The sequence below is a fragment of the Pseudopipra pipra genome, chromosome Z (genome assembly GCF_036250125.1).
Source record: "Pseudopipra pipra isolate bDixPip1 chromosome Z, bDixPip1.hap1, whole genome shotgun sequence".
NCBI lineage: Eukaryota > Metazoa > Chordata > Aves > Passeriformes > Pipridae > Pseudopipra > Pseudopipra pipra.
Genome location: NC_087581.1, coordinates 9,372,944 through 9,497,761, shown reverse-complemented (window position 1 = coordinate 9,497,761; position 124,818 = coordinate 9,372,944). Strand labels below are relative to the sequence as shown.

At 41.8% G+C, this 124,818-nt stretch overlaps 1 protein-coding gene across 5 annotated transcripts; it reads right to left on the bottom strand.

Annotated features, from left to right (window-relative positions):
* Positions 1-5,270: 5,270 nt before the first annotated feature.
* On the bottom strand, positions 5,271-114,920 carry LOC135407052 (protein unc-13 homolog B-like). Of its 5 annotated transcripts, none has more exons than XM_064641755.1 (33): positions 114,193-114,920; positions 103,760-106,293; positions 99,006-99,028; positions 92,434-92,480; positions 87,798-87,876; positions 85,985-86,059; positions 85,146-85,365; positions 76,677-76,904; positions 76,221-76,362; positions 67,370-67,539; positions 66,371-66,486; positions 64,332-64,495; positions 61,710-61,860; positions 60,644-60,712; positions 58,116-58,205; positions 56,519-56,653; positions 55,610-55,743; positions 54,607-54,692; positions 46,710-46,836; positions 41,308-41,404; positions 40,374-40,517; positions 40,213-40,290; positions 39,595-39,672; positions 32,569-32,657; positions 29,280-29,432; positions 27,161-27,284; positions 20,303-20,359; positions 15,739-15,819; positions 15,247-15,394; positions 12,219-12,275; positions 9,666-9,758; positions 8,446-8,605; positions 5,271-7,255 (listed from the first exon to the last, which is right to left on the bottom strand). In XM_064641755.1, exons 2-33 carry the CDS (start codon positions 106,200-106,202, stop codon positions 6,970-6,972), a joined length of 6,144 nt encoding a protein of 2,047 aa, XP_064497825.1. In that variant the 5' UTR covers positions 106,203-106,293; positions 114,193-114,920; the 3' UTR covers positions 5,271-6,969. The 5 variants fall into 5 exon arrangements, with proteins under 5 accessions (XP_064497825.1, XP_064497828.1, XP_064497827.1 ...); XM_064641758.1 differs by having other exon boundaries at positions 103,760-106,235; XM_064641757.1 differs by lacking the exon at positions 114,193-114,920 and adding an exon at positions 108,311-110,484.
* Between the last annotated feature and the right edge of the window lie 9,898 nt (positions 114,921-124,818).

Below are 124,818 nucleotides of genomic sequence, written 5' to 3'. Positions count from 1 at the left end.
GACTTTACCATCATAAACAACACTGTTGAAAAAATAATTATTTCTAAGTTGCCTATAAATCACAGGCAGCAACTGAGAAGATAAAATATCAGAGAACCGGCATCCTGAAAAACTTCCTCCAACATCTACACTCCTGGTTTAAAAGAAGAGTCTGGAGGCTTACATTCCACAACCCCCAGAGAGAGCTCAGACCTACAGTGTACGTTCCATCAAGCATTAGGGAATACTGCCAGCCTCATTAGCCTATTGCAAATGTTCACAGGCCCATGTCCAGATTTTTCTCTAGAAGGGAGGAAATGAGAGCATAAAAACAGAAAAGGAGGAAGATGACATGTCTGGAGGAAATCCCACAAGCAGCCTGACCTCCTTCACTGCCACCACACTGCCTACTCCCTCCCTGCTGCTACCCAGAAAAAGGGAAACTGAATCCCATGCTTGAAGTGTTGTCTGCCTTCTCAGTCTGTGCTAGTCACTCCCCAGACCCTCCCATTTCTCCTCCTAGTCTTCTTGTCTCGATCCGTCAACTTGCTAATCTCTTCCAGGAAAGGCTGATAAACCACCCTTCCCACTCCTGCCCTTGGGTCTCTGCTCTTGCCCATCACACTCCCAGAAACACGACATCCTTTCCCATAAGGACCTTTCATCCCCATCACATGCTCACAAGAACACATCATCCCTTTGAGTCTTGGCTATCTCACCCCTCCAGCAAATTTCTGATGGTGTCACAGAACCGAGTTGGCTACAGCTTTTAGAAGGTGATTTCCCAAAGGTCAAAAGTTTTCTGAAGTCCAAAAGCCAGGCTTGATTTCCTTCTCGCTATTGTTATAAAATTATCTAATATTTTAAAACAAAGTCTAAAAATAAAAGGATTGTCAAAAGGTCTCAACCATCCACCAAATCTCATCAGTGTGACTTCTTTCTTTCTCAGTTTGACTTCGCGACTTGCAGCAACCTCTTGAATTTCCCCTTTTGGGATTCTACAAAAGGTCTCCATGTCAACTGAAAGATCTGGTGGAATATTCTGCTGGCAGCCTGGAAGGCTTCTTTGAGATTAGGAGCAAACTGTTATCCTCAGAAGGCTTCCTCCTGGAAGCTGGTCCACATTTTGCATGCTGGATGCTGTTTTGGTCCTCACATTCCTGGTTCTCACAGCTCAGAAATGATCCACTTTAAGGGGAAAGGTTCAAAGAAAGGCAAAGATTATCAAAGGTCTAGGAAAATTGAATAAAAGGGAACACTGTCACCCCTAGCAGTGACTAGGGTGGGATATGATAGAGGTCTACAATATCTTCATTGCCCAGGACTGAGTGGCTAAGATCAGCACTTTAGCATCTTTGTGGAAAAAAAGAATGGAGGGCATCAAATTAATTAGTTGAAACAAGGTTCAAAATAAGACAGGTCTTATTCAAGAACTTGTAAATCCATGGAGCTACTTTTCAGTGGCTCAGAGAGGGATAGGAAAATGATAGTTTAAAATTTATTAAAGAGAAATCATGGAGTCAGGAACATCTCCCAAGTTAAAAATTACCAGCACCATAAAGAGCACCAGAAGGAAGCATCATTAGTTTACCTTGTTCTTGCTCTTCTCTGGACAGCTGCTTGTAACCAGTCTTGGAGGTAAGATTTGGGCAAGAACAGTCAGACCATCAACAGAATTCACCTGCCTGCCTTCAGCATCCAGCTCATCTCTCACTTCCCTCTTGTCCTGACATAAGTTAATGTCACTGCATTCCGCAGGTGATTCCTGGATGGAGCAGCAGGCAACTTACCACTCCCTGTTCCTTGTCATCTTTGCCACAATGTTCTTGGAACAGTCTTTTCCAACTCAGCATAGCCATTTCCACCCCAGGTACACCAGCATATAGATATTTATAAAATAAGGATTCTATTTATTAATTTATTTTTTAATATATATATTTGATACCTACAGTGTATATCCTATATCCAGGTGTCATTTTGAGGAGGGTTCAGACAGAGTGAAGACAGCCATGTGCACATCACAGTAGTGTTGCCATTGCTACAAGCAGATCTGAAAGATTTTCTTGGATCTGAAAGATTTTCCAGGCAGAAAAGAAAATTTTGAGGCATCACAATTACTGTAAACTCAAGAAATGAGGCAAGATGTGCAGACAGGTTTGGATGAACAGGTTAAAAAGCAATGCTTCTGGAAACTGATTCTGTGACTAAACAGTTCACAAACCTGGATGGCAGGAGAAGCGCTAGACTGGTGGATACCTTTGGGAGTTCCTGGCTCTGTTATAACAGCCACACCTCTTGCCCTGCCCAGGCCTCTTCCCCATTGTTACAGACAGCACTTTTCCTTTGATTTGCTCTTTATTGGTTTTTCTCCACTGCAGCACCTGCTGAGCAATGACAAGCAGGATACCAGTGAGTTAGAAACCTGTGAACCATCTGACTTGATACTGAAGTGGGGCTTAAAAGTCATGCTTTAAACAACACATCACATAGGATATGCCATCAAATTCAGCAACTTCCCCATGATGAAGCCAGGACTTTGAGCTGCATTCGAATTAGCCGAGTTACTGGCATTGAACTGTAGAACTACAGAATCATCTAAGTTGGAAAAGACCTCTAAGATCATCAAGTCCAACCATTAACCCAACACTGCCAACTCCACAATTAAACCATGTCCTCAAGTGCCGAATCTACACATTTTTTAAAACCTCCAGGGATGGTTACTCCACCCCTTTCCTGGACAGCCTGTTTCAGTGCTTGACAACGCTTTAGGTGGAAAAATATTTTCTTAGTATCCAATCTAAACCTTCCCTGGGGAAGCCTGAAGCCATTTCCTTTCATCCTATTGCTTGTTACCTGGCAGAAGAGATTGGTCCCCACCTTGCTACAGTGTCCTTTTCTGTGGTTGTAGAGACTGATAAGGTCCCTCCCAAGCCTCCTTTTCTCCAGGTTAAACACCTCCAGCTCCTTCGGCCACTCCTCATTGGACCAGTGCTCCAGACCCTTCCTCAGCTCCATTGCCCTTCCCTGGACATGCTCCAGCACCTCAATGTCCTTCTTGTACTGAGTGGCCTCTTTCTTGTACTGAACCCAGGATTTGAGGTGAGGCCTCCCCAGTGCTGAGTACAGGGGGATGGTCACTGCCCTGGTCCACCTGGCTGACACAGGCCAAGTGCCATTGGCCTTATTGGCCACCTGGCCACACTCTGGCTCATGTTCAGCCCCTGTCGACCAGCATACCCAGGTCCTTTTCCACCAGGCAGTTTTCCAGCCACTCTGTCCCAGGCCTGGAGCACTGCAGGGGTTTGTTGTGACCCAAGTGCAGGACCTGGCACTTGGCCCTGCTGAACCTCACACAAAGGGCCTCAGCCCATCGATCCAGCTTGTCCAGACACCTCTTCAAAGCCTTCCTACCTTCTCACCTACCTTGGTGTCATCGGTGAACTGACTGAGGGTGCACTTGATCCCCTGGTCCAGATCATCGGTAACGATATTAAAAAGGACTGGGCCCAGTACTGATCCCCAGAGGATCCACTGATGACCAGCTGCCAGCTGGATATAGTACCATTCGCCACTACTTTCCAGGCCTGGCCATCCAGCCAGTTTTTACCCAGCGAACAGTGCACCCGCCTAAGCTATGGGAAGCCAGTTCCTCCAGGAGGATGGTGTGGTAGACAGTGTAAAAGGCTTTGCTGAAGTCGAGGTAGACAACCACCATGGCCTTTCCCGCATCCGCCAAGCAGGTCACCTTGTCACAGAAGGAGATCAGGTCAGTGAAGCAGGACCTGCCTTTCATAAAGCCCTGCTGGCTGGGCCTGATCGCCTGGTTGTCCTGCACATGCCACGTGATGGCACTCAGTATGCTCTGCTCCATCACTTTCCATGGCACTGAGCTCAGGCTGCCAGGCCTGGAGTTCCCTGGATCCTTCTTCCAGCCCTGCTTGTAGATAGGCATCATGTTTGCCAACCTCCAATCAGCTGGGACCTCCCTGGTGGGCCAGGGGAAATGGTAAATGATGGAAAGTGGCTTGTTGAGCACTTCCACTACTCCCTCAGTGCCCTTGGGTGGATCCCACCCGGCCCCATAAACCTGTGGTTCTCTAAGTGGTGTAGCAGATCATAGACCATTTCCTCTTGGATCATGGGGGCTTCATTCTGCACCCTGTCCCTGTTGTCCAGCTCACAGGCCTGGGTACCCCAAGAACAACTGGTCTTGCTATTACAGACTGAGGCAAAGGTGGCATTAAGTACTTCAGCCTTTTCCTCCTCCTCTGTCACTATTCTTCCCACCACATCCAACAAAGGATGGAGATTGTCCTTAGCCCTCATTTTGTTGCTGAAGTATTTATAGAAACAGTTTTTGTTGTCTTTTATGGCAGTAGGCAGGTTAAATTCTAGTTGGGCTTTGGCCCTTTCAGTGTTCTCCCTGCATAATCCCACAACATCCTTGTAGTCCTCCCAAGTTGCTGCTTCTTCCACAGGTCATGAACTCTCCTTTCTTTCCCAAGTTCCAGACAAAGCTCTCTGTTCAGCCACACCAGTCTTCTTCCCCATCGGCTCATCTTTTGGCCCATGGTGATGCCCTGCTCCTGTGCCTTTAAGATTTACTTCTTGAAGAATATCCAGCCTCCCTGGATTCCTTTGTCCTCCAGGACTGCCTCCCAGGGGACTCTGTTGCTGAGCATGTGTTACCCAAGGAAAAAATGGCATCTCAGATCACAGAAATTTGGAGAGCCATGTTATCATGAAATATGAGTTTCTGATTTATTTCACCTTGTCTGCTGGAAATTGGCAGAATCCTCAAAAACTGAGGAGAGGGAGTAGTTTACCTGACATCAAGAAGGCTTATTCTTTAATCTCTTGTCAATACAATCTACAAAGTATTAATGATCATATAAGGCTGAAAGTTATGAATCAAGTTTGTTACATAATTATTTTTCTTCCTATTTTATCTGTAAAATATCCGACTGCCTGTCTGAGTCTTTCCACTCAGCACCTTCATGAGACTATGCTGGTATAAAGGAATGTGACTTAAAGGCCAGACAGGAGAAAAAAAAAGGAACTAAGCTATTCTCTATGCTTTTCTGTGATGTCTTAGTGTGTTATCAGAAGTCACGGACTTCGGGGAAAGATGTCCTAGACAGAGGCACCATGGAGGAGGGGGGAATTTGCTGGGTATCTACAGCACCAAAAAATCTATGTGCTAAACCAGATTTACAAGGATGCTGTTGTGATTCTTCCGTACATGGTTTAGCAAACCCAATTACAGTTATATTTCCACAGATGACTCCAAATGCTGCTAAAAGAGTTTATTAAAGACCATACTAACAGTTCTCATAACAATGGCACGTACAATGATTCAAAATCATGACAAATAGCGTGGAGTTTTGAAGAGCATTAGTATAACACACCATGGACAAGAACAAAGCAGATGTGCTGTCTCAGAACTCTACCAGCAGGCCTATGAAATACAGGAGTCACATCATACAGCTGTACAAGTATCAGAGAAAATAGAAAGGAAAAAAAAAAGTCATTCAATTGCAGTCCTTGAATTTATTGACAGTATTACAGTACTTTATGGGCAAGGACTGGCTTGTTCCAGCTGCACTTTCCAGAGCACAAGGGCAGCTGGAAAAGCAAAAATATCCCCAATAAAAACCCTCCAACAAACATATCTCAGGTGCAATCACCACTCCAGACCTTCCTGCTTACAAATATTCAGTCAGAAATTCTGACCTCCCTGCAATTACTTCGCTCAGGACAGTGTTTTGTTTTGCAAGAAAACAAAAGCAGGATGCTTCTTTAAGACAGTGCAAAAATATTTCAATGGTATCATCAATGGTATCGTAAGATTAATAACAATCAGCGTGGATCAATCACAGCATCTTCAAGATCAGAACCAAACAAACGTGCTGCCCCTTGACCAGCACTCCAGACTGAGGGCTTGCAGAGGGGAGGCTTCTTCCTCTCTCCCAGGCAAGCCATCGTTTCTGGGTTCATAGTGAGGAATGGTCTTAGCTACTCCAGGGTAACAAAATGCTACAGAAAGCCTGCAAGTATGAAATTATCCAATCCTCTGTCAAAAACTAACAAAAGAATATTGAAGTGGAAAAAAAGTACATAGCAGCCATGTAATTTGTCACGGCTCTAACTCTACGACTCTAACGCTGATCCCTTCCTTACCGCGTTGGTCACGGTAGCCGGAGCGTGCCTTGCGGAGCTGAGCAGCTTCACAGCACCCCCATGGCGGCGCGAGATTCCCGGCAGCACGTGGGGATTTATATTCTCCGAGACACACTGTCTAATTACAATGGCAGGGCAGCTGCAGCCTGCTCCTGGTGTGTTGCCTTCGCAGCTTTTGGCTATGAGATCTTAGGCCCCTCTGCACTTGTCTCCCATGCTCAGAGCAGCACACCCGTGGACATACATTCATCCGGTGTGCATCTCCAGAGCGATCTGCCACTTCCTTTTTAAGCAGATGTTGAGGTGTCTGCATACCACGTTGGCATAACCTGTGACAGAAGATCCCCAGGCAGCTCCACAGTACATGAATTCAATGAGAGAGAACTGTGCTTTGTCAAGCCCCCAAATCATCTCCTCCCAATTTCCACACAGTTGTGTGTTTGCATCATAGTGTGATTATGTAGAACCTTTTTAATGCCTGCCAACTTCAGAGGATAAAATCACAGTGCTGCATATCAACAAAACCCAGCAACTCCAGCCTCCAATATAAAATAATTTATATACACAAAGCAGAATTTGCATCTTAAATAAGAGATTGTCTCATTCTCTATGGTGTCTTACCCAGCTACTAAAAAATAAATAATTCACATCAGATTGATGGATTTGTTTCCTATACAGCACACGTGCGCTATCGGAGCTGACAAAGACAACATGAAAAAAAACCTTTTGCAATTAATAAAAGAGAATTGTTGAACACTTGCACATATTGGCACAAGGCAGAAGAGAAAAGGGAATATTACACAGCTCAGCTCAGGTGCCTTCCTCTGTGGAGCGGGATTCAGATTTCAACTTTACAAATTCTCTGGCAACTTCATCATTGGTTCTCTGAGAGAGAATCCTCAAGATTGTAAGTCCAGTCTCATCCATGTGAATCCTGCGCCCAAGGGGGCACCAGCAAGCACAGCTTCCTTTGTCTGCTATGTCTCTGAGCTGCATCACTGCTATCCCCAGTACCCGGTCCTCCCGAGCGAAGCAGTAATCCTTCACACAGACTTGGAGCTCATAGGCATCGGGGCCATCTTCATTCCCCAGGATGCTGAAAAACACACACAAATTTCTAAAGTGTATAAATTCCTCTGCAGAATAAAGGTGTCAGCAGCTCACTAGAGTGCTCTGATAAGCCACAGAAACTCATTTCTTCAGAAAACCCTGGTCAGGGAGGGAGAAGTAAAACTTATAGCATGTGGGCATTTTTGCTGATTTATAGCAGATAAGACAACCTGGTTACTTAAAAAAAACCAACAAACCAACAACCTTATCAAGTTGCCTTTGCAACTTGGGGGGGGTGTGTGTGTGTATTAAACTGTGAAATGAGAGGAGCATGGAACATTAAAGCCATGCTAATAGATTTTCAACTCAGAAGACTTTAAACATTTCTGCTTCTCTTAAGGGTTGCTTCATTTCAGAATTACTATTTTAATTAGATGAGGTCTTTGTTAAATATTCAAAACCTTCCATTAAAGCAAAAGCTAATAAAAATAAATCCCCAACCCTTCTGATGTTGCTAAAATTAAAAGAATAAAAGGAACAAAATCTCTTCACTTAAGAGGAAGCCTGACTTCTCCCACAGAATAGAAAAATTATATGAACATTCTCTCTTCCCCAGAGATTCACAGTCTTTTGCTGGTCAGCTCTGCTCCACTCATTTTCACATGTACAGCTGAGTGAGCACTAGCCTGCATCTCCCTTTGTTGAGCCTTCAAAGAAGGAATATGTCTTTGTAATAATGAAAGAAAGCCAAATAAGAAGAGATCAATACTCGACATTGAGAAACACTGCAATTTTAGCAGTGCAACCAGCAGTTCCAAGGGCTGTATCCTTGGAAACAAGTTCAGAAAGCATGTCCCACAGGTCAAGTAGGGATAAAAACGCACATTGAGGTTAAGAGAACGAAAAACATGCAATGAACTTTTAGCCTCAACTCTACCAATAAAAGATACAAAGTTCATTAAAATGACAGAGTAAAATACGTTCATAGGACAGACAGTGCATTTCAGAAGGTAGCTAAAGGATTCTCCTGGTACAGAACAGACCTCAGCATCCCACCTGCAGCAAAAATTCCCATGCTCTAGTGTTTCCTGCCAAGGAACCAGGCACAGGGCCAAGCTACTGGTTCACACACTCTTCTGGGCCCTGAGCAGGCTGTTTGTGGACACTGAAAACCCCTATCTGCCCTCTGCATCTGCACTTGCCACACCAGATCCCTAGGCTATTTTTCACACTTACAAGTGAAAGGTTTCATTGTATTTTGGAGCCCAGTTGTTGCTCTTTGACTTGGTTGTGAACTTCCTCTTCTTGTCACTCTGATGGGGCCCAATCATGGTGATTTCAACAAATGGACGGAACATGCCAGACGTCTGCCACTTCAGGTCATTGGCTGCCACAACTGGAAAAGAGAGTTATCATCTGTTCCCATTGCTCAGGACACCTTTCCGCCCCACCCTGCTTTCAATTTCTTGCTTCAGGGGGCAATGTCACAACACGCATGGGCAGTGTATATATTTTGTACTACAAAGATGTATATGCTTTTTTGATCTAATTTAAAGTCTGTGAAGGGAATTGAATGTTTGGGACATACAGCTTCTGCTATATGCATTGTCAAAAAATTAGCCCAAGAAAACAGGCATCCCTGCAGCTCTGGGCAGGCTGCCTTGACAGTTCAGTGCTTACATCTACCTTATGGGTGGGATAAGAAAAAAAAAAGGAGGATTTTGGAGGCCAATATTAAGGCCTCTGTTGAAAAGGAAAATGAGACAGCAGGTAAGACAAACAAACAACATGAGCTGTGAGTGGTTCCAGAATCCACAATTATTAGATTTTTAATTCTCTTTCTCTCTCAGGTCACTGCAGGGAACAGACTGAAGCAGAGGAAATAGCTCTGAAAATCAGCTTTTGCACTGCAGTGTAGATTTAGCCAAAAGAGAGGCCTGAAGAACTCTTCATGTAAATCTTTAGAGGAAATTATTTAAGTATGCTGTATTCAAGAAAAGGAGACGAAGGAGGAAGAGGAAGCCTGGGATGAATCACTACTTTGGCTATTTTCAGAGTGGCTCTTCAGGGACCAACGTGGCCTTCAGGATGGGGGAGAGGAGCCTCTGAACTCTTACTGGTTCTGTGATCTCTGGCTATACACTGAACGGTTTCGTAACATCACCCTGTCACGCTGCCCCGTTCTCTGCAGCACAGACTAAACTGTGGCGCCTGGTGAGAGCCATCATCTGATTTTTGTTTACTGCTTATATCGTTGCCAATAAACAACAGGGCTGTACATTGCCATGTCACTGGCTGGACAAGCTCATCTGCTGTTTCTCTACATGTTCCTGATGTGAAACAGAGAAAACAATTGTGGACTCAGATCCCATGAGCTAACACTATCATGGCTGCCAACTGGAGATTTGCCTCGATGCAGTCACAGAGCCTGAGCAGTAACACATGATTTGCCATACCTTTCACCGTGACCTTGTGTTCACCAGTCCCTGGGTGCGTGTACAGGTCAATCTGTATGGACACTTCACCCACAGGATCATCCACACCGGAGCCTGTTGGAAGAAAATGGACACCCCCCCATGCACACATGGATTACTGTTTATTGGCACCAGTCTTGGCCTCAGCAAGACAACATGGTGTTTTCACAGTGCACCTTCCATAGCCACCTTTTCAGTCAACACCAATAATGTCACGTTAATGCAAGATATCATCAGGCTCGCATGCCCAACACGCATGAACGCTAACGTTTCTTGCACTCCACCGTGAAGATCACATCCTATTGAGAATAACAGTAAGAATTTCAAAAGAATTTAAAAGACCTAATGCTCAACAATGGACCTTCACAGAGAGCAAGGATTTTTCAGAGGTTCCTGCCAAGGTATTGTGTGTACATGCAGGCATTCCAGTGGTGGGCATCGGCATTCCTGTCTGCCCAGGGAAGAAGGGAGGACAAAAAACCCAGCAACAAAAAGAAAAGAGGAGGAGAGGACATCACACAAGAGAGGAAGTTTAGGGGAAAAAAATACATAGATGCTAGTGATTTGCACAGAGCTATAGTGCAGTCTCACCCTCCAAGAACCTTTTTCCATGCTGTACATCAGTTAAAAGTTGTCATCCTGATTGCCTATCTGCTTCCTTTAGGAGGATAATGAGAATCCCTTCTCTGTTATGCATCAAAAATGATGAGAGAGAAGTACTCACAATTTGCATACTTGTTTCCCTTTATCAATTAGTCAGGGACAAAACAAGATGTAGCTTCAGAGAGGAAAAGACAGCATGTTGTAACAGAGACAAGATCTCATGAACCTTACCATTCATGTATTATGATTTTTTCATCTTTTTAACTTTAAATCATGATTATCATGGAATATGTGGAAATGACATTTTCCTGGATAGTAAAATCAAGATGTCATGTAATTACACAATAAGACTGTTTAGCAAATGAAAATGAAGTCTTTGATAAAATAGCGAGATTGATTTTACTTTTGCTTTGATAACTGCCTGACCTCAGGTTGACAATTAGCAATGCTGTTGTAATTGAGATACCTACAGCCTAATTGAGTACCTATGAGCAGTTTTGAGGCTAAGACACATTACTAAGTGAAAAACTGGTCTGTTTGAAATTCTAGATAAGGAATCAAACATTTTGATTAGATCTAACAAATCAACTTACACAAGAATGGTCTGCAGGCAGCAAAACCACTCATTTAAAATCCAAGAGGTTGAGAGGTAATCTGGGCAATTCTCTGAAGAGAATTACATGCCACAGAACTGTAGGCAGTGAAAGTCATATTAATATAAAAGTAAAAGTATCTGAGCAACCAAAAGAGAATCTCAAATTATTACCTTAGGGTAGATTCTAATGCTTGACCTGTGTACAATAAACAATCTTTAGGCTGTAAAAAACATGATCTTGAATGTACTGTTTCCTCCCCACTTAGAAGGGCAGTGTCACTTTTTTGTATATAAGCATAGAGCTTTAAAATTGGCAGGCTTAATTATTGACCTGATTCATCTGATGGTGTGGGTCTGTCACTTACAGATGTTGGTGTTTTCCACAGGAACAGACAGGATTACCAGCAGTATGTAACTGCCTAATCCACAGAAACATCAGCCAACAGACACTCAGGTCTTAATTTTATTGATCTTTAGTGTAATTAATAGGTTATAAAGGAGACACTGATGCTTCAGAAGAATGACAGTGGAATTTCCCCATTACCTTTGAGGATGACAAAATTTAGATTATTGTTTTATTCCTACCTTCGTTCTTTCCTTTTCATACAAAAACCTTGTTCTACTAACTGAAATTAACAAAAAAAAAAAATCCACTTTGAAAAATGCCAGCTGAGCACGTACAACTGTGTGCATACACACTTGCAGATTTAATTCTTAACATGAAAATCTCATTGGTATTGCAATACTGAAAGGTGAAACTGCAGAACTGAGCTCGTGCAATAGGTTACAGATGTATTTCACCTAAGATAATAAAAAGACTTCGGACAGCAAAAAAATAAATTGAGAGATGAAACATTACAAGACTTAATTTTTTTAGGGTCTCCTGAGCACCCAGACCTTTAGCTACCCCCCTTCAAGCCAGGTGGTTCAAGCTTGGCATAACCTTGAGTGCAAATCAGACATTTCCATGTATTACAGTAGCTCTTCTCAGCAAACCATACACATGCAAGTCCAAGACTTGAAATACACAGCCCGTGGTAAAGGGTAGGGAAACAAGTCTGCACAATCTCCCAAAAAACAGTCCATTTTCAAGACAAGGTTCATATCCCATTAATAAATCTCAAGCTTGGGGACAGGCTCTCAGGCAAGGTACAGACTTCTAAACCGCACAACCTGTGGCTCTTCTGTGGGATGCAAGCATTCAGTGAAAGTTCACTTCTACAGGGAACTACAGGAAACAGGACTCTGGAAAAGGTTTCTGAGCATGGGCAAGATGACTTCAAAAGCAAGGCAGTTGGGTAATGTTGTTATGGTAACAACATTAATCTTGAACATACCCTTATCAGGAAGAACGTCCTCATTAGCGGTAAACCTTATACCTTTCCCATCATGCACTGAGACATGAATTCAAAAGGCAAGAAGAAAGCAGGATAAAGAGAGAAGAGTATGAATTACAATACAATCAGCAGTGTCACTTAAACACAAGACAAATATTCTAGCTCTTAATAACAGACAAAATATCCTCCTAGGTCTTCTGCCCCAGTCCAGGCTTTGGAGAGCAAGGCTGTCCGTGATTAAGGGATTGTCTGAGTTAAAACAGGAACAGAATTTGTGCTGGCATAACTAAACTGCAAGCCCTGATCCAGATCTGCGGAGCAAATATTTAACAGCCTAGTGCTATCGAAGCCTGCTCAGTAAGGAAATGAGAGCGGTAGGTACCTCACAAACTGGAAGAAGCAACCATTGAACAGTGAAGTAAGAGAAGTAAGCAGCATTTAAATAATTCTGCATGAAGCCATGTCCTCCCATGGGCTTGTGGGACACGACTTGTGCAAAGGGAAACATGAGTCACAGCTGTAAATAGAGGTGCTGTCCTTTCTGCCCCTTCAACATGTGTGCAGATCTCTAAATCCACCTACCAGCTGTAAGTAGAAGTGTAAGCAAGTAATATTCTTCTTTAGCCCAAATCCCAGGAGAGAGTCATGCCTTTCTCAGAGATATTTCATCACAGATATTAGGTGGAGGAGCTCAAATCTTTTATTCCCCAAACAGGGTCCAAAACTCTCAAGCCCACTAATATACAAGATGCTGATTTGGACCAGCTCAGTGGCCTACCATGCCTAGTACCTGTTCTACAAAGTGGCTCAGATAAGTCACAAAAAATGCCCTCAGTCAGCTATGAGACATAATTGATGACCTCGTAACATGTGCATCTTATGTCCTAAAGCTAGAGCTTCATTCTTTCTAAGTTTCTTAAAAAATACATAAATAAGTACCCAGGCACACACTTCTGTGGCAACCTTCTATGTTCCTGCTGCTTAGAGATTATGTTCTATTATCTTTGTGTTTCTGCTAAATATTTGCCCCCAGTGAAATTCTACAGTCAAATCATGCATTGCATAAACATATCATATGCTTTCTCATATCAGCTTTGAATTTGTCACTTTGTGACTTCAATGGAGCAATTTCTTCCTCTAATTTTAAACACTCCTGACTGTAGCATGGACTGGAGAATGACGTTGCATTGCCCCACACTTCCTTGTATCTTGGGTATCATGGCTATGTAACAGTATCCACATAAAAAAATAGCTTCCATTCGTGGTTTGGATATGTAACGTGAAACATTTGCATAGGGTAGCAAAAACTGAAAGCACTCAAGTGTGCATTCAAGTTCCCTGTTAAAAAGTATTTTGAGTAACTGATGACAACAGCCAAGTTCCTGAGTCCCTGGTGGATGTAGAAGTCTTTGACCTGTCTGGCCACTGGATGTCATCGTTGCTCTGCTGGGACACAGCTACAGGACCATTCTCTCAGAGGCAGGTACTGACTTTTAGTTAATTTCAATGTTTTAATGCAGTATGTTTCAACCTAAGCAAGACTAGACCATGCTTCTAAAGGCAGGGATCACAGAATTACAGAATCGTCACGGTTGGAAGAGACCTTCAAGATCATCTAGTCCAACTGTAAACCCAGCACCACCATAATCACCCTTAAACCATGTCCTCAGGTGCCACATCCACACCTCTTGAACACTTCCCAGAGATTCTGCTAGCTCCCTGAGCACCTTGCTCCAATGTCTAACCACCCTTTCAATGAAAAAAATAAATTCTAATATCTAATCTGAACCTCCCCTGAGACAATTTAAGACCATTTCCTCTTATCCTTTCATTTGAGACATATCACAACCAACTCCCACCTCACTAAAACCTCCTTTCAGGTCCGCCCTGAGTCTTGTCTTCTGATGATTCAGCCCCCCACAACTACACTCAACCTTTCACATTAGAAACAAACCTTGCTTTGCTTATGAAATCTCTGTACTTTCTACTCAGAGAATGCCAGTATCAAGCAGACTCATTTGCACAAATGGGAAAAGTCTCTCAACTAAGGAGTGCTTTCCCCTTGATTTTGGGGCTCGGTGTGATGGTATGCTGGCAGAGTTAGTACCATCTGTGTGGTTGCCAGCTCTTGGAAGGATTAAAGGAGAAGGATCCAATGCAAAAAGATGGCAGGAGGACACCCCCATGGAGTTCTACTTTGCTGCTGAGATGAAGCAGCCTAATGACAAGGCTTGTATTTAAACAGCCTGAGAGCTTAAAAGCATTAGTTTTGGGTTTGACCTAACCTCTAGTAGCATCTGCCCCCTCTTACTGAGATTATGAGACTCATAGTCAGCTGGTGAAGGTCCTTGACTAGAGACCAAATTATTCTGTAAAGCAATCTGGAGATGTTCACATGACAGCAATGAAAGATAGAGACAACTAACTGTTTACCCCTCCAAATTCAATGAAACAGTACCACTAAGCCATAAGGCTTCCCAGAGAGCCACCAAAAACTGTGGTGACCCATCCCAGCAGCTTATTAATATATTGTGGTGATCTGTAAACATCTAGCTCCCACATATCCTGTAGCTCCATGACTCATCACGTTGGTGTCAATCAGCCTTAGTCAAGCCTGCACGGGCTGTGCTGGCAGCTGGCCTGTGACACAGGCACTGACTAGTTTCTGCAGTGGTGTCTCGCTGAAATGGTCCCCCACACCACTGTGTAAGTCTCAGTACAGTAACTTCAAATTTCACTTAAGTCACCCACCCACATTAATTCATGAAACGTGACTGATAAGGATTGCAGAGAAAAAAGACCACAAACACCCCAAGCCTTATGTTCCACACATTTCTGCTCTCTCAAAATGTAGTCATGGAGTGGGAAATAACCCCCTTTTCCTCCTTTCCAGTTTTAAACTGAACTGTCACGTTTCCAGAAACGTTACTGCCAAAAGCACTCTACAAACTGGCAGTACAAGACAGAGAAATTATGAACAGACTGGAGAGCTCCATTCAACTCTGCCAACAACACAAAAGAGTCTTACCCTGAGCTGTCTGACTCTGGACAAAGGTTTTGATGAGAGTGTCTGTGGTCTGAGTGTAGAGAGAGAGGGCATATCGAAGTGACTGCAGGTCTGGACTCTTCTCCAAGAAGGTTTTCTTCAGGCCATTCCCACCAGCATGGAAATATTGCTAAGAGTAAAAAGAAACAGGAAAAATACTGAGCAAGAACTGCAATCAGCATCCAACATGTATGTGCTATTGCATGTGCAGATAGGAAACAGCTGGAAAAATTCACAAAACAGCTTCTGTACTGGAAATCCAGCTCTTAGAACAACTGATATCAACTGATGAGCACATGGCTTTCCTCTTCCAAAGCACTATAAGTATGCTGAACCCCAGCATGCCAGTTACCTGAGCCTATTCAGATTTACACAAACTCCTGCCATTTCCTGAACTGGGACATGTACTGTCCTCTCAAATAGGATTTGGGGATGGAGTAAGGGAATGACAGAGGCAGAAATGGAATCACTTACTTTGATTGTATCCAGTGCCAGGTCCAGAACAGCACACTGCTTTGGAGTGAGACTCCTAGTTTCTTCTCTCACCATATGATCCTGCAAACAACCATTATATTTGACACAGGCATGCTATCAGAAGCTAAAGGAAAAGGAGTATCCACTATCATCACTTTTTCTGGATTCACGCTGTAGTTATGTGGTGACAGCATAAATTCAGCTGTTTAAGGAACAGTTAATGGAATCTCTCAGAGTCCTTTATTACAGCTTAACTTGAAAATAAACTCATTTTCTCTCTTTTTTTTTGCAGGCACAGAAGACATAAATAAGGAAAGGAAGTGGACAGAGATAAGTGACAATTTAAAATCACAGTTTGTCTCTCTAGAAAACCCAATCAAAAGTCTGTCTGCTACCACTGTCATTCTAGAGCAGCTACAACAAAACTTTCAAAACACCACCTAAATCAAGGAATTCTGGTAACTATAAGTCAAAGTTGTTATATGCTGTTTATGGATTTTTTAGTTCTTCCAACTACAAAGGTCACTAATTCATCATGTCATCGGTGTGGAGGAAGAAAAACAAAAATCATGTTCCAGAAAATATGTTTGCTAAAAGAATACATTGTTCCCATTAAGACCCACCATCTCTAATAGCAAACAGCCAGAAATCACTTGAGAAAGAATTCCCTTTCCTGCAGTGGGAGCACACCCCTGTTAGGACTCCTGGCTGACAACAAGGATGTGCCATCCTTTGGTATTTCACTAAGCTCTTTCTCTCTGATGCTTAGTCTAGGTCTCAGGAGAAGACAGCATATTTTAGGAAGCAGAGCTTTGCACAAACTCAAATTCTAACTGGAGGGTCAGGCCAGCTGACTGCAGCTTGGATGCTAAAGCATTCGTGAAGAAGATGCAGGCAAATCAGGCAAAGGCTATTTATGCTACTTTAAGCATGTCATAGCCTCCAATAAGAGACACTTCCCAGGATACACATCTGCTAAATTGCCTTTCAGTAAAGCATGCCTAGTGTGTGGCACCATGTGCGCGTTTCACACAGACAGACCTGCTGGCTATCTTGCAGCTTGGTGATCCTTCATGCTGCCTGGTGCTGTTCCTATTCATTATCCACTGCAATCCATCTCCTGCCTGATGGAGACAGGGATCACCGCAGTTCAGGCGCAGCGCGAGGCATTTGCCACGCTTCTCACAGACATCTAGCTGGCAGCTTCACACAGTGCTGCATTAAACTGCACAGAAGATGCCTCTCAAGTTGTCAGTACCTCAGACAAGTTCACACTGTGCTTCCTTGAGTAGTGGAGACATCCACTTGCCTCTTTCCCCCACACAGGATGCTCCTGGTCTAGGGACCCATGTGCAGTGGCAGAGTACTCTGTAGGCTGCAGAGTATCTTCTGTTGTGACAAGCTGTCCTGAGCAGAGCAAATACCTCTCCTCCCTCTTCTTCATGAGCTGGGAGTAATTCAGTTGAAGATGATGTGGCTTCACACTTCAGTAGACAGAGGGTAGAGCATTCTTTTCTTTTTTTGACAGTCAGATAAAGTGCAAAATCAGCCAGAGCCCAAAGCCACATTTGTAGGAGAGGCCAATCTAGTCAGGGTACTGTGTTTCCAAGGCAGAGTGACTTTCACATCTGTTAAAATGACTTTCTAGGCCTGCCTGCCAGATTGCCCAGACTGTGACAGAAACCAGGTGGTTTCTCTTTCTCAACATTTTTCTCTTAAACACCTGAAGAGCTCATTCAGCCCTGTTCTGAGCGGTCATTCCCCTGGTGCCCATGCTGTCAATGCACAGCACACATCACTGCTTTCTTTGAATTTCCCAGTGTCATTTACTTCAACACATTATATAAAAATAACCCAGTGACTGGACTGGCAATGCTTACACCTACTCACAGAGGAGCCCACGACTGTCATTTCCCTGCATACCTGCCCTCTGCAAATCCCACACTGTTCCTATAAAGGACTGTGCAGAGTGCTACCTTGCACTTCCCAGATTCCCAACCAGGAGCAAGACACAAATATTTACATCAAATAATAAAGCGGTTTCAAGCAGAAGAAGTAAAAAACCAGAGCAACCCAACAAACTTGTCAAACTCATCCTTGTATTCTGTACACGTACTCTCAGGAGAAACTCTGTGGTCAGAGCCTGGCTTTTTAGCCTGAGGGCAATAAAAGGAAGGGGAGGTCGCTGCTCCCTGCTCCAGCTGCTGGCTATTAAGGAAACCAAGCAGAAAGAGTTTGATAAAAAGTGAGAGGCAGATATGTGGCACCTAGGTTCCAGGTTTATGGTTGGCTTTCTGAGCATTTTAAAATACACTGTGAAATTGATTTGTCATTGGGATGAGAGCCTGTGCTTGTCAGGTCTGTCAGCCTCAGTTTTCAGCTGAGTTATCTGATTTACTAGGGCTCTGTTCTCCCTGTTCTATTTAAGACCAATAAAGCTTAAAATCCATCCTATAATTTTCCCAGGATTTTAGTGGAACTGCAAAATGCAGAGCAGAGTGGCTCTAAAGAACCATTTACTCATGCCTTCCCTGTTAGCTTGTATGTGCCTGCAAAAACAAAAGTTTAAAAAATTGTAATATCCACGATGCTCCCAAAGACCCAAACAATCTACACTCTCGTAACACTCCTGTTCTTCTGGAAGTTTTTGGACACAATGTTGGTTCACATAAAGGTTTCCAAAATTCAGGTGGTAGAGTGCTTTCCCACTTGAGCACGACTCTCTTGCCACATATAAAATCCTGGGTACCTGCTGCTGCAGTTCTACATGTGGATATGCAAATAAAGGTTTGAACACACCCCAGGGCTTGCCTGATTTGCATGATTATGTGCATTTCTAAAAGTGCACCCCAGAGTTAACAAAGTTAAGCTTTACTGTAACTGAACTGAAGACAGGCCGCTGCTGAGGGATGGCCTTCATGTGACCAGTGCAAACAGAAACCAGCAAAGCTTCCAACTCATTCCTGGCAAAAGGTACCCTGCATATGTTTGGAAATTCCGGTTCCAGAACATATGGAACAAGTAAAAGACAACACTGAATGTCCGTGGCCATGCTCAAGAATGCAAGCAAGCCACAGGAACTCACAGACCGTCCTTGTGACGTGGGAGAAGGAACAGAGCAAATCTGGAGCCCTGCCCCTCAGACAGCAGGAGAGCATGTAGAAGGCAGGGATGGCTTCTCTTCTGCAAATGCTGCGTTCTTGCTGATGTTTTTGAAGGGGGAAGGGGATACTCACAGGAAACAGGAGTCATATTTGGATGCTGTGGTTCAGCTCCCATTCTCCCAGGTTGGCTACAAAGCTCCTTCCTACCCATTTTTCCCACGGAAGTGACACACAGCATTGCAAGCGCAGGAAGCAGTGAAGGAAATGCAATCCTTAGGAGCCACATCACCAGGGAGGACAGCCTGACCGTGGGAGTGCATGAGGACATCACTCAGCACAAGTGACAGCTATTCCCCCGGAGAGCCACACTTCAAGGTTTATGTTATGTGACTGTTAACTGCTATGTAAAGGCCTCAAAATGCAGCTGGAGAAAAGTGTGCACGTGTAATGACACACCTGCATGTCCAGATCACTTACGAGGATTGCTAATAAGCACCACCTTAAATGAGTTGTGTACTGGCCTGGCTCATAAACGTGCATGTAAAATGTGTCTGCTGGGCAAGGGAAACAGATAGGTGTATGAAAACAGCTGTATTAAGTGTGCAAGACAAAAAAACATTATAGAAAGGGACAAATAGATTTTTAAATTACTCCTAATCACTTAGGAGAATGTCCTTTGGTCTGGGAAGATTTCCCTGATCATGCTCCAAGAGAGAGTTCACGTTCAGGTCCCTTTCAGAACAGTTTGTGTACTGTGACGCTTCAGATTTAGACCTCCTCTTGCACAATATGCATCTTGTAGCACAAGTCCAACCACAGCATAGTGCAATATGAATGCTGGAAGGCGTCACTATTCTCATACCATTCCTGTCGTGATCAGTGAATTGGTGCTTGATTTGCTTATGATGAGGTGGCGTGCACTTCATAATGCTCATGTCATGCACTGTCATGTCATGCACTGTCAAAACACATCAACATAGCCTTCATGCTAAATGCCAGCTTGCCTGTAAAGAGAGCCCACGCAGAAGGAATTTACAGACACAGGCTCTCTTCCATAAGAGTTATTTTTGTAACAGTCCATATAATTCATCCACAGCTAGCACAGTCGTCTTTCCAACCAATACCTCATTAGGGACTCCCTTTTACATATGGGGATACAGAGGAACTGGACAGATAATTGAGAAATCTACTTTTTTTCATTTTAAATTGATGTCCAAAACTGACCACTGTATCTACAGAAGAGAAAAACTACTTTGATGATTAAATTCACAATAAAATTAACTGTTAAACACTATACTAATGTTAGTAGAATGCATTTAAAAGCACACTTAATGCATTTAAAAGCATTTCTCTACAATTGCATTCAGTGACAAACCACTGGAAGCACAAGACATGCTATGCACTACTACACCTCCATGCTTACACACAGGGATAATAACAGAAGCCATGCAGGACAATACCTTCAGCTTTGACAAGTGTCCCAGTTCCTTAGCAGCACTGAAAATCAACTGTGTGCCCTATGATGGCGAGAAGTTAGAAAAGAAAGGAGGGGGAAAAAAAGGTTATAAACAAGCTTTGCATATTTTTCCAAGCAAGTCAAGCCAGTTCACAGCTAAAACTTTACGTAACCTTCCCAAGGCCAGACACAACAACTGGACTCCTTGCCTGTTTATTATGTAGTGTAAAAACTGGCATTTCCATGGATACCACATCAGGACCTATTTCAGAGCACAATATTTTGCTAACTGGTTCTCTTGTTTACAGCAGCCACACATTTATACAGTATGTGGCTTCAAATGGATTGCACAGGCTCAGGGTGGAGGCAGTGCACTGGAATCGTATCCATGTGCTCCTTCAGATTTCACATCTAAATACACATGAAAACAGCATAAGATTGGCCAAAGCAAAAGATCACAAAACTGATGAAAATCTCACTGTAGAGGTGGAGCCCAATCATCAGGGTGAGGGTAAAGCACACCTCAGATCAGAAACAAAACTGCACCTGAGCTGTTTACAAGTGAGAGATTGCCAAAGTCCAGCGAATACTACAGTATCACCTTTAAATGTCAAGAGCTTGGCCAGTGGCTCTTCTTCCCCCACTGTGCCTTACTGAAGCTGTATAACCAATGGAGAAACACAAAGGGAAGATAAATCCCAATGGCAGGAAATTTCGCTTCAAGTCACTTACACTCCCATATAATGTATTTTTATATACTTTTCCAGCAATGGTTGCAACTAAGATATTTTTCCTTTTTTTTCCTACACACCATTTCTCTGTTGTGTAATATTCCCTTTGCCTGGGGAGTGAAGCCCAAAATTTAATGAGAAAGCCAAAAGCAACCAAGACAATTCTCCAGTATCATCTCCCAAAGATACTTAATGGAGTGTGCTATAATTTATTTTCTTCCACTTCACTCATCCTTTTCATTCATTTAATTTTGTCTTTTTCTTTAGAAAAGTCACTGTTGTCTATTATCCCACTTGATATGAAACCCCAGCTTACTGTAACTCTCTATGAATTTGCACTCCAGCTCTCTCAGGCTAGTCAGATTTGGGCTTTAGGACCAGGACAAAGCTACAGGTTTCCCTAATTAAACCTCCCCTCAATTATCCTTCTCAGGAAAACCTTCAGTATGTCAGGAGCAATGCCCTCCCAAAGATGATCTCTGGCTGTCCTCACTTGTACTTGGTCACTAGGGACTGGTGTTAAAGTACCTGTCACTGCAGGTATCAGTTGAGAAGTGCCTGGGGATGTCCCAACTGAATGCCTGAAGTAAGATTCCAGGGATGGACACTTCCAAGAATGCACTTCGCAGTAGGGTCTTTTGCTCCCAAAAACACTTGGGAGATGAATCACAGAATGGCTTGGGTTGGGGGAGACTTTCAAGGGTCATCTGGTCCAATTTCTCTACAATGAGCAGGAACATCTTCAACCAGACCAGGCTGCTCTGAGCCCTGTTCAACCTGACCTTGAACACTTTAAGGGATGGGGCATCTACCACCTAGTCTAAATCTACCCTCTTCTGGTTTAAAATCACGCTTGCTACATGATACCTATGTACCAATTGGCCACTTAGGCACTTGGAAAATAAATATTAACACATAAAATGTGTTTCAACTAGATCGGGTTGGTCAGAGTCCCACCTAATCTGGCCTTGAATGTTTCCAGGGACAGGACATCCTGTCTCAGGACTGTTGGCTCCACTAGCTAAAGGTCTCCAGTAAACCCCATTCTCCTTTCCACAGCCCTCTTTCCCTCTCCTTTACTACCCTTTCTCATCTCAACAGTCTTTCCCTCTCCCACCTAATCACAACTCTAATTTCTCTGGCTTTGGAAATTTCTTCAAGCTGAAAGACTCTGTGGCCTGAAATTACAGATCACCTCTTGATTTGCTCTGCTCGTAACCATCACCTAACCCTCACTGTTCCTCAGCCTTTTATGTTTGTTGACTAAAAATCATCACAGAATGAACTTTATTGATTTTGTAGCTAAACAGAAGCTCGTGATAAATGATTAAATTCACAACTTTTGGCAGGGGTGGAGGGGAAAGTGCAGGCAAGGACAACACATCCATAAAGGAAAGCTTCTGAACTGAAACTGGGAGCTTGACTTGCTGTCAGTATCCCTTGGATAGTGTTTAAGACTACTACTCTATAATCTAAAAGAGTAGTATTTTCTCTGTATTTCCAGCAAGCAAGGTTGAACATGACTGCACACCAGGAACAACAGATTCCACTGTGGGCCATGCCAAATAACTCACCAGAGTACAGGGTTTCAGCCAGCAGATGTGCCTGCTGTTCTGTACAATTGGCCACATAGGGGTTTTTTTTGACTTATGGGTCTTAAAATTTAAGGTTTTCAAGCCTATTAACCAAGCAGGGGGAAAAAAAAATCAACATTTTTATATTCTGAATTCCGAAAAACTGAGTAGTCTCAAAACACACTAACATCAACATTTCTTAATTCAGTATTTTCAACGTTCACTGGATGCTTCTTTTTAGATACACTCGAACAACAACATTAACCAGCCTTGGCACGTAGTCTCACTGCTGCAGGCTTCTAAGGAGGGCAGGCCAGTAACACTGAGCAATACTCAGTGACTGGATACGCTTCATGGAACAAAGCTGCTCAGATAACTGCTCATTTCTTGCATGCTAAGAAAATCCTCATCAATCAGTGACAATCTCTGTCAATGCGTCTGCAAGGAGAAGTTATTTTACCGTTACGCCGCGTTTGTCACCAATGCTGGTAACATCTAATGAAAATCTGGACAGCTCCTTCCCCTGCCAAATGGCATTCTTGTAAACAAGGTGCCATACTGCTCAAAAAAGTTATTTATTAATGAAAAACATACCACAAAGGTCTACAGACAGCATCACAGCACTTATTCCAGGGAATTAAAACAAATAAACTATCAGGTAGTTTTGAGAAAAGCTGCCTACAGTGGAATTGATTAAAAAGACAAGGAGAGAAATGAGGAAAAATTAAGTCCTTATTATGATTCATGCCTAGCTCTGTGGCAAACATAGCTGGAAATGGGACAGGCCTTCGTGCTGATTTTTTTGGCTCTTCCCATAATACTAGCTGTATTTTCCTAAACTTCACAGTAACAGAAACACACCTATAGTCCACAACACAGAGATTTTAAATTCCTTGTTAATGGTCTGATGCTTTTTTCTCCCTCAGTGAAAGCATTTAGAGAAGGATCATCAGCTGACTCAAGTCTAATTGTTAGAAGCCAACAGAACTGCACTGATTTATATTCCAAGCAGCTCAAACCCCCAAAGCTTAACTGTCCTACTGCTCAGTTGACAAAGTTGGGAAACAAAAGCCTACTGCAAGTCTTTTGGATTCCAATCCTTTTTTGTAAAACATATTATTAGTGAGGCTTATTTTTCTGAGATATACCAGTGAAAGGAAGTTTCATCTGCTATTGTACATTCCTTTCCCGTAATTTTTTCAATTCCTACATTCAACAACAATGAGATCTGATAATTTTTTAACAGCATTTTAAGTTCATTTAAAAAACTCTATCATAACTGGCAATGTTCATTTGCATACATTAAAAGACTTTTTTTTTTTTGCCACTGTGGTGTATTAATCACTGACAAAATAGGTTTAAAAGTGGGGATGAAAAGGGGAAAATAATTACCTGTCAGTACAGAGATCTAGACACATGTGCAGTTCACAGACCATAATTTTATTCAAGGCTACAAAAGCTTTTTCTCCTCATCACAGAGGCAGCCTTAAACTCTTCTGCTCCTAGCTAGCACAAGAGAGAGGATTCATTTAAACTAACACAGGTTAAGAAAGGTTTCGGAAAACCTCTTAAAGCCACACTCTCTTCCACCACAAAACAGCTCTGAAGTGGCTCAGGCAGATGAGCCCGAAGAACAGACGGTCTGGAAGTCACATGTCCTCAGCTTAAAGGAAATTTAATTCTTATCCTGGACCGTGTTCTCATTTAGTGAGGAGAAGTCTGACAAGTAGAAAAAAGCAGAGCAGGAACAAACATAAATGGAGCCTCTTGTGAATGGCTGCAGCGTACTGTGTGAAATAAATAAAGGAGAGGCTCCAGAGGAATCATCTGGCTGTAAACTAAGCAACTCTTCGCTGACCTCACTGGTCACTGATTGCATGGTATAGTTTCATCCATTCATTCAAGCAGTAAGAAAGAAATATGTAACTAACCTGTTAATATCCCCAAGTGTTGTGCACTGAACCCTGAAACAAAGACTCCCAAAGTAGATATCCACTCAACCAAGACGGAAGGTGTTTAATTAAAAGCTGATCTTGAAATTAGGGAGGTGTGAATTACTTGGTGAGTTACTGGAGATCATGTTGTTACTAATCTCACAAGCCAATGCTTGTGAGGTGGGCAATGCTCAGAGAGGCTCGAGCATCTGAAAGTCATGAAGGACCCACAGCTCAGGTTCATTAGAGTGGGAGGCTGTAAAATTGCCCTGTCCCCACTGGATCCTTCACAAGCAGTAGCTGACACTTTCCCCCTTGGGCCCCATCCCTGCACAAAATTTTTCAGGAGCTAATTTAAGTGGAACAATCAGTCTGGAGAATGGCATTTAAGCAATGTGCAGTGCCAAGGTCATGCAAGTGACAGGTGAGACAAACTGCAGTGTGATGGGAACTTCCACCTGATGCTTGCCATGATCACCATCAAAACCACTTCTGCACCTCCAGCAATTTTACAGAAAGAAGAGAAAGTATTCCATAAAAGAGATTCTTTTCTGCCATTAATATCCCCTACTTCTTAAGAGCTGTAGAGGAGTTTAAGGAGGGAAATCCCCATCAGTGGTACTTCAAACCTGGAGAGGCACCACTGTGGCTTTCTTTTGCTGAGGGCTGGGAGGAAAGTGTGTTGCAGTGCCTGAGGCTATTTGTGTCTGATGTGCTTTCAAAAAAAAAAAAAAGAAAGCAAAATTAGATAAGAGGTGCTTGGCAGAGAAGTAGAATAGCAAAGAGAAACTACTGCTTCTGCCCATGCTGACAACCCTGAGTTTTGCCTTGCCTTGCCCTCCAGCCTTCACTGCTGGGAATAATGAAAATCTGGTGGTGACAGAATAAATTGCTACAACCCAGAGAACAGTGGAAGAAGCTCTTTGTCCTTGTAGCTCATCTAGCCTCACCACAGGTTCCCTGCTCAAGGACTACAGACAAGGCCATTTGAATCACTGCATTGTTCACAACTCTCCTTCTGAAACTGCAACTCTTTTCCAGTTTGGACTAGTTCAGCCTCCTTGCTACCATCCAGTGATGAGCATTTTGCATAACCTCAGACAACTGAGGATACGCTTCAATTTGCCTCTCAATTTGAAACTGAAGTGATGGCAACAAGAAACTGTTTGTGAAGAGCAGTCTAAATGGCTTACAGCAACATCCCGCAGGTTGGAAGAATTGGCTGATAGCAGTTATTGCCTCCTTCATGATACAAGCACTGAATCACTCTCCTACTCTGCCTTTGAAATCCAAAACTAGCAAGTATAAAGCTCAAGCAGCTCCTCCCTAGTTCTGTCTGAGGCCCTTGATCTCACTGATTCCATTCCAAATGGGTCATGTTAATGCTGCTCTTACATGACGATTTTAGCACCTGTCCCCAAAGACTCCTTATTAAAAGCAATTCAACCAAGAGAAAGAAATTTCATCTGCCTAAATTAATTTTCTTTTTCTTCCTTATAAATTAAAAAGGCAATCAGAAATGATTACTCTGAATATGAGCTCAGAGAAAGCAGTCTTTAGCAAATTACACCTTAGGCTAATTTTATGGTCATAGGTATGACAGCGCTTTGCATCTCAACAGTTTTAAAGTTGTCATCAAGGCCAGAGACAAAGGCCTTCCCTCTCAGAGCAAGATACACCTAGTGCAAGAGGCAGGTTTGCATCACTTCCCGAGACACTGCAACCCAAGAAGTCCACTCAAAATACATGAGGCAACTGCTGAATAGTAAAAACCATTATTGTTCTTCCCACCACTGGGAAAAAACATAAATCTGCATAAATTAGCCACAGACTGGAAGTTTATTCTAACAGAGAGATGAAAAGAAGTTCTGGATCATTTGTAAATAATGAGGTTATAGCCCAAACTTCACAATGCTTCCAACTGAGTGTCATCCCCCAGAGCAGCCGGGCATCTGTGACTGATACTTAATCAGTTTCTGTGGTTTCTCAAAATTGGGGAAGAGTTAATCTTCTATGGTTAAAAGCACCACTACATTCATGACACATATTCATCCAGCAAGTCTGCAGAGCTGAACAATTACACAAAAGACTTCCTTGGAAGGAAAACTATCTGGACAAACTTCCAACTCGCCAACATCACAGACAGAGATATCCTGCCATACTGATGTTAAAGTCTTCTGGGGAGCAAAACAGGGGATGCCTTCATTAATAATCAAGCTCGAATTAACCACATCTGTACAGAGGGACACTCAACTAATAGATGATTAGGCAAAAGTGCTTACAGGTGTTGACCTAATGCCGTGAACACAACACTAATGGCACAGACACGCACAGCTCTCCTTAGAGGATTGCAAATCCCTAATCAACGAGAGTTCACACACTGGATAGAAACTCCTTTTGGATCGTGGAATTTTAATTGGGTTTTTTTTCTAGAGCTTGCTCTGTATCTTGCAACCCTACCATAAAGAGAGCTGCTCTCTTTCTTTACTAGGTTACAGACATGTTTTTCCAACCCCAAGCAGCCAAATTTACCTGGAGAGATGACTCATTAGGTCAGGGAGATGAGTTACACAGGCAATGGCAACACTTTCTGGTATGAGTCAGGGAGAAGAAAATGCTTTACCGTATGGTCTGTAAGAGGAGGCAGCACAATCAGCTTCTCCATGGTATTCATTACCACCCTCCAGAGCTCTTTCAGCACCCGCTTCAACACTGTCTTTTCACACACTGTTGCAAACAGAGTCAGGCTGCAGGGAGAGAGCAGGAACTGAGTAAGTTCAAAGAGTGCAATATGAAATGACAGAGGAGATGTATATGAAAGAACCAGTGCCTTATCCAAAGTTATAATGATTGCTTTAAGGATCTCCCTTTTTCACAAAGTATAGCCTTTGCTCAACCTTGGAGTTCTAGCACTAGATAACAATGGCCGAAATGGATTATTGATATTTCTGAACTCAATGATTTCTGTTTCTTGACCTGGGGATTACAGAAGGTATCATCTGGTAATAGGTGGTTGGGAATAATATATATAATCCAAATAAGAGCAGGTACCATCAAACAGGTTTCCCTTAAAAAGATGTATCAGGTTTATAGAGAATACAGGAAAAAATTATAAATACAGAATAATAAGTTTTAACTTCAAGCTGTTATTATAAGGATATATGTTGAAAGACGCGCTTGCAACAAATGTGAGTAGAGCCCTTCCCAAATCTTCGTTCGTGAAGCTCAGCCATGATGATGATGTTGAAAGCCTTAAATTAATACTTCCCAGAGTGTTATGCAGAAATTCCTGTACAGCTTCTGGTAGCTGCTCAAGTCTCCAAATCTTTAACCTCTACAACTCCCCTGAAGCATTACTTGGACTCCTCCACATTTTGTTATGATTGCATTCAACACCAATCAACTGCCATATGTTTGTCTGCTCTAACATAAAGAAGTTCTGCTTTATCTCCCTAGTTTTTCTCCCTTTATTATTGTACAGGCTATCAAAAAGGCCACAAAGCCCTAGAATTTCCTTTGCTGGACTTCGGCATTTACTGATCACACTAAGAGAGCTACAGAACAGGAACTCTGTGGCCAGTAGCAGGGCACAGGTGACAGCTGGCTCTTCTACAGTGTGTAACATCTTCTCCCAATTTCCCTTCTTCCCACAGCTGCTTAGACAGTAAATGAACAAAAACAAACAGGGACAAGACTGATGCGGGGAGGATGCAGTAAGCATCAAAAAATACTCTCCTTCTGTAAAGGAGGAAAGAAAATAATCCAGGCTTGGATTATCATAATTAAAATTACTTGCTCCACAGCTGGATGACAAGCCTGAGGAATAACAAGTTCCCAGCGGCACAGAGGAGTCTGGTTTCTCAGGATTCATGAAGGCATGCATGGAAAATGCTTGAATGAGAAAGCTCCTAGATGTAATGACTGCTGCAGAAAGTCACTTAGCACACAGTGACCCAAAGCAAAGATGGGATAATCAACACTAAGAGCAACCAAACCCCCTATATTTTAAACTTGCAAAGCTTCACATCTCTTGAAGCATTTATTATGAAAACTGATGGCCACTCCTTTCAAAATAAAGAACTACTGTGCATCAGCAAGAGATTTAACTTCTACAATGATTAAAAACTACTTCTCTTTGTAATTCAAGGCTTGGCTGACAAAAATTATGTCCAGTCAGCCCCATTTAGCTGTCCTCGTACAGCTGAATCATGCTGCATGGTATTAATGGCAACAGTTAATGAAAGCAATGGCTCAAGCTTATGCAATCAGATAGTTTAGAAGCTTATTTGCTAGTCAGAACAGAACCGGGTATGACCAGAACACACATGCTTAACACAACTGGGATACTGAGTAGTACGTGTATCAAGTATGTAAGCACTATTTTCAATTTGTTTGCTAATTGGCTACAGTACAATTCCTATAGGAAAAAAAAGCATAGTTACATAATTTAGAATTTCAGACTTTTCCACTACCTGATCAGTAGCGTGTTTTGCTGACTGCTTTAATTGCCAGAGGTAGAAAAAAGAATTGAGAATGTGCTCTGGCACGGAATGAGGGCTGAAGAGGCTATCCATGGCTTGTGAGAAGCAGATATGGGAAGAAAAGCTATTAATTCTTCTTGAAAATTGGAGACCAGACACCTCAAGAACAATACAAGAATACAGAGCTATTTTCCTCTCTGCTCCATTCCTGTTCCAATCCAATGAACTGTATGTGTAGCATATGTTTGAACACTTCCTTACTTTCCATCCAGGAAATCCATCAGTGGCCTCAGGACATTATCTGCATCTTGTGCAACTGTGTTTCTGGCATTAGCAGCAGAATTTGCTGTCCCTTTCACCTGACAGAGGATATCAGACATTTGCTTGACGCACTCATCAATACGAGTCTGAAAACTGAACAGATAGGAGAGAGGCAAAAACAAGATTATCAGTGGCAGAGATACAAGGTAAAATATTGCAAGTTCATAAACCATGCACTCAGTTACTCTTCCTTTATGAGACTTGCTGCTCTTTCCTTTACTCCATTTATTACCAAGGGGCATGTTCTCCAGTTCCTTATGCCCACCACCCACACACAGCTGATCACCTCTGAATACGAGACACAATCACATTTGAGAAGAGTTTGTTCATTCATCTTGCAGAAGGAAATTACCCTTTCCTGATTTCAAGAAACACTGTTATTCTTAGCTCAAAGCACCCTGCTGTATCCTTGCTTTCTTCATTTTTCTGCAATGACACAATGCATGCACAACTCTGAGCACCCAGGAGTCCATCAGCAGAAATCTGGTTATGACCCATCATAGGCTAAGTATTTAAAATAACAGAGACAGCTTGAAGGCAGGCACCAACTTAAACCAGTTCACTGCCATACAGTCCATGCCAAGTGTCATACTGGGATGTGGGGCTCAGCTGTGCAATGAGCAGTGTCCCTGTAATGAAGTGACACACAAGGCATTAAAGCACAATTACCCTTCCATCTCTTCCTGCTAAGAGGAGGTTCAAAATTAAATAATGCAATGATTAAAAATTATGAATAGATCAGCAGAGCTGACAACAAATCAATTCAGCAAATAAAGGAAAATGCTCTGACATTTAAAAGAACAGTTAGTAACAACAGGCACTACAAGTGACATTTAACTATCCACTAATGGCACAGGGGCTTGAAACCAGGAAGATAAGCCAGTGTTAGGAGCTAGGGTAAAGTTTTAAGAGCAGGGACGCTAATCTGGAAGTCAGCTTTACATCTGCATAAACGACCTGAACTTCTGGCGTGCGAGCCACCCAGGACACCCGTGGGTTGGGTGCTACTGTACAACTGCTCTGCCCCATGGCTCTCACCTTTCTTCTCCATCTGGTCACCTTTACTGCACTGCCACCTCCAGCCTCTCAGTCTCTTTTGCTCACTTCTAGCCTGCCTCTCACTGGAACAATTCCAGAGCTTCCCTTCCGTGAAGCCTCCCGCCTTCCCCGTTTCTAGCAGAAAGAGGTTTGCAGCAGTCAGTTGTGGCTACACTGTCAGCTTAACCAGAGACTTAAATCACATCAAATGAAAGAGCATAAAAAAATTTCCTGTACTGCTGACAGTTCCTGTTCTGCCACAGGCTAATCCCACCCCACAGTTCTCCCAAATACTGCATCAGCTGCAGGGCCCCACTTCAAGATGCTTTAAACCTCCTAGCCAGGGATAAAAAATAACAATGCCTTAAAAGATAAAAAATGAGCTAAAACTGTTACCAATTCTATGAAAAATAATAAATCAGTTACTGTGGCAACAGGTTCACCTGAAAGTGAAGCTTGTGTAGATGTACAGCTTGACAGGAGTCCTTGGCAAGCTAACAAATGACCTCACCTATGCTGTCTGACAGGGCCTGATGCTCGCTAATTCCTGCAGGAATTCCCTTCTTCAATCCTTCAGCCTCCAGGGACAGAACAACAGCTAGCCTTGCATGAATATAAACCCCTCCAAGACTCCTGTTGGCTATGATATCTCTTAAAGCAGAAAGTACTTCTGTGTCCAGACAAAATCCTCTCTCAGCTCAAAGGTGGTGAGGTTCCCTGGACATGTGCTGCCTTCTCAGCAAATGCAATTATATCACACAGATGAAGAGGAGTTCAGATCTGCAGAATCAGGTGTTCACAGTGTTGTAGGAGCAACTGCTTACAGACTCTGCACAGAATATTGCAGATATTTGTCTTACCTTCTAAGTTTACATCCTTTAGAAGATTCTACTTATACAGTAAAACTGCAGCTCTGCTTTTCACTCCCTGCTACTGTTAAGGAATGAACAAAGCATCTGAGCCATCTGATTGGCTAAATCTCTTCCTGGCTCATCTCTCTAAAACACTTCCCAGTAACTATGCTGATACTGGTAATCTCTTTAAATCATATTTGCAAATATTAAGATTGTACCTTAATTGTTTTGTAGCAGCAACACCATGGAGGCAATACTCAGATTAAAAAAAAAAAAATCACCCTCCTAATTATGATTTCTCACTCACCCTCCATCTAGTTATGAACCTTATTGATTCAATTGAGTTACAGTTTGAGTCTCTCCATTTCTTGGTACAGCATCCATTACTGGCATTGGGAACTCCTCACTTATCTCCCTGCTTAGCTCTCTGTGCTGAAATCCAAACAGTCATTGACAAATCCCACTATGATTTTTTAGTCATAAATACTCCACATCTGTAGAACCTAGGAGGCCAAGTTGGTACAATTTGTTTTGCCTTGCCCATATCCAACCTACACTATGGTTTATGCCTGCATTAATCCTGTTATGGAGCACAGTATGAAATGAATGGGGTTTGTAATGAGAAGAGGTTGTTTCTGAAGATCAGTTAGGAGTTCTGCATTTTTAGATTTTCCTTAATTGACATCTTTTATGGTTCACTACAAAATTATTATAAAGCTGAGCACACTTTTATCCTCAGGTAAATGGTAACATGATTTGTAATAAAACTTAATTGCTATCAATTACTCTGGCAATATTTTAGAGAGCTCCTCTCCTTGAAACATTAGAAAACACCATTTGCTGCAGCATTAGAACAAGTCAATCTCAAATTCCAGACCTGTTTCCTTCTTATCCCAATATTCATTTAACAATCAGAAATCAGTCAGCTGTTTCATACATTTAGAGCAGAACGTTTAAACATGAAAGTTATTTCATAAACGCTAAGCTGGAAACTGCTTTCTGAGCAGTAAAGGAGCAGGCAATTCTGTTACTGACAAGCACTACTTACAGAAAAAAATAAAAATAAAAAAAAATCACTCTATGTGAGTCAAATACATTTCACAGTTGAGAGATCTCCATGTTACATTTTCCAAGCAGAGTAATACAGAAGAGAAAGACTTTAAAAATATTTCTCACTTCTTTGAGAAATGGTCTCTCTATTTGAAAGGCAATGAATTTAGGACAAAAAGAAAAATATAATGCAGTTCACAGGAGTTTCTCTTCTGTTCTTAACCTGACTGAATGAGATTAGACAAAAGAAAGGAATGCTTCAAGGACAAGGACCTCGTAATACTCACCTGTTACCAAACACTGCACTCAGCTCATCCAAAACATTGTTCAGCTTCACCTGGAGCTCTTTGAGATGGTCACTTGCTTCTGCATCCAACTGTAGATGAAAAAGAGCATTTAGTTTGAACCCAGAGGGCAGTCTGCTGTCCTTTGCAGTGCTTCTCTTCACTGTTGAGGCTATACTTAATAAGCAGGTGAACTATCCCCACTGGACTCTGCCAGCTAGGATGCTCTCCTCCACTGCCTACTGCTGCTACAGAAGCTGTGAAATTATCAACAGATATTTGCCTAAAAAGCAGCAAGTGATTTCCCCAGGCTCCAATACCCTTCAATGCCCTTCCTGAGGTTTGTAAAGTTGAGAAATAAAGTGCATGTGAACTCCCTGTGTCCAAGAGTGTAACTAGGCAGAGAAATCAAGTACTGTGCAGTATCTTCAGCTCATGGGTCATTTCACCCCTTTAAGTTTAGAATGAGACAGGGCTTTTCACACTGGTTTCTATTTACTTGTGTATGATCTTGAAAGGAGCTGTTTCACCTTCCACCCTGCTGCCAAGTATTCCAGCTGAAGGCTGACCCAGCCTCTGCTCTCAGAAGGTTGGACCCCAGAGATTTTGAAAATCTGGCCACAACATAATGGCAGCAGCTGTTGTGCACTCATCGCTTTTGGAAAGCATGATCTCAGCTTTAGGTATTGAGCAAATGTATCTCTGCTCTCACATGGAGCCAGACAGCTTTTTGTATGCAAGTGCTCAGAGAAGACTTCAGAAAACAAAAACAAAAATAAAGTGCCCCAAGCACTACATGAATGCTGTCAACACCTTGGCAGGTTCTGTAAGAAAGTACTTCCTCCATTATTATCAGCACAAAGCCACCTGTTTTTACATGGAACAGTGCCCTTTATTCCAGCTGTAGTCATCCCTCCCAGCATCAAAAGAACCACTTCAGAGCAACCTACCTGTGTACACCTAACAACAAATGATGAATGCTTTGGGATCACTTGCTCTGAAAAAGTAACTTGTAAAACAGATTTGCCTTTGTATGCAGGCAGGCAAGATGTTTGTAAAATAAAAAAGCTCACAGAAACGTTTGTATTTGGCATTCAGAACTTCAGCTCTTACCCCTTAGGCAGAGCGTCTATTTACAGATGTAATGAGCCAGGTACCAGTACAGTGGTATAAATCAGTTTAGATTTTTAGAGCATATCCATCTATATAGGATTTGCACACAATGGGAGTTCCCATTTCTAAATTCAGTGCCAAAGCCCTTTTCATGTTTCTCAGCATCTGTCAGAGAAAGCCAAGCCTTAGGGGATTTGGAATCTGATCTGTTCACTTTCCTGTTGTAAGCTGGCATGGAAAATTGACTCTATTATGCATTTGAACCTGTGCTAATGAAACTCCTGGATCAGAATTTTAAAAGTAATTAAACTAAGAACCAACGACCAAGCAAATGATGATTACTTAGGCCTTATAATTTTAAGCATTGCTACCTCTGATTATTTTTCCTTTATTAAAGTGATTTGGTTTTCCTATTATCTTTCTAACACCCTTGCTCTGTGACTGCAGAAGGAAGCTAATGTCATGCCAATCAGCATTCATTCTAGCCAAGCTTGTAGGTAACAAAACAAAAACAGCATCTGGTGGTGGTGGCTTCTCTTGCCCCTGCATTAATCCTTCCCTCCCACAGCCCAAAGGCACAATGAGTCACAAGCTGTCTGATTTGCTATCTACAATTAATGGCATAGAACTGTCCCCTGATTTTGGCCATTTCTGACAGACTTGAGGTAGAACCAGTTCAAGACTCATCAAAACATTCCAACTAACTGCTTTTCCAGTTGGAAAAAAAAAAAAGCCAGAAGAATTTGGCACAAGGCACCTATTCTTCACAATTTACTTCTTATAAGCTACCAGATGCACAGTCTAGAGGATGTCTGAGGTCAGGATGAACAGCTTATTGCCGTGGTTCATGATTTATTTTCCTGTGAGGTGGCATGGAGTTATCTAAGCTTCCCCTTGCTATTGTACTCGTTGACTGCAAACTGATCTTCCTCAGAGCAGAAAACAGCTGATTGCTATCCCAGTACTGCGAGAAGAGACAGTTGGAACAATGCTTTGCCAAGGGGATGAGCTCCATTATCTGTGGTAAGGAACTCTCATTCCTCCAAAACATCAGCTCACAGCTCTCTGGGTGCATCTGGCAAGAGAGCTGCCCAGATTTAACTTAGAGGTGCCCAGCCTCACCCTAAGGAAGCCAAACCCTGGTGGGTAAGTATTCTGGTTCAGTATCCACCAAGTCCCCTGCCATCCTAGAAAAGCTGTTGTCCTCTGAGCAACTGCTACTGTGGAGAAGGAGTCCACATAATACACATTACATAAATGCTTAGGCTGTGGAATGCTTTGGCTTTAGGAATCAAATTTCAGGGAATTACCTGAGGGTGATTTAAGTCCATTAGGAAGGGGCTGGTAGGTATGTACTACTGTTTCACAAACATAAATTACATGTTAGCTACAAAGTAGTGTAGCATGTGGTATAACTGCAAAGTATTCTTTGCCAATGTGGTGAAGCACTGATAACAGTTCTCAAATGAACCAGCATTGGTATTGCTTCTGCTGCTCAGCAATGAATTCTAAGCATATCAGCTATCACTGATAGCAGGAATTGCTACTTGGACTGCATGATAAATCTGGCTGGTAAAGCAGAAAGCAGTGTTAGGCAGCTGGGTCACTGCCACATGTCACATCCACACCATTTTTGTGGGAAGCTGGAGCTGAGCAGGCTTATGATCTCCTTTCTGTGGGTGTATCAGAGATAATTCAGAGGAAGAATGAAAAGTTCCTTGTGCAAAAAAAGGGACAGTACCCACAGTGAGGTGGCTTTTGATCTCTGAGCCAGTGTTTCAATTCCAGTCAAATCTGTGTATTTGAGACTAAATGTATGACACTGAAAACTGAGGTTCAAAGAAAGAAAAGTTAATCCTGTACTTAAATTTCAGGGAGCAAATCAGGGCTCTGTTAATTTTCTGCAAAGATTTGGGACTTGGTACTTCAGAGAACCTGGGCCCCAAAGTCTCATCCAAGCCCATTTAGGGCTGAAACCTCAGTTCATCTGAGTGGTGGCATTTACAGCACGGGGTTATCAATTTGAATTTAGGTTGATCTCCTGCTTCTCTCATGCATGAAACATAAGCCTTGAGTCTAAGAATTTGCTGTGATGGGCTTCCAAGTTTTCCAAGAGATGCCATTAGTTCTTCTTTGGTTTCTACACTCACTGGTGAAGTGCGAGTGACCAGAACTGAAAGGCTTCTCGGTAGCTGGTGTACGTGGACAGACACGGCTCTTGCCTTCTCAAAGGCTGAAGATGTTAATCAATTCACACTGTGAAATCTTCGGGTCTGACCTGACCTATCAGCAGGTAAAGAATCACGCCCTGCTAACTTATTTTAGCTTTATGCAAGTTATGGAGTACATCTGACTCCGGTTTGAAGCTGCTGATTTTTGCTCTGCCTCCCTCCACCAGCCCCTGGGAGCTCCACTCTGCAGAGGTAACTGTGAGGCAGGGAGCTCACCAGGTCCAACCCCCTTTCAGGGACCTGCACCGAATCCAAACAACAGCTGCCAACTTCCCAAATACTGGGGTGGCCTTAGCTATGGCATGTGGGAAGCTAAAGAGGAGCAAACAGTGGATACTGCAAATCCTCCGAGAACACTGCTATTAAATCTTGGCTGTTTCTAAGCTGTCCTGCAATTTGTTATTCAGGTGGCTAACTTAGGATTTAAAATGTGGGCTAACTCTGGGTAAGCATTAAGAGGAGAGTTTCCTGAAGCTTTAATTGTGCAGATTAGCTTGAAACCGAAGGCATGAAAATTGTGTGATGACAATATGTGGCTACTCAGCAGCTAATTCCTTGGGTTTCCCAGGCAGTGCTTGTCTCTGATACTCACCTCACATGCTTGACTTTGGGGAAAAAAGGTGTAGAAATGTTTTAAACTAGTCTTTCACAGTACATCTAGACTCCAGCAGTATGCAGTGCAGTACCACGCCTTTTAATTTCAGTGGCATGAGTTCATTAGTCATGAAAAGCTAAGCAAAATAAGGGACTGCAGGCTGAACTCTGCTGGAAAACTGCAGAGGTGGGTTGAAAATGCAGGACACATTAGGTTTTATTAGATAATGTATGAATAATTAAATAAATGGGCCAAGTTCAGGCAAACACTAGCACTGAATATATGTAGCCCACTTTAGCACAGAGCTAAATTATTATCTCCATTCTGTGGGTGTACTGGAGATGATTCAGATGAATCAAAGGTTTCAAAAGATGTTCATGTATCCAGTTTTTGTCCAGGACTCACCCCCCAATTCCACTGTTCATTATGCTTTTAATGCTATCTGCCACTCCATAAACACTGCCTTTCCAAAACATGCTTTAGGGATGTCTGAGAATGCTCCTGAGTCATGGTGACACTGTTTTGATCCCATGAGATCAACACAGCGGAAAAGGGAAATGCAAGTATTAATTATAATTCCCCAAAATAATTTAAGATACTTTTCTCTGTGTATGCACATACGTATGTGTGTGCGTAAATATATTTGCTTTGAGTTCTCAAGCACAGACCCAAGAGAAGCCCTCCACACAGAGCTCTCTAAAGCTTTGCTGTTGTCCTTATTGTTTCTGACTAATAATGTTCACAGATCACATGATGTCAACACATTAAACCAGAGACGTTGGGCAATTTCCCCCCTGTTCTGTACCCTCTGAGCACTACAGTTGAAAAAAGAATAAGAGAAGTGAAGGGAAAAGGTACCATAACCATTGGGGGCAGGGGGTGGAGAAGGGAGTAAATAAATAGTACTGGGCACTTCTGTTCCATGTTATGACACTACACTGCAGGGTGAGTATGAATGAGCCCTGTCCCTTCATTTCCCTTGCTGCAAAACAGAGTAAGTTATATGGATTTCTGTTAGTGTGGGTTGTGGACCCACTGGAAAAGAGCACTAGGTAGCAGCAATATTTCAAAGCTTTCCAGAGTTGTGCAGTGCTACAGCTGTAGCTGGAGATGGATCTGTGAACTGGAAGCAGATGAAGCCACACATAAACTGAAACCAGTCCCCCAGGTCTAGCTGCACACATGGTACACCTGGCATATCTGCCAGAGCAACAATGGAATATTTGGTACCTAGCTCTCAAAAACACTTTTGAGAACACAGAAAGTTGAACAGTTCAAGATCAGGACACACAGCTATGCTATTTTCTTACTCCCCCAGGAAAGCAGATTCTTTTTGGATAGAGTAGTCAGGATAATGTTTAGTTTTGTGCAAGCTACTGTGTGATGTATAGATCAATATAAAAGAGATCTGCCATAGCAAGTAAAAACTGTCCTTTCTGAAGGAGGATAAAACCCACAGATACATTTTCCATAAAGTTCTGTTTTCAAAGCTATTGTCTCACCAATTGTTACCCAGTAGTCAGGTTCAATCTGCATCAGAAAGACTACTCTAACTAGGACAAGACCTTGTTTACTCTAGCAAAACAGAGAACCTGCAGGTTTCAAGTCAAGAAGCAAATGTTCTACATAGTCACCAAGCGGGAAACCCCTGGGGACGGCAAATAATGCAGGCACCTAACACAACACGATTTATTTCTGGTGATCAGCAGCAGCCCCATGAAGAGTAATAAGCGTCGTCTGAGAAGAAAAGAAAAAATCACTTGCAAAAACCAGCTTCCTAGCATGTTTGTCACATTTCTTCCTGTGTATTTTATTGCTCATTGTCTGGATTTCTCTCCCCTTTTTTTTCTTTCGATTCCACAGCACAGGGGAAATAGTGGATTCATTACCTCTGTTTTACTTTACTTACATCTCCCGAGGAAGGTTTTAAAGGGTAGAATGCAGAGAAGAAGTCTAGGAAAAGTAGCCAACAGTTTCAAGAAACACATGTTATTCTCCACTTATTTAATACAGTATCAGGGAATATTTTCAATTTGAACTACAGGAAAACCCTGCTTAATGGCTACCAGTACAGAAAATAGCAGCTAATTGCTTCCTTAAGGGAAATTAAATGCACAGGCATTAAAATTTTATAAGCCACTTCACAAACATTTCATCACAAGTTTATTTTTTTTCCAAAAATGAGCATTTAGCTACTGCTGCTATTACAGCTGAGACCATATAATGCTAGTTCTTGATGTAGGGCTCAGAAATTAGTATTGTTGAGGTGACATGTGTTTTCCTTGCCTCATGGGGCAAATCTACTTGTTGAGATTTTTGCCACTTCATAGAATTCTGCTGCTGAGCACAAGAAAGATTTGGAAAAGCAATACAGGCAAAAACTAAGCTGTCCATCAGCAAAGCTGACTCTCCTCTTGGCATACAGGTCATAGCACAGGCTCTATCACAACACAACCAAAGTAAATGCACTTGAAAATAATTTTTTCCTAACATCAGCATCAGCAGGCTTTTCTTCATCTTCCTGAATCTTGAAAAGCAGTGAAAAAAGAAGAGAAAAAAAAGATACATAGATTATATGAGAACAGAAATAGTGATCTGGGGGAATAAAATATTATTTCTGTAAAAATGAACATCTCATAAAAAACAGGCACATCTGAATATCCCTCAAAACATGAGTACAGAACTCTTATTTGCATGTCTCTAATGTACTGGATTTTGAACATCTCATGCTAAAGGTACTGTGCCACAACTGTATGCCATATAAAATGATTCAACTGTCAACAGTTCTCAGACTTCTCTGTCTTCAGAGTTGAGAAACCACCAGCCATGTCCACATCCAGCTCATGTGAGCATGACATGCAACCTTCTCTTTCCTTCTCCATGCTATTCCGTGCTTCAAAATATTTGCTCCTGCTTTTTATGACAGATATAGTTGAAAAGTCTTTAGCTACTGCTGTCTCCTCACACTTACAGTGCCAGCTGCCACAAGGCTCTTCTCATGACTGCAGGCCTCAAGAACCATTATGATGCACATACCCTAGTAACAACAGTGCAGCAGGAATGAGCAACACAGTCTCTGAGCTCTCTTACCTCTTTACCACCCATGGCTTCAAACATCTTCTCTAGCTGCACCCGCAGCTGTTGGATGTTATTCATCAGGATGCAGGGCTGCAGGGACAAAAGCAAGTGCCTGTTACTGCTCAGGATGCCAACACATTGTCACCAGTGAGAGACCTTGTGCCTCAGTACCCTTCCCCAAGTACCACCAGATCAGAGAGTCAAACAGGAGGTAGGGCATGTGCAGATTTCAGCACTCAAACATTAAAAAAAACCCCAAGTCGTTTTTTCTTCAGCTTGAAATGGGATGGTCAGTTCCAGAACACCCAGACAGGAGATCTCTGCAAAGCACCAGATCAACAGAGCAAACTGTGCCCACTTATTTTTTCAATCACCTCTGTAACACACAACTCAGGCAGCGTGGAAGTTAATTTCAAGGCGACCTGACAGCCTCCAAGCCCTGCAGATCATCTTCAGGACCTGCTTTTATTCCAGGGCCAAGCCACAATTCAATCTGCAAAAGCATATGAATGATGATAACAATACTGAAAATATTTACACCATCACTACGGCCAGGTGCAATGTGAAATTGGTTTCATCAGGACAATTATGTGATTCTCCAGAGCAAAAGAGAAGCTCAGCACAACTCACCAGTTTCTCCTTGGAACAGTAGGACTCAAAGCTCTTGGATAGTATGTCAGCATACTGCATCAGCACTTTCCCAATAGTCTGTGAAGACAAGATGTGAGCGCTGTTACGTTGTTTTACATCCCACTAAGGCAAGATTAACATCTGGACGTTGAGGGTATTACCTTAGCAAACCTCCTATTATAATGAGCAACAATGACAGGGTCTGGGCACTCCAGCTTCTTAATGATCTCAAAGCTCTGATTGAGCTGGGTGAAGACGTCCACCACTGAGCAAGAGAACAGAGCATGCTCGGACGTTTGCTGGAACTAAAACAGAAGTACAAAGAGTCACTGTCAAGCAGAAAGATCTGAAACACACTCATTTCATGGGTGTTTCCATCATCTGTGGCATTGAAGGCAGGACAAATTTATCAAAACCTACATCTTCCTCTGAATTAGTCAAAAAAACTCTCCAAAAGGCCTAGAGATGCTAAATAGCCAGTTCAGTTGGGTTGTAAGTTTACTGTCCTTTACCAGTGATGACATGACAAGCACCAGGGAAGTGCTGCATGATGCTGAGACCCTTGATGAAATGCATGGTCTGTCAGTTAATGAGGAAGGAAGGAGAGAGTAAAGAGCTCTTTTTAATTTTATTTTTTTTTTAAATTTAGATATTGAACAGAATGTTTCCATTAGTATCACAAACTACAGTCCCTGAATAAACAAGAAAGCTCTTCTCTCCATAGGGAATACTCAGCAAATTAAGAATAAGATTGGTCTGTCAGTGGATTAAGGTCACATTCTCACTGCATGACTAAGTACATGCAAAGTGCCTCAATTTTCAATTTCAATTACCTCTTCCAAACAGAGAGAGCACCAAGCCATTGGCTGACAGATTAACAGCAGCAGAACAGACATAAATGAATGATATGTACCTTGCTATTAAAAAGCTCTCTGTGACCTGTAAAGTCCTAAAATAAATGAGTCTCCCAGTTGTCTGGCAAGCAGAAAGGGCCACATCCTCCATTTGTACGACAGCTGAATTTACAGTGTTTTATTTGGTTCTATGCACTGAATGATGTAGGACCAAGTGTTTCACTCAGCGTGACCTACATACCCCATCTTTTTTATCTCTCTCCAGAGCACCATGCAGGAATTCTAAGGAAACATCTTCATTTTCATCCAGCCACTGCATCACAAATTGCTCAAACCACCTGTGGGAGGGTCAGGAAAGACAGCAAGTTACAGCAGGAAATGGAGCACTCCAACTAGACTCTGACAGTGCTGCAGTTCCAGCAAGCCTTGTGAAAGCTTGCCACTGTTAGATGTCTGAACACTGCTGTCTGTGCATGTAGTCCAAGTTCCCAAATATACTTGTACCTGTTCTGAAGCACCAGTGAGCAGGGCCTGTACCATGACTTGGGCTGCACCAGGAGGACACAGCCCAGCTCAGCCTCCGCAGACTGCTGGTCCTGAGTTGTTTTTGTCCTTCTCCCTATCTTTTCTCTTCTTGGTACCTTCCCTTTTTTCCCCCTTGGGAACCACATTTTACTTTGCATCATCTCAAAGCACTTTGTTGTTTCTTTCCCTTTCATTCAAGTGCCAGATACCACAAGGGAGACCTCCACACCCACTATCTCTGCATGCCAAAGGGCACCTGTCCTGCTGCCCACTTGGATGTACCAGCTTTCATGTGAGAGCTGCAAACAAGTATAAAGGGAGGAAAAGAAGCACTTGTTTCCCAGGGTCCTTAAGTCACTTCATCTGGAGATACAGATATCTTCTTGGAAGACCAGAAAGAGGAATCAAGGCTGGAAGTTTTCTCCACTTTAATCCTGCTCTCCCTTTCCCTGAGGCTCCCTTAGAATACTCTCCCATTTCCATGGGCTGCTGATCTCACTGTGAAGATGCCTGAATAAGATCAACCTCTGGTGACATCTGCTAGGGCTTGCCAGCCTGTCAGCAGCTCTTCATTGTTTTCTTATGAAGAAGCACAAACTTAGTTCATATTGAGTACTGGACCAACTGCGTTGGTGCAAGACCCCCAAAATAGTGAGTTCCAAGAACAAGGACAGCAAAGTTTGTCTCTGTTGTTCCCCTTCACTTTGGAGGATAAGCTAAGTGGTAGAGCAGAATTTAAGAAGCTGCTGAAACAGCCATTGCTGAATCTGACACATGAGAGGTGTCTCACATGAACTAGTGTCTGGGATTACCTCTTGCACTGAAAGGCTTCTACATGATCCCACCTTGTCGAAATAGTCAAGGTGAGAGGCAGCTTCAGTGATAGGATCTTACAGCTGTTCTCTGTCCCTCTGTTCTCTGTTCTGTGGGACATATTCACACAGTATAAAAGGGGGTGGGTGTGTTTTTGTTGTCTGTGTTTAAGCAATAAGATAGCACTTACAGCCTTATTTAAATGTCTGTCTAGAATTTGTTGCATGCAAGTGCCAACATAGCACAGCTGAAGCAAATCTTAATTTCAAATATTACTAAACAGCATTCACAAATAAAAGAAAAAAGTGCCCATGTGTGATTTAGTCCATACAAAAGATTATTATATGAGCTTCAGAGAGTACAGCCTCCTCTAAACAGGCAGCTGCGTTCATAGAGATTGTGCTAATTATGGGCTGAGTTTGCAAAGAACATGAAAGCATGTGCCAGACATGAGAGGGAGATCAAGAGCAAATTCACAGGCAGAGCACACTAGATAGCCTTAAATACTCTCTAAACTTTTAAATATAAAGCACATCAATGCTAATATTGGAAATTGTAACTGACACAGTGTTAAAATGCCAACAGAAACCTGTCTATGCAGCCCTATTTATTACAGACAGCAACAGTGGAATACTGTCACAGACATATGGACTTCCTGTATTCTGGAAAAATTCCTTTTGAATGGCACTTCAGGCTCCTAAAAGTCAGCATATGTTGAAGTCTGCTGCAAGTTTCTCAAGCTTTCAACATTTTCTTTTAAACTGCAATAGTGTATTTTAAACAACTAGAGCCTTAGAAGGGAACTCAGGCATTTTACAAGGAAGTAACTATACATCTTCCACCTGTTTCACAGTTCCCAGGCTGTGAGTTGCTGACTGCTTCACATGTCACAGGTCAATGTGCAGGGAGGATTACTTGTTGGTGCCAGAAGCCACAGTTTTCACCCTGAGAAGCAGAGCAACTTCCTGATTATCATTCACCCTTAGTTATGGCACCACATTCACAAGAAAGAGCCATTTGCTGTTGAGAACAGTCACTGCCCATTTTTATGGCTACCATATGTTGATGTACAAAATCAAGTGCATAGGTATTTTACTGTCTTGCCAAATTGTCTAAACAAAGGTGGCAACAAAAAAGGTGCTGTTGGGTGGGTGGGGCTGGTACATTTGCTTCCCCCTCATTAAAAAAAGCATTGCCTTCAGGAAAAGGTTTAGTATGAATGTTAAATGAATCACTTAGGGTCAGGTCAGGACATTCTGTAGGTACATTTGCAAAGCCAGCCTCAACTTTGCCCTTTATTGGCTGGCAGGAAAACACATGAGATACAAATAATTCATAAATACTTCCAGTCCATGTGCATATTCAGGACCAAAACATACTTTGAACTGTAACACAAACCTAGAGCTATCTTAGGCCAAGTACCCCTTACAGTGCTCTACTGTCAGGTCTTGGGCTGCTGAGCAAGTGAGGGGGGACTGCAAAGGCAACATATCCAGAACCATATTCAAAATTATCTAGCACAAAACCAAATAAAAATAATCTGATTTCATGCAGAAATAACTTCAAAATTTATATGGCAAATATATTCTCCCTTGTCTGCTTCAATTATTGATCTAGATGCAAACGCTGCAATGAATCACGCACCAGCACACAAGGCAGTAGCTCACAGTGCTACTTCAGAGACATTTTGTGCTCACAGGGGTCAGCACTGACTCCAGACAGCACAGCCAACCCCTCTAAACAAGGTATGTACAGAATATGCTTCAGTCCTGCCTGCTGGGAAAGGGAGCAGCACTTTGGGGCTAAATGGAAATTTACCTCTGCTGGCTGCACAACAGAGAGGTAACACAAAACACTACCATTTCAGCTTGGCCATGAGCATGGCTCCTGCAGTGTCACACTTCACAGGTGAATTCATCTTGTTCATTTGCTGTGGGTATCCAGTGAACAACCTCTGGGTCTTGGCAAGTGCTGAGGCAAGAAGGCAGGCAGGGTTCCAAAGAGTAGAAGAATAAATACTGTGTTTGATGAAGAGAGCTGGGATAAGTCAACAGGATCTCAAGGAAGGAATACCTTCCCTCACCAGAGAGAGGGCAGCTACAATGCTAGCTGCATGCTAACATCAGTATTAAAACAAAACACAGAAGACTTATTTTACACATCTAAAAAGCTAGGTTAGCTGGCAGCTAAAAGCTGAAGAGAGGAAGTTTTGAAGATTCACTCCCAGATACATAGCTATTTCCGTTTCAGAAACTGCTGCTGAATTTCAGAAAATAAAGGGAGTATAAAAACTTCAGCTTCAATTCTTTCGAGCCTTCACTTTGTTCAATTTTATCTCAAGGCTATCAGAAACATGGTTTCTCATAGTTTCAACATGAAAAGCGAGTTTGTGGATAACCTCTTGTCTGACAAGAAGTCAGACAACCCAACTGTTGTCTGGACAGCAGCAATTTAGTTTCACCTAAAGAGTTTACTGATGTGCAAACCTGATGTGTAGACTCCTTTGTTTAAGGAAGTTTCAAGACAGAGTACTAGTGATGAAGCAAATCAAAGGACAAGAGCACGTAGCTGTAATTGATATCAAGGGGATATTTTGTGACAGGTGAAGGTTATGGTTGAAATAAACATCACCTATATGTGACAATGTGCCTATTGTTCTAAAATAAAAGAGTGAAGTAACAAAGCCATTGGCTGCAAATGCACATGAGCACTGAAGCTCTACCACAAAGGGCAGCAAAGCAGAACAGACTGCAGAAGTCTGCAGAACAAAACTGAGCATCATTATCCTGATTACACAGGAGAAAAAGAGAGATTAAGAATGTCTGATGGCTTGCCTGAGATTGCCCAGACTCAGAGGCACAGCAAAGAAAACAAGGCTTCTGAGACTGCCATTCCAGCACCCTGTTCAGTGGGTTTATGCCTCTTGCTGACCTGATTTAATCAAGGCCCACAGCCCACGACGAGCAATTACGCCAATTGCCTCACGTCTTATTAGTATGCAGCTGGCACCAGGCTTGAGGGACTGCATGCACAACACGATGGGAGGAGAATTCAAAGTGCCAAACTGGAAACAGAGTCCAGGCACGATGTGTTTTTCAAGGGGGACAAGTGCAAAGTGCTGCATTTGGACAGAAGTGAACAGTCATGTACAGGATGGGAACAGCAGCATGGTAGGACACAATGCTGAGGGTGCCTGTGGGCTGGCCTGTGGCCCACTGGAAGCACCACGAGTCAACAATAATTCTGAATAAAAGAAAAAAGAAAGGGTTGCTGTCAACCCAGAGAGCAGCAGCACTGTCTGCAAGGCAATGCAAGGCAAGGTCTAGATGAAACATCGATATTTAAGGCTGGGTATTGTATGTTCAGACACAGACCAGCTGGAAAGAGGTGAGTAAACCTCCCTTACAAGGAAAGCTGGGAAGAAACAAGAACCAGCACAAGACTGGGAAGAGACATGAGCAGAGCATTTTAGTCTTATAAAGCAGGAACAATTTATTCTCCACGCTCAGCCTATAACAAGCTCAAATCAAAACAAGAAAGATTGAGGGAGAAAAAGGAAAGTGTGTTAAACCCCCCAAAACCAACGGAGGGGTAACAGTGAAGCACAGGAAAAAAGGAGATGTGGTGCAACCATCACTGAAAGCCTCTGAAAACCAGTTAAAACACTGGTCAGAACCAGGATACCTGTTCTTGCCTTAGGCAAGGAACTCTAGCTACAGCATTATCTCTGGGTTGCTCCCTTTTGGGCTCATACACCTTCTCCAGGTCTGAAATCTACTGTTGCTCGTTTAAAGTTAAATAAAAGTTACAAACAACTGCTTCGAGCTCAAGAGGAACAGCTTATCTGATGTTTCCAGGTAAACCACCCAGTCTTTCTAAAAAGGAGAAAACATTATCTTACAAATCCTGTAGTGTGCACATAGGACATCCGTAAACGCAGACATACCGTATAAACACATAAACCTGTACCTACAAACACAAGAATGTAAGCCTGCATCTGCTGTTCAAGAACTGACCAAAGCCCACACTGCAGGCACAGACTGACTTAAGAGACTGTCCATGCCATTGCTAAAGCTTTAGAAATGTTGGGAGATATTGTACAACAAGGGACTGAGTTGGGTTGGGGCAGTGGCACAGAACACCACAGGGGACAAACATGCACATAAAAAAGCACAGAACATCAGGAGTGAAGAAATGCTGTTATCATGAAGGCAGCCACAGGAGAACCAAAGGATCCCCCTACCCTCAAGGTAACACAAGGAGACAGACAGTGGGGATTTACTAAAGGACACATAATACACTCACGCTGGATATTCAGGCACTTTTCCCTGGAAGGCAGGCAGATCACGAACATATTCATTGTACAGCCACTTCACTTTGAAGTGTAAATTCATATAGTCCGCACTTTTACACAGTCTGTGTTTCTCATGCTCTGTAAGGAAGGAAAAATAAGCAGTTAAGTCTGAATTTACCACTGTCATTGCCATCAGGCACAGGAAGGTTTTATAAAGTGCATCTGCACTATGCAATGTTTTGAGTATGAAGCATCTATAGAGACATAAAATCTTCACAGCACAGAATTTTGGCAGCAAGCAAGGGTTCTTGGAGGTTGACCATTGGGGCTCTGGAGTTTATTTCTGTAGCTCTAATTAATACTTCCATTTGCTGAAGATTTTTTTGTTTGTCAAAGCAATAAAAACAGAGGAATCTCTTATGGCCTTTTCATTTAAAATATCACAGTCGAGATTCCATCTTTGCAGAGGAAAAATCAAGGCAAGTGAATCTGTTCATTCTTAGATACAAACAAAAGCAATACCAACATGTTACACTACATCCCGTAGGAGACAAGAGCAGAAAGCACCAAGAGTTTGACAGTATGAGTCACAAGCAAGTCCAAATGAGCTACACAGGAGGTGGAGCCTTCCCTGATCCCCAGTTTGGAGAAATTAATGATACTTCTTTTCCAGAAGGCAGTGTCTGCTGTTGAGCCTCTTCCTCCCTCCAGGTTTCCTAATGTTTTTGTACCCAGACAATGTTGGAACAATTACAATTACACAGTTCTTCCCTGTGTAATGCACATACCTCCACAACATGACCCTTCCCACGCACCTACACTGCTGAAGCACTGGCCATATTCAGACCTACATTTTAACTCCCTAGATCACAGCTTCCTTTACTTGACACGAGGAATGTATTCACCATGTCTTCACTCTCAAGGCCCTTGACAGCCTACGTCCACACTACCGTCTTTCAGCAATTGACTCCCACCTCTGATCAGCCCACAATCCCTGTTTTTAAACTACTTGTTAAGTTCTCCCAAACGCTTTCTCCCAAGCCACCCCTCATGTGCTTACACAGGCAGCTCCTTGTACTGCGCTGCTTTTCTTCAAAATCTCCCTTGAAAAGATTAAAATTAATTCCTTTTTCATGATGCTATGAGGACTCAGCAGCTGGCTTTTGTCTGTACTGTGACCCTGCGTTATCAGGTGATCAATTCTGCACTGCTGCTACCCAGTGCTGCCCGTCCATATCCATCTCTTTCGTTTGCCAGGCCTCACAGCAGGAATACACTTTGTGCCAAGCTTCTTTGTTCACTCTAGCACCACAGCAAGCTGCTAGTCCATGTCTACAGTGTGAGATATTATACTAAGACACGCATGATTTTAGCTCAGGCTCAGGTTTATATCCTTAGAATTTGAGTTTAGACTCTTCTTCCTTTCTTACATGTAGGTACCTCCTTACTGACGTAACTTTCCAAGGGCATCACTGCTGACATGCAGACAGGATTCAGCTATGTCGAAAAGAGGAAGTCTTTTTCTTAACTTTGAATAGCTTTAATCTAGGACTTCAGTACAGGTATCCAGTAGCTGGGTAGATCTGTGCACATGTGAGCAATACATGCTACAGATACTCATAAGTGGAAGATACATCTGCATGCTGCAAAATGGCTGTAGTTTTCTAATCAGTTACCTGACAGACAAGCTTATCTTACATCATTATCATCATCTATTTTCATGCAAATGTGAATTCTTGCAAATAATTCAAAACACTGAGAAACTTCTGTATCTCTCTTGAAGCTTCATCAACCTGCACAAGAAGAAGGTCCACATCAAGTATGAATTATGCAACTGAAAACACAAAATCCAGAGAAATTTTCATTCAGAATTTTTCCATAAGCCTTGGCAACTGCCAAGCAGTATCTGAGAGACACAGTCCCCAGGAGTAATGGTTCAATGGACAAATTACATATATTATGGTCCATTTCCCTCCAAAGTGAATTTGCTTTTGTATTGGAGCTGTGGAAAGTCCATTCCTGTTTTATATTAATAATCTTGTATCTTTCTTCAGCACTTAGGAGTATACTCAGTGTCTGAACTGCTGACATCCCTCAAGCAACTGCAGAAGAAAATACAAACTCTCTCCACAGATCTGGAAGCAAACAGAGCAATAACTGTGCCTGCTTCGCTCCCTGTGACTGAGGAAACCAACGGACAATTATAACTTCATTAACTTGGACAGGCGCTGCCTCCAGCTGCTGTTTCTGCATGGGGAAGGTGCTGTTCCTGCAAAGGAGAGGTCTGACTTGGACACAAAAAGGACTTAAATCAGACTTAGTTCCTCAAAATTAAGCAATGCACTAAAAGCAAGCAATTCAAGCCTTTTTCTGTTTTTAGATTGTTTAAAACACTTCTAAGTTGCAGAAGACGAAGATGCAAAGCAGCCAGAGAAGCTAAGCCCAAGGACTTAGCTTCTACTAGGACTACCTGGCCATCTAAGTGCTAAAGGAGACACTTGACACTAAGGGCATAAACTACAGGAAAGTAAAAGAAAGAAGGAGAGGTCTTACCACCATAAAAGAGAACTTTACGTATTCGAAAGAGAGGTGGGGCTTGTGACAGAGAAAAGACAAAAGTGAACTATAACAGCTCAAACATTCTGGAGGACAAAGCCAACAAACACCCAAAACCCCCTCATTCCCAACAGCTCAAACCATCTGCCTTCCCTCTTTCAGTGGACCCTGCACAGTTTTGATAAGCTGCTTCCTTTATAAGGTGAAATGTTTAAGACTACCTGAAGGTGACATGGAAACACATCAGTCAGAGGCATACACTGAAAGCCCATTTTAGAAAAGGTAAAGTGAAGGTCCTGGGAGCCATCAGTCTTAGAACATTTCTGTGCTGCTTTATAACCTGCTGGCTTTTAAAGAGCTTAGTGGCAGCAGCAGCAGAACAGCACAGAGATATTGTACAGCAACTACTGTGTTTTATCCTGAAAAGACCACAGAGTTCTCTAAGTCTCACACATTTCCTCACCAGATTTCATCTGCAAACAGCCTCCAATGGAGAAAAGCTTTTAGGGTCACCAAGGCCATATTATTAAGGCATTAATAGGGAACTGTTCCCTAGCAGCACACTTTCTAGCGTCACATCCAGTTCTATTTTTTCAGGCAGAGAACAGTGCTTCCACCACATCCTTTAATCCACAGATTATGTTTCCTGATTGTTAGTCTACTTTTCATGGGTTAATTTCCAGCAAATAATGCCAAATTTCTGCAAAGAAACTCTAATAGGTACCAAGGCTGTTGAAGCATCAACACTTTAGACAGATGGCATCTGTGTGTGCCTCCGATCCCCTTCTCCTTATTAGAAGTGAGAAAGTGGCAGAATGATTTATTTCAATCCTGCCTGCCAAGTCTGCTCAGTCTCTCTTCCTATCAAAGACGCTTCCAATTTGCAACTCTCCTAATGCTGATGTGTCCAAACTAAGATAAAATGGTGCTGTCAAGGATGACGTTGATTTTCTATTACTGTCTTTTAAGGCCTTTCTGATAAAGGAAGAGCACAAGCCTCTTTGCTCGAGGTGTTTGTGCTTTCTGGGCCACAGAGGTTTCACAGAGGACAGTGAGAAACCTATTAACTCCAATTAACCAGTCAGTGTCCCAGAGGTGGTGCCAACTGTATGACTTGGAAAATCATTTTCTACACTACAGTGACTCCAGGGGAGCATGGATCCTGCCAGCCAAGTCTGGGACACACGATGGTCTGATCTGTTTTACTCTTGGGTTGATGGGGAACACAGGACACTTCTCAAAGACTTGTCCTGTACTGCCTTTGCCAGTAAACAGGCAAGTGCCAGCTCTGCTGTGAATGGTGCTTTGAATTGTCATTGCTTTAGGGAAGAAAGAAAAGAAGCAGGGTAGATCCTGGAGCTTCTGCTGTGTCTCAGATGCTGAGTCTCCTTAGGAGAGTGGAAGGCATAAGATCTGTCTGCAGTGCACTTGCCTTTCAGCAGTCAAACACCCTGCTGCCTGATGACTGCTACCGGTTCCTGAACACATTTTAAATAGAGAATAGGTGTTTAATTTTTATGACTTGAACATTTCTCACATCAGCAGTCTAACCCTACAGAAGGTGTCCGAAGGACATGTGGTGCAGCATCCACAGGCTGGTATGAACTCTGCATCTGAAGCCCTTCAGCCCTGTATTCTAGTTATAAATTAGAGTTTATACATTGTCCTGCACAGGCTGCGTGGGTGCACATGGGGCTAAAGTCCAGCTGGGAAAGGCATGATGGGGAAAAAGGAAAGGAACTCATACAGTCAGGCACTACTCTCCAGCTCAAAGAAACCATCTCCCACTTGAGCCTCCCAACTCTCCTCCACACTGCATCCTGGAGAGCAGTGTGGAAGTATGAGGCTGGAAGGAGGCAGGGGGCAGTTTCATGCAGCCAGGCCTGCACTCTTTCTACTCCAAACCCTTCACATTGCAGAGTGGAAGGACCAGAGACCCTCAAGCATCACCTGGGCCAGGAGGAAAGGAATAGAGTCACACATGAACTGGAGCTCTGACCTCAGCAGCTATTCTTCGAGACATTATCTACATCTTAATGCCTGGGACCCAGCAAAGGGGCTATTTCCCAGAACTGCTCAGTGCATCAGGTACTGTCAAAAAACTGGAGTGGTTGATCAGAACAGGAGTCTCCCTACAGCACATACCCTCCATTTCTACAGCAGCAGTATGGTCTTTCAAGTCTTCTTTGCAGATCTGTTTTAATGCTGGCATTAGACTACAGAACACTAAAGCTAGTGTGACAAACTACATCCAGAGTGCTAAAACTATGGGTAACAGATTAAACTCTTCATCTACTCACACCTACAAGCTCCACAAGGAGCATGAACTTACCACTTGGTGAGGTGAATGAGCTCATGTGATCCAGAACTTAGGAACAGAACATAAGGGAAAACACCATGAAGAAAGTTAGGAGCAAGTGTTATAGTCTGGGTTCATGTGCACATATCTCCACAAAGTAGATTAGCTTTTCTTGAAGAGAGCTCTTGATGCATATAGATCTTGGAGCGCACCAGAAAAGTACCCAGGGATTATGCCACAAACTGGCAAAAGGAATATGAAACTCTTAGTGCAGTTAAACTGGTAAAACAATCAGTGACTGAACCTGAGAAATGACAGAGCCAAGAGCTAAGGACAGCAAATCTAATCATCATCCCTCACATCATTCAATCAATTTCCTTTAATCCCTTTTTTCCCCTAGTTTAAAAAAAAATGCACTTAGCTAATCCAATCATCTGTATTTAAAATATATCTAGTAAGGCCTATAATTGAATTATTGTAGAGCTTGTTCTAAAGGTTATCTTCACAAGTTTCTGGAGAGCAAAGCAGTGAGGAATCACACTTGCCTCAAATAGAGTTCTGCACCCTGAGGATTTCTTGAATATATATTTGGAAGAGACACACCCCAACCCTGACTCTACTGCTGTCCAACCCTCCTGCATAATTTGCACAACTAGAGTACAAATACACTACCATGCAGTTTTTCGACTTTTGCTCAAAATGCAAATCCTCCTCTGTCCATCAGCCACCTTTGTGTCAATTTTCGTCACCAATAAATATTTTGAAGAGGGATGGTCTTTCAGCGAGTATTTGCTATGCACTGAGGAACTAAGGGATGGAAACAGGATACCAATCCTTGTCTTAAGAAGCTCAAAAGTGACCAGAAGCATGTCAGAAAAAGGTAAAATAAGCCCAGATTGATGAGTGGGAACAGAGTCAAAGGGGACATGGTATGAGATCTGAACAGAGAAAACCTGGGAGGCCAAGCGAACATGGAATAAAATAAAGTCATTAAAAAGACAAAAAACCCCCAGTCAAAGTCATGTCCCCTTTGACAGTCAAATTCACACATGTAACCTTTTTACAGTTGCATTTTGGATGCAACAGGGAAAGGAAATCTTAGGAAAGTAAGCAACCAGATCTGGAGAGATCTCATGGCTGCAGATAAAAGGAGGAAGATAGGACACTTCCAACAGTTAGAAGAGTAAATTGCATTATAAATTCTTGAAGGCAAGCACGCAGGACTAAACAGAACCATGGACTGGTTTGGGTTGGAAGGGACCATAATGGTCATCTCATTCCACCCCCCGTGCCATGGGCAGGGACACTAGAACAGGTTGCTCAAAGCCCTATCCAACCTGGCCTTGAACACTGACAGGGATGTGGCACTCACAGCTTCTCTGGGCAACCTGTTTCAGGGCCTTACCCCCCTCCCAGGGAAAAATTTTTTCCTAATATCCAACCTAAACATATTCTCTTTCAGTTTGAAGCCATTCCCTCTTGTCCTGTCACTCCATGCTCTTGTAAAAAGTCCCTCTCCATCTTTCTTGTAGGCTCCCTTCAGGTACTGGAATACTGTAATTAGGTCACCTGGAAGCCTTCTCTTTTCCAGGCTGAACAATCTCAATTCTCTCAGACTTTCTTCATAGGAGAGGTGCTCCATCCCTTCTGTATAAGTAAGAACAAAACTGAAAGGGGACCTAAAATGGTTTGCAGGAGCAAACAGTTTCTAGGGAAAGATAACATGAAATTATCACCATTGCCTCATCTCTAACATATGAGCAAGTAGTGACAATCCCTATAAAAGAGATTCTTCAACACAGTAGGTCTTAGTCCTTCTTCCCAGTGTCTGTTCTTATATCAGCATGACCTCACAAGACAAAGGCACTGTGGGGTACAGACGTGTATAAAAAGTTCCTAACACAGAATCGAGAACACTTCATCCTGCCCTGCAGCCTGCTGAATTCAAGCCTACAGCTGGCAAAGAGCCTCCCCCCACAGCACAGTCTCTACTTCTGTTGCACTGACAGAGATTAATACAATAAATGGAGTCAACCTTCTTCACTTACAGGGCAACCCCACAGACTGTTTCTGAAGAACAAAATGCAGGAAACTCTCTTACAGGCAGCATTTTTGTTCTAACAATTTGAAGTAAGAGTCTAATAGGCCGTCACTTCAATAAGCAAGCTCAAATCAAACTAGGGACAAGCGGATTGAGCAAAATCTTGTGAGTGACCAAAAGCAGCAGCTTGACCTGGGTTTGGAATATCAATACAGACACTAACATGCCACAGACAGCACCAGCCCTTCTCTTTTATCACAATAGCAACTTACACGTGATCATAAAGCTGAATCCTACGAAATACTGAGAAAGCAACTGCTACCACAGCTGCAGAGCTAGCAGGAGCTGGATGCTCTCTGAACCTTGTAAAAAGATGATTAGATTGTGCAAATCAATGTATAGAACTAAAATCAAGTTCAGAAACTGTAATCAACCACCTGAAGAGTACTGCAAATAGCAGAATTCCTTTCTGGAAGTTTGCTGGGCTTTGCATGCCTAACTCATTTTCAGAAACAGTAAAATTTCTTCCCTACTAGGAGGTGGAATTATGCAAAGACTAATTCAAAATGTCTGCAGCAGGAATTGTTTTAACAGCATCTTTCTGCCAATGGCTTAGACCATCTATGCTGTACTATCCAGGGAACTAGAGCTATGGCAAAACCCAGAGTCTGCCTACATTTTCAACCCTTTCTACCACAGTACACTGCAGAATGAAGCTGCTGCTGGTTGCTAATCTAAACCAACGTAACCTCAGGTTAAAGAGAACTTATGATTTCAAACCAGCTGGGATGACAATAAACAGCTTGCAACACAGCCTGACTCAGAGGTCTGGAGCTCATGGAGATCTCGGCCTCAATTCTCACCCATAAAGCAGCTGTGCACAAACAAACCACTGGGAATCTCTGCTCCAAACAGTGCTGCTACTCCTGTGCTTAGGCCTCATTTTCACCAAATGGATGGAGAACAAGAGATCAGCAACAAGTCAGCTAGCAGCAGTGAGACATTCTCTTACCTTCCATGGCGTATTTCATATCCTGGGCAAAAAGACTCCACATCACCTCTGCGCTGATCTTCCCAACAGCAAGCTCCTGAGGAAACCTGAGGGGACATTCGGAAAAACTTTGGCATGTGGCAGAGCAAAAGGCTCTTCTTTATTCAGCTCTGAGCTACACTATGTGATGAAAAGCTCAACATTACGGAACTTCCTTCACCCTAGATAAAGGTCCAGGTGAAAACTGGAGACCGTGAACTGGACTCTGTGGCATAGATTAAGTAATCTGAAAACTACACTGGTTTTAACTCAAAAAGCCAGGTCCTGGATGTCATTCCACGTAGAGATGCATAAAACAATTCTGGGAATGTGATCTCAACGCCCTTGTACCTTTTTCCCTTTCCTTGTCTATTTTTTTCATTCTCCTTTTCAAGGGTTACTAGGGCTGACAGATGAATGATTATTATGTTAAATCAATGATCATTAGGGCATAATCCAGCTGTTCGTGTATAATACCTTGTCAGATCTCTCTCTCCCTCCTGCCCTGTGGGACTGTTGGAGTGGTGTCACTGGTTAAACAGACCTGTTTCAGGTTCCTTTCCAATGCTGTGACAACTCCACCCAATGCAATCTCCCACTGCTGCAATGAACACCATGTTCCTAAATCACAGTGTAAGGCACCATGGCACCACTGTGTGCATTAACGTGCACCCCAGAACTGCTCAACATCAGAAAAAAACAAAAGAACTCTCACCCCATTTTCAGGTGCCTCCCTGAGTTCAGGATTGTAATAATCAGGGTGTTTGTGCTCGAACGCCAGCGTAACTGAACCTTTTGAAACTCTTCCATCCCAATCAAAAAGAGTTATTTATAAAGACAGAGACAGATAAGACAGAAAGACAGACAGACAAGATAAGTACTTCTATAAATGCACAAGTGACAGAAGAGATAGAAAGCAGCTCAACAAATAAAGCAGAGCACACACAGACTAGTATTAGCCACACAGGACATGGAAGTTTCTTACTGATTCAGGACTGGGGTATAGGAATTCTTGTCCTCTTCTATGATGGAAACTATCAAAGTGATGAGCTTGGGCCAGAAATCAAGGTTCCTGATGCTGGGGCCCTGTTCCTCAGGAGGAAGGTCCTGACTTTTGTTCTGGGAAGGAAGCCATTGGAAAACAGCATAAACTTTAAGTGGACAGAAAAAGCTGGCAAATGTAGATCACCATTGTGGGCCCTTTCTCTAAAGAGCTTAAAACTAATAAAGACTACTGGTAATTTGCCTGATCTAATGCAAAACATAGTAAACATGCCAAACCATGTTGCTTACTGGTGGCCTCAAACCCAACTAATCACTGTTTTGTCATTTACCATGCCAAGAGTAGGCCAGGCTCCAGAAGACCTGCTGAGACATTATTTTCCCTAAGCTTATTCCAAATACTTGCTTTCTAGGCACCTGCTTGATGACTATATCCACACTGACACATTGTGTGTGCGTTACTACACAGTGGTTGGAGGAGGTTTTATGGATTTGAAAACAGCTTGTGTCTAGAGGCACCTCCTAAACCCAGAGCAGGATACTGGCTGCTAGAAAACAAGGTAAAATTTCACTGCTCGGGGTTTATATATGCTAAAGTTTCCTGGATCAGTCTACATCTGCTCTAATTGGCTTTTGCTCATTCAAAGCTACATCAAACCTTCCCTTCACAAGTAACTGCTGAGGCTGGCAAAATGCATCATAATTAGTGTAAAACAATTATCATCCTCCACTTACTAATTAGCGCTCATTATTTGATTACAAGTTTCGTGCATTCAGAAGATAACAAGTCACGTAATTTTGTTTGTGTTGGCTTTTTGTATCAATTAGTATTCTCGTTATTATCTTAAGAAAATCAGAAACTTGGACTTCAGCCTTCTTATCAGCTACTCACAGGGTCTGTCTGGTACTCGCGGCTGTACAGCTCATGACAGTTGTTGAAAATGTACTCGTAGGTGGAGTTGAGACAAGCTTTTACACAGTCCTTCACTACCTGGCTGGCTCGGGGTGGGCTCTGCAGCTCTTGGACCTGACAAGGAGACAACAAAGAGAGTCAAACAAAGAATTGCTCATAAATCAAACAGGGAAGGAACACACCACCGGTTTGGGAACCACCCAGGGCTTGGTGGATCTGCTTTCAGCGACTTGTGCTATCGGTGACCTGAAGCCACAAGTGGGTCACTCTCCCCAGGCATCAAAGAGTACTGATGACACTTATCTCCCCATTGGACCATTTGCAGAATAAAAACAGATTTTGAAAGGCCAAGGAAGATTCCTCAAAATAGACAGATCATGTGGCTTGATACGTTTATAATCTGAGCCAAACACGCAATTTCTGCTGAATTTATAGGATTTTGTTATGAAGCCAGCGAGTAATCTTTCCCAACACTGGAAAAATGTGCAACAGACCAGCAGAGCAGATAACATCTGATCTGGAAAGTCTTGCTGAAGACCACTCATATGCCTTTAAATACAAAAACTTGCATTAAGGACATCTTTCATCACAAGCTTTATTGAATTTTAAAGCACACCAGAATCCCTAGGGTCATGCCAACTGATACGCCTTCTCCTCTTGCAACAGCAGCTGTTTTCATTATTTCATTGTTATATTGCTTTAGAAAAATGCTGCAGGAGCACTTCAAACTAAACAGATAGGCAGGCATCACCCTGTAAATACAACAATAACCCAGCAATTCTGATACTGTCAGTATCTCACAACTTCTCAGAGTATTTCTATAAAGCAAACTTTCAATACAGACAGATTGCCTGAATGAACACTCTTAAAATGAAGTTCCAAAACATCATTTACCCTAAGGGTTAGGAGTAAAATTTTAAGAACTTCCTGAAACAGTTAAAATTAAACACTTGTTTTTTGATAAGATAAGAATTTCTATGTGACATGTACAAACAGATGACAGTAGGTTGTAAACTTTTAAAAAAAGTTTAGAAACCAATAATCAGGAATCAAAAATAATCTCATTACGCACTGCTAGAACAATAAACTTAACTATGGAACCAGCACATTAGCATTCATAAGAACTCTCCTGGACCTCTACTGAGAGATATTATCTTGTTGCAGTATTTTACCCTCCATGAGATAAATTATAAAATATTTACTAGATAAAAGATAGTGAATAGATGGTAGTGGCTTATGTTACAGTTAGTTTTATAGGAAAAGCTTCCTAATGATGTTAACAGAAGCAAATTATCTTCCTAAAACTAGCCAATTTTCTTTATTCCTTCTCCTTTCTTTTTTTTTATGCCATATTTATGACTGAAGAACCCTAGGCAAAAAACAATTTACATCTTCTCAGTGCAAAACACAGTGAAGTAAAGACAAAATGTGGATGTTTATACATGTTCACAGATGATTTCCATCTTCCTTAAGTGTCTAAAGCACAACAGTGTTAAACAATGCTTTGAAAATAGGAAATCAGCTCCTAGGGGAAAAACTAAAGAGATGCCATTCCCATCCCCACCCATATCACTACCTTCATCCTGAAAAAGGTGATGCTGGTCAGCAAATCCACTGTAGACTTCAGGTCCTGCAGGCGTTCACGGCTGCTGGCTGGGAAGTTATTCTGTTGACAGAAAAGGGAAATCCTGTTGGAAAGCACAGCCAGATCCATGCAAGGCTACAAGCATGTGCTAAATAAGGAAACTGTCTTGGAAACATTTCCTGCTCAAGAAGCTTGTACCAGTCAAAACAATGCTCAATAAATAAGGCCTTTTTGCTGTGGGAGCTTATCTGTTTGCTTAATTAAATAGATTCTCATAAGAACGCAAAGTCCATGGATGCCAGGAGACTGACGGCCCTCGGCAGCAGGAAATCTCTCCTTGGCTGTTGAAGAAGCAGGCTGGGAACAGCCTCACCCCTGGCAGCCCTGGCCTCTTGCCTGAGGTTGCCTGTGTGGGTCCTTTCCTTTTTGCACTCACTGCTTGGTGTTTTGGCTTCCCTTCTGAGATGCTAAGAGATGTGGGAAACAAAGTGGACTGAGAAGGAAAAATGAGCACCGTTCCCTCTAAGAAGATATTGTAACCACTCAGCCACCTGTAAGACCCCATCTGCCAAGGTAACTTATGCATCCTTCAGTGCCTCCTTCCCTCTAATGCATTTATTTTACACACCCTTCCCATCACCCTGCTGTCCACAGCCGTAGACGCCTTCCTCTTCCACTCTCTGGCTCCCAGTGAAATTAGAAGTCTTGTCCCTTCCATATATGACACATATTTGTGTATGTGCACATATGTATATATATGTGTGTAAATACATATGCTGAATGCAGAAAGCTTCGCTTCTTGCATGAGATCCTCCATTTCTGACCTAAGGCACTGCACCCTTTCCTACACTCCCACTCTCTCCAACCTGTGTCCTTTAACTCCATTCATGTTCCTCAGCAGGGTCTTACATTAAAGCTGATATGATTTTTGGTTTTGCTGCAAGTACAATAGCAAAGGCAAGCTTCACTTGGGTAATCTCTTCTTGTTTGCAAGTTCAAAAATTATTAGATACAAAGGTGAAAAAGGGCAGAGGAGAACAAGTGTTCACTTTTTATTGAGGACTTGCAGAAAAATACAGTCTCTTGACAGTAGTAATTGAGTATTACTGCAGTTCAGCTAACCACTGCAAAGAATTTAATTTGCAGTTATTTGTAGATGCTCATTCCTAGATAACTCTCCTTTTAAGGTTAACTTGTCTACACATGGGCTCTCTGGAACTCAGGGTATTTATCAAAATCAAAGCCTTTGAAGGGTCAAGATCTAAGTACAAATCACTGGATGAATGTGAAATGCTATCTCCTGTCTTGAAAGCTGCAAACTAACACCTTTTCTTCCATAACTTAACCTGCCCTTCAGGGGTCTTAAAATAATTACTAAATGGTCTCAAATTGCTTCAGACATTTCTCTAAATATAATGGCAATTGGATAACACCTGAAATATTTAAACTACACAAATCTTTCCTGGTCCTTTGTGTAAGACCTTACTCGTCTGTGCACAGGTCAGTTGCATTAGCCACTGAAAAGCAGCTTTTAATGAAGACCAAGCAAACAAAAAAGGCATCACTGCTACAGATTCCTATTGCCATGCGTTGATAATTTGCCTTCTGCTACTCGGTGGCTCTGTTTAGACCTTCTCTTACTGGTACTGTAGCTTTAGAATAGCTCTTCATACCATATTCCTTTTATCTTCTTTTGCACCCTGCCCCTTTTCCTTTTTGTTTTCTCTTCCTACTGCACTTCTCTTAATCCGCTCATGTTTTTCTCTTACATATGTTTGTCTGCATTTCAGATGAATGCACTAATCAGAAGAGGATCTAGTTTAAAATAAATAAATAAAATCAAAGCTCACATTTGCCACCATTTTTACAATTTTCAATTAATTAATCACCAATTGAAATAATATGGCAAGGAAATTAAGGAAAAAAAAGCCAAGTCACGTGATAAGACTATATTGACTTTGCAGTAGCAGAGGAAGAAAACAAAGGGTTTATGAAGCCTGTTAGACTAATGCCAACATTTAAAACTCATCTCTTCACAAAATGTTGAAGAGGACAGAATCTAAACCTGACAATGTATCTTGTAGATCCAAAGTTAGGGACAGCGATTCGAGTTTGCCAAACCTCAAATAAGTGACAACATGGCTGTGGGTCCTCTAAAATATTTCTGTCATACTAGGGGAGAACAACTCTATTTTCCATTTTTAGATGACACCTGAAGGAGCTGATAAGAGTAATTAAAATAATTTAATCCAATCCAACTTGCATTTCTGGGAGAGTGTCAGAGATGAGCACAGTTCACAATCCTCAAATTATTTCAGAAGGCTTGAGGAAGTTATAATGGAAAAAAAAAACATGATCCATGAGGAAAACTAAATGGTATATTTAAGTAACAAGTTTGTCATGACAATTTCTTAAGACACAAACTACACAAAAAGTTAGAAACATATGAGAAATCCAAATGGTGTGTTTCCCCTCTGCCCACCAGAACGCCTGAAAGAACTATATTTATTCTCACTCACCCTGTACATTGAGAGATCAATCCGAAGTGAATTATGAAGCTGGTCCAGAAGCTTCACAAATCGTTCTTTCTGTTGAGAACACCAATAAACATCACTTATCATCACTGTCCAATCGATGTTCAGAGTAAGCAGCAGGCTATCAGGTAATTAGTGTCAGATCTCATGAGAGCAGGAGGAAGCAGTATGGATACATGGCGTTGTGTAAAGAGTGTTTTCTTTCAATTCTTGAATTTACTTTTAAACTGTAATTATTTCTGAAGTCTGTGTAATGTTAGAATTGTCAGAAAAAACACTCCATTATTACTCTGAAGTAGAGGCAGAAGAGAAACCCCTTTGATTTCTAGTCTGCAATTTAAACCAAACTTGTATTTAAGAGAAAATATTTATTCAGAGATGGATAAAGTACAGCAGAAAAGAGTCTAATTCAGAGCAATAACACAGCTGCAAGATCTTATCTATTAGTTCAGTGACAAGTATTATAGGCTTCTTGTGACATATCTTCTTGAGGTCAGATTTCTCCACTGGATTCTGATTTGGCATTGTGAACACCTCCTCAATCTACTCATGAATTCTCAATTTGATGGGTAGCATAAGCCTTTCCAAATACTTTGCCAGCATACTCAGCTCCACCACGAGTTATGTCAAAAATATTTTAACCATTAAAGGGATAGACATTTCTTGTGGCTTCGAGTTTGTTTTTTCTTCCTTAAAGCAGTTGCTATTTTTAAAAATAAAGTTCTGAAATTACTAGATCACATGGTATATTTCAGCAACAGCATCAACAGGCAGAGTTTAGTACTGTTTGCTCATTCCATACCATCTGTGCTCTATTGTAACGTGAACATAAAGAATAAACATCACAATGCATTACACTGATTGGTAACAAAAATGCATGACGATGACGACAATAAACCCATGCTCTTTGTACAGTCTGAAAGAGTTTTACTGCTTCCAACTCCTCACAGATTTAATGTTCCTTAAACAGGAGTTATTTATTGAAAGGCAGAAGCACCGTAGGGAAGTTACAGAAGTCCAGCTGTAACATCACGCAAACACGCAAACATACCCCAAAATTGGAGGCTGCAAAGCGGTCCGAAGCAGACACGTTTGTGGAGGCAGTGGTGTGTGCATAATAAGCATTGATATTGGCAAGTAAGGTGCTCATCACAGCTGGCACGCCTGGGCACATGTATTTAGAAGAGAGACACGCAAAATGCCTGCAAAAGAACAGTTCTGTAAGTCATTCTGGTCTCCCTTGTGTAGCAGTACTTGACTTTATCCCTTTAATAGACCCCGTGTTCTGGCGGGCACTGATGAACAGATGCAAGTTGTTTCATCCCTTTACGCAGCTTTCCAGCATCTCAGGGCCTTTTTTCAGAACGATGCCATCTAGACAACAGCTCAAAATGAGAAATCCCTTCACTACAGCCCTTTCTAGATCATAAACCAACTGTTTGCTGCCAACAGTTTGTGACTCCAATCATACCCTGGGTCTTCATGCCAATTCCTAGAACCAAGCCTGACACAAGGTAATCTATATAATTTGCTGCTGCTCAAGGCAGACATGTCACCCTCAAGGGTTCTGAGGTGACATGAAGCAGCAGCAACTGCCTCAGAGAGGCACAGAGAGAGCACACACGCTGGTATTTCTGTGCTGCACTGATATGTGATTCCTTATGGCTGACCCTTCCAGCCTGCAGGAAGCATGCACGTTCATTTGCATTTTCCCATTCTCTCATTAAATGCAAGGAACCCTCCTTCACAAAATCTCAACATTATGCCAGGAGCACCCAGGCTTGTGAAATGATTAAATAATCAAAGAAAATCCATTAGACATACAAGGGGAAAAAAATAATCAGAACTTAAGAGGTCTTGTATTATGGGACATGGCAAGTAAAGTTCATTCCAACAGGCAGGAGAGTTGAGCTGTTTTTAAGCTGGAATCCTCAGAGCTCCCAAACGAAATCTGGAAGCTACTTTCCGAATGTAGCTTTCTCCTTAAGGGACTCACAGAATCATAGAATAGTTTGGGATGGGAGGGACCTTTAAAGGTCCACCCCTACAGTGAACAGGGACATCTTCAACCAGACCAGGTTGCCCAAAATCCCCGACCGTGAACATTTCCAGGGATAGGACATCTACTACCTCTGGGCAACCTGTCCATCCAGGGTTTAGCACCCTCATTGTAAAAAATTTCTTCCTTTTATCTAGCCAAAATTTACCCTCTTAAAAGTTTAAAATCATGCTTGCTACATGATACTTATGTACCAACTGGTCATCCAGGCACTTGGTAAATAAATATAAGCACATAAAATGGCTTTGTTTAGCTTTAAGAAGAGAAGGTGTGAGGAGTGGGGATCTAATCAGTGTCTTGACTACTTAGCAGAGAGGGGAAGGTTATAATCATAGAATCAATCATTAAGGTTGGACAAGACCTCTGAGATCATGGATTCCAACCATTAATGTAGCACTGCCATGTTCACCACTAAACCATGGCCCTAAGTGCCACAGCCACACGTTTTTGAACACTTCCAGGGATGGCAATTCCACCATTTCTCTGGGCAGCCACTCAGTGAGAAGACTGAGCCAGGCCAAAATGCTTTTAGAGGGAGGACTAAAAGATAGGCAGCAGTATGCTGCAGCTACAGCATAAGCAATTCAAAGTACGATTTTCCAGTCTGGATTTTAACCAGGAATTTCTTTCCCAGAGTACTACAGCCCGAAGACAGGAGCCAAGAGAGGTAGCACACCTTCATCCTTGGAAATTTTCCACTTAATAAAAGAGCCCCGAGCAGTCTGGTCCAACTTCCAAGTTAGTCCTGCTATAAGTAGTGACTAGACCTTCAGAGAAACCTTCCAATTCTTTTCCATTTTGGCTTTAACCAATAGGCAGAAAAGCTGCTTGCAAGGTGACGTAAGAACAGTTCATAACTCATCCAAGGACCCATAACCCAAAACTTTCAGCTTCTAATGTGAAAAAGTTCACTTTTGTCTGCTACATATTTACATTTGAAATAAGAAATGAGCCAGGCACAGCACTACTAGTCTTTAAGAAGAATGACTAATCCTAAGTCCAAGTGAAAGTATAGTGACAAGGAAAAAGTTCTTTGAAGATAAAGAACTGCATTAGCCTAGCTCCAAAGAAGACAAATCAGTTGCTCCATTACTCAAACTTTCTATAAATGCCTTCAGCAGCACCTGGGAAATCAGTCACTTCAAAGGACTATAACAATTGCTGCAACAGTTGTGTAGGACAAATACTTTCGCAAAACCTCATCCCTTCTCACATCATCAGGAGTATTCATGGGAACCCTGAGTAAAATCTTTTTAACAGAAGAGTTCTCAAATAAGGATTTTTGAGAGTCTTAAAACAGCAATGTCTCAGCCACCAATAATAAAATATGGTAATTTACGCTAGTGAAGTTGGTGTAATTCCTTAGAATTAGTTTTAAAGGTGTTCACACAAAGTGTTGAGATAGAAGCTTAATTCCAGCACTTTGTCAGACATTAATTTCTCGACTTTGAGGAAACTGGTGATTCAGAGACAGGCTCACAGCAAGCCCCATAAGGAGCAGCTGTCACTGCCAAGCCTTCCATCACCAGCACACTTCATCATCTAAATAGTAAAAGTCACATCAGTTAGTTACACCAATTATGTGCCCTGAAGACCACACAAAATGTGTCTTACGTCATGGCCTGGTATATCGATTCAATGCCGTAACGCATCGCAAATTCATCCACGATCTCTTGCGCTGTCTCGTCAAAATACACCTTCCAGGCATCATCTCCTTTGGCATCAGGGATCTTCACCACCCCATTCCCTTGCACATCTGTGAGATGGTGAAAGAGGTTCTGAAAGACAAAGCAGGAGTAGGTTTGTGTGTGAGGCTGCTGAGGCCTTTAAGCAAGATTCACGAAGATCTTGGAAATGCTGAGGTGGTGGCACTAACACAAATTCCCTTGTTCTCCTCCTTTTTCTTTCCCCCTACCCATTCTGTGTTTTCTGCTTTTGCCTTCTTTTCTTCTTGAGTGCTCATAGCTGAATATTTTGCATGTGGACCTACAACTTTACCCAGCAGACATTGTGAACAATGCAGAACAGTGCTTCAGTGCTCTGAAACCACACACTAATTAGTTTCCTGAAACCTACACATTTCTGTCCTCGGAAAGAAATGTCTTGGACAACCTATTTAAACTAGCTGACGTTACAGCTCTGTATCAGCATTGTAATTATTATCATACAGCAGAACAGCCCAAGGAGTGGTTTTTCTTCTGAGAAGGATACCCTTAAGATCACCCCTAGCAACTAGACACTTGCATTATTATTCATCATAACCTTTCACTTTATCTAACACTACAAAAGTTTTCAGCTATCATTGCTGTGCAGAAATTGCACAATCAGCTCAGTGGGTTTCTCAGTTATCCTCAAATTCAAGACATTTGCAGATTCATCAGCCTTTCAGACAGCTGGCTCCCTGCAGTAAGGGGTGCAAAAGTCTAATGATCTCATTAGTAGTTAGAGGACTGTGCTTTACAGTACTATTTTTCCTGATTAAATTATACTTGCTGTAAATCATCTTCATTTTAGAATACACAAATGAAAGAAGGGGATACTTAAAATGAGACCTATTTGCAAAAAAACAGCAGCAAGTGATCATGGATGTTCAAAGGAAAAAAAAAAAAGAAACAGCTTATCAAACAGAAGCCATCACTGAATTAAAAAACAAATATGTATTGAAGGAGACAACGCAGCCTACTAAAAGAAGCCTACTAATGTTTTTTCTAAGCTCCATATCTGTCCCATAGACAGCTCCTTGGTAAGGCTAGAAGACACCACAGGACTCATCCAGCCCAGTGTCTGGATAAATATGTTGTTCCTGTTGATGAACGATCTACTCTGTGATGCAACTGCCCTTCTTGTCTAAGATGAATTTACTTAAACCTCCCTGGACTTTAGGATATTCTTGTATAGAAGGCTCTGACTACTCTTCCTTATTCAGGCACTCAGAGTCTCACCCTGCCACCCGATTCTCTTTGACATAGGTAGACTGGGCACCATGCATCTCTCCAAGGCAGGGTTATTCCTTTAGTCCTTTTCCTAAGTCATCTTTGGGTTTCTTCCAACTTCTGCAGCATTGTCTCCCCAGCTCAGCCCATCCTGAGACAGGTCGGTACCCAGTAACCTCAGCTGATCTTCTGTTCCCCAAAAGCACAGTTCTGTTCCCCCAAGCTGTTGTACATAACTACACACCAGTGCAGCAGAACAAAAGAATTTATATCACCAATATATGCATCACTCAACAGCCAGAAACAAAGCCCTCCACAATCATAATTTACCTACAAAGCATTTTAGTATGCATCCTCTAAAGAAAGACATAGCTCCAGTACACATTGAAAACATCACTCAAGGAATTTCAAAGGTTTCTCCACATTAAACTCATCTTTAATTGATTCTGAGTGGATCCAATGCCTCATCTCTGCCTAACAGTAGTACAACTGTGACATGGAATGGACTGAGCCAGCCAGTCCCCAGCATGGGGGACACAGCCTAAAGCTGCCTTTGCCTTTCTGACAAATGCAGGTCTGATGATTCACTGTGTTACCAGGCCTGCATAGCAGGGAAAGCAAAGCTCACCTAGGGCAAAGTGGCACATTCCAGGGAAATGAATGTCAGAAAATTGCTTTTTCAGTAGTCAGAAGGAACATGGTGATGTTCCCGTCTCTTACCTCGTGAAGGCAAGTGTACTGAATATGATATGGAGCCACCTTCTCCTCGCCTTTGATCTCCACACTGATTTGCAGACGAATAGCCCCGGACACTGCAGACTTATCTGTTCTTTTCTCTAGAAGGAAAAAAACATCAGCAACTATATGCATTGTTCATGTTCAGAGCACAGACATCTTGGGGTGACAACACTGGCAAAGAAACTGCTGGAAGCTCAGGCTGAGTCATCTCAGAGAAAACTTTCTCTTTTCTTTCAAAACATTGAATACTAAGTAGACATCAGCAAAACAACTGCCATGATACACCCTCAATATGACACATCTAGCTAGAACTATGTACATTTTTAGACATAAGACAGCCTTTCCATCAGCAAATGTGCTACAGGGTCTTGGATTCAGTCAGCTGAACTGGAACCACCAAGGACAGATTCCTTTCCTGAGAACAGGGCTGAATGATGTGGAATTCTTCCCTAACTTCACCATAGCCCTGAACTCCTGGGAATTGCTGGCTGTCCCTATCAAGAAGATTTTGGATCTCCTACGACTATTACTGTGCCTGTCAACTCAGCACCATTTGGTTACTTGCTAGTACTTTCCTCAACAGTCACTGGGAAAGGTCTCAACAACCTGCCAGCCCAGTGCAGTGCACTTGATGGTTCTATAGTCAGGCAAAACGTTTGTGTTAAAACAAAACAAAAAAAAAAGGATGTATGTAAAAGGGCAGTATGCCTCCAGCACAGGTGGAATACAGTCCTGCCCCAAGCATTTCACCCATTGTACTTTTCAATGCCTGACAGACAAAACTCATCAACCCTCTGACATGTTACACTCCATTTTATCTGGGATCAGCTTTGCAGCTGCTCTGCAGTGGCATCATGTACCCTTTGAAACCACATAAGCTTTTTTTTATTTCCTTTCTTGCAAGTTGTCCATATGCATCCAAGTGCTATCAAACATTGCCAAACTAACACGTAACATTTTCAGTCCCAAAGCCCTGCTCACCAAGGTTGTACCACACATCCATTTCTCCGCTCAGAGTACGAACTTCAATGATTGTCTGCCCCAGGAAATCATCTGACTCGCGTTTCAGTCTCTGCTTGACACGAGACTTGATGTCATCATCTTCATCCCACACTCGCACCTTGATCCGGTCAGAGGAATTATGGCACTCACTGCAAACAAGAGAAGTGTAATTTATTTAAGAGTGCATAATGCAGCCAACATTTATATGCGACACACTTCGCGTTCCTCTTGACCCATTCATTCAGCATTAGAGGGATGTATTAGCAAAATCTATTAGCAAAATGTAAACAATGCCTGTTTATTTAAAAGTGGAGCATCTGGTATGAACTACTCAACAACCTCTTGGTGCGCTCTAAATGCTCCTGTGACACGGCAGATACTGCACTCCAGATGCAAGCTGAAGGACTGCCCTGCCCTGACCTCGACCACCAACTTCACACTTACTAAGTGGTTGTGACTCTCCTGCTTGTCCTCACTGTCAGCAGCAGCTCCCCAAACTTGGGAATTCTCTTCACAGTTGACTGTGAAGCCCACAGAAACCTGGGGATAGCTAAACTGGTAAATGCTTTCATATACCCCCCAAAAATGACGATGAGCATCTCACTGGTTTCAGTAGCTCACTACATCAATGACCCTCTGTTCAGCTGTAGGTGCTAAGGGCTACCTGTATTTATGCAGTATCTAGGACAGCACAGTCAAGGTCTGTGACACACACCCTTCACGCTGGTTTCTAAGAAAAGGATAAATAGCTCAGGTGGAGGTAGATCTCTTACTTCAAAATAGTCACAAAGCAGTAGTGTATGAATGCACAATACATTACAACCAAATGATGCACATACTGCCTGAGGGGAAAGGGTGGGGTACAGTAATTACAGCACTGGTATTTAATGACTAGAATTGATTCTGCCCATTATTCACAGCTTAGACTGATACTTTGTGCTCTGAGCAGATCAATAATGACATTTTCATTAAGAGAAGTAGTTTACTGTTTGATGAATTGGCACCCTTCAGTTTAATGCACAGGCAGAATTTGCAGACTCTCCCTCTTTTTTAGGTGTTCGCCTTTTGTAGATCCAAAAAAGCTCTTGGATGACAGAAGTGGGTAGAAGAACTGTATTATAAGAGCTCTGTTCATTTACAGGGCATGCAATAAAGCAATTTGAATGCTCATATGAGACCATGACAAGGGTGATTACTCACCATAACCACTACCAATGTCTACCCTCAAGCAAATAGAATATATGAAAACAGGCAACTGCTGCTGAAGGCCTGTTTTCCAGCCTTTTTAACACTAACATGCTGCATCTGTTGCTAAGCAACAGGGAGAAAGAAGAAATGGGTCAGAAGAGATCTGCTAAGCCTGGTCAATAGGATATGGCAGTGACTGGTATGAGCATGCTCTCTCCCAAGAAACCATTTGGGCTCTTACTGCCACCACTGTGATTTAGGACAACATTTAACAGATGTCCATGCAGCTCCTACTGATTTTTCCAGTAGAGAGGGATAGCTGGGAATTATATGGACAAAGTTAGAGGCGATTCCATTCAGTTCTGATCACAGACAGAGCACATCACTGCTCCCTGTCTTTGCTTTGCAATCAATGCTGTATTTAGAGTTCAGAAGAGAAGAGATCCTATGGTTGTTTCCTGGCTTTATTCTCCTCTCCCTCCTTTTTTGCTGCAAGAACATCTTCCTTAACAAAATCATGCAGCCAAGTGTTCACAAGCAGGGAATTCCTGGACTTGCTGTTCCTTATAGCTCTCAAATTTATCTGAGTACATTGCCATATTTACCAGCAACACAGTGTAACCATGCAAAAGAAATCCTCTCTTCCTGACATGGTGTGCTAATGTACAGCCTGGCAGTTTTGTAGAGGCTCAGTGTTGAGAAATGCATGGGTGCCTAAAAACACGGACTAGCACACACTGCCATTTACAAAGCATCAGTAAGTTAAGTCCTGACTTCTTTAGACCTCACCTTCTGGTGTGACAGCACTTCGTTAGGAATGTTTTGATCTTGTTTCTTTGCTACCAATGGTCTTTCCTTAAAGAAAACATTCACTGTTCAGACCTAAATCTAACTTAGGCAGTCCCACATGCATCATCCCACGCTCCTGAGGTGGCTGGCTATCATCCTTCACTCGACTACAGCAGCATAACTCACTGCTAAGTGCTACAGGAAACTTTCCAGTACCAATTACTGAGCTACTGAAGCTTCTATTTTACCACACCTTTCTCTGCTGTTTTTAAGAGACTGCTCAGTTTGTATTCTTTAGACTGGTCCCATGCCAGAGAGTGAGTTTTATCACTTGCTCACAGCATCTGAAAGCCCTGAGCTGGTGGCTCACCATAAAACATCTAGGTCTGTAAGAACCACAGTCATTGCTTTCGGTGGAGTAAAACAAGTGTGTCAAATCCAGTTTACCTTCCAGAGAGCACCCCAAAACAGAACGATGAATACTGGGAGATGGGCTTGCTGATTGGTAGCAGTTTTCTAATTAATTAGTTAGTTAGTCATTAGTTAGTTCTCTAACTAATGACATAGCTTCCAATTTGTGACAGCATCACGACTCTGTAAGACTGTGGCTAACAAGCTCTGCTGCTAGAAGCTTTCCCCTTCATTAGTACAGGAGCTGGCACATTTCTCAAGATGCCTGCCCCACTTCTTGCTATGTTTTTATGAAGCTTGATTTCACTGTGTGCACACATACGTCTGCCCACCCTCCCACAGCCGAGCTCCCACAGCTTTCCCAAGAGGATTCAGAGAAGGAAAGTGACCCCACCGAAAGTAAGAAATTATCAAATGCTTTCAGGTTCTCTTCAGAGTGTGAGAGACTGGAAACCATGTTTGCTATGTACACGGCTCAAAAACTGTCTCTTTTTTTTTATCCATATCATCTTTATGTTTACAGTGGTGCCACTTTTACACTTAAAGATACCAAATAAAGTAATATTTTCCAGAAACAGCACATCAAAATTTTAAGAAAAATTAAAATCAAATACATGGTGATTTTATTTTTTTTTTCCTCATTAACTTTTTCTGCCTGAAGCCAGTGGCTGCTGCAGAGGAAGCAGCTGAGCTTGGTTCTGCTGACTTGCTTTTTATCCCACTCTCTACCTCCATTCTCTTCTACCGCTTCTGTCTTACCCAGCAGCAAAGCCCCAGTACCCACACACATCCCCTGCACTGTCAATATTTGGGTCTCTTCCCATGCCCAGCTAGCAACTGGGCTGAGGGGAAGCACGCGAGCACACGAAGCTGTAGTTAATTCTGTTCTGCGCACACAGTGACATGCCCACACACACGGCAATTAGTATATTGGTGGCTAAACAGAACAAGTAACTGTTGAATTTACACTATAGTTCCTCCCACAATGAAGTTAGTAATTTGCATCCTTCTAATCCAGCTCTAACTTACCAAAAAAAAAAAAGAAAAAAAATTGTAGAAAGTGATTCTTAGTTGTGAGATCTCTGCCCACCTTGGGCCAAATTGGCTCAGATGATGTCAGGGGTCTGGGACAGAGTATTTAATGTGCCTTGTCTCCTCCAAAATGTGGAGAGAAAGAAAAAGGAGAATGACCAGAACACCACTTTTGAACCAATGATTCGTACTTTGAAAGCAAAAACACCTAACAACGTTTGTGCTGAATTTGCTAATTTTGCTTTGTAGAGCTGACAGGCTAATAAAGAAAAAACAGAACAAGTAGATTTAAGCAAGAACAGACAATGAAAATGAAGGATCAGAGGAAGTAACAATATTTTGCAGATTTAAAGCTAGGTTGAAGCTCAGAATTAAGTAATTTTATTGTATTTTGATATTAAAAAATAGTTATGGTTCAAAGAGTCCAGTGAACGTCTATATGTCCATATTCTGTGAGCAGTTTATTTTCAGTGTCATGGCTGATGCAGCTCTCAAGAAGGGCCTGTAAAGTTTCACAGTCTGGTGCAGTGGACATTTCAGACAATAACAGAGAAAAAGAAAGAAAGAAAGTGCAGAGCTGCTTGTAGAAATAATGGATGAGAGAGCAGAAGCCAATACTTTAGGACCTGTGATCATTTTAGGAGGACAGTTTTGCTCCTGAGGAGCACGGCTTAAAAAAAAAGCAGAAGCGATTTTTTTGGAAAATGAGAAAGGAAAATGAGAAAGTTTAGTCACCAGTATGAGAAGGTCCTGTAAAAAGCTATAACAACATACAGAGAGAGCAGGAAAAAAAGTTGGTTGGGGAAATAGTGTGGCTGAAAAAGCCGGAAGATTTGAATATGGTTCAAATGAACTGTCATGACATGGCAGCTCTGTTGTGGCCAACCTCAGTGGGAATGGAAGGCAGAAAACTTCTTAGAACATGTTCACTTTTAAACAATGATAAGACTCATCTACTGGGGAGAAGAAAGGACAGGGGAGAAAACACCACAGGCAAAATTGGAGTGGTAAGAGAATAGAGGAAAAATCCTTAGTACCTTAGAAGTTAAGCACGACAGCACAATAATATGCCCTGAGAGCCAGTTGTTGCTAAGAACAAAGAAATGAGTTTTCTGTTCTTACTGTCATGAAGTTCTTTTCTTAGGGGAACAAGTCTAATCATTTGCTGTTACCCAATGCTACAACACCAACTGACAAATTAATGGTGCAGTTCTAACTACAGAGAGCAGATAAAGTGATTCTGAGCATTACACCCTTAGTTACATTAATTCAGCTTTCCAACAGGTGCTTGCTGCAAGACCTCAACTCTGCGATCAAATTTAAGTCTCACATTGGTAACTGAGCAGGGAAACAAGAGGTATTTTATCAGAGTGCCAGTTTCAGTATCTGTGGTACCTGGAGAAAAAAAAGAAAGCAAGGAAAACCGGATGGCCCCTGCAACACAGTGAAGGGAGGCTGAGGGGCAGAGTTGCAGTGACATTTATAAATACAGTGGTCTCAGAAGGGGAAGTCTAAAATACAGCTCTGGAACAGTCACATATAACCACAGAGATAACTGAAAGATGCTGAGTTTGACAAGAGGCTCAGCAGTTGAAAGGAAAATTGGGGAACGAAATAGAAGCTTTCGTGTGACAAACCAGTGGTTAGCTGAGCAATAGCACCATTCCCAAAGGATTAACAGGAACGTGCATCATGTGGGCTCTGCATGTCCTAGTAAAATACTGATTATCTGCTTGCAGGAGGCACTGCATTTGTTTTAACTCAGTTATTCTTCTGCAGTGAGAAAGAACAAAACATGCCTCTTGCAAACTGTTCAGTGACAATGTAATCTGTTCCAGGCAATGATTTCATACCCACCATTCAAAGCCTCAGACACAGCTGTACTCAGACTATCCAACTTCAAGGGGGTATTACTGTAAAATGAACGAGTTTTGCACCCAGGCCAAGAAAAATGGCAACATCCTGTTTGAATCCAGTAACCTGTAGTGTTCATAGTCATTAAAGACTAAGATGTTCCCTGAATAACAGGTACAGACCAGCAACCTCCAAACAAGCCCAGAGCTCTCCCTTTAAAGCGGAAACTCTGTCCTGAGGTCAAGTTTATCCTCCTAAATGCTGTCTGCTATTGTAAACCATGCAAATGGATGCTCAGCTTCAGCCTTTATAAAAAAAAAGATGCCAGGAACCCCGCAATTTCCACTGACAGTCCAAAACACAACTAAATGGGGAATTACTGTCTTGTTCTAATTGCACTGAATATGGCAAAAATAGCTTCTCTCTAATATTACTGGACTGTTTCCTGAGGAAATGAGAGTTACACAGACTTGTTATGAAAGCTTCTAAATTCCAACAACTTTTGTGAAAAAATAACAGCTAGATGGAGAAGAGAAACCCATACCAGCTGCTGTCCCTGGAAAGCCTGCAGCCAGCTGGCTCCCATGGACCAATCCATACAGACAACTCAGAATCCAGCTGCGGGCAGGACGCTTGCTGCCTTCTGTCCAGCCAGAGTTCAAGGCAAGGGAAGAGAGCTGAGGGCACAGGGGAGAAGGCATCTGGCAAATGAAGGAAGCCACCTATAAGTCATAACTAGAGGAAAGAAACTGGGGTTTACTGCAGAAGGGAAAGGGATGTAAAGCCAAGAGTGTGTGCTCACAGAACAACACGTTTGTATTGCAGGAATGGCTGAAGCTTTCCCCATCAAGCTTCCTGCTGCCAGGCACCATATGTGCAGAGACTCTGCATCAAGCCAGCAACACTTTGAACTTGGCAGAAAAATCAACACCTTATATTTTCAAAGGTCTTCAAACTCCAGTGAAATATACAAAAATCTCTCCATAACAACACATTTCCTAAAGCTACAGATGCAAACATACGAAGAGATAATTTTCAGAAAGAAACAGGACCTGGAAATCACTTGCTCAGGCAACAGAAATACACTGTGAGAACTGGTCATTAATCTAAGCAGATGTCTACAGTTACATAGGCTAGTAATGACCTAAATAGCACCTATAATGGAAACCCAAAGTGCTTTCAACCTTGTCTTTTCTAAAATACGGTTCTAAATCTGGTCTCCTAAATTGGGTCAAGCCTTCCACAACACTTTTTTTTTCCTGAGAATATATGGAAAAGGAACAAAGCCATTTTTAGGAAGAGGTATTTAAGTTAATATACTTTTCCATCCATCACTGTGCATAAGCACAAAAAAACCCGATTTGAAATAGGCTACTGCTGCCTTAAAAATTTAAAACTTGTTTAAGCTGCTTTTAATAAACTTCACTGAGTCTGTAGAAAGAACTCTATCACTCAGCTGTACATAGTCTGCCTTAATTCATGCCATGGATTACAATAACAATGCTATAATTATAATGACTGATGCACAGAGATTTCTGGCTCTATATCCAACCTTTGAAAAGACACTGGAATTGTGTTCATATAAAAGGCACTGTGCCTAATGAACACCAGCTACAAACAAGTCCACCAAGCCAAACAGAAAAGGAATAGCAATAGCTGACATGCATAATAGTAACTGACCTCTCTTGCTCCTGCTGAAACGTTAAGCCATTTTGAACACCAAACTTTTCATATGTTTACTGCAAGGCTTTCAGTAACAACCAGTACACCTTTCTCTCACTATAAGAAATTAACTTCTTTCTAAGAATGAAAGATACCCCCTGCCAAAGCCTTTAAATTTGACAATCTCTTGATTGTCCTGACAATCTCTTATAAAAAAGCTTGGTACGTAGTGGGTATTTTTGGCTTGCATATGTTGATTTAAATTTCCATTTCATTATGGGGTAGAAAATTTTAGAATTTTCCAAAGAGTTGTAAGCTGCAAAAAGATCCATAATTTCAAAATAGAAAGATGGGCGTGTAGAAGACCAGTGCTGCACACACTTCTAAATGACTCTCTCCTCACCCAGCAGAAGAGGAGCTTTGACACCTACTCATGAAATGACACACTGAATCCAGAACTGAATGCTCTCCTGCCATCAGTCTGGACACTGTGCTCCTTCCCTGCATGTCCCCCTGGGATTCCAAGGAAATTAAGACAACACCTATACCATAGGCAAGACAGAAGGTAGCACCAACTCTAAAGCCCAACAGCATGTTATCTGCTGAATCACAGACATGGCGATGAAGTCTAAACAGCAGCACCGTTAAAACTGTGACATTTATCACGTTGTGCTATCTATCTTTAAACAGAGTATTTGTTGAAGCTCCTAAAATTAGAAGGGAACACACTGCAAATACCATGGTAACTACTTGGCATGGTAAATCAAGGTCCTTAAGGCTCCCACACAGACTTACTGCTATTGTGACTAGAGTTATTCAAATGGCACCTAAGCATACTTACTACTTACCAAGCAGCAATGTTACCTTGGATTAAACTAAGAATAAAGTCAAGGGCTTACTAGCCCAAAATAGCACTAAGATTTTTCTGACGTTAATGAGTAGCTCAAAACTGCTTAAAAATAATTTTGTTTGTACTGTACACTGCAAAGACAAAGCTGCGCTGATATAACTCTGATTTTAAAACACAAACAAATTGCATTTTGCAGAGAGATCAACCGCCAAGCAGTTTAGGGAAGAACAGGGAAATAAAAGAAGGAAGGTAGGAGATGGTAAGAAGGAAGAGCTTACACCTTAAAGGAAATAAAGATCTTTGAGATCAAATGAAATCATCCAGAATCTTCAGAAAACGCTTGCTGGATTTCATGTCTCCATTTTGTTTTAATAACACGTTCAATGACAAATTGAGGGTACTGTTTACTTATTCAATAAAAGCAGGATGGAACAATCTATTCTGAGTGTAGCTCATATCTAAAGAATTGTGCCTCCGCTCTTTGCTTTCGATTCAGACATCAATACCTTGGTCATCTTGAAAGCTCCCTCAAGAAACAATGACTCCCTCAAGTTATTGTTAAATTGATTTTCCAAAACTGAAAGAAGAGACTGCTGGTGTGACAGATAACTGACAACTAATTACCTTTAAATTTTGTTGCCAAACACCAGTAGCAGGTCACAACAACATGTCACAGGAAGTTTGCTTAGTCTTTTACATGAATTTTACTCTCATATTACAAAGAATTTTGTTAGCCAGGAACAATAGTCGCTGACTTAAATATTTTCCTTTCTTTCTAGCATTCTCTAGAAACATCAATATAAAAGTGTTCAGAAGGCAGACAATTTGTATATACAAAAGGAAGACAGATGGGATAAATAGGTGTGCACTACATACATTGTAAAAGATGTCAACCCTCCACACAAACACACACACACAGAGCAAAAATAGAACCATCCCAGATTACAGGTGATGTGGGAATGCATTCTGACAGAGAAGACATAGCTGTCAAAGCATAGACATGTACAAACAGGTAAAATGGGAGTGAGAGTCAAGAGCACTCACAAGTAAAACTTCTCTTCCCATACAGGGTTCAGATTCCCAAAAATCGTTTTTGTCCTCTTCTTTGTTTTACCCACTTGAACGGTTACATACGGATCGCTGGACCCAGTCTTGTCTTTGGCCTGCAGACCCTGAGCACACACCACTGAAAGGAAAAGAGAAGGGTTACCACCACCATGCAACAAGACAATGTGGCTGAACACCATGTGAAGCAGCAGCTCATAATGGCCAGAGAAACAGGAATATCACTCATGAGAGCATTTCTGATGAGCCTCAGCTTATGGCGCACTACAGTGCCTGCAGTAGCAACATCTCCATGTGCTACCTGTATGTACACTGAGCAGAAGGAGACACAGGTCAGAGGAGCCCTTCCTCTCTGTTCTCCCTACCTTCACACCAACTGTCTCTAACTTCAGGTTCCCGAGTGAGACCAAGAGAACCCATGACTCCCTCACTTACCGGTGATGGTGATCTTTGCTGACCATTTTGAGGTGCCATCGAGCACACTCTGCTTCACTGTCTTCATCTGCTGCGCATGTGTCATTTTGCTCTCACAAAACACATCTCTGATCAAGTCAAAGATCTCTGGCTTGTTCCGCTCCCGGATTTTCATGCGATCCTTCATTGCCATGATGAAATTCTGGGTTCGGTCTTCAGCTCCGTGCTTCGAGCTCTTCTCTGCTGCTCCTGTGCACCAGGAAACATGCAATGCTCATCAGAAACAAACAAGCACAAGATCGTGTTTCACTGTCTGGACAGCAGGATCAAAGCTATGAGTTACCCTCCACATCATGGCTCTTGCTATTTTACACTCATTCCCCCCACTTTCAACATATGCACAGTGAATCGGGACCATTTGGAGTTGAGAGGGGATAGTTCCTCTATAATCCAGGATCAGATTGCTCTCCTGACAACAGGCTGATTTAATACCCTTACAGCTGAGGAAGACTTAGAAATGAGGTTCTTACATTAACAGCAGATATCAGCATGCCCCCTGCTCTCCTCATCTTGCTTTGAATAAATAAATCCCTGCTTGGGGAAGTGCTAAGAAGAGGACATAGGACCCCCATTACAAACAGTATCTATGAGCTTGTCTCAAAGCTGCACTTCAGCACCACTGAAGAGAAGTTCAGAAGGCTCAACACTGTTGGCATTTCCTACCCACGTGCGCCACACGACTCCCTGTTCAGCACAGAGTCACTGCAAGTCTCTGTCTCATTTTGCCTGGAACCACTCTGTTTGGATCAGGCATCAAGCTGCAGACACACAAAGTGCCTCTCTGGATGCCACTCTACTTTATCAATTTGTATGGAGACAACTCAAATCATCCATTTCTAGAATTACACAGGTATATTAACTACAACAAATACCTTTAAGGTAGCAAATTCAATAGTTAAAACCTTGAGCCATCATAGGCATGGGGCACTAGTACAGTATCCAGCAGCTGGAAACACAAGAGCCAGGTACAGAGTCTGTAACTGCATAAGTATTCAACTGGATCTGGAAAAAAAGAACCCTTGGACGCTTCCATACTGCTTACAAAATTTAGAAGTTTATAACATTATGAGATAAGACTACTCCCACAACTGACTGCTTCCTACTCAATTTTGACAGTCATTTTTACTGTCAAAATTTAAAGACTGACTATTGTGTCAGATGTGAGACATGCATTAATGAAAGCACTGACATGAGCTAACAGAGCAGATAACTCAGGTGTGAAATGAAAAACAGGAACACAAGATTGCACACTGCCTCTCTACCCACTGTCTGCAGCAATTTCAAGTTATGATCTTAAATCAGATTAAGTTAGAATGCTACAAAAGTCTCGTGAACACATTCAATCATAATCCTTCTCTTTAATGTACCTTGCTTTTGCTTGTTTTTCTTCTCCAGGATAGTTTAATTAAAGTAAGCTTAGTCCTAGAAAAGTTATTTTCATTCAGATGTTCACCAAATTTAAATTACCTTAAAAAATATGTATTAAAGCAGGTATAGGTGTGTGCAAAGGGAGCCACCAATCACAAAGATACATAAAACTGTTTTCTTCCAGAAGAAGTGGGCAAATATGATATCTGGAGCACCTTTAATATAAGGTATTACAGTTTTGCATATGAAACTGTTTCAGCAGGTAGAGACTAAATATGAACAAAATGTATATTTACACTCACACAGGACCCCCAGCAGGACAACATAACAGGCAACCTTGTCAGCAGGTTGTTGTCAACAGGGTGCCCAGTGACTAGTGCTGCCTGAAGACACCCATGTCTAGGGCCCTCACTCTAACACCTTTCATCATGACTCAATTCACTTCAATGAAGAAACAAAACTCTATTATAATTTCCACCATCCACACCAAAAAGAGAACAAAAACACAGTTTGGAAAAAACTGTGGCCGCTGAAGTGTCAGAAGTTCATTGAGGACACTGCGTAACAAGGCATGCTATTAAGGACCTGGGTGTAAAACAAGCCATAATTTTACATTACCTGAGTATTTTTTCATTTCTCTTGCTAGAGGCTTGATGTTCAGTATTTAATTTAGTACAATAAAATGTACATGCCCCAGAGTTTCCTGTTGTTGGCTTAAGATGAAATGAAATCAAACACTGGAATTAATTACGCAGTCCCTGCTGTTTCTACTCACCGGTGATGAACCTAACATTTATTAAAGGAATATGAAACCAAAATTATACCAGGGGCTATACTTTGAACTTCAGATAAGAAGTGCTATTCAGTTTTAACAGAACTAAGTCTTCTGGGGATGGAGGTAGTAGACTCTATACTGTATATGCAGAGCTACAGAAAATTACTGGGAAATCAGGAAAGGCCAAACTGAACAATTTGCCTTTCCCGGCTGGAATTCTGAAATCTGTTATGATCCAAAGAAACCAGCTGTGCCCTGACCTTTCTGAGTTTAAAGAAATTAAGAACCTAATTCAAACATTAAGAGTTTCTGTTATGCATGAGAGGAATGCTCCATTTCTGAATAATTGTTTAAATAAATTACTAGCCAGGCAGCTTGTGAATATAAATGTTTCCCTGTCCATCAGTGAGTTGGGACAAGAACTACCATAGTTCTGGGGTAGCATGACCTGCATCACTGCCTTAATACGAACACCCCAGAAGCCTCAAATGGTGCTTTAGAATGCAAACTTGGACAAATGGATGAATTCTAGTTAAAAACAAGCTTAACATCCCCACAACCTGCAGATACCTGGCACAGTGGATTTATCCCTCTGCAAGCCTAGCAGCAGTCCAGGGCACCCTGGGTTGCAGGACATGTAAGCCATGTCACAGAGACCCCTAGAGCCCTCTCTTTAGTCACCTCCAAGGCTTGGCTCTGCCTTCAGAGGACACGCTGCTTCCCCACTCTGCCCAAATAATTTGCACAGATATGGCAGCTCCATTATTCCTTCCCTGATCGATCTCTCCCTGAGCTGCAGACACCTTATTTAACAATTCAGACTAATAAAGAACAGAGAATGTCTGTTCTGCTGTGTCAACAACACACTTTTAATTTTAACATCTGCTTCTTGGTACAAAACCAAGAGAATTTCCAAAACAACCACTGCGGGACTAATTAACTATGATGTATGTGTTTTAAACCCAAAACATGTCATTATACTGAATGGCAGAGGATTCTTTTCCTGGTGTTGGACTAGGATTGTGTTTCTTCAAGCTGCAAAGAGGGTTTTGGCCAGTGGATCAGCTTTTCAAGTCCTGTGAATAGCAACTGACAGGCATCTGAATTTACAAGGAATGTGTACAGTACTACAGAAATGGTTCTGGGTTTTCTTTCTCTCTCCCTTTCTAGGACTGAAGGATGAGTGAATTTATGACTGGAAACAGAAGGCAAATATGTCTATATTGGGAATTGTATTGATACAGCTATTAGTAAACCACCAGTGCTGTTATTCTATGCTTTAACAAGAAAAAGTCAAGAAAGCAACACTGGCAGGATTGAAGGCAGCTGTTCAGTAGGCGGATAATGCTTAGAAATTATATATTCCTGAAACTTAAAATAGATATTCAAGTTTCAAATAAAGGTATCCCTTCCTCCCTCTGTGCAAATATTTTCCTACATAGAACTTTGGGAGCAAACAAATGTTCCTCAACATGGTGTCTAATCATCATTCAACCCAGAAGCCAAGATGATCATCACAGAGTGACTTAATCAGTCTCACTAACAGTCCACTCACTGACCTGGTCTCAGGACTGCAGCCTCTGAATTCACAGTGCAATACATACAAGTTTCTCACCCAAAAAGCAACAAACACACCTGCCCTTCCAGTCATGAGTCAAAAGCACTAAACATGTCCAGAGGTGAACCCAGAAGTCAAAACAGTTCAAAAGCAGGGTATTTGGTAATGTAGTCCTGATGGCTTGTGTGAACTTCTCCAAGGTTTAGCTAACTACAGATTTCATGTTCAAGAGTAGTTTGAAGCTTGAGATCTCATTTCCTCACTTTCAAGACCTCCAGAGGACCAGATTCTGTTATCCCAAGACATTTTCTTTTCTCAGGTTTAACTGTAATCTACTGAGGACTAGATTAGCATAACTACAAAAAACACCCAAGACACAATTATAGACACGGATTACTATGGCTTTTCAAAAGCTAGCCCTGAACTGTACAGGCCTCTTTTACTGGGATCTTGCTAGCATAATGTCCTTCCCTTCCACACACTTCACAACTACTTCTATGCATTTGTTCCTTGGTATCCTACACATCCATCCCCAAATTTACTCTTCCTTTGATACCAACGTTGCCCAACCCACTCTGATTTAGTTAGTACTACACCAGTGCTCAAGGCAAGAGATAAAATTCCTTTTCCAAAACCTTTGCATGCTATGGGGATGTTAAAGATCATCCTTCTATCCATTTTCAGCCAAGCAAGAAAGGAAATTATCCATATAGCAGATATTTCCACCACTTTCAAAAACAGCAGAAGGCTAAAAAGAGAGTACCATCCCTTGAGCAAGTATTTATGAGCTTATGGTAAAAAGGTAAGAGCCCTATCATCAGAATAATAACTTCTCAGTGCCTACAATACTGTAAACCAGGTGGCTGGTTCCAGTTTACTGCACTTCAGACATCACCAGTTCATGGAACAGCCCCGCTGAACCAGTCTGCAAATGTGTTCTGATTCAAATTGCAACAAAGCATTGCTGAATTTGAGTATTTCATCAGTGCAGCCCCATATGTTTGTTGAATGTATCAGATACTCAGTTTCTTAAAAATATGGAGAGCAAGAAAAGTACCCTCAGAAGAAATAATCAAACTTAATTCTAACAGACTTGGGGAAAGAGATATTTTATTTTCCCCAGAAAGATATGAAGGAAAGAAGATGAATAAACAGCACATTTTGATTCTAAGGAATGAAACTCCAGGTGTCTATCAAAATTTTAAGCTATAGACAACAGAAATATATTTGTAACCAGCCAGAAAATTCATTTTACTCCAATGTAACATTTTCTGGAAGACTCACAAAGATTGAAGTGAAGATGTATCCTGAGGCGTCAAGGTATAATCAACAGAATTGTATTTGTTACCGGTCTGAAAATTCATTTTACTCCGTTGCAACATATTCTGGAAGCCTTAAATAGACCTAAGTGAAGATACGTCCTCAGAATGTTTGGGGTTTTTTGCCAACAGCAACAATAAAGCTTCTGTTAGGAAAAAAATCCCTCCTGAGTTCAGTAAACAAGAAAGTTCAGTCTTGAATTTATTGGATCTCTAAACTGCTGTTTGTCCACCAGAACCGCTATTTCTCATTCCTCAAGCACAGACTATGTTCTTCAAACACATATTGAAAAAAAATTAATTTATCCAGTTTCTTCTGGCTTGTTGGGTTCCAGTTAGAAGGATTTTAGCATGAACATGCCAAAGCAAAGAACAGAGTTGCCTGCAAATGTCTTTTAATAGATTTCTAGTACTGATAACAATTGTTTTCCCATTTCAGAAGCACGTTCACATATGGACTCCACCATTTTCTTCATCTCCCAGCACCGTCCTCTACCTTCTTTGTCTTTTAATTACACAATTACCATCTTCAGTTTGCTTTACATCTCTGTCCCAGCTAATTATACACTCTACACCCGCAGTGGGTAATCCTGCAGACCCCAGTTCACAGTTTCTCTATCTTCCTTGTTATGATGCTGGACAGATTACAAATAACTCTGTAAGTAAAATTTTTGCTTGGTTGGGTTTTACTTTTCTACATGATTCACATGTTTTAAGCCCAATGTATTCTCAGTTGTTTCCTCTCTGTTTCTATAACTCTGCACGATAAAGTATCTTGAGTTTACATTCAGAAAGAAAATGTGAAAACATCTGCAACCCTCTGAATAAAATAACAAGTTCTTAATGCTTTGCCAAATATGAAAAGTAGAGTAATTTCCAGTTGTTTCTTCTATTTCATGGAAAAACACAGACTTATCGCCATCATCACATCCCACAGTCCATTGCATAAGCTTATGTAATTACAACTGGAGACTAAAAATCCTTCCCCCATGGTTATTCTTCAGAGACTGTTTCAGAGACTCCCTGTTTTCAGGGCGTCTGAATCACTGAAGTTGTCTTCTACTTCTACCTTTAATTTTCTTACAGCAAATTTAGCCAATGTTTGGGTTTTGGTTTTTTTTTTTTTTGTAAACAGGAAGCCTAAACAGACCATCTTTTTCCCCCCGCTGCTCATGTCCCTCTTGCCTGACATGCTGCAAGCACAAACAAGGATTAAACCAATCCACACTGCCGGCTATGAAACATCTACTGCTCAGAAAGGCTTTAGGCCATGGACATCTGTAAGGTGTAAGAGCAAGCCAGCATCATAGCAGGTGCCCTACATGCACGTCTTACACTTCTGCCATGGGCTCCATAATATCCTCTCAGAAACATTCTATCAGGACAGACCTTGTATGCCTATTTTTACTTTTTTGAAAGAGCATGATTCCTGTCCTCCTGTCCCACACTGCCAAGCCTCTCTTTTGAAAGATTAACAAATTCATACCATCCTCTCTCAAGACATTCTCATACTTTCTCCCTTACCACTGAACTCCCTCCAATACCCATCCCAGACTGAAGTCTCCCTTCTTGAATATGGATAGCCACAACTTTTCTCTGCAGGAACATATTTCCTCTCAATTATTAGCTATTTCTTAAATTGGGGGGGGGAGGGGAACGGGGGGTTTCCTATTGTTTTCAACTTTATGATTACCGCTCTGTTCAAAAGCTTTGTGCCTGTTTCCTCACCCTGCTGGTGAAAACCTAATTTTCCTCTGCTCTGGGTAGCATTTTCCCCATACTGAGATATCACAAATCCCTTGCAACATTACAAAATCCTGGGTATGCAACAGATTCTGTCAGAAAACTAATATATGACTGGATTACATTCTCCTGGACCAAAGGCAACACCACAGCTCTTTGCTTGGTCACAAAAAGGTCGCAACAAGCCAAGGTGCCAATGATGCAACAGTTCTAATGCTCTAAATTGACCTTGCAGCCCTTGAAGACAAATCCAGAAACACTAAGCAACTGAGGGACAGAGAAGTTCTGCCAGTGTCTGTCAGATGTGTCTTACAAATAAGCCATTGCAAACAGTCCTAGTCCTAACTATGACAAATTTAAGACTCTGCACACATCAAAAATACAAGTACAAACAATATCCTTTTGGAGTGTTAAGAAAAGCCATAAAGAAAAAAAAAAGTGATCTATGATCCACTGGTATCCCCTGCTGGATCATCCAGACTGGCTTTCCCAAACAACTACAACCTGAGGCAGATACAAGATTCGACTTTTATATTCCTATAACTCCTAAATGCTCACAGCATTTGCAATAAGTCTGTTTACATTTCAGAAACTTTCCTGATTTCTTAGATTTAGTCCATCAAGCTGCAATGACAAGAAAAGCAGGAGTGAACAGAAACAGCCCCACCTTCCTACTCAAGATTTAACACATATGGCACATATTCCATTTAGACCAAGATATTTTGCTCTCAAGCAGGAATATAAATTTGAGACCAAATTAAGAACAGTTTTACAAGCAAACAAAAATAACGGGACCAAGGCAGATGTCTAAATGAATACTTTTCTCTCTCTCTTTTTTTTCCTCTTTAACCGAATTTCTTTTAAAGTTCTCCCTTGTTTCTGTAAGGTGTCATTTATTCTGCAAAGTCACAAAGCTCCTTGAAGAGATGGCTTAGTTTTTTACACCACAGAAATAAAAAAAACCAACAAAACAAACAGAAATGCTACTAGGAAGATGAAATACTGCCCATAGACCCAAACACCACCTCTGTATCTGACCCACCACTTCTGCTGACTCAGGCCCAGGTTCTCAAAGTAATTCAGCCAGGAAGACCTACTGTTAAAAAGACAAAACACTTGCCCGATCTGCGCTTTAAACAGAGAATTCCAGCTTAGTTATGGACTCTTATCCCCTAAGCAGGAACTCAGTGCTGCTCTGAAGAGCTTAAAACAGTGGCACAGGCTGATGGTTGGAACAAGCAATGATGACTGGGATACCAGGGCAGGGGGGACAGAACAAATGTCAGAATATTCACCCTCACCCCCCCCAGCCCACTGCCTCTCTTCCATGCAGGATATGTTAGCAGACACACCACCTGACCTGACAAAAAGAGAGTAAACAAAACAAACAAACAAGAAGTCAGCCAAACCCAACAACCAGAGGTGAAAGAGTCAAGAATTAAACCTTCTTTTAAAAGCACATCAAGCATAATTCTGCAAAGCTCTTCTGCATCACTGGCGTCTGTGTCCACAGGGCGATGGAGGTAGGCTCAGCCCAAGGGCACCTTTCCAGAAAATACAGTCACTTTAATAACTGCAGCTTCACTGATCCCTGAGATATCACCAGTACATTTAGGAAAGCTCTGGCAGCACTTCTGGACAGCCACACTCCACTGGCCACTACTCACTCTGTAAGCAGTCAGCGTTGAGCAAGTCTTGGCACTTCTCATGGCACTTGACTCCACATTCCCCGCAGCGCATTCCCTGCCGTGCGATACCCCACAGCAGCCCCTCGCATTCGTAGCAGTACGTAGGAGTTGTGGCTGTCCACACCTCAAAGTTGTGTGGGGTTGTACAAGAGATGGGGTAAATTAAGGCTTGCAAGGTCTTCTTATAGACATGAGATTTCTGAAAGGCAAGAGTACACGTAAACCCACATCCAGGAAGGTGACTGAGCCTATTTTTGCTGGTTAATACATGAATTTTAAAGAAAAATGGATGAGGGGTGCAATAAATCTACAAGGTAGACAAATTTATCAAATGTATACAAGAGGTGTCAGAGGACACCCTTGCTCTTCCAAAAACATCTCTCCAGGCATTTAAAAATGTGGAAGAGGTTGAAAGACAAGAATTAAGGTTTGCGGACAAGGAACATCTTGCATGAATCAAGTTTCACACACTGTCCCCCACAGCAGATAGCACAGGGAAAAATGGTGAGATTACTGAGTTCAACACTCTCAGGCATGTGGTGTGACTCTTGAGGTGTCCTGTGCAGGGCCAGGAGTTGGACTCGATGATCCTTCCAACTCAGCATGTTCTGTGATTTTATGGTTCTATGTTTTTCGGCATTATATTGATACGTTTAATGTTATTTTTTGCATGTTTAGTTTCATTATACAAACGATACAGGAAGCCTTGCATCTATATTTCTAGATTTCTGTGAAGCTGGCTCTGCAACCCAGAGAGTCAAATCCCCATAATTTGCTTACTAAAAGTTAATAGAAGCCAAGCAACCCTCCCAACTTACCAGCTCTTCATCTTTGAGAGATGTTCTAGTGGCCATTGCTGAGGTAATTCCGGCTTTCCGGGACTGAACCAGTGACTAAGGACGAAGAAAGTTTGTTATTCACTACCAATATTTAGGAATGCAATGGCACTACATGCCCAGAGATGTGAGCAAGTGGACTCTCTCATGCCAGACATCAAACTAGCAGTCTACTGCATTCAAGTTGGTTTCTTAAAATGACAGCTCACATATCAGAAGAGTCAAATGTATATTCTGAAAGGTCTTCAAACTTGTTTTTATCTCCCCCAAACCAGTCTAAATCTAGTAAATTTTTGTATGTTTCTCTGGTAAGAACTGTCAAATAAACCTGGGTTCCCATCTTCACTTCTGTGTTCTGGTAGCAATAATAACTCCTCTATTGCCTAAGGTCACCACAGGAGACTCACTTTTCTATATCTAACTTCATTCATATCCAAAAGGACATTATTTCGTCAGTTTTACAACACACACAAAACCCCAAAATATGACAGTAAAAAGATGACAAATAACCAGGATAAAAAAAAAGCGGAGTGGGTTGGGGGCAGAGGTTTGAATGTGCTGGTGTATCACATTCATTGGCCATCACTGAACACAGTGAACTGCATTTTCCCCTCAAAGAACTGCCTTTCACATCCACTCTAATGCTGTTTTGCAGCTGTGGACAGCACAGGACAGTGCCTTTGCAGGACTTCACAGTGGCATACACGGGATTTCTGCAGCAAGCCACTCCGGTTAGATGAAGGCAGAGGAGGAAATTAAAGGTAGCAGCATTTGCTTTGAAATCATCAAACTGTGTCAAAAGGCTCCATTTATGCTCTGCTTTATGCTGTTTGAAGACAGACTGAAAAAGGTCATTCTCCCAGTGATGGAGCGGGACAGAATGCTGGATACACATGCACTGCAATACTGCAGGTTCAAAAAGAAAAGAAGTGAAAGGGAAATAAGGTAAAATAATTTGGTGGGGGTTTTTTTGGTGAAGACTTAATGGATAGGCTTTAGCTTCACTTACCATGGCCTGTGAAGAGAGAGAATGAAAGCGTTCAAGGGAAGTAACACAAGTTAATGCCATTATTGCAGAGATTTAAGATACAAGCAGTTAGTAGACACATACTAAGCTTCCCATGCATAAGCTGGCAGAGAAAATTGCATGCATCTTCTCACATGAATTACAGGATATGGAAACTTTGGTCTTTCAGCTGTTACAGCATTTCTCTCAAGTATGAAATTGCTACGTGTATTGAATACAGCCAACAGAAAACCATTTGTCCTGCAGAAGCCTTATTTCACCATATCATACAAGCATATGAAACTTGTCCTCATTACTCGCTTGGTTCTCGTGCTTCCTCAGTGCAGAAGCCTACTGGCAATATTGCAAATAGCTTTTAAAATCCAAGCACATATGCTCGTTTATCTATCCTCTGAAATTCCAACCCTCTGGTGAGTCGCCAAACCTCACATGGACATTATAACTTTCCCTAAGGTATGTGATTTTTAGGAAAACGCTTAAAAATAATGCAGGCCTGAAAATAATCAAATATTTTTTGTAGAATAACAAGGAAAAAGAACGTGAAAAATACCTTCATTCTGTCAAATGAAACTACCTACACAACTGTAGCTCGTTCTCACTGAGATTTTTTCAAGCACAACTCCTAACCCTTTAGCACAAGAATTAATTTAACAAAATGGGAAACCTTCAGCTTCTTGGAAGCGACAGAAACCATTACCATACACTGAAAAAGTAAAGCCAGCTGCGCTAATGGCTATGTGGCAGAAGAGAAACAAACAAATCTCTTACCAGATCACTGACAAGTGGAATTGGCTTTTTTTTGCGTAGATCGGGCATGCTGTCAATGCCATAGAGACCACCTGCAGGCCTGGAAATTCAGGAGGGAAAAAAAAAAAAGATTCATTAATTTAGGGTTGAGAAGGGTGAAGAGGGGGATGCTTTACTGGAGGAATAAAAATCAGCCAGAAGATTATACTTAAGAAAGTGTAAAGTTAATGCTAAAAACGATTAAGTGTTTATCTTCTTCACGCACAATAATCCAGACATTCCTGCCTGGTGTTGGTGGTTAGGAGGGAGCATGTCAAAGAGGATCAGCCCAGGGGCAAGATGCTGCTACCCATCTTCTGATTCGAGGCTACAACATAGTTAATCCTGGCCCTTGAGGTCCATATAATTATTAGGAAAAACCTGACATCTGAGGATAAAGGAGATTATTTTTATTTCTATAAAAGAGACCATTTGTGGTGCTCAGCATTTCAAGCCATCCAGACCTGTACACCCAAGAGCTGCCATTTGCTGATGGAAGTGGCAATGGAGCAAAAGAGCCATTATCCCAGCAACAGTCAGAGCCTGATGAAATAAAACACTATAATCTGCTTCCCACCTGATGATGCCAAATTGGATAAGTATACCTGGAACCTGCCGTTCACTGGTAACACCACATGGATGTAATCCTGTACTTGAAGCAGATCTATTAATTCAGCTTAATGGCCTCAGCAAATGCATCCATCTGCAATGAATTTAGACACTGCTTTTTGCTAAGGCTGGAAACAGAGCACACACTTCCCTGCTGTGACTCCATGCAACAAACACTCAGCCCACCAGGCAAAGCCCCTCTCACTGTCTCTCTCACCTTTCCCAGCTCCACGCTGCTCTCACACCTTGGTAACATTAGGAATATGGTTCCTGAGGCCTTTTATTTGACTTACAGAGACTGTAAGGAACCCTCTGTCTCTCCATTCTTACTCATTTGTTTTCACCCCACACAACACTGGCTTACACCTTTTGGCATTTGTATGATAAAATGGATAGCCCTTCTAACCTGTTTGTTTTGCTGATTTGGCACACCTGATCCAGCCAAAATGCTTTAGGACACCACAATTACAGGAAAAAGGAATATGGGACAAACTGTTCTTATCGCAATAAAAACCACACATAGAGTTACCTTTCCTAACAATCTAGGAAATCAAACTGCCACTACAAATTTGCATTTGCTATGAAAATTGGGAGGCTGGTAAGTGACAAGAGGCAACCCTCAGAAAGCAGGACCTACTTGTTAAATACAGCCAAAAGTAAAAAAACAAGAAAAAAAAAAAAGAAATCCAGGGTGACCATAACAGCATACATAACAGCAGGCCATGCTCGAGGATAGATGAGGCTGTCACGACACAGACCAGCACAAGGCTGTGCCAGAGAGGAAAACAGTCTATTATTACAGAAATGTGAGACAGAATTGCAAAAACACAATTGACTTTTTCGATGGGGCATGAGAGGGTGACATGTCCGGGCCAGGGCTGAGCTGACAGCTGCTGCTGGCTGAACGAGCTTGGTGGGAAGGTGAGCAGTCACGTGTAACTGCGCAAACTGTGCTGGCTCCACACGCAGGATGAGTCACATTTGCACGGCAACACAGCCCCTCTGTGCTCCTGACACACCACCTGCAGTCGCTGGGAAAGGAGGCAAACTCAGACACGAGAAAGGTGGAGGTTTACAGCAGTTAACTGAAACTACTGAAATATTTGGCCAAGAATGAGAACAGTTTTCCCAACACTGGAAATCCTTACAGCGAGGCAACACTATGTTTTTACTACAGGCTGTCCTCGTTTCCAATACAGAATTCAAGAAAAACTTTTTGCCCAAGTTACACTGCCATGATCCCTTCTGACATATAGAGAAATCTCTCACCTACATCAAGAAATAAGAGATATCTGCACAGTGTTTATATTGCCAGAAATATTACTGCCAGACTTACTGGGATTAAATATGGAATTTTGTCTGCTGCCCTAACATTACAAATCCTTTCTGATATCAGTGATACTTTTTCAGGGTAAAATAGGTGTCATGGAAGACTACTCAGATAATGCCACAAATCTCAGCATTACTTAAGCCACAACACAGCTTATTGATAAGTTGAGGTCAAAGATTTGTGTCAAATCACTTAAATTATGAAAGCATATACAAAATAGAAAGGGAGAGTCTATAAGCTGAAAAGATGCAACAAAATGATCACAAGTAATAATCCAGAGTCAGTGCTCCTGCTAAAAGTCAATTGCAGAGTTGCAAAATTACACTTATTTTCTACATGATTTCCAATGTTGTTCTTTTTTCTAATTCAATTGAAAGGAAACTGTGATACTCTGACATTTCCCAGGAAAGAAAAAAACATTAAAATTGCATGTTTTATAAGTTCAAAGTTGAGCCCATACAAATTATTGTGCTCGAGAAACATGTCCAGTTACAACTCGGTTCCTTGCAAATATATTTTTGCTTGATTGAGGTTTATGAGAGAACCAGTGGTAGGCCAGGATGACAAACATTTTTTGAAAGGTGCTTGCACTTGTCACTGAAGGAACAGTTTCTTAGAACACAGACAGTTACGCACTCAGACGACATGCTTTTAGCTTGTTAATATACATAAACAAACAAATAAATAAATGAATAGCAACAATTCTTAATTTTCAAAAGTGTTGTGCTTTCAGCTATCTCAGTCTCTTTATTCAAGCACAATTTCTACCTTGCTTAATAAAATTAGTGTTTGCACAGACAGAGGAACTGACAGTGCTTCAAATATGTAGCTTTATATGTAGTAGGGTAACTCTCCTCTGCAGTGACTGTAATATTTATAGCATTATTATGGAGAGCTCTATTGAGGAGTGAATAGCATTTCTGTATGAGAAGATGATATGCACTAATAAATAAATTATATAGATATGAGATATTACACCCAGAGACTGATCCATAATACCAATTGTGCCTTTTTTTGAAGTGATCTCTCCAAACCCAGTGATTACAGACAGGGAGCTACTGTTGCATTATTCTAAAAGTGAAAGTACCTTGAAGCGTGTATTCATCTTTTAATACAAGTTTTATCACACAGAAGCTTCCGTTAAATCTTGAAAATTTAAGCAAGCAAAGGTGGTTTGCAATGATAGAAGATGACTACTTCCTTCAAAGGACACCACTACTCTAATCTTTATATTGAAAGAACAAACAAAAATGTTTAAATATACTTTGGGGCTAATAAGCCACAAGGCAGCTAAGGGTGGAATTAAAAGGTTTACCACCCACAACCACCTTCTCCAGAAATCCCTTGCATGGGGAATACAGTGAATATGACAAACTTTTGTCAAAACCAAATCAGCCAGACTGTTTTGTTACATCTTGCATAGAAAGGAAAAAATTACAGACGAGAGCAAACATTGGCTTGAATAGACAAAACACATTTTTGAGTATTTCAGGACTGCAGGTGTATTCATCTTTCAGGCTGGGGACTCATTTTGTGTGCACGAACCAATAAACTGAGTACACTGTGTCCATGCTAAAGTGAGAAGGTGCTGCTTATAGTTACTATAAATCACTGTCTTCTGCTCCAGCAAATTGCCAGTTCTCCAGCAGTGTGCTCACCCAAGTCCTGGGCTCCTTGGGAAAGCACAGGGTTGCTAGGCAGCTCCAGGCATCTGCAGGTGATGCTTTGTGGGAATACCAACACTGAAGAACAATAACTCCAAAAAAGCAGGAAGCCGTATAATGAAGCCTCTAATTTAACTTCACGTTTTATTAGGGAAGCTTCCTTCAGTAGTACCAGAATTAACTTAAGTGTGTAGCAAGACAACCTCTTGCTGAGATTTCAGGGCAAATCTGCTGGTACTGACTGTCAGCTCCTAATGAGCGCCCCACCACCAAACCGAATCACCCTTGTCGTGTACCAGGCACATAACTGATCAGCCTGTAAAATGTGTCATTGTCTTTTTTTTTTTTCCCAGAGGATTCTAGGGAAGCTACCATGCTGGCACCTATTATGCAGAGTGTCATGCTGAAATTACAATCAGGATCTGTCTGCTTCATTTGCTGCCATTGTGGAGAGAATTCCCGACCCCTCACTCTCATCTGTACAAATCAGGCATGATAATCACTGCTTTAAAAAAATACGAATTGCAATGATTTCTAGAGTTAATGCAGTTTTCACTACTATAATGACCATAGAAAACATTGCAAAGACAGAACACTTCCCCAAACCTACCTTTTCCTTCTAAGAGCAAAAGACACAGCAGCCTTTAAGAGCTACTCTTTCAACCTCCTGGTGCCACGAGTGACTGATTTAGGAAAAACAATTTCATCCAGACCACTCTGAGGTGCTTAGTAACAATTATTTAATCCTACTGCCATAAGCACCTGCCACCAATACATTACAGATTATACATTGCAAGTATAACCTTGATTTTAACCACAGTTCTCAAAGAGCAGCACAGCCACCTCCAGCTCCTTAAGAGCAGACTGAAATACAGCAGCAGCCTAGCTCTAAGTGAGGTTTGGCCACTTAATTACTTCATTTAAAACACTAGAAATGCTGTTTTAACTTACAGTGAACTGCAGACCTCACTGTAATTATAAATAAAGGGAAATAAGGTCTCAAACCACTACTTACCCTCCTTTGAGCCAGGGTGGTTTTGATGGATCAGCCACATCTTGGCCCTTAAAGAGAGGAAGGGAAAAGAGCAACATGAAATTAGTTTCCAAGAACACTAGAAAATACCAGAAAAAAGTATTTGGATTGTATTCTGAGGAAAGGGTAACGGACGTCACTGCATGCTGGCAAATGCATACATAAACTCATTAAAGCACCTTCAGTGACCAAGATGCCAGGATAAGTCATACAGACACAGACAGGCTATGCAATTTCATTGAACGCCTAGGACTGGAACCTGAAGAGCCTGTTCAGTGCACCTCCTCATTCAAAAGGCATTCTCGAAGACCAACTTTTCATTTTTTTCCAACCCAAACCAACATGAGTTATTGGAGAGCTCCTATTACTACAGGTCACCACTCAATCAGAATGTGGTCATAATGAAGATGTTATAAATTAAAAGCACTTGTATGAAATGCACAAATGACAGACCAGACCAACATGAACCTTGGTACAAACACTTGCGAGCTTTGCTCATCCTCAAATGTGAAGACTCTTTAGTCCCCTAAGCAGAGAGGTCCCATTGCAACTCCACCCATTCATATCAAAGTATTTAATTTCTAACAGGTGTGAAACAAGAGCCAGTACTTGCAAGATGACTGCAGGTGAACTGGGATCTCACAGTCTGATGGAAAACACCACAGACTGCCAATACGAAGATTCATATTTATGAATTCAAATCATGTTCTCGTGCTCATATCAGGATCGTACTCATAGAGTGATATTCTGTTTCTTTGAAAATCTTCAGTGGACTCATTAAAAGTGGTAAGTACTTAAACACCTGCAATGTACCCAGAGGAAAAAAAGGGTTCTGAATAAGGAGAAAATGGTTACCTGAAAATGAAAACCTCTTTGTTCCAGCTACAGGTCATACATTCTCTTGCCCTCCCTGAAAGAAATGCTGGTTTCAAACAGGACTAAGACACACTGCTAATAGCTAACACTCCAAACTCAGATAATCACATTTGCCAAGAGCATAAGGAGGCTACAACTTGACACAGTGGAAAACAAAAGTATTTCCAGCCATGGGACTCACAACCTGAGAATCAACAAGGTAAAGGAGTACAAGTCAGGAAAAAAGATCCAATTTTATGAAAGATAAAAGTGATTTCTTTTGGGAATGTGTTCTCTTTTTTATTTTTTTTTTGTCCTGTGCTTTGGGTAAGCTGTGATCGTTCACAGGTGACAGACAAGGTCTCCCAAGAAGAGCAGAAGTAACCAAGGACAATAAGTCTCTATCTGAGGTCTCAGCTTGAACAGAAGCATAAGGCCAAACTTTGTATCTGTGAGTCCAACAACTCCAGGGACAGGCAGATTTAAAGACCACATAATTTTTATTATTTTACGTTTAAACAGACTGAACAAGATGACATTATCCATAATGGAATGGACACTCCATTGTATAAACAATGGAACAGACATTTCTACATGATCAGACAGGCCTGCAGAGCAGGCCTAGACCCACAGTCCAGCACAGTGCATGTTTCCCCACAACCAGAGTAACACATCAGGCCCCGCTGCTCCAAGCTGTGCTTCCAAAACCCCTCAGCCTGAAACCTGCATTTCCTCTGGAGGGATCTAAACCAACTGCTGGTCAAGAGAGAAGATTCCATGAAGCAAATGCAACCACATCCTTCTGAGCACACAGGGGAAGACATCTCTACCTTTGCTTTTGAACACTTGGAAGAGCTGTGGCTAGGAAGCAATATTAAATGGGACAAAGGTTTTATAATGGACTGAGTTTGATGTCAGATGGTTCAGCTGAGATGAATGACAGAGAACGACAAACAAAGGTGGCAACACTTATTGGCAAAAGGAATTAGTTTAACAAACAAGTTTTCAATCATTTTACCTGAGAAACTCTAAATAAAAGGAGTGATATTTGAGACATTAAAAGACCACAAAACAGCTTATTCACTGCAGCCTGTAGACCAGGGGAAAAAAGATCCAGGGAAAGCTGTTAACTTGCTGAGCAATAACCATTTCTTACAGCCAATCATGAGTCAACAGATAACACCCAGGAATATGGATGCAGGGAGGGCAGAAAGTGCAATTAGGAAACAAACCTCCATCGTTTCCCAGATTTTAAACATGCCAAGTAAAAAGTGCCAAGAGTTCCAGATAAATTATACTTTTGCTCATGTATTTTAATTACTTTTACCAAGCCTTTTAGTCATGCAAATAACAAGAAAACAAGAGAAAGTCCATCTCTTGGGTCAAGATTCAAAGTCATCTGGGTACAACAGAACAAAACAAAAGAGCTTCCAGCAAGTGACAATATTGATGCAGGGCCAAGGCAGGTGATGGATGTGTAGAGAAACAGGAGTTATCACCTACTGAAAGCAATGTAAAGAGGTAATTCGCTCCAGGCAGCCTTCTCCCTGAGAAAATGCCAAGATAATCAGCCCCTGACATCCATCAAACAGAGACTGATGCCTTGAGACTGTAGAAGAGGCAATGCAGTATCCACAGTTAAGGTGTGTGTGGGGAGGAAAGACGCGTGATCCGGATTAATGTAGGATCATTATTGGCTTCAACAGCTTGAAAGGCTTCTGAGCAAACATGAAGAAAAGAATTAACATGGAGGCAAGTGAAAAACAGAAAAAAATGTAACAGAGGTGCACCAATTTTGAAAACATTTTGGTTTTGTTTCACAAAGCAACTATTTTTTCTTTATACCGTAAAATGAATGACAAGCTGAATTTTCATTTCAATAAAAAACTTTTAATGCAATGACATGTGACGTTAATAAGGCCGGATAAGCTGAGGAGGAGGAAGGAGCTTTAAGGTGGATAAACAACTAACTGTAACTGAGCCAGCCATGGACAACGCAATAAGGAAGCTAGTGGGAGTAAGCAGGATCTGCTGATAAAATCTGGAAATGACAAACACAGGGGAATTATTGATACTGAACACATATGTCCAGTGGAAAGAACTGATGGCAGTAAAGACTGCAACAATGGAGGATTAAGCATGAAACAAACGGCAAGGTCAAAGTCCCAAAGCCTGCTGTGAACTTGACTGCATACAGGGTGATCCTCAGTGGAGAAAAGCACGTGACAATGGACTTGAGTCCTAGTCATCACACTGACCAAAAGCCTCTATGATATGGCCATGTAAGCAGAGAGCACCATCCACAGAGTATGTTCAGTGAAATGTCTCCACAGAACTAAAAGCATAAATACCTTTGTACTGTGCTGGCAAGACTCCTTTAGCAAAGGTATATGAAACCTTTTTAGCCTATATCAAAATAAAAGGAATTCACAAAGAAAAACGGCAAAAGCAGTTTGAGGATGTAAATACAATACTATTGAAGGAGAACAAAACATCTTGCTTACTCTAGCAAAAAGAACCTTTTCCTTTGTTTGTTCAATAGGCAGGAGAATGGGAGCAGAACTGCAGCTAATCATAAACAGAGGATGAAAATTCAAAGGTGCCTCACCATGACAGTTCTGTAGCAGCCTTTCAAAAGGAGAAGCAGACACCAAACCTAACGAGTTCTAAAGAAGAAAATTAGGAGGTTTATATAAGATGTAATGGCACAATATCACAGTGGCAGAGCACTGGCAGTCACCAAGAAGTCCTCTGCAGCCTCTTCTTGCACTGACATATGCAGTCAAAGAACCAGAGGCTTCATTAGCTACAAGTGCTGGCTCAAGGATCCAGACACCTCCATTATTGTCAGTTAAACAAAGTAATCCATAGTTAGCACCACTGTTGTGGGTAGGAACTTTTCATATATTCCCTTCCATTTAAAGAAGGCAAATGGCAATGTTGATTAGATGGATTTGCTGCAGAGGAGGAGTTTCCCATCCTCCAAAGGCAGCACTCGGACCAGGAACAGCAGGGCTCCAGCAGCTGCTCTAGGACTTGCACAGCTCTGGATCTGCTCGAGTTCAGCCCACAGCAGCAGCCTGACTCACTCACAGCCTGGGCAAGCAGCGGAAGCAACAGGCAGGTGAGAAGAACACTGTAACAACTGCGAGAGCTTTTAGCACTGTCCTTCCCAAAGCAAACGGGAGAGGCAAAGGGAAAATAGACACATTTAACACCCAGTCATCCACATGCTGCATGTCACAGAAAGTGTTTTGCTGGCTTATGCATCTTCTCTGCACATCTCTGTCACTTGATCTTTCCTTGAAAGCAGCCAGACCAGTCTGAATCTGAAAATATTTTCTTTTTTTAAATCTCCAGTAAGCACATGAAGGAGCACTGAAATGCTGGAGAAGCAAACATGTAAACAAAACAGCCCATCACATCTTTATTTGATTTTTTTTATTATTATTTCTGATGCTGCTGGATGACATTTTTACACCTACTGTCCAGCAAATACCTTCAGCTGGGGAAGTGCTTGTCACCCCTAGTACCACAGCATATTCACTCACAGTAAAGCATGCTGCAATCAGCTGCTGAAAGGTCTTCTCCAAGCAATTAAAGTTTCTTATCTACCAAAAATCAGTTAGCAAAACAATGCCAGTGACAGAACAGCATAAATGTAAGGCCCTGGATTAAACAAGGTAACAGACATGATCATCTAAAGCACAGTATTCAGTCATAGGGAAGGTAATGTTTGGTGAAGCCTAAATATGAAACTAATAGGAGTTTTGTTTTCTTAAGAAAAGCACCAACTAGCCTTACAAGTAATCTGAGAAGTTATTTAACAAAGCTGTAATTTTTAAATTTGCAAATTCTCTCATACACAAGATGATACTTTAATAGCCAGAACAATTATGTACTCCTGTAGAGGCAAAAATCCATAAAATGGACGAAGAGGCATTAAAAAAATTAAAAATACAAAATCACCAAGTCTGGAGTACCATAAGAAAACAGAATAATATCCCTAGATCTGTTAGCCCTCCATACAAATCTATCTCTCCACATAAAAGACTTCCTAACAATGCAACTTTCCATCACATTTAAGTACTGTGTCTAACACATTATCCTCTCAAGATAAAAACAGATGTAAAACATGGAAAGCTGCTTTATGATGCTTTATTTAAAAAGATTAAAAAAAAATAATGACTTTTATTTGTTTTGAAAATCATCCTAACTTGCTTTCAAATACCATGCGTTATTATTAAATCTCAAACCCCTCAGTTTAGACATAGGTTAATCTGAATCAGGCTAAAACAAGGAGCAACTGTTTCACTGTCTAAATTAAACTTCTGGTCATGCCTAATTAGAGCATTTTGTCAAACTGAACTAAATTTTCCGAATTAAATGAGTCAGTCTTGTGGTTCAATGTCTTCATTGAACTCAAATATGCTGCATTTTACATGGAATCCAAAGCTGCAACAAGTCAAGGGATTATTTTAAATTCATTCTCTATTCTGCAACAGCATCAATTTAATTGAGGACTGAAGAGCCCCAAAGGAAACTCATTCCACTTGATGTATCATCCAGTACCACTTTTCTAATTGCCAGATGAGCAGTTTAAAGGAGGTTGCAGTGGTTTGCACTGAAGCCAGAGGAAGATGGAATTTAACACAAGTATTTGACACCGCTTATCCCAGAGGTGAAAAATTCCTGAAAAAGCATTAATGGACAGATATTTACCAGTAAGAATGAAACAAAACTGCTGATACGTGAACCAATGAAGTTCAGAAATGCAAATTAATCAAACTCAATGGATGAGATCTGCATGGAGGCCCAAAGGCCCTGGAATGTTCAGCCTACTCCAGGAAACCGATTTAGCCTCACTCATACATCAAAGGGAGAGGGAGAAGCACAGCAGGCACTGAATCCATGCAGCATGGATTCAAGAAAATAAAACAGCTGAGGATCCAAAAGACAGTAATTTCTCTGTATGAGGTACAGTTACAAACACAACTGTTGACAAAACACACAGCAGTCAATAAAATAATTCTGCAGATCCCGTTAGGAGGAAAGAGTCACCTGTTGCCCACAGAGTAATAAGCAGAGAGGTAACCAGTCCATGAGTAGAGAAGTAATAACTGTAGGTATAAAGGGAAAAATTCTGCTCTTCCCATGTGGCACAGAGCCCTGCTCAAAGCAAAGTGAAGCCTGTAGCTACCTAAAAAGACCTAGGACCTGCAGTGAACACCTTTCAGCATCCAGTCTTGCTTAATCTCAGTCTTATAGCCCATAGATGTACTTTTGACTGTAATTGATGTTAAGTGTATGAACCAGACAGACATGAAATGAAATAATATAACTGAAGAAAAACAAATATATACTTGGTTTAAATAAGATTCATAAAAAGGAAGACTGGAAAGGACAAGATAAACAACTTGTACTCTGCTAACACGGTGCCTGTGAACATCACACACACCCCACAGAGCACCAAAGGGAGGAGATCACTCCAAGCATTCATGTTCTCCTCTTTGTCCAAGATAATACGCACTGAACAGACTCTTAACTCATACACAGTGTTAAACAAAGCCTCTGACAACCATGACATGCTAAACTGAACCTCAGCCTCTCAGCAGGAGCAATTGGCTACATGGAGACGAGTCATGCACACACAGGGGTTTCAGAAAGAGATGCTGGTTACAAGGGACAACATGTACAACCTGGAGCTCTCCTCTACCTCCTTCTGCAAAGAAAAGAAAAAGAGAAGAAGAAGAGGAACAAAAGTTAATAGACCAGATTTCTGCCATGAGATCTGTAAAATGATTTCAGAAACTGGGGTAAAGGTTTGCCACAAGCTGATAAAACATTTGTGCAGCGAAGAGTTTTCCCATGCACTTCTTGGGACATACACCAGTCAACTAATCTCTTTCAATCAATCTCGGTTAAACTAGTCAGATTTCATCCATACCTGCACATGCATCAACACATATGCTTTTGAGAGCTCTTTTTCGAGTTACAGTTCTTGTTTTATTAACTGAAGAATTTTAAATAATCTTAACACAGAATTGGAGCAGCTTATCATACAGGAAAGAAAATCTGTAGTAAGAAAATCTGTACTTATAGAGAGAAACAAAATTGATTCCTCCTTTCCCCCGGACTGCATCCACTGCCTGCATCTGAAGCATCCCTGCTGCTTCCCTCCTCACCCCCTGTACATTTTGCCCAGTATGAGGAAACCGGCAGCTCCCACGGAACACATTTTGCTTTTGCAAATACCGTAATGCAGAGAGATATTTTCTGGGTTTATACATCTAGGCAATTTTCCTCCGAGAAAAAAAAAAATCCAGAAGCCTCCTACACTAAATCTCATGTTTATGGATAGGTAATTTCAGGGCTAGTAAAGTTACATGAGAGTCATACTCAAAACTTCCGGTACAGACATGATATTTTTTAAGTCCACCAATCAGATAATTCTCTCCCTGCACAGAAGAATAATATTACTCATTTGCATATGAAAGATGGAGGGTAAGGAATATCTTCATGGCAACAGGAGACACTCAAACTGGTTTAAAAGCAAAAATAGTTTTTGAAGTTACTGTCTACATGGGTATAATTACAGACATGCAATCACTAAGACAGGAAAATAGAGAAGCTATTTTAACTCAATTGCTAAGGAGAAGTCAAATTACTTTAGCAAATGAAGTGCTGGATTGTAGCTAAAATAAAACCCCTACTTTCCACCTTAAGACATGCCTGCATGGATGCTCATTAGGGAAGAAAGCCTCCGGACCACCCTGCAGGCTTCTCCTTTGGAGCTCATGGAGGAGAAATCCCAAGCAGCAGGATGCTGCTGTCTTCTACCCAACAGCTGGTGTGGCAGAAGTGCTGTGTTGTGACAGTCAGCTCGGCACAGACCTGGAGAAGCTGAGGAAATCTGGGGTCCACTCCAGACTCAGGTGGGCATATGTTTTGCTAGGCATGGACACTTCTGACTGTTTTCCTCTGAAGTAATTTTATATTTTATATATAATATCATCTTCCTGCCTGTCCTGTTCTGTTAGGGAAAATCATCTCACCTAGACAGACATACTCCAAGTCCTCTGGTTTTGTCCTTCTTTTTGCACAGTTACCCCAAGCCCTTCCAACCCAAGCCAAATTCTCTCCTGACTTGGTCCGTGCGCTTGTTTCAGTGTGTTTCAGAGCCAGATATTCCTCATTTCTGGGTTTTTAACTCCTTTGTATTTGAACAATTAGTCCTTCCTGATGTCTCTCATGGAGTCTCAGAGGGCAGAGGATGCAGAAGACCTGGACTTGTGTCCCCTCTCAGGTCTGCCTTGGCTCTCAGTCACGTCGAGCGGGGAAACCCTGCTTTTAGCCCCCGGCTGGAAATCACTGAGGACAGATGGAGTCTCTGGCAGTGCAACAGCTCAACAGTACCAAGCTACCAGTGAGCATATGCAAGCTACACATTTTTCAAGAGCGTGTTCACTTCGCTCATTTGGGGTTGATTTTCCACAGAAAATTCCTTGACACAGACTAGCACTGCCAAATTTTAAGACCTCAGGGCACTAGTGCGTCTCCAATATAGGTCAAACTTATTTTTATACAAACACAAAGCAATAAATCCTACAGTAGACTAATTTTTTAATTAAAAAAAATAACACAAACAAACACAAAAAACATTTTAGCTTAAATTCCATACATATCCTTGATTTCTGAGCCACATCAATTTAAGGCCGTTAGGGACAGTTTCAGGCCAAACACAAAATTTGACAAAGCTCTGAGCAACTGTACACAAAGATCTAAAATCTTGTGTCTCAGTACAGCATGTGCACTTCATCAATGGTCACTAACTTGGTTAAAAGCCTATCACAGAACTCTTTCACTATTCCACTTTTGAGCAGTCACCTTACATCTACAAAAATCTCTATTTCAGGACTTTTCATTTAAAAAAAAATCAAACTATCTTCATCTTCACTTTCACTTTTTTTTTTCCTCTTTCTCAAATTCAAATTTTAAAAGCTTCCACAGATTTTCAGAGGATATTTTATTTTTTTTCTCTTTTGACTTCCAATTAAACACAACAATTATGCATCTGCCAAGTTCCAAATTCTTCCGGTAATTTGCATCTGTGTACAACTATAAATAAGTTAAACCTTTATGCCAGTGCATCATCTCTGATTCACCAAAACATGCAGATTTACCAACACCTTCAAAGTTATCATCCATTCCTTTGCTGCAAGCTGCTGCCAAACATATTTAATTAAATACCCTGAACTGAACTTTTGAGCAGACATGAGTACCACAGTGGTTCAGGTTCAGAACCAAAAACACAGCTGCAGAATTGGGTTTTCAGTGGACTTTACTCAGGAACTGGAAAGCCTATTAACAACAAATTACATTTTTAAAGTGAGACATAAACACTCATCTACAGCTGGGAAAAAAGGCAAACCAACAAGATTTCATTGCATTCCAAGTATGATGCTTTTTCCAAAGGAAGAAAATAAGAGCTTGGCTCAAACTTGAGTACATCAAAGCAGGACATAAAACTGCAGCTTCTCTTTCTGTAAAAATGCATGCCAGAACAACGCCATTTCAGAGTCACAGAATCACAGAGCCAGAACAACACCATTTCAGAGAGTCACAAAATCACAGAATGGCTTGTGGAAGGGACCTAAAGATCATCTAGTTACAACTCCCAAACAGCTTCCCTGCCTAGCTCTGAGGGTCTAGACTACTTTGCTTCCTGACATCTTCTCCAGGGTTTTTTCCCCAAGGTCTCTTCCTTTTCTTATCCTTTAACCAGTGTTTTCCACTACCCTTGACTCATTTGACTCCTCCCATCTCTCAGAGCACATTTCCTGCATCACGATTTCATCACACATTTATTTTTATAGCTTCAATGGCCAAATCTAATATGTAGATCCACCTTTACATGAGTGTCACACAAGCACCAACTCTTTGTCACGTCACTAGATGATGTTCAGGAGAACTGAACCAGGGAGGCTCAGGAATGCCAATTCACCCTGGAGCCAGATTTGAGGTACTAAATCCAGCTCTGTTCCTCCTTCTCTTCCTTTACTGTTTTGGCTACTTCCCTCCTTGTGAACATGCCTGTACTGCTCAAACTCTGCTGAGATGATCAGCCTCCTCTCACATCCAGAACAGGCTATTTCAATACTTTTGCTGTACTGTGATATATGCTAATCCAAACCCCTGGCTGTTCCTTCAGGTCCTAAAATTAGGACATATGTCCAGACTTGAGCACCACGCCAACACTACCAAAAAAAAAAAAAAAGCATGTCTGCCAAGCCTGTCAACAAATCCCAATGTTTCCCTCACTAGCTTTATGATCAGCATAACTCAGAAGGTCATCGGTACAGAAGTCAAATACAGGTTGACAGTTTGTTCACAGTGAAAGCACAGTCACTAGAAAAGCACTTGGAGTTAGATGACTCTTTCAGTCAGAAAAAGACCCCTCTGATTACTCTGACTAGCTTTCATGATTGCAGGAAGAGTGAACATAGTATTTGATACACAGAAGTTCACAATAAGGATGTGAGGATTTCAAGCTGCAATTCAAATATCTTCCACTCTTGAAACAAAGCCTCTTCCCTTAACTGTGTAGCGATCTGGACAGAGATGACACCAAGGAAGTGTTCTCAATGCCTGGAGAGGAAGGGGGCAGATGGAGTTACATTTCAAGTTTAGGTTCTGTTTTACCAAATCAAGGCCTATCAAAACATGTCCCATCAAAAGATGCTGGTCAGCTCTATCTCCCACATGCTCAGGGATAGATTTAGCAGCACAGCTCCACCACTGTATCACCTCATATGGGCTCTTCAATATCTGTGCTGGAAGTAAGGCATGTAGTTCCACAGAAATGAACAATTTCTCATCTTGAGGACAAGTTACAGAAAAAATACCAAAATACAAGTCTCAACCATTTTGTGTGTGTGTTTTGGTTTTATTTAGTTTTTATTTTTAAAGGTCTGTACTAGGGTAACACCTAGCAGTGATTAAACACTGAGAACTCCCACTTCGTGATAGAGTCACTTGAAGTCTAGATCCACTCAACTCACAAAACTGCAAATCTGGATACTTATAGCTCCAATGCACACTTTGTTATCACATGTCTTAGCTATTATATTTAACAAGAAACCAAGTCACGAATTATGATGAAAAACCTTAACACCTGCTATTTTGAAGAAGCACTGCAAATCTTCCTGTCTGGAAAAAAAAAAAAAAAAAAAAAAGAGAGAGAGAGGTGAAGCTTGCTAACTGGCATTTTAGTGTGTTACACAATAAATTTTAGGCAGTTTTGTCAGTAGTGTTGAACAGCATATGTACTTGTCTTTGTAATAATTTGCTCACAACTTCTAATAAACTGTTCACCCACATAATGAGGTTTTGGCTGCTGGCTGCACAAATATCAGATTTTGACATCTCCTTAAAAACATTTTTTTCATTTTACCTGAATTTGTCTCCTCAGCAGAAATCCAGTTTCCTTCCTGTGCTAATTCTTTTAAGAGTCTCCTACGCATTTGTCTCTTTTCCCTCAGCACATTTTTGAAATTGTTGATGCACTTGTTCAGGTAGATGGTCTCTGCGCACACCTTGTCAAGGCTCATGGGTCTGCACTCCTTTGCTGGCTCAGGTAGGGTGTTCACATCTTCTCCAAGCTCCTCAGGAGGTAAGCATTGCCCAGTAGGGATTTCACAGTCAGATGATGGCACCAAACTGGAAACAGGAGGCTCATGAGGAACAGAGGAAAGACTGGAAGGAGCAAATTGCACCTGAGCAGATGCTTCGCTGTTGACATTTGTGTTTGCCTGGCTCTCAGACGACTGACTAGGAGGAGTTTCTGCAAAGTTGTCAGAGCTGCCACCCATACCTGAACTGGTCAGCATAAGTGTGTTGTCATCATCCATCTGTAAGCCACTATCATTTTCCAAAAGGATTTCAGAATCACTTGTTTCCAGTTTATGAAATACCACCTGCAGAGCAGACCTGAAGTGGTGAATAGCTTTCCCAAGCTTATTAGTGTAAAACTTCATGTCTACAAGATCAATGTTATCCCGGGAATGGTCAAGGAAATACTGAGAATTTTCCAGGACATCCCTAAAGACCTGATCAGTTGGATCTTGATCATTCAGGTCCATTTGGATCATATCTTTCAAGCTGTCACTACTATCAGCCATTTCATCTGTTGTATGATCATAGCTAATGGTTGTCACCCCACTAGAAACATCTTCTCTTTGAATATCAACTTTCTCTGCACTGGTTAGTTTGCATGAAGTATCACAGTCTATTTCAATTTCTTCTGTGGTTATGCCCTCATCTTTTTCTAGAAGGGAAGAGCAATTCTCAGTGACATTTTCAGTGTCAAGCCCGTGCTCACCACCATTATTTGAAGCACACATCTGGTTTGCACGGCCAGAAGAGTCAGATGAGCAGCAGTGATTTCCATCACCTGATTTGGCCAAATTGGTCACCTGTGGATTTTGCAGAGGTTCATGAAGGACCTGGTGAATGTCACTGTCATCTGAAGGCTGCTCACCGCAGCTTATTATTTGTGTTTCCTTTCCAGTCTCAGATACCGAATTGCTTTCCTTGGCTGATTTCTGCACAGAATCAGGTCTCTGTCCTGTGCATTGTGCTTTCCTACTCGTGCTTTTATACTTAACCTGGAATGAGTCCGTCTGGAGTTGCCCAACTGCATCAGTTCTCTGAGCTCCAACAGGATTCACCGAGTTGTGATGATTTGTCTTGAAGCCAGACTGCAAAGAGACCGAATCTGTTTTCTGGCCATTCTGCCGCTTTTGCTCCTCACTGGTAGCAATCCGGACCCCTGAGCTCTGTAGAAGGATAGACTTCTGTAAAATAAAGTCTCTCTGTTCACAACTGACAAGTTTCACAACTGCTGGTCTTGGCATTAATGGCTTGCCTGTACCCACATCTGATCTATAAGCATCTTTTATATACTTACTGCACTGAATACCATTGAAGCAGTGATACTCAGACAAGAAGCTGCAGATAAGCTCTACTGTGTTTTCACCATCTTTCTCTGGGATGCCATAAAAATATAATACTGGTTCTTCCTTTTGTACCTCCTTTCTTGGCTCTCGAGCATGTGTACCCTGGGTTTTGCCACTGGAACCACTTTGTAGGCCTTCTATCTCGCTCAGGACTGTATCCACGCAGCTGGAGACTTCATCCACTGAGCCTTTTATCAAGGTGAGGTGCTGACGGAGCTCTGCGATCTCCGTCTGGATTCGACTTATTCCCTGGAGCTCTTTAACAATGTAATCAACCACATCAGCTGAGCGATCTCTTGATTGCCTTCTACGGCTCTTGTATGCAGTGGGCTTTTCCTGGGGAAAGCACCCTTGCCTTTCAGCTGCATCCCTCCAGCTCATGGTAATGCTCAGGGAAGAAAGGTCCTGCCCCTCAGACACTCTGCTCTTTATTTCAGACGAGGTCTGTGTGATACCATCAGAAGAGCTTCCCTGTGAGTCCTTCTTGTTCTGTTGAACCGAACATGGTATTTTCACATAGCCATCCCAGTTCAGTTCCACCTCACCAACACAAACTTCACTCACTCCTTTGGAATCACGTCCTCCATCCTGATGAAAGTCCCCTCCAGCTGCGGAAAATTCAGTGCTCCCGGGGCTCCTCTTTATTCCACAAACAAACACGTCTGTTTCAATCTCCACTGGGGATAGCTGGCAGCGATGTGCGTGGTTTGAATTATCATCTACCTGGCCTTGAAGAAGCCTCTTCATTTTGTCCCGCAGAAACAAATGGAGTTTTTGCTTCCGGAATTGCTTCCTGCCCCACAGTTTTACAACAGGTTTTCTGTGCAGAAGTGAAATTTCATTTTCTTGCTTTTTCAATCTACTTCTAGCAAACATCATCAGCTGCACCTGCGTTTCTCATAGTGCTACAAGCTGCAAAAGCACACATCAATCACAACTCGCATCCAGTTTTTATTCTGTCATGAAGCAGCTACTGAAAGAGGGGAAAAAACATTACGGTTTGGTTCAGATAGAAATAGCCAAAGTAACTTAAGCAGCAGAATAACAAAAAAAACCAAGAACAGCATACACATAAAATCAGACAGAAAGAGAATGTGCTATTTAGAGTACTACAGACTTGCTTTTGGCCACCTCCCCTGATCAGGTTCTTCTTTGTAGAAATAAGTGTTCCTCACTTCCTCTTCTATTCAAGAAAGAAAAAAAAAAAGATCTAAAAAGCAATTGTGGTCATTCCCTTTTTCTACAAGGTTTTCAAATTACTCTAAGCTTGAGTTCCTGGCAATAGTGCACTATGTGATTTAATTACCCCTCTGAATACAGAATTTCCGACATTAGAAATTCTATCCTTGCACATTTCCTTTCCTTTCAAGTTCACAATCCTCATCCTTTCTTGCTTCAAACCAAAGCAGAAATCAAATTCAACTTGGCGCACTACCAGCTAGCCCACAGGAATTGCACAAAGTGATGTAAAGTGGCAGAAAGATTGGATGACAGATTTCAAGTGTAAAACCTTTCTGCTATTTTAATACTTTCATCTTAATATTTTGCTACCAAACAGGAAAAAAAAAAACCAAAACCAAAATGAAGCAAACCCAAAAAACCTCAAAGCTTGCAAGCTCCCGAGCTAACCTGCAGTTAAATATGCCACACTCAGCATATGCACAAACAGGCTGAGCTGACAGCAGGAAGATTCTGCATGTCACTTCAACTCCCAAGATTTTGCAGTGGATCATTTTCCCCGATTTAAATCCCCTCTGCAAAGAGCAAAATAAAAACAAAAAACCCTTACTATGTTAACTACTTCAAACTTTCACGTGTCTTTGCTGCACTTAGTAAGCAACATAACAATCAGCTTTTCCCTCCAGAGTGTAAGTTAGACAGAGATCCATAGAGAGAACCTCCTGGAGCCACTGTGACTGGAGAACACAAGTGTATTTGATGATTCAGTTTGGACTTGCTGCTGAAGCACATATTCTTTCTCATATTCTAATTTGGAATAAGACCTATAGTACCTATTTTCCATTCTAGTTCTCAAAAAAAACCCCAAACATTTTCAAGCTTCACAATGCACAAACCTAATCATCACACCATCACATCCATTTGCTCCAAAATCTCTCAGAAGCTTTCATCTTGGTCCCTTTTTGGGAGCGCATACAATGACTCCCATTTTCAAAGCACTAACTCGAAGTTTTCAAACACTAACTCAAAGTTTCTTCACCTGCACTGATCCCAAGCTGCTGAGGTGCAGAAATCCTCCCTAACATGTCCTCAGCTCCACCTCACAGCTGGCTGTGCTGCTGCCAGCAGCGAGCATGCTGCCTGTTAGCGAGCATTTTCATCGTGGTGAGCATTTTGTTTTCACTTTTGTTGCTTCATTTCGTGGGTAGGAAAGGAGAGAGTGTTTTTTGATCTGGAGGAAGGAGCACTGCAAATACCAATGTCTATAATAAGAGCTTAATTAATATGCTATAATAGAAGTTGCATCTGTGCTTCAGGTTGAAGTCCCATCATTGAGCATCTCAGCTGAACTACCACACCAAAGGCAGCACGTGCCCTTACGTAGGCTAAACAAATTCTCTGTGAGATTGATTGATGGCTGCTTAAAAGAAAACAAGTTTTAATTTTATAGAACTTTCAGGCCATTGGTCCAGAAAAAAATTTTAGTTTTTTTTAATGTCTTTCTTATCTAACTACTCCCCCATAGAATAGGGTTGACATAAGAAATACTTTCTCAGACTCTCTTCTTCCACACAGTTTAGCTACTTCCACTTGATTGGGTAACTGATCTTTAACAACAGAAAATCACTTCTCTACCAGTATTAAGAAGTGAACCCTCAGAGACCAAGCACCTCGATTCAATGGCAGCCAAAAAAAAGGGTTCCACAGTTCTGGCTCCCTACATGTGTTGCTTGAGGGTAGCACACAGAAATGCTCATTTCAAATATTATCCAGCATATTGAACTGCAAGTGCTAGGAGAAAAGCCTACCTATGCTTGTGCAAGGTTTCCCTCAGAAAGCTCGATCTTCATCATGTTTCCTTCCATACTCAGCTTTCAAGGCATCAGAGGGGCTTAATGATCATTTCAGTTAAAAAAAAAATAAGAAATCAATTCAAAGCAGTGTTTGCTCTCATTTCTTTTGTCCGCTGCAACACTCAACAGCAGCAGTTTGATATAGAAATCACTTTTGCCTGCTGAACACTTTCTTGCAGAACTGCAGCTGTTTCAAAGCTGGAAGCTCAAGTGCAAACAGTACAATGCTGTCATTTTTATTTATATATACAGTGTTTGTGGTTTATGTATATGTATGTATGTATATGTAGGTATATATAGATATACAAGAATACCTATTTTGTAGGAGATTTTCAAAAAAAAATCCTTGATTTCATCAAATACCATCAGTACCTTTCCATCTTACCCCAAGAAGGACAGAAACTGTTTCCTCCCAAGATGGGAACAAGGTCGGAGCAGAACACATGGACAGCAGCTCTAGCTCAGAGGGAAGCCTCCCTACCTCTCCCTACAGTGGGTGGAAATGAACAGAAATTGCTGTTTACCACCAAAGAGCAAATCACTGCCCACTTAGACGAATGCCAAGAACCAAGTAAGAGAATCGCCCTCTTTGCACCTCTCCCACAGGCTTCCTCTTCCTCCATTCCCTGCCTTTTGCAACCCCAAACCCACACTCAGGCCTGGAGTTCTGGACATTCGCCCACCTCATTCTGTGGGCTGTCCCCAGAGTGCCTCTGCACCTCCTGCCAGGGTCCTTCACTCCTCCTCTCCACCCAGGGTGTGGGTGCTCCTGTCCCACCAGTGCTCCAGACTTGGGTGCTCTGCAGTCACTTGTGCCCTGTAAAGATCTCTTATTCCTCTCAGGTTGCCTGCATTGGGGTCATTCTTTTTTGCAGCACTGATGTGCAAAGTGACAATGAAAGTTACTGCAGGTTCAGCCAGGGGGAAAAAAAAAATCTAATCTAGATGCAAATCCTTGCTGAAGTCTTTTTCTCTTCCAGAATCACTCCAGGAATCATGTTAACACATAACAAGAAATCAAGTCTTTAAAAAAAAGAGTATTTGGATATTGGTATCCTGCCAGATGCTGCAAGCCTTCACTGACTACACAAGGTTTGTTCTGACTGCCTTGTTAGCAAGCACTTCTCTCCAGAAGAACTCTACGCTCAGTTCAATGCAGCTGTCTCTGGGTGTGCAGGCTGGAGAGCAGCATACAAAGGTACCATCATTTCTATGTTCCCTAAATTCTCAAAATGAACCAGTGCTCAAGCTAAACATGAGGAACACATTGATGCTTTACTTGAGGATGTTTGAGTCATTTTGCTATTTCCATGAGGACAAAGCTGATATATTAAGATTTTTAACAGGGGAAACACATGAGCTACCACAAACACTGCACAGCTTATTACCTTGTCACTGGACACACTTATGAAATATCCTTGTAATGTAATGTAATATAATCCACGAACAACAGTTACTTTTCCTCCTGACACATGGATTTGCCATGACAACAGGAGCAAAAGCATGGCATGCCAGCATCCATGAAGGAGAAAGGAGAACATGAGAAATCCCATGAAGGGATAAAATGCAATTATGTTATCTCTGCTTGGGATCAGTCATATTATACACTTTGGACACTTGGGGAAGGCCAGGCTCTTCCCAGGGGGAGGGGAAATGGCTGCAACCCCCTCTGAGCAGCGCTTTCAGCTCTGTGAGCCACTAACCAACATGGTTCAAAACAAAGGTAGCACTGTGGTGCCTTCAGCACTACCCCACACTGCAGTGAACTGGCTGCAGTCCAGTGGAAAAAAAGGGAGTGGAAGCACACACCCTATGTCCATTAAACCTCTGCTAAAATGAGGTGGGTTTATCTTACAAACTCATAGAACTCTTTAGGTTGGAGAAGACCTTCAAGACCTTCAAGTCCAACTGTTAACCCCACACTTCCAAGGCCACCACTAAACTAAGTGCCACATCTACACATCTTCTAAATACTTCCTGGGAGGCTGATTCCACCACTTCCCACTTGGGCAGCCTATTCCAATGTTTGACATACTGACATTTTTACTGGCTGTCTGGTTTTCATCACACCAATGTAAATACTGAGACACCTTTACCCCACAACATCATGCTAGAAGGTGGTGGTACCTCAAGGTCACCAGCAAAGAGATATAAAAATAATTAACTATGATCAGAAAAACATTTCACAGCAGCCTCTCTGGCTATTGATTCGTGCTACTGAGTGAAGTCTTTTTTATTAGATTATATTTACAGTATCTTCCACACAAAGTGGTATTGTATTACCTGTACTAGCAATTACACTAGGAAAAGAATAAAATGACTGATAAATGGTCTTGCTACTTTATAAAGAACCATTTAAAAATGAAGAATACCAATAACTAAAATGTAGGACATTCTGGGAATAAAAAAAATTGGCATTAACAAGAGAAAGAAAATCATGGCTAGGGCTGCCATAGCAACATCGCCCCAGCACTCTGCATGCTGAAACATTGACTCTTCCTGAGAATATTATAGCATTTTTAAATTGCTGAAATAATCCTAACAACAAGTCTTGACAGAGGTATGAAGGGTTACCATCAGTTTTGCTGATGGATGACTTCTGGAGAGGAGCCTGCAATTTTCTAATTAATATGATTACATTTAATTTTGGGTTGGATCATATCTGAATGTGGCACTATAGCTTTGCTTCTAAGAATGTGTCTCTCTTCAAACCTTGTCCTGGTAACTAACAAAAACTCTAACTTTTGAGTCCTGGCATGACTAAAAAAGTACTGAGCTAAGGAATCCTGGGCAAAAAGCAGGACAGCTGGAGAATAAAACATACTGTTGAGAAACGTGTTCACCTCAGGGCATTTTGGCTAAAAGTAAGCTGCAGAAGAGACACATGGAACACCACAGTGGATTAAAGATGAAATACATCCATGCCATTGAACAGACAGTAGTTACAAAAGAATAAAAGTAATTTTAAAAACAAAACAATGTGAGCAGAGGAACTATTACTCAGCTCCTCATCAACCCTTTCACAGTTCCTCTGCAGCATAGCCTCAATTTAAGTTCTTGTTCAGGACAGCCCCCACCTGTAAAACTTTCTTAAGTTTTTAGCACTTCCAATGGTATTTTCCAGGTTTCTTGTACCTACAACATCTGTTTCTATACAGCTGAGCAAAAACTGTGACAGAACACTTCAATGCAGGTATCAATGACAGCCACACTTCCCACCTGACACGTACAAGGAAAAAAAAACCCACACTTGAAATCTTTCCAAAGCAGTTTGATAGATGTGATAAAAGGTCAGGTCCGGTCAGTCAGTCCCCCTCATGGTGGAAAAATGATCCACGGAATACTGCATATTACACAGTTCTGCACCTCCCACATCACAGTTATTTCTTACCTTTTACACAAGGCCATCCAACCAAGACAAAAAAGAACCTCTGAATAATATCTTGCTGTACGAGCAAGCTATCAGTGCAGCTACAAAGTGAAGGAACAGTAAAAATCACAAACTATGAGTGTAAACACCCACTGAAGTGTTCTGAGTGCATTTCTCAATGTCAAAATTTCTGTTGCAAAACAGCATGAAATTAAATTAATGTAATTAAAGAGTATCATTATGTAGTAGAACAAGGAGATAGCACTCCCTGCCTTAACTCCTTAGCACCCTCTACTAACGTAGGGACCAACACAAAAGTTAAATGTGTCTCAGCTTTCTCCAAAATGGGACTAATGTCAGTCATCCAGACGACATCCCTTCAGTGAGCACAGATGGAGAAGGACTAAGTTGCCCAGGCCGTAAGTCCAGCTGTGTTGGGAAGCCCTGGAGGGCACCTCAGCACCAGGCAGCCCTTCTATCCTTCAAGACGTGCTCATTTCCCTCTGCAGCGCATCCTTCTATCACAGCTTTTCCTGCAAGCTGGAAGCAGCAGTGGCTGGCACAGCGATGCACCGCTCACAGTAACAAATGAGGTCTGTCACCACCTGGCAGCCAGGAAAAGGCGGCATCCAGAGACAGAAATAGGGGTTGTCCCCAAGCGCAGAGGGAGGCACAGCCTGGAAGCTGCCGACCATGGCAGTGCAAAGACTCATGCCTAGCAAGCAGCAAGTTAAGTCTAAGGCACTTACCTAGTTCTGAGACAATGCTGTGCTGAGAAAAAGGCAAAAAGGATAACTGACTACCAAAAATAGAAATCACAGCTGCTTCTGTCGTTCTTATGTAAAAGTTTCTTCACTCCTTAGAAGAGAAAACAAAACCTGAGCAGCAGCTATCAGCAGTTTAAGAGCAAATGGAGAAGCAACTAAGTTCAGCAGCCCCCTTATTTCCAGAGCTTGGGGGTTTTGTAAACAGCTGAATCAACCACTAAATGGTTTGTCTAGGACAACCTAAAGCACTAATTATTCCTTAAAACAGATTTATCCCAAATCAGGATCCTAAGGACCAAGCATTATACTGAAAAGACAAGCCAGGATCAAGAAGCAACTCCTTATTTAAAGGAAACAGCTCCAAGGACTGAAACAAAAGTATGAGGGCATGCTAAGTTGGCTGGCCATGGGATCAGAAGCATCTGATGGAAATGTCTGCCACGTTTTGGGGAAAGGTTTGTGACTATTCAGTTACCTCTAACAAGAAAGCAGACAGACAACTTACAGCCCAGTGCTGAGTTACTGTGTGAACTCTCCAAGTCCTGCATTTCTGGCAAGAACCACCACAAAACACATCCTTAAGAATTTCCTCAAAACACTTGATGACTCCCTGAGGAGGTCTGCAGCTGGTTTTTCAGGTGACAGTGCCTCAGCTCACACGGACATTCAGGTAGGAGATGGACAGGCAGCACTCACCAATGAATTAAGAGACCCAACTTCTGTTGTCAGGGCAGAGAGAGCACAGCCCTTGTACTAACTGGCGCTACACAATCTTGCTCACTGATTTGACCTGCTCTGCACTCCTTTAGGGCAGACACTTGGCAGTGTTCAGCCGGGATGGGTGAAAGTAATGTATGCAGCAAATGGAATTAGGGTTTTCCAGCTCATGCTACTAAAATGCAGCACTCGGCAACTAAAATCCTCCTGGGGTAAAACTGCAGCTTTACTTCTATAAGCTTTCTCCTTTTCATCTTGAGGACAGAAGACCTCAGCATTCTGTATTAAGTCTTGAGGTTTATCCCCCAAAGGCTCGCTCCATTAGCAAAAGAAAGCTGCCCATATAAATGGAAGGAAAACTGAAAAGATATCTGAAACAGTCACACCATCTGCTCTGATTCACGAGCTTGTACAGCATCCTCATTGCTCCTGCATGCCAGTCATTCCATCTCATCAACTCACAAGCTTCTCAGCACAAGAAATCAGGCCAATGACAAACACTCTGTGTTAAAAGCAAGCCTTTTCTAAGTGACATTTCAGGAGAATCAAACCAGTAATTTAATTACTTAAAGTTATTTGCTTTTCAAGTGATCAAATTTAATTTATCCCCAAGCCCTTTCCCTTTTACTCTTCTTCCCATAGTGATTTTGATGTCAAATTCCAGCTGAGATACAAACCCTCCTAACAGAAAAGTATGAGAAGTAAACAGACACAACCTCAATTATACCAGTCATAAGACATCTACAATTAGTATCTAAGGGGTGAAAACAAAAACTAAGAAATAGAGCATACAAAGGAACATACTAAGTGTAAATTGCTTTTACAAAGACATTTTTAAATCCAGTCAGCTTCCAATGGAGCTATTGTATTGCTAAAGTAAACACACACAGAGCCCACTCTAAAAATAAAGAGCAATTCTCCTTGGTTGCTGCCTACTTGCAGTTTATACCCAGCCACTTCATTTGTTCCAATCTTTCACTTACCTTGCTGCTTCAAAATAAAACAAAAGGTTAAAATGTAAAGGAAATTTATAGAATTAATAGAAAACTACAGAATACAATAGCTTGTTCTCATAGAAAATACAGGTCCTGAAGGATTCCTAATCTTGTTAAAGGTTCACCGGATAATGAACTTTTACTATGGAGATTATCAACATATTGTTGGTGTCCCATCTGAGGTATCAGGGAAAGCAATGTTAAAGGCACCGAGAGTTTCCCGTTCCACAGCAGCACTAGGATGAGAAATCACATAAAGTTGAAGGCATGTTTTGAAGGGGATAAAAAATGCAAACAGCTACTAAAAATCCAAAAAGCAAAAAACAGCAGAAGCCAACGATTGTAAAAGCCAAAAATGAAGAAATCCTTTTGGTTTCCAGGAGCATCCCTCAACAGAAATTCTTTAGTTCCCCACCACAGTGCATCTTTTCCCTTTCTCAGGCTGTACCAAGTACAGTTAAAACTTCATCCTTCTCTTCAGTTGTGACTCAACAGAAAATATTGTACTTCAGAGGCAGAGAGAAAGCTGTGCAGCTATTGCTACTTTACTCCTCCTCGTCAGCTGCCTACTGCCTAGCTCCTCACACACACGCAGCCTCCCCGCTTCACTCCTCGCCTCAAAATGATTCTCCACTTTATTATCCATTCAGAAGGAAATGCGAACTGATGGAGCCAATCTGACTAAAGACAAAACGCACTCCTTTGGCATTACGAGAGCAGGCAGTGCAGCGCAGTGAGCTGATCTCTGCTGGAAAAGAGCTCTGCCTGACTCCTGGCATCCTGCGGGACTGTGGAGAAGGGGGGGGGGGGGGCTGGGGAAAAAAGCTCAGGACTCAACATAATTAACCAGCTCCAAGAAGATTCTTTGCCCCGTTTATTTTTATCTCTCCTGTTCACCCCCAGACTAACCCGCAAGATTCAGCGATGCCCTCGCTGAAATGAATCCAGTTTCCAAGGAAGACTAGTTCTGGTACAAGTGTGGGGGATTGAAACACCCGTTGATCTCTCGTTTCCCAAAAATAAAAGTCACATTGTTACATAAAAGAATGACTGCAGAAGTGTTGTGCACAGAATCATATCCACTCACGTTGTACTGACACTTCTCTCCTGGGAGTGAGCAGCAGCAGGCACTCATCCTGCAAGAAGCAACTGAATTACAGGCACTGTACATCAGCCCCACAGCCTGCTCCAGGGGTATCCAACACACTACTGCTAAGATAATCTTCCTGTTGAACAGCTGATCCATGTTCATATATCCTCTGTCCCCCCTCTTCATGCACCCAACACAAGCACCCACCTCCTTCCCGAATACTGATTCTCTGCCTTTAGCATCTAAGGCACTGTATGACTGCTGGTTCTGCTCAAGGACAACTCACTGCATCTTTCAAAACAGTGTCTTTTCACAGTGTGGGGTGGGATTTTGAAGAGGCCTATATGACTTAGCTGTGGAAATGCCACTATCCTCCCATCTGTTCAAATACCTCCTACCTCCTTGTGAGCCAGCCTTGCTGTGAACGATATATCCCCTCCAATGTCTTACCTACACCAGAATCAACTTTTATTCACCACTTCCTCCACAATCATCACTGGGCTCCCACCCCTGTCCTCGCTGCAGGAGGATATTCTCCCCTCAGCTTCTACCCCCTGCTCCCACAGCCCCACCCCAGCATGTTGCTGTAGTGCCAGCTGACAACAGCCAGGCTGGTGTCCCTATCAGCTCATTTCTTTGATTTGGGTAAGGGCGAGTTTTGCACATAGGCAAACTAATGTCATGATTCACAACACTGTCTCAGCAGCACCACTAGTGACCTGTACCTCTGTTCTTTCCACGTGCACTGCCCCTTTCAGTCAGGCACAGAAACCACTTTCCAGACCCCCCGTAAGGCTGGTGTTCCTTTGTGGTCACTCATATACTCCATCCCCCAGAACACCCTCTCATTTTTGCTCTTTCCCCTGCTGCAGGGGCTGGGACTACAGCCAGATTTTGAGAAGTGCTTTAGCTTTAAATGATTTTAAGAGTCTGACCCCAAGTTTCTCATTATATATATTTCCATCCCACCTGGAGAACAGGGCTCCTGCCCAACTGAGGGCACCGAGTCCCACGGCAATAGAAATTATTCCACTAGACACACCAATTATAGCACTTGAGCTCAGAGTCGAAGCTCTGCATCAAATTCATCCATATAAAAATGAAGACTGCCCAATAGAGAAAATAAAATGCAATCCGGGATTTGTGCAGCATTTAGTATCTTCAAAGCCCTGGCTGTGAATAAGATGAAAAAGATCTTCTGAGAGGTCTCCTTCATAGCAATAGCTTAAAAAAATATTAAGTATCCATCAGACAATACTTTATTATTCACATTAACTCTCTACAGCACCTGAAATTAAGACAGTCTTACAGGTTTTTGCATGCCTTACTCTTCCCAAAGATCTTACTACAAGTGCAACCAACATCATCTTGCCATCGTTGCCTCTGTTCTTCCCATTTCTTCCTTCCTTGGTCTTTGCCCATTCCTGCAGCCATCAGTACCAGACATTAGCACATCAAAGTACCAAACATAATGCGGCTCTAGCTACAGTTCCTAAGACCCAAAAAACCTGTGCAAATTTCCAAGCACTGCAACAAGAAATCCCAATACTCCCATGGCTGTCATACAAGAACAGCAGTAGAAAAACACACGGAAAAAGTGAGCAGGCCTCAACAGACAACGAGACAGGAGACACTGCTAATGCAGGTCATGAGCAATGGAATGATGGAAAAATGTCACTGCCGTCACCACAGTTCACAAGGAGCTGGAGAGGAAAATGTGGCTAAAAAAAAGACAAAAGAGTAGGTGCCCTCAGAAGCAAGAAAGATGGCACCTTCCAAACATTTAGAACCCCCTACCCAATGCACAGGAGATTGAGACAGGCTTTTTCAGAGATTTTTTTTCCGAAATAATGAAGATAATTCATAGTTGTGAAAAATAGGCATGACTTGCCTATTTCTGACTTGCCTTTTTTATGACTCTAGAAAAAGTCAGTGAGAAAGAGTATGCTTTACCTTAAGGCTGAGAGCACTGAGTTATTTGCCTTCTAGAAGAGAAATAAACTTACACTTAAAAATTTAAATACTTCTTACTGCAATTATTTAATTCACCAACAGATTTTAATTTTAGGTTGAGCCAGTAGGGAATTATTAAAACTGATAAAGCCAGGCTCAGCTATATAGGCCAAATGCTTTGATGTCTGAGAGGTATACATTACCCTTTCTTCTTTTTTAATCCTCATTATCTATTTCATTCCAACTTCCTGTAAAGTAGTGAATTACTGATAAAATTGTAAAAAGTAAGCAATTCCTTCATGAGCACGAGTGGATTAACGAAAGGAAAATGAGCACTCTTCGAGCACAGGTCCTGCTCCTCCCTCTCCCAGACTTATGCCCCTTCTCCCTGCAGGAAGACAAGCAGGAACATTTCTAGTGTCCTGGCTCTGGGGGAAGTACAGAATTGAGTGGCTAAGGAAATTAGCCACGATAAGAATGTTACACAGAGAGATGAAAAAGAAACAAGAGGGGGAAAAGTAGAGAGAAAAGTCAATGGAGAGAACTTGTCTGGTACTGCAGGGGAAAATTCTGTCCAGCTCACTCTCAGGTTTAATTTGTCTCACAAATGGCCCTGGACATCTCTGACTCTAGAGCTCTCTAAAATAAAATTTTTATTTGACTTGAGAAAAGAAAAAGTCATCTATCCCAAGTGAAACCGCCTGCTGCATCTCCCTGAAGGCAGAGTTTTCAGTAAGGCAGCTTGAGTTCAGTGCTTCACTACACAGTACGAGTTCAAATACACTGTGTAAAGTTTATCAATTTATTCAGCAGTGAAAACACGCTATTTATTATGTTTTTCAAAGCCACGAGAAGATTAAATCAATCAGCAGTCTAAATATGAAGTGTTAATGAAAAAGCAGTGACCTCCTGCTGTTTGACAGCTGTCCTCAATGAATACCAGCTTTGAGGAGCTGTGCATCACACAACCCCAAGCAGGGCTGCTGAGACCGAGCGTGGAAGAGGAGAGTTTCTGTTCTGAGGAATTTAAAACTGCCCTGTCAACGATGCTGCTGTTGTTACAGTAGCTCCAGAACACACGTATGAAACATATGCTTAAGACATTGCTTTCAGAAGAAAGAACAACTTCAAGAAGGGGTCATTCAAAGCACTGACTCTTTTCCCCTTAGGAAAGGCTAAGGCAAGGCACAAGGGCAACATATAAGCTCGGAAAGGAAGAAAGATACAGGTACCTCCTACAGCACCTTGGAAACTGATAATGGCCAGACATTGGCATTGAAAGACTTGAAGAAAAGGAAGGAGATAATCTTACCTAAAGTTCTTACCCTTTAAAAAGTTGGGTTTTTAACTCTCATGCAAGTTGAATTATCTTGTTTATAGAAAGACAAGAATGGCACTGGCTCATTGAAAAAAAAAGCTAAAGATCAGAGGTATTGGGACTGCTTACCTTCCAAAGACAGGCAACCTAAGTCCCTTTGTTGCCCATGGCTGAGACCAAACCACTGGCTGACTCAGCTTCATAGGAAAGATGTTTACGCTCCACATGTTATCATCATTTCACAGTAAGGACAACCGCTGAACTCTGAGACACGAACCTTTCTAAACTAACAGAAGGAAAGACTTTCACATACCTGGGAATAAAGGATATTTCCATGGCCAAGAATGTAGTAAAATTCAAGGAATGGAATTTTTGTTAGGTTAATGAAAAAAATGACTTAACATAGCACCAATGTTTTTGAAGAGCCACGAACTATACACTCCATAGTTTAGGTCAATCTTTATCAGGCAGGGATTTAACAGAGACCTTAGAGTTGCCTACAATGAGTCCTCCCATCTCTGTCCCTCTGAGAGTGCTGCTGCCACACCAGTCAAAAACTCCTCCAGAGGCTACAACAGATCTAGTCTGATGCGGGAATTTTTAAGGTGTAAAATCCTTAAGGGAGTATGGGTCATGAAGTTAGAAAAGCTTGTATTATCATCCTCCAGTGGCAATGCCTTTCCTAAGAGATGTGAGACAGCCCTTCAAATGCACGGCCTAAACCTGCCTGTCCCTTTCTTGTCTCCATGTGGATGTTTGCACTCTTGGCTTCGGGGTACCAAAAACCAAATGCTGTTAGCTCTGCAACCCAGCACTTCACAGAAGAGGCTATTTTATTCCTCACTCAGTAGGTTCCAGCCTCTTCGGGGCAGAAACAAGCCTTGGCTCCAAGACACCACACTCCTTCCAGAAGCCACTCCAAGACAATGCCAACCCCACTCGTCACAGCCCACACCAGCCTTCAAAGTCAGGGTAATGAGACTTTAAAAGCAGAGCTGTCTCAGGTGACAGCCTGTGGGGTAGCATGTTGTCCCGTTGTGCCGCAGCAACAACAGACACAAAGCCTTCCTTAATGTGCTTAAGGAAAACAGCAAAATATCTCCAGAGCTTTTGCCCTGGGTTTTGGCTGCCCCTCTGAATGCACAGAAGCCCTTATCTAGCTGAATTGTCATTCTCCATTTTCAGTCAAAACATATAAGTCGAAGATGGACTCTTAGAAAAACGATGCTGCCTTCTGCCACTCAGACAACTTGAAAATTTTAACAGCTGGCTGTCCCTATTCCAGAAACAACTATTATACTGGCTTGTAGACTAGAGTCAGTTTAAATACCTTAGGTCAACAAGCAGCATTTATAGCAGAGAAAACTCTCCCTCTGCTGCCTCCTCCTTCAAATTACATGTCTCTCCCTCCTAGCTCCATCCAAAACGTAAGGACTTGATATTTCATGAAATTGGAAAATTACAATCAATGCGTTAATTGCACATCTAATTAAATAATCAGCGTTTCTAAAATGCAAAGGCATCTGGGCACAGACATGTGCCGGGGGTGGAAAAACCTGTAATTATACTCTCTGTTGGAGCTGTAATTGCTTTTTTCATCAAGAAACCTGGGAAGGAAAAGTTGCAGACGATATGAAATGTAGATCTCAGGTAGACATAACAGCTTTCAAATGTGAATTAGTTGAAGCAAGCACAAGGGAAGTAAACTGTTCAGCATTTCTATTGTAAATACAGATAAAGGAATAACAGACTTAACCTACAGCAGTGGAAACCTAGGCTAGACACCTGAAAAAGCTTTTAATCAGAAGTGAGCGTGGATTATCTAGGGAAGCTAAAAAAACTCTGTCACAGAAGGTTTTAACAAGTGGAAGCATACACATTTTTAAGGGATGCTTTTTGAGGAAGATAGATGGTCTAGTTAATCTCTTCAAGCCTCAGTTTTTTTGCTGCTTATCTTTATCATTCTGCTACCTGTCTCACGTAGAAAACTGCATGGTAACACATATACCTGGCTAAGGGGCAGGAAGGTACATTACTCCCCACGGACAGTCTGCATGACAACCCAGCTTCCCACAACACGATAGCTTAGTCCAAACACTGCAGAGCACATTTTCCCGCATGAGCTTCACAATGAGAACACAGAAATGGTCTCTCACAGAGCTCTCTGTGCATTCTACAAGGTCGGTCCAACACATGGGGATTTGGCTGAAGGAATTAAGTGCCTTGATCCTACCTGTTAGCAGTCTGTATGAACTTTAAGACACCTCTTTCTCCGGCTGGAGGTAAACCCCTCTCTCAGCTAGGAAGGAGGGTGTCCTACCGCTCACCACCCCATAAACGATTTAATATTGTTTCCTTCATGTCACTCAGAGCACGATCACATGCTTTATTTATTGCATCAGAGCCAGGCCTCCCATTACACGCAGTTACATCACCGTTGCATGCAGTGAGGCAAGGAGCATTCCCCATCATACTACTGAAGTAATTCAAACATTATTGGTGTTTAGATAGCATATCTGTGAAGTTAAAAACTCCCTGTTACAATGGAAGAATAAGGGAAGCATCAGGTCAAGAGCTTCTTCTCTGGACACTTATCTCAAGACAACAAACCCGACTTCTCAGAATACTTAAATTGGGAGCATATCAAAGACTAGGAAGTCTGGCTCCCTGCTACTTCACTCATTGGTGACTCATTTCCAGAATCTTAAATCAAATAACCAGAAATCAATTCGTGGATCAGAGGGAGAGGAATTGGAAAAACCCTTTTCAAAAGCCAGGATGGCTTGTCCAGCCTCATATAACAACATGGCAGGGGAGTAACAACTAATAATCTTGTAGAGCAGTGCCCAGCTACCTCTGTTGACAGATGGTGTCCTCCTCATTGCTACAGATGCACCAGCTGGGAGAAAGTATTTTTTACTATCCTGCCTTCATCTTTATGTCTCCAGGCTTAAATAATACGCCTATCTCTTAGGTGGGAATAATTTCGTGTATTTCTATTCCCTTCAGAAGGCAGCAGTTGATTAATGAACCAAAATGCCACATAATTACTTGTTATGAACCATGTAGAAGCCCCTTGTCAGTCTTTGAGGACACTGTTAGCACTGGCACTGAACAACAGACACTGCCACATCATAGCTCTGACAAAGCCAGCTCCAGCAATCACACCCAGATTAATAAGACCAGACACAGCTTTCACACCTCCAGTAAAGGCACTTGACAGGCTCTACACTGGGCCTGAATTAACTGGGTCTAGAAATTCAGTCTGTCTGCTCCTCTGATTGGGAGGGACAGAGGAAGAAATTTAATGCAAAAAATGAAAAATGATTGGATTTAGAAAGCCCCTGCAAGGGGATGAAAACTGCACTACAAACCAGGCTTTGATAATGTAGCCAACCTAAGTTAAGTCACTGAGAGGCCAATTAGCCCCTTTGGCAAAAGTCTGTGATGGGAGGGACAAGCAGAATCGGACCAAAACACACTCCAAAATACTGAGCAGGGATGGCAGGGGGATCACTCCAGTGGCTGCTGCCTCTGTTTGCTGCTCTCAGGTCACAGAAGTCACTCCACCTTCACAAAAACTGGAGAGAAGAGGATGTAAAGGCAGGATGAAAAAGGAATGGTTCTACCAGCTGTAAACAGTTGTATATTAAATAGCTATTACTACTGTGAGCTAAAAACAGAGCGACATAATTAGGATGAGTAACATGTATCCATGTCAAAAAATATGAAAGAGAGTTGTACTTGCTTTAAATTAGGTTCCTTAAATTAGGCATAATAAAATTCAGAGTGAATACACCAGCCAATCTATAGGTATTTGTGTAGACAAAACTGGATCCTTCAAGTACCCGTTATATGAGATACCACAAAAACACTTGCACGCATATTCAATCTGCTGCACTATCATAATACAATGAATAAAAATAAAAAAATGTAAATAATTCCATTAAAATTTAGCACTCTCAGCTTCTCAATAACAGTTTCTAAAAAATGTGCTTGCTATCTCAAAATATAAGGTGAATATTGACTCATTAACAAAAATAAAACACAGATGGAGACATGGTTAAAATAAATTGATCTTTTACATAAAGCAATCTATTTGTATTTGAAATATTCTCATATGCAACAACCTAAAGTATTAACCAAAGTGAGGCTAAGTAAATTGAGTCTTGAACTGATTTATATAAATTCCCTTCTAGCTGGACAGCTCTATTATCTCCTTTTTAGTACTCATCCCTGATTTTGTCTCTGTTGCTTTTCAAGCTCTCCTATAAAATAATTTTCAAATGTTAGCTTTTAAAAAAACTTTTAATGAATATGGGTTCAATTGCAAATTACTGTCTAAATAAGCAACTGAAAGCCCATGGAGCATTTCTAAAATTTAAGAACAAACCTGTTTACAAAGCACACCGTATTTTCTGAAACTGTTACCACTCGAACTTTTGTCAAAACCCAAAATTATATCTATGACAGGTTCATTACCAGGCATGAGTCACTAAGAACTACCATTCTTCAAGAAACTCCTCACGCAGTCTGATATCCTTAATATTAACTGCACAACTGCACAGAAAAGCCACCATCCAAGAGAGGCTGCAATATGATTTTCACAAGTTTTACTTCAGTGACAGCTTCTAAGCAGGAAACACCTCTCCTCCACACCTCTAGTCGTGCTCCAAAAGCCACACAGTCCTGCAGTGTGGCACAGCTGGACAGCAAAGGCAGGCAGGTGGGCAGAGTGAACACAGGGAGGCCACACTACAAAAAATCAATGACGGAGGCTGTGGTTCCACAGACATTTCTGACAGCCTACTTAGAGGCTTCCTGGATGATGAAGTTCCATTCTTTGCTCCCACAGGCGACTGTCATACAATAGCATTCATAAACAGACCCAATTTTAGATTAATTAGAAACAGAAAGGGCAAAGAAACCAATTTGGAAGCTGTTCACTAACAATTAGAAAAATCGCTTTCTGATTTCTAGCCTGGGTTTGCTCATAACCGGCTTATACCCTTCTGTTCTTGTGCTAGCATTAACCTTTTGCTTAAATAGCTGTAAACTTGCCAATATTTACTCCCATGCTCTATTCGTACACGGCAGCAACATCTGCTCTCAGCTTCCAATCTACCAAGCTGAGCCACACTTGTTTGGTCTCATCTCACACATCCTCAGCACCTTCCCTCCCAGGACTGCCCTGGTATTCCCTCTGCCACTTCTCTTCTCTGATGTTTGCAATAGTTCCCATCTTCTACAAATCCTTTGCTGGTTTCCTGCATGTCATATTAGAAGTATTATGGACATAAAGGCAGAAGAGACCTACTACTGCCCACCTGGTCTGCCACAGTGTAGCACACAGTATAAAGCACCGTGCAATTAATAATTTTACTAATTTCTCATTTGCCAGGCAGTAATTGTTTCTTTCATAACTATTTCTACAGCCCCACTAGTGAGGGCAGACTGAACGAGCTCAGAACAGCCCTTCCTTCTCTCTCTCTGATCCAATGCATAAGTGTAGCTTAAACAGGATCCTCCTGTTTTGAACAGGATACTCCCTTAGGCCAGAGAGTAACGCCACTGCTCACCTGGGTACCACATCATCCTGCAAGCCTGAAGGCACAAGCCACCCTGTACAGCAAGAGCCACCCTGTACAGAAAGAGACTCACTGCCTAGAGCACCCCAGTAAATTAGCACTCAGGTTTATCTTAGCCCTTCCAGCATCTGGTACCTGCATGCTTCAGTAACAGATGAAAATCTCAAGCTACATTTGGGATTTTACCCCAGCTTTATGCCTAAATTATCTTTGGTTTTACAGCACATAAAGGATAAAGCTGTCAAAGTGCTCAGGAAATTCTTCCCGCAGAACAGATATCGATGCCCTGATGTTCCCAAGCGCCTTTCAGCAGAGGATGTATGTTACAAAACCAGCTCACAAGCTGCCAGGAAAGGCTGCAGGCCTTCTCTTACAGATTCAAAAGCCAAGGAGAGGAAGAACTGGTCCCATCTTACCACTTACAGGTTTCAAATTAAACGAATGTGGAACCACTAAAAAGCCCTTTCGAAAGTGCCAGTGATTAACCATCAAAGCAATGGAAATGAACCCACAGTATGATCCAGATCTGGCTCACCTGATCAGTCCTTCACAATGTCACAAAACTGTCCAGACTCTAAATATGAGCAGACAGCATGCAACATGTGTGTGTCCACGATATGGCTTAAAAAATACCATTTCAATGCCAAGAAATGAGTCTGGATACA

What these genes read in the sequence shown, in the direction of transcription:
- LOC135407052 (XM_064641755.1), bottom strand. Translation starts at nt 106,202, where the DNA reads ATGATGTTTGCTAGAAGTAGATTGAAAAAGCAAGAAAATGAAATTTCA. An exon ending in CTCCTCTTACAGACCATACG is followed by an intron (nt 20,360 to 27,160) that starts GTAAAGCATTTT and finishes TCGCCATCATAG; the next exon opens with GGCACACAGTTGATTTTCAG. An exon ending in TACAATGAAACCTTTCACTT is followed by an intron (nt 7,256 to 8,445) that starts GTAAGTGTGAAA and finishes TGTGTTTTTCAG; the next exon opens with CATCCTGGGGAATGAAGATG.